General features: G+C 41.7%; 3 protein-coding genes across 5 annotated transcripts; 1 reads left to right on the forward strand and 2 right to left on the reverse strand.

Moving 5' to 3' along the window:
• The first annotated feature begins 31,508 nt into the window (after positions 1-31,508).
• Positions 31,509-74,354, forward strand: MRTFA (myocardin related transcription factor A). 2 transcript variants are annotated; one of them, XM_053407245.1, is made up of 15 exons: positions 31,509-31,649; positions 44,284-44,349; positions 59,734-59,789; positions 60,619-60,694; positions 61,742-61,903; positions 63,013-63,188; positions 63,821-63,979; positions 64,435-64,688; positions 65,465-65,636; positions 66,269-67,375; positions 68,723-68,818; positions 69,660-69,818; positions 70,384-70,560; positions 70,894-70,954; positions 71,295-74,354. In XM_053407245.1, the coding sequence occupies exons 1-15, from the start codon at positions 31,526-31,528 to the stop codon at positions 71,804-71,806; spliced, it is 3,357 nt and encodes a 1,118-aa protein (XP_053263220.1). In that variant the 5' UTR covers positions 31,509-31,525; the 3' UTR covers positions 71,807-74,354. The 2 variants fall into 2 exon arrangements, with proteins under 2 accessions (XP_053263220.1, XP_053263221.1); XM_053407246.1 differs by having other exon boundaries at positions 31,511-31,649; positions 65,555-65,636.
• On the reverse strand, positions 74,313-101,647 carry SGSM3 (small G protein signaling modulator 3). 2 transcript variants are annotated; one of them, XM_053407247.1, is made up of 23 exons: positions 101,555-101,647; positions 94,657-94,758; positions 93,082-93,144; positions 91,915-92,000; positions 90,626-90,692; positions 89,569-89,777; positions 89,369-89,476; positions 87,500-87,643; positions 85,422-85,617; positions 84,603-84,748; positions 83,821-84,045; positions 83,257-83,311; positions 81,208-81,335; positions 80,836-80,991; positions 80,532-80,586; positions 80,309-80,358; positions 79,470-79,622; positions 79,208-79,278; positions 78,623-78,671; positions 77,740-77,825; positions 77,379-77,501; positions 76,069-76,129; positions 74,313-75,836 (listed from the first exon to the last, which is right to left on the reverse strand). In XM_053407247.1, exons 3-23 carry the CDS (start codon positions 93,086-93,088, stop codon positions 75,756-75,758), a joined length of 2,256 nt encoding a protein of 751 aa, XP_053263222.1. In that variant the 5' UTR covers positions 93,089-93,144; positions 94,657-94,758; positions 101,555-101,647; the 3' UTR covers positions 74,313-75,755. The 2 variants fall into 2 exon arrangements, with proteins under 2 accessions (XP_053263222.1, XP_053263223.1); XM_053407248.1 differs by lacking the exons at positions 91,915-92,000; positions 94,657-94,758; positions 101,555-101,647 and having other exon boundaries at positions 93,082-93,098.
• A 2,191-nt stretch (positions 101,648-103,838) lies between these two features.
• On the reverse strand, positions 103,839-119,886 carry ADSL (adenylosuccinate lyase). The gene is made up of 13 exons (XM_053405728.1): positions 119,621-119,886; positions 115,057-115,260; positions 114,322-114,366; positions 113,414-113,493; positions 112,979-113,150; positions 112,483-112,529; positions 111,710-111,800; positions 110,865-110,934; positions 108,570-108,717; positions 107,597-107,687; positions 105,902-105,991; positions 104,619-104,795; positions 103,839-103,993 (listed from the first exon to the last, which is right to left on the reverse strand). Exons 1-13 carry the CDS (start codon positions 119,762-119,764, stop codon positions 103,907-103,909), a joined length of 1,446 nt encoding a protein of 481 aa, XP_053261703.1. The 5' UTR covers positions 119,765-119,886; the 3' UTR covers positions 103,839-103,906.
• Between the last annotated feature and the right edge of the window lie 2,010 nt (positions 119,887-121,896).

Consider the following 121,896-nt stretch of genomic DNA (forward strand, 5'->3'; position numbering starts at 1 on the left):
TAGGCTGCATTTAGTATGCTGCATCATTTACTGTATTTGTAAATAAAGACTTTGTAATTTACAAAAACTTTATTTGTAAATAAAGACTGTTTCTGTATACATTGTACACTCAGAATTAACCAGTAAGATGTTAAAAGAATCACAGATTGTCTCAACTGGGATTTGGTCCGCATATGCAAACAAACCAGGACTGGATTAAACCAAGAAATAATTTATTAAGTTGTGCTTGTGAAGGGAGGAGTATTGTTCGTGATTCTCCAAACCACAGGTAGAGGAGGTGTCATCTGAATGTAGCCTTCAAATACTGTCTGAATCCTGACATTGCTTTAGAGGGGATGCCAAACAACTTAAATTTGGTGGCAACAAGATGGGAGCTGCTTTGTTTTTTATCTGTAGGTAACATGGCTTAAGTCTTGTAGAAGAGATTTGATTTGTGTGATTTCTGTTTCTTTTGTAGTGATTGGAGCGCCTGGCATGGAACAGAACTGGATTGATTTGTGGGAACTATAAGGTTTGTAATCTTCCAGTTGCATTGCTTCCTTTTAAAATTAATTGCATGCCAAGGCCCTGTACCCCCCCCCCCCATTTGATGAATAAGACACGTGGACACCAGTCTTTTAGGTTAATGGGCTAATAAAGGCCACAACATTATTGGTTACAGAATGTGAATGGTATTGGCTTAGGCATTGGACCCAAACCGACTATATCTGGCTCCTGCCTGCCATGCAGGGAGTCTCACAAGGGTTAACCACCAGTAGGGGGAGCACCGTTGATGTACATCAACTCGGATCTCCCCTCAGGGTCACCGGTGTGGTCGTTCCGTGGCCCTAGCCTCTCCCTGGGCTTTGGACAGGAACCACGACCCCTGGATTCTTTTAACGGAATACCCTTAAAGGGGAGAGGGGCAGGTGATGGCCACAACTTCTCCTCCCATCAACCAAGCTTTTCCAATGCCTAACCACCAAACCTTACAAAGTTGTGACAATTTGCTACGAGGTAGGTGAAAACCAAGTGGTGGTGCCAATCTGCCAAGTGGAAAAATTCCTACCAGGCCCCTTCAGCAGGCGACCAACCAAGGTCCATAGCAAGGTTAAGTTGTCGAATGCAAGAAGAAAGGGCGGGAGATCCGCTGAAGCAGGAAGCAGAAGGAAGAGCTCCCAGCTTGGATTGGCTGGCTGCGGGCGTGACACGGGCCGCGACTCCCTGATGATGCGGGGGACTTGACACGCCACCACTAAGTGCGGGAAAGTGTGAGGCCAGCCCGCAACCGTGCCCTCCTGCAAAGGAGATTGGCTTTGACATATTATAGTTGAGAGGGGTTGAGGGGAACCTTATTGATACTAGCATTTTGGATCTGTGTGTAGAAAATTAATTACTATTGTGTATTTTTATACCAAACACAAAATCTGGTAGCTATTTCAGAACCCATGGTTTTCATGGGCAATGTGAACTTCCTGGAAAATTTTGAATCAGAAAGTTTTTTAAGGAAAACGTTTTTTGGAAAATTTCTTTGTGCCTTAGATTTTTTTTGCATAATTAATTATAGTGTTCAAACTAATACTTCCCCAGAACAACTCATCTTTAGAAATGTACTTGGGTCCATGGAAAAACATAGCTGTGGAAAATTCTTCATCCCACATCACTGATATGTTTGTTAAGTTGCTACCTCTCATGATTTGAAAGAATCACAGACATGCTTGCCTCACCTGACAAAGGCACTGATGCTGATAATCCAGAAAACTCAAGTTCAGGGGCTCCATGTTCTCATAATCATCCACCTGCCCAAAGGTTCACATTAAGCTGTAGATCGGGGTGGGGAATCTTTATAGCCCACAGGCCAACTTAAACAGGTGGGCAGTCCAACTCACCTGTCAAAGTCGTTTGTGCAGCACTTTCCAGGCACCCAACAGTGACCTAGTTGGCAGGCACTTGGGAACCTCAGTGCAAGGAGCTTTGGAAGCCTTATCTTCAGTACTAGGGAAACTCTGAGCACAAGTCTTGCAAAGCTTTTTAGCGAAGTGCTTCCCAAATGCCTTACAGCCAGCTGGCATGTGGGGAGTGCTTCATAGTGCCAAGTAAAGTGTTGGCAAAGCTGCTTTCTTCAGGGATTGGATATGTGATCAAGTTCCCCTTAGGGAACTGTTGCATAGCCAAACCCCCTGCATCTCTGTGCCACACCTGATGTCACATATAATATCAGGTGAAAGGCAGATGAGTGAGGTTTGGGAAATCTGTAGCTTGTGGTTCAGCATGGGTCCCAATTTGACCTGTCAGCCAGAGGTCCCCTAACCCTGCTCTAAATAAATCACCCCATTGGGACCTGCAGTAAGTACTTGATTAGAAATGGCTTCCTGGTGCACGTCCGCTCCATGTTAAAATGTTAGATGCCCGTTTGTCCCTAACACTTTATATGTGTATATGGCAAAGCATGAGTCAGCAAACATTTCTGCACAAAGTGTGAGCTTGCCTATGGAGATGTCAAAACATCTGTGTTTCTACAGATGGCAGTTTAAGAGGAGTAGGATGTATGGAGAAGAATAATTTTTGTGGAGGGGAGGGTTGATAAGCTGATAAGATTCTGGAAGAGTTGATTGTTAAGAGCTTGGGAAATCTTTTTAAAGTCTCTCCCCCCCCCCTTTGCTTAATAAACAAATTACCACAATTTGGGGGGGAACAACCTTAAATGTTTAAAAAATACTCATTCATAGATCCAAGTCTGTGTGCAGGTTGGAGAGTTTTGGATGGTTGAGTATGACAGGTTAATAGACTTCCTGTTGAAATACAGTGGTGAGTCAAACAGCTTTGTGCAGGCTGTGCTCCTGAAGGGTGTGGATCAGTGCTGAGCAAGTGATGCCTGAACATCATTTGCTAAATGCTGACCTATGATTTGGTTGGACTGGGTATAGAAAAAGCATTTTATATTGGGCTTAAGGAAAAAAGCACCACTGGTAATTTTGGAAGCTCTAATTGCTGTGGCTGCATGGACTTCTCACTGAAGCCACACCCATGTGATCCATCTGTAGAAGGCCATTGTCATTATGTCCTGCATTTGGGTTTCCTGTAGAGATCTGGCTGGCCATTGTGGGAACCAGTGCTTTTTAGTGGAATGGTATCTGGAAATGTGCTTCCAGTTATAAATGCATTTCCTCCCTCCTGGGTATGTGTCCACATACTTGGTACAGTAGGCTGACATAAATACTGTTAATATGTGCAGGTGAACCCAAATCCGAGTCATTTAAATGAAGCTTAAGTATTTATAGGATCACAGCCTTTTCAGATTTTCTTGCAGGGGCACAACTTGTTTTATTACTTCATCCTTTCATATCGCAGCAATGATATTTCAGGTGATCATTGCATGTTGTTTATTTATTCCTTTTGAAAATAACAAAGAGGCAAGGTCCAGTGTTGCAGACCCCCTTCCTGTATCAGCATGCCATCTGTCAAATCCTTATCACATTTGCTCCTCTGTCTACATGGATTGCAAAACTTGCTTTGGTCTTTCTCAATCAAGGGCCTGCAGAATACTTCCTCAATCAATGGATATATAGTTAACATCTGTTGCTTCTTACAACAAACAGAAGCTATAGGACTGATAAAATAACATCAGTGTTGCAATTTCCACTTAACATTATTTCTGTGATCACATGCTTTTAGAGCTTGGGAGTTGAAATTTGTGCAACTTGGAAAAAGGAGTTTCTTTTTTTTTTTTTTTTTTTTTTCCTAAGAAAGTCAGTGGGTTTATTTTTTTTTTTTTTTATAAATTTTTTTATTGCTTTTTTCCAGAATCTAAATCCATCATCAATAACACAACAAAAGCGGTTTTACAGAAAGAAAAAGAAATTAAACAAGAAAAAATTCATTTTTCGAAGTCTTTTTTTTTTTTTTTTTCATCATCCACTGGACTTCCCCATCTCCTCCATCCCTGCATTCTTTATAATAAATATAAACAGCAAATTAATACCTTGTTTCCTGTGTTTTTGTATTTTCATCTAATTATTCACTCTGAAATTAAAACTTTTCTCAATCATTAACTTTGTTTCTATCAACTCCGAATTTCAATACTGAAGCATATTTACCTCAAACCTTAGCAAATTTTTAACATTCATATATCTTATAATGTTTTTGTAAATAGTCCTTAAATTTTTTCCAATCCTCTTCCGCAGCCTCTTCTCCCAGGTCTCGGATTCTGCCAGTCATTTCGGCTAGTTGCATATAGTCCATCAGTTGTGTGTGCCATTCTTCCAGTGTGGGTAGCTCCTGTGCCTTCCAGTATTTAGCTATGAGAATTCTTGCTGCAGTCGTTGCATATAGAAAGAAGGTTCTGTCTTTCTTAGGTATCCTCTGGCCCACAATGCCCAAGAGGAAGGCCTCTGGTTTCTTCTGAAAGGTATACTTAAATACCTTTTTCAACTCGTTATAGATCATTTCCCAGAAGGCCTTCACCCTCGGGCATGTCCACCAGAGGTGGTAAAAAGTTCCTTCAGCCTCCTTACATTTCCAACATTTATTATCAGACAAATGGTATATCTTTGCAAGTTTGACTGGGGTCATGTACCACCTGTACATCATTTTCATAATATTTTCCTTTAAGGCACTACATGCCGTAAATTTCATACCGGTGGTCCATAACCTTTCCCAGTCCTCAAACATAATGTTGTATCCAATATCTTGTGCCCATTTTATCATGGCTGATTTGACTGTCTCATCTTGAGTATTCCATTTAAGCAGCAAGTTGTACATTCTTGAAAGCACTTTCGTCTTAGGTTCAAGTAATTCTAGTTCTAATTTTGATTTTTCCACCTGGAAACCAATTTTTTTATCTTTTTTAAAGATCTCTAAAATTTGGGCATAGTGAAACCAGTCTCGCACCTTCCCTTTCAATTTTTCAAAGCTCTGCAACCTCCAAGTGTCACCCACTCTTTCTATTATTTCACAGTATTTTGGGAAAAAGGAGTTTCAAGGTGTCCACATTTTTGTGCTATCTCTCCCCTAACTTACTGAATATGCTACAAGGGAGGCGTTACTTAGAGACACAATAATTTTCTTTTCGCCTTCTGCTTCTGTTACTGGACTGTACACTTTAAAGAGCAACAGTATAATTATTTCCAGTCATACAATCCACAGTAGCTATGCTAGTATGCTATACAACTTTAATATTAGCAATATTTGATTGCATTGTTGGCACTTGATTGACTAGATAGTGCCATCCCCTGGACCTGTGGTTAGACTAAACCAGGGTTTCTAGGAAAGGCTTGTTAAGTTAAAATACATATTTTTATGTATCCATGTGTGCCTAAAGACTGAACAGGCGTTGAATTTTCTGTAGACTGGGACTTACTTCAACTTCCTTGAAGCCTTCCCAGTTGAGTTTGGCAGGTTTCTGTGTTCTACAATCAAAATTTAGCCCTTCCATGCAAGAAATCCAGTGCATGTACAGCTTTCCACAAGGCAAAATAGGTGTAAAGTAGCTGTAACCAAGTAATTCTGTGAACTGTTCAGTTATGTTGTATGGAACCCATTTTTTGTTTGTGCTGTGTATATGATGGAGATATGTTAGATGACTTCATTGCATAACCATATAAAACATTAGTGTGCTTAAATATAGTTGGTATGAATTTGCCTTAAGACTGGTGCTGTTTGCTCTTGGTTGGGGAATGACAAGTCATTGTCCCTGTGGCATTTCTAATCTGACAAGGAAAGAACCATAGGGATGCAGAAGTTCCTTGTGAAACAGGTGCTTGTACCATTGATTTTCAGCACTGTCAGTAGAAGTACTGGATGTACTGTTTCCCTCATTGCAGTGCTGGGGAGCGACAGGATAATAGGGAAAGCAATGGCTTCTTATACCATTCAGGTTGTACACTGAAAATGAGTGCACACTTTAGTTCCTTGGAGAATTATTCAAAAGACCACACAGGTAATTGTCTGCATAGAGAAGATCCAAGAAAGAGCATAGCAGGTAGCAGAGTGGACGTCCCTCTATAAAATAGAACTTCCCTAAATATGCAGATCTCAGTCTATAGTATGCATCTGGGTTCCTTTGGGAGTAAGGGCAGGATAAATGGAATTGAATGAATGAATGAATGAATGAAAGAATGAATAAAAGAAAACTATGTTGATTGGACTTTCCTGGCCTTATTTTTCAGTTATCTGAACGACCTGTCATGGCTCTAGGCAGTGCATATTTTTTAATGTATTTTGTTCCTAGATTTAATCCTAAGAATTTCCAGTTGTAGTGTCATTAGTAACAGGGATAGGGAAAGACTTGTGCCTGAACCTCTGAAGAATTGATTGGAGCACTGATATTTCTGGGTAAATACCCAGTTTTAGGTGATTGTTTTCTGCTTATTAGTAGACTATCAACAACATGGTGCTGTTTCCTACTTTTCTGAATTAGGGTTGCCTAGAAAGAATGTTGTCCTCAGCTATAACACCACTGCTTCTTCTTTATCTGTTTAGCTTAAAACTTGATCCACTTAACACCACTCTGCCTAAAGATTACTTTAGATTTTCTTTTGGCTTCCTGATCACAGTTGCCAGAGACATGTAACAGATGGCTTTTTTTAAATGCAAGAAAAGTAGTTACTGCTTCCCAAAATAGCCTACTTCTGCATGCCACCTGCTGCTGCTAGTTGATGCAGGTTGCTTAGCAATTCTTAAATGAGTAGGAAATTGCCATTACCCTGGTAACCACTCCTAAATAGAAACTGACTTAAAGGAACGAAGAATAGAGAGAAACGTCCATAGCAAGTTTGCTAATGGAATTACTTCCTCACCTTTCTGTCTTAAAATAATTTGCTAACAACAGAAACCTTGATTGCTGGGGATATGTGGAGAATGACAGTATGCTTTATAATGCAACTGCATCCTCAGACTTGTAAAGTATTATGCAGTTTATATGGGGGTCACAAACCTTAATCAGTGATCCAGTTTTAAATGGGGAGCTATGAATTCAACATTTTAAAGGCTTTTTTTTTGTTCTAGCATGTCCCTATTACGTTGACTGAGCAAAACAATATCAAATATATCCCCTCCCAAAAGATGAGTGATATCTTACAACTTAATTCAAGCTATGTTATGATTCATTGTTTCCAAAGAATATCCATATTCTAATTTTTATAATGTATAAACTGATTAATGAAGAAAAATTCTTTTTATCAGTTGACAGCCTTAGTTTTTCCGCTGTTTCAAGGCATCATTGTGGGTGGATGTTTTTTAATTCCTGTAGAAAAAACCTTGAAATTAGCTGGAGTTATTAGTGACAAGTAATCACAAGAGTGTTATTACTCTTCATGCATAGTCCCTGTTAGAAATGGGTTTAAAATGTAAGAAACATACTTGTAGAGTTCAGCTTTATAGAAAATTACAGAACATGCCATATGATTATAGGCTTGCTCTGTGTCCCCATAGCCTTACAAGCTTTGCTGCTACGTGTGAGGACATCTGAAATGAAGAACAGAGGGGTATCATAGCCAGTAATGCATAACACCCCAGATCAATTTTCTCCAAGTTCATTCCCACCCAAATTCAGCCCCAAATTAGTCAGTCTTCAACTCTCATTCTACTCATTTCCCTTTTGCTCCCAGCTCCAAGAGAAAGAGGAAAGAAAATCTCTGTATTTGTCTTTTCCCCTCATGCAGTCAAAAGTGCAGTAAGCTCAGCCTGGCAAAGACCCACGAGCCATTAGTACAAACTCTGAGATGGAGGAAACAATGAACAAGGCAGGGAAGGGACTTTCTACCCGAACAGTACATGCGAGTAAGAACTGCCTGCTCGTACACGTCGCTGTGGGACCATACAAGCTGATAAATGGGCATAAAGGAAGTATTATTGTGATAATATATGAGAAAGCACTGAAATAGCATTAATCTTGTAAATTAGTGGGCGTGGGGGAAGAGGACCAGAGTGGGCTGTTTCCTGGTCTTGTGCAAAGTACAGCTGCCTGGTGCTTTTTGAAGGGAATTTATTAGCTCTATTAAACTAATAAATTAGAACTATAAAATTGATAACCAGTAAGAATAGTACCAAAATCCACCCCAGTCACCTAGCACTTGTCCAGCGCTGGTGGACTCTGGTTCCAGTCTAGAAATAACCTAAGCTGTAAGGGCTGCTATGATGGGACTTGCTTTGCAATTTTAGTGCTCAGTTGGTCAACGTTGTCATTGATCCTGCGGTACATCAGAGACTGCTGTGTTTGTAAGAAGAGGCCCAGCACAGCTACACTAGGTCTTGTAATGCATGCCTGAAGGCTATTCTGAGCTCTTGAAAGTTTTCTATAAGGATTTTGCAATTTGCTGTGGAGTTTGGGCAGGGCAAAATTAGCTTGTTTCAGGATATGCTGAGCCTTTCCAGAGCCAAACTCAGCAGTTCATTCAGTTCCTAGTTGTTGATAGTAACTTGTTTCCTCTTTTGTTGTGTATATAGGCGTATTTGATTATATTACACCTTTAAATAAAGTTAATGTATCCAGATTACTTTTCTGAATGTGACTTTTCTGAGGTATGAAATGGAAGAAGGAAGACATTTCTAGCTGCTTTGAGCTGTAGATGCTCATAGAACATAGAATCATAGAGTTGGAAGAGACCACAAGGGCCATCGAGTCCAACCCCCTGCCAAGCAGGAAACACCATCAGAGCACTCCTGACATATGGTTGTCAAGCCTCTGCTTAAAGACCTCCAAAGAAGGAGGTCTTTAAGTTTTGTATGCAGATTGTTTGTGCCTATTTATTTTGAACTTGAAACAATGGGGGGGGGGACCCCTGCAAAAGAGCTACAGCTAGAGAAGAGGCCTACCTCTTGGAAGGTTGAATAATATATATATGCCATTGTTCAACTCTTATATGTTCTGTCTTCAGGTTGCCATCACGAAAGCCAAAGTGGATTTCTCCGGAGTGCTGTGCCTGCCCCCTTCCGTCGCTGCTGCAAATGGGCTGGACGGAGGAGGGGCCGGCGAGAATGAAGATGAAGCAGTGTTGGTGTCTCTTTCGGCGGCACCAAGCCCCCAGAGTGAAGCTGTTGCCAATGAGCTGCAGGAGCTGTCCCTGCAGCCTGAGCTGACCCTAGGCCTCCATCCTGGCCGGAACCCTAACCTTCCTCCACTAAGTGAGAGGAAGAATGGTAAGTGGAACAGTGACGGTTCATGCTTTGTGCTTCGTCCCTGACAGTCTTACAAATATTGAAGCAGGCTGTTTTTGTACAGGTTTTGGAAGTGATGCAGCTTAAATTCTTACCACTGCAAAAGAATCACAGTCATATTTGTCTATAAATTGTATAAATTATTCAATGGGCAGTAGAGGGTAGTTCTTAAACTAGTAATATGTATTACACTCAGCAGTTTTCTGCAAGCTGCAGTTGATTGGGATTGGAAGAAACCTGACTGGGAATGCCTTCCACAGTTCACCCCCAAGGAGCATAAAATTGCATATGGTGGCAGTTCTCCAAGTAGTTTTGATGTTCAGTTGTGTAATTGGAGATCCATATCTGATGGGGATATAAAGCCCAGTGCCATTAATACCTACAGAGCTGATCTACTAACACTGAGCTTTGTTATTGTGAAGGCAGGGTTGTTGCCATGGTGGAGTATTTAAAGCGCTATAGAAAAGCCAAAAATTATTAGGGTTATTTAGTGTGAGGGCTGGACCATGTTATCCTAAGAGAAAAGCTAAGAATCATTTGCATGCTGTTTCCCTCTCTGGGCTGCCATTCAGTCAGCAGATCTTGAGTAGCCATGTCAACTTGCCTTCTCACTTGCTGCTGCTGCTGCTGCTGAACATCTGGTCAGTTTAAATCAAACACTTCTCAACCATAATATGATTATGGAGGAGGTGACTGACCTGGGGTACTAAGACTTGGCTGGGCAAGCTCTACTTTGCCTGTCTTGGTACTCAGTGCAGCATCAGCATAGGTTCGAGGGTTTGGGGACAAGGGATTCCATATTCCTCTCCCTCATAGAGAAACCAACCCACCTCAGCCAGATGTGAGGGCTTGTACCTGGTGTTGGGTCAGAGAGACAAATAGGGATCTTGTGGGTGTTTACCCACTTGCTGCCCAGCTGCCTCCCTTAGTTGGAGAGGCAGTCTTGGTGTAGTATTGGAGAACAAGAACAATGGGTTCTGGTGGACTTGAATGTCCAGCTTGGGTCAGCCTTGTGTAGTCTGGCTCAGGACGTCTTTGCCATTAGAATAGAGTGGGCTGTCTGAATACATCATGGGCTCAGCATATTTGCAGATCTGGTTTTTGCTACAGAATAGAAGTAAACAAGTGTTTGAAGGGGTGAGTGTCACCTGGTTTTCATAAATGGATCACGATCTGGTGAGATTTGGCTTGGCTGTGACTGACTCCCCCTACAAGGGTGGGATCCATTGGGTTGGTCCACCCCAGAAGGTGATGTCACAAGCACATCTTTAGAAACCTAGTATCTGGAGCAATTTTGCAATAACTTTAGAAATGAATTCTATGGGCCACATAGAGCTCCTGAGGGCTGTAGTTTGCCCACCTGTACCATTATTGGTTTGGGGAAAACTGACCTGATAATATATCCGAAGTTTACATCTGTCTTCATCTTCAGTTGTACAACAGGTAATTTGGGATGTATGATAAAAATAAAATGTAATTATAAAGTTAGCATGAAAGCTGCTGTATGTAATACTACTTTTTAAAAAAGCATTTGGCTTTACAGATTTAGGAATGTATAATTAGCAGTGTATTTTTACTGAAATTATATAATTAGGAATAGATAATTAGTGCTTTTATATTACAATTCTCTATTGAATTCTTAAACAGGAATGTGCAAAGTGGCATGGATACAGGTAGATGTTTAATTTGCCACGTCATACACAGGATTAGCCATGAATGTTTGCTGTCTAGGTGTGATCATTTCCTCCTCATTTTGACCATAGTTGTAACTCTGATAGTGCAGTGTAAGTGGGCTGCAGTTCATTGTTTAAACACTCCTAGCTTTATCAAATTGGCTGTGCAGTAAACCTGGTTCTGACTGTATGACTAATTCTTATGCTGGGCAATGGAAAGGATATGCTAGCAGTGGCATGAGGTAGTCATTACAAGGGGCAGAAAAAGTTAACTGTTATTGTTGTTAAGGATTCTTCTGAAGGATTCTTCTGTTCTCAACTCCAGACACAGTCTGCTGAGTCAGAATTGAGTTTACTTAATGTGCTGAGTAGCCTCCCAGGAGGTTAACCCTCAGTGTGCCTTACATTTGCACACGTTTTTATAGAAAAAATGTATTTACACAGTCTTTTACTAGGAAATGCATACATTTCAACCTCAAAGTCTGAAATGATTACATTTGCATTTGTAATGTGGTTCTCCTTATAATGTTGATGTGCCTGGTAGCCAAATACGTATGAACTCCATTTTCTTAGTTATGATCATATATTGCTGTAAATTCAATACCTCAAGACTGGAAACATACAGTATGTTAAGGAGAATAAACACCATATAATTTCAAAACTCTGTGTTACAAACAAAATTGGCAAAAATATATTTGGTTACTTAAAGAAAGCTGTGCTCCAGGAATATCATTATAGCTCAATGAAGATGTTAAACCTGTATGCAGTAGCTTTGAAAAAGACAAATTCTATGCCAGGGATTACTAGCAAGGAGAGCAAGCAGAGGGTCACCTGTTAAGGATTGTTGTACAATTTAATATATGTAAAAATTAATGCCCAGTAACCTTCCACCTTAGGACAAGTCCACCATAAGTGATATAAGGTGCCTTTGTCCTTGCAGCCTCTCCAACACATAAAATAATGGTTCTGATTTATATAACTCAGCAGGACCAAAGTCGAAAGTCATCTATGAATGAGCTTTAATCCAGCTGAATTCAGGTAGACTTGGTTTGGACTGCAGCCTTAACGGTTTTGCTTCCTGGTAGCAATATGTTTTCATGCAGCTCTCAAAAATAATTCTTGTATGCTATTTTTTTATTTCGTAATTTTGGCTTTCACTTGCAATCAAATGATCACATCACCATTTCCCTGTGCTTCATCACTTGTACAGCCTTAGTCAACAGAAGTTGTAATCTTTCATATGTCCTGAGGCCATAAAGCTTGCGATTGTATCAGTCTGGGTCTGTGTTGGTTCTTTCACATTCCTGGCTCTCCAGATTGTGCATTGTTAGTCAAATAACTGATCAGAAGAGACTGGGTAGAACTTGCAGTAGCTTGTTAATCTGCATTGACATGCATAGCTTAGGAGTTTTCACTGTGTAGAAAAGGAGCCCATTCTGGAGAAACTCAGCTGTTGGGAATGTACGGAATTTCAGTCTTGAGACACTTCATGAAATGAACTTAATGCCTCAGGTAATGGAGAGTTTCCACTCAGCTATACAATGTTTGGGGCTCTTTCAAACATGCTGTGAAATTCTGGACATATTGTTCTGGAACTGGAACTTGTCATAGCTAGTGCAGGGTCAGTGTTTAGTATGCCTAATAGTTTTTTCAGCCTTTGATCCCCAGGCTATTCGTTTTCAAGAGATCCATGAATGTTGCTTGCAGATGTGAACAGTGTGCATTTAATGCTGGAAAAACCCACAAGGATCTTTGTGGAAGCCTGACAAATAATGAAGTTGCCTTGATTCAGCTTGAATCATCAGATAATTGTGCCACAGCACCACCAAAAGTCAACAGATCTAAATCAAGTTTTTTCTCTCTCATTTCAGTTCAGACCAAAGGAAATTAGATCATAGCTTTGCCCTGCATTTTTTGTGCCCATGCAGCCTTTCCCAGACACATTATGCAAATGAAACAATGTGCTGGTAGAATGACAGTGAATACATTTGACAAAGTTTTGGAGGTCTATCCAGAGGTATATACTGTGCTTTTTTTCTTTAAAAATGTTTAGGGGTACTCTCATTTTCCTACGCATATTGAAATACTACCCCTCAATGAGGCCAAACTTAGATTCACAAAAGGTTTAGTTGTATGCGTACCCCCAGAAAAAAAGCACTGGGTACATAGAAGCATAAGAACTTGAGCAAAATTTAATTTGTATATTTGAATAAACAAATGGGCAACTGGAGCATGTTGATTTCAGAACTGGAAGGAAATGCAGCTCTTCTGTGGTAGCATTTGTTTGGTTTCCACCATGAGAAAGGATAGCCTAGCAGACTGCCTCTCCCTGGTACAGCCAAAGCCAATCTTTTAAGATCTGAGAAGCTCCTGCTCATCATTCCATGACCAACGTGGAATGCCCGCTTTGAATAATTCATGAGAGGAAGACAGTAATGGCATAATACTCTTTTTTTGTGTGCACTGCTCAGCGTTATTTGTGAAATACAGTTGCATTTTCTGTTGATCTTGTTTCAAAGGAAAATTTGTTGAATGTTTTATTTTTATTTTTAATGTAAACTTTGTAGAGATTTTTAAGTGGTCAAATTTTTAATAAATAATACTTCATCTGACTGATGCCTAATTGACTTTTAGATTCATTAAGTGATACTACAATAATATAAGGTATCTTCTGGATATCTATATTTATGTTAAAATACACTTGCTTCATGCTCTCCCATGACAATATACACACTCTGTGTAGAAGAAGACCCATTAAGAGGCTCTTATTTTGGTCCCGGTGCACTCAACCTTGTATCTGAGAAACTTGGCCTCAAGTCCCATCTTGGCTTCTGTGCTTGTGCCAGCTTTTGATCCAGTTGCAACCTCTTGGCCTCAATTTGTTATATTTAAAATGGGTGTGATATCAGCTTGCAAGTTAGATTTGTATAAGGGTGAATACAAATGTTATGAAATGTGCAACAAACTAAAAATGTGATATAAATAGTTAAGTGCAGTGTCAATAATTCCTTTTCAAGATACTGTGTATCATTGTGCAGCAGTCGCTTGTGTGATAGCAAATTTATTCCAGGATCTCTTTGGTTTGTTCTGGTTAGTGCCCCCCAATTCTGAAGGTAGTAGTAGCTTTAGAATTACATTTACGCTAGAATTATTTCAGTATTTAACTTTAGCAAAGAGTAACAGTCCCTATTAGAGTCAGCTTGAGGAGGGGGAATCTTGGAACAAAAGCAATCGAGTAATCCCAACTGTGCTATTTGAAAAAGTATAGAGCATTTTTTTAAGTGCTGTGCATGGCACAGAATATTCTGAGACACATGTCATAATGCTAGAAATGTTTCAAATGTCTCTTTGGTTTTTGTGTCGTTTTAAAAAAGCAATCCATGGTTTCAAGAAATTAAATTCATGAGATATAAATTCCTCCAGAAAGAAAGCACATTTAAAAAGTTAGTATACTACTATAACCTACTAAGTTCATAACTTGCTTTGTCTAGGAGAACTATAGGAGAGGGGTGGAAAGGCAGTTGCTGTAATACATTTATTTTATACTAAATGTTTAAATTTGCTGTTGTAATAAACTTAAAATAAATTTCCTCCTGGAGACAAGAAATAATGACCAAGTAAAATGGGAGTGAACTCCATTGCTACATTTCTCAGCCTGATTGTCTCATCTGTAAATATTGTTGGATGCAACATGTGTCAGAGTTATTGTACTTCTTGTGGGCTGCAATTTTCAAGCTATGTGAATGTCTCAGTTTAGAGGGTCATGTGGGTGTACTAATTCCTGGAAGAGAACTCCCTCATTGGTATAGTCCTCTGGGGAATTTGAGTTCACATGCAACCTCCTCTTCCTTTCTCAAACAAGAGGGATTGTGCAAGGAAGCTGTTCACAGAAGGGAGTTCTGAAGGGATCTTTGCTTGCTGCAGCTCGAATCTTTTGGAATTTCTGTAGCTTGATTTTGCATTGTACCGGTAGAGTGGATAACCTTGGAAATGCACAGAAAAATATCACTTCTTAGTGACAATCTATAAGGATTTGCTTTTAGAAAGAAAGTCTTGAATGAGTCTGAATCTGCAATCCTTCCTGTATTTTCATTTCATGGATTGTTTCCCTTGAGAAAAGGATTTGGTATGATTCTGCTGGAACCAGAAACTATATTGATGGCAGTTCAATCAGGTAACTTCCCTTTAGTTAAACAATGTTAATGTGCAAGCAGTACCAGGATCTGGGGAGTGGAACAGAATGCAGAGGTGATTTTTTTAAAATAAAAAAAGGTTGTATGTATTTCAACTTTGAGATTTCCTCCCCCATAAGTTCAAATGTTTGAACAATGAGATCACTTCTCTTAATTTCAAGCAAATAGCTGCCAACCCTTGGGTTCTGTAATGAACTAAATTTTACTGGGAAAGACTCCTCTCCTGATTACTGGCTGTGAGCATGCAGGCTACAGGTTTTACCTTTTGAGGAGTTCTGCTGGGAGCACTTGGACTAATCTTTGGGAATTTGCTTCTGCTTTTTATAGAATTTTACTTCTACAAAAATTGTTTTTTTGCTTACGTTTCAAATTCATTGTATGACAGCATGGTTAGTAAAAATTACTGTAAAGATCCACTCTCATATGATTAAACTGTGTGAAATGAAGAGATTTGATACCTTTCCAGTATATACAGTACCTTTTTCCTGTAAAAACACTTGCAGTGGAAATTGAGTGCATGCCCTGTTAAAGTTAGGGATTGTCTAATGTGTTGTCTAATGGCAATGCAATATTCTCTTGTTTACAAGAGGTCCAGAGAATCAGCTCTCTTGTGCTAGTGGAATGTTTTGTTCAGATAACTCCTTAAGAAAGCTGTTTATCCCTTGCACACTGTACAATTCCTACATTCTTTTTTAAAAAAAGATGAGAGTGGGAATAATATACAAGTCCCAGTTGCTCGGGGTGGGGTGGGGAATTGCCTTCTTTACTTTGTTCTTTCTAAAACGTTATGCTAGGGTCTGCAGCCAGGCTAGTTCTTCTAGACATTTATGGATCAGTAATAAAACACAGGAAGTGAAATTTGGAACAAAGGACAATTTTTAGAGAGTGGTATACTGTGATGATCTGTGTTGAGATTGATGGCTCCTGTTGGGGCATGTAGGAGAGGGATTGGAGCAGGAATAGCAAAGAGTCTGTCATTCATTGTCAATTTTTAAAGGAATTTTTACCAATACCTTTTGTAAGTGCCACAGGGTGTACTGGAGGGTGCACTGGCAATCCCAAACATGTCTGAACATGTTGTCCAAACCTATCCTCATGGTTTAGCTCACTCCAGAATAACCAAAAGCTGTAAACCAAGAACCAACATTGGATATGGCTTGTGGTTAGTCTGGAGAGAAGTAAACAATGAATTGCAGTTTGTTGGACACACCAAGCAATGACAGCTTAGCAGAATGATGGAATGAAGGGGCTGTGATCTCCTTCTCAAATGACCACATGCTAACACATTGTACTAAGCCACAATTTGGCTTAGCTTGATGTGTTAACTAGGCCAACATGAGCCAGGCTTAAATCCTGCTTGCAAACAAGTGTCTGATCAGGGTTCATTAACTTGAAGAGAGCCATATAGTTGTAGTTTGAAGCTGTGTGTGTTTAAATTCTGTAACACTAGTGATTTTTTAAAATAATATAAAGTAATTTTGAATGTGGCCCTCCTCTCTCTCTCAACCATTTCCACTGGAAATGCACTAAAGTCTAATGCACACTATTATAGGATGGTGTATGAAACACAATTTATGAAATTATTTGGCATTAAATATTTGCTGAAAGCTACTTGCTTTTTTAAAAAAAGCCTTTACTAAAAACAACTTGAGTGCTGTAACTCTGTCAGTGTTTGGTTTATATGAGTAGATACGTTTCCGTAAACCTTGTTGCATGTGATCATATGTGTCAGGTTCCTTTTTTCTATTTTAAAGAAACTAGTTCCAGTTATTTAAATAGATTCTTCTGCACACACACACACAAGGATTTTTCTTAAGTTCACTTCCTTTCATTTTGTCAGTGTGCTGTCCTTGTTTGCAGCTTCCTCTGCAGATAAACTGGAATTGAGGTTTTCCCCCTTCAAAACATTCCCAGCATGTCCAGTGTTTGGGATGCATCTATTTTTTAAAGTATCTTGGTTCCCAGAAAAAGAACTACTTAAGATTTGTCTTTCAAACTCTGTTTGGCTGATGTCATAAACCAGTTCCAGCTGTCTTAGATTAAAGCAAATGCTGATAGTGAAGAGGGATTTCCATGGCATTCTAAAATAGGATGTGTGGGATGTACACTCAACATCCATTGTAGCTTATGAGGCCACTGCTGCTTAAAAAAAGAAGTGTGTGCGTTTATATAGGCATAAAATCACAATTTGAGTTATGGCTTAAAACAGGTGTGGGGAACTGGGTCGGGCTGGCGGGCTGGATTCTGATGTTTCCCACACCCCATGGGCCACTTTGACAAGTGGTCAGGGCTACCCACCTATTATTCTTTAGCGATCACTTGTAGCAGAGTAAGATTGTCTTCCCTGAACACGGTCTTTAACAGTGAGTCTGTAAGTAACTGTGGAGGCCAGTTCTAGATCCACACGTCCTTCCACAGTGGGGACATAGGTTTCCAGGTGGGAGTTGATCACAGTGAGGGTTTGCCAAACGTGCCTTCCTCTTAGCATGTTTTCTCCCTTTCGTCCTGAGTTCGAGCGTCTTCAAAGTCCATGACACCTTTGGTAAAGGCTGTTCTCTAATTGGAGCGATTGCAGGCCAGTGTTTCCTAGTGTTTCTTACCTTATCTTATATTTGCCTTGAGAGAGTCTTTAAACCACTTTTGTTGACCACGAGCATTACACTTTCCGTTTTTAAGTTCGGAATAGAGTACGGTAGTTGCTTTGGAAGACAAAACCAGGCATCAGAAAAACATGACCAGTCCAACGAAGTTGATGTTGAAGAATCCTTCCTTCAACACTGGTGATCTTTGCTTCTTCCAGTACGCTGTTGACCATGGTACCCTCATGGAACGGCCCCATGGAATGGAAATTGGGGGCACTGTGTTAGTCCTTCTGGTTCTACCTACTTGGCGAGGTCCAGAGAATAGTTTTGGAGAGTGCTTTTTGCCTTTGGCAGTTATGCTTTGGGGTTCCACAGAACACTCTTTTATCCCCAGTGCTTTTTAATATCTATATGAAGCCATTGGAAGTGGTCATTTGGAAATTTGGGGCAAAGTATCATTTGTATGCTGATGACACTCAGCTCTATTTCTCCATTGCATCTAAATGAGGAGAGACACTGGGGGCCCTGCACCAGTGGCTGGATGCAGTCGGCTATATGAGGGTATAAGCTGATCTCTAGACAAGGCTGCTGTTGACATTCAGACAACTTGCAGGAGACACGTGTGCTGTCTTCACATGCTGCTAGGCATCTTCTGAAATGAGAAGATAATCTTGAAGTGCCAATTGCTTGAGTTTCCTTCCTTACTGCTACTTTTGAACATCCAAACTCTGTAGTTTAATTACTACATAATCCTTCATCTTTCTAGTTCACTACCTTCCATTAAAATGGAGTGCCCATGCTTGGCGTATTACATAATCTCTGTTTGAAATAGTCCACACTTCTAAGGAACTGTACTTGGCACTTGGCTTAAACCCACTTCTGACTCTTGTATTGATTTTCCAGAACTATAGTCTTAGTTGAACAACCATCTTCCTTCAGCTATATACCCCCACATCTTCCCCACCCTTTGGCACTAAGATCTTCCTTCTTCTAGCTTTCATTTTTTCCTGGCAATTTAGAGCTTGCAGGGATCTTTTGCTTATGCCTAGATACTATATATGAGGGTGGGGGCCTTGTGGGTTTTAAAAAATGCATCCCATAGTTTTTTTACCTATGGTTATGCTCTTAATGTTGGAAATTACTTGAAGATGTATTTTATGTAACAAGCAACTAACAAGTTCAATAAATAATAAGCTTAGAGCAGGCGTTCCCAAACTGTGGTCCATGTTGGTGGTTTGTGGTATATCTGTGAAGAATGACAGGGGCAGCAAGTGTGCCATCATTCTAATACTCTGTACTGTCAGCAGGGGTGCCAACTTGAATAAAATATTTTTTGGGGGGAGGGAGGTAAGCCCCACCATCCATAATTGATTACAAGATGCAGCACACACAGAGCATTTGAATGGCAATGCCCATCAACTTGGGAGGGGGCTCGCCCCCCTCAAATTCTTTATTGGAGAGACTGAAAGGACCTCAGCCCCTAGAAGTAGGCAGCTATGGTGGGAAGTGAGCATGCTGCTTGGAAGTATTTACTGTTTAGGGAAGCTTTTAATGTTTGATGGATTACTGTATTTTAGTATTTTGTTGGAAGCCACCCAGAGTGGCTGGGGAAGCCCAGCCAGATGGGTAGGGTATAAATAAAAAATTATTATTATTATTATTATTATTATTATTATTATTGGCAGCTAATGGAAATAAATGCACATTTACTAAACATAGTTTTCATGAAGGATGTCTGTTAATAGTTATTAGCCTCAGTGACTATGTTCTGCCTTCACTGTTCGAGGTGCTATGCTTCTGTATACCAGTTGCTGGGAATGAACAAGTAGAAGGTGAATGCTTTTGCACTGAAATCCTGCTTGTGGAATTCCCACTTGTATCTGGTTGGCCACTGTGAGAACAGGACGTTGGATTAAGTGAGCTTTTGGTCTGATGCAGCAGGGCTTCTTTATGTTCTTAAGTGTGGTACCTTGAGGGGTGATTAACTTTCCTTCTCCCCACAAGGGTAGAGTTTTCCCACCCTTCCATTTGCTAGTTGTGTATGTGGCTGAGAAGCAAGGCTTGCTGGAAGCCATCTAGTGAGTTGATGTGTAGGAGGGAATTCTCTTGGCACTTAGATGCACTTTTGAGGATATGTTACTTGAACATGTGCAAGCTTGTATTCCATTCTACTTCACCCCCAAGAGATAAAAAACTGTCTAAAAGGAAACAGGTTGTCAAGAATAATGAATAGCACACTAATAATAACTTAAATTTCTGTAGACGACCATGCCACCAGTTGTTTTGTGGGTGTGGTTTTGCATTTTGCTCTTAAGGTATATACCACCTTAACTGGACAAAGTGGAAGATCCCCAGATCAAAACTATCCTGAACTCTTTTAGAAAGCATTAACGTAGAGCTTTTTAAAATAAAGGTCAATCTTAATTACCCTTTCACATATATTTTTGTGTCTTTTACTTAGTAAGCATTTTTGTTGCCAAATGTTCTTGGAAGAATCTGGAGCTATTGTAATGTATAGTAACTGTCCTTATTGACTGAATGCCTGATATTTTCACAGGACACAGTGTACTTGAACAGTGAAATTTATGTTTTTGACAACTTTATTAGATTTCCATCCATTGCCTATCAGATTTATTTTTAGGAATATTAGAGTGCCGTATCGGTGTGAGAGAGCCATCTACATCAAACCTTTATCATCCTATGTATTTTCCTTGGAGAGGGAAAACAGGGTGTAATATGAGCAGATTTTCTCTAGCAGCCTTCAAACACTGTTTAGCATCGGTGGCACTAAAATGTTTGACTTTGCACATCTTCATTTTAAGTTCCATATAATGCAGGATTATGTTAGGCTTTTAGTACTGTGTAGTGGCTCTAAATAAGATGGAAATTCTGATAGGAAAAATGATTTTGTATAATTAATCAGTAGGTCTGTTCTCAGTATAACTTAGTTGGATATTGCCCATTATCACAGTTCAGTGATAAATCCCAACTAGGCAAAAATACTCCAGGAGGGTGGGGAAAGTGCTGTAGGAGCCAAATAGAGAGAGCCTAGAGCCTGAGGTTCCCATCTCCTGCTTTACAGTTTTTGCAGCCAGTTTGTTTCACAAGCCATTTGCAGCCACTGGTTAACCTACCATTTCCAGGATTTTATTTACTTATTAATTAATTACATTTCCTGTGTGAGGTGTTGCTTCCTTGTAAGTCTGCTCGTTAACCTTACACAGGATCTTGAATGAAAAGAAGGAGACTCATAAATTATTTCAGTACAATAAAAATAATTGAGAATGCTTTGTTTCCAAAAGCTCAAAATATCAAGGGAAGTATTTTATCTTTGACTTTTTAAATAAAAAAGCAGCTTTAGGAATCCCACCTGGGACTAAGGCTCTATAGGTTTGTCAGAGCTTTCTCCTTCGGCATCAGTCATTAATAGGTCATCATCAGGCTTAATAACTTTGATTTAACCCGGTAGCACAGAAGCCCTCAGTTTTGTATCACAATAGCCATTGTTGAAAGCAGAGGTAGCTACTAGGTTGACTTTTCCAGTTTCCAAGATACCTTTATAGTTCTGCCCTGTAGCAACTCTCCTTACAGAGTATCCAACCATCAGTTTGTCAGGAATAGCCTTACCTGACACTTCTGGTGCTACATTGACACAATCTCTTGGATCTACAGCACCCTCTGCTGTTCTAATGTTACTTTATTAAAAGTGTCAGTTGTGCCAAATGTACTGTGTGTCTTTTCCATAGTAAGGTTTGTCTTGCTTTTTAGGATATGCCTGGAACAAATCTCAGCTAAAGTGTCTAGAAATCCATGTTTGCACAAGCTAATTTGATTGTTTACTAACATTAAACTTGGCTATATCCTGTGTTTTGTCAAAGGAGTTTAGTAGATTGTACTCGGGTTTAGCCCATTTATACCCAAATAAACCTCATTTTCTGAAAGCTGACAGTGACTTGCCGAAGGCTGAGTGTAGACTTGAACTCAAGTGTCCTTAGCGCTTGAGTCCATGGGTGGGGGAACCAGGCAGACAATTGAATTTAGACCAGCCATGCTCACCTGTTAAGTCACCTGACTTTAAATTTCATTGGACATGGAGATCTCTGAGCCTAAGTGCTAAGATAACAGACAACTGATCTCTTATCTTCAGTCTTGGCACTAAGCACCACAGCACTAATATCTTAAGATCAGCAATAAACCTCTGCTTACTTGTTAAAAGACTGCAGGCAGAGACTTTTCTCTGATCTTAGTTCTGTGATGAGATAAGCCTCTGCCTGCTCAAGGAGCATTTCTTTTATCTCCCTGGTGGGATCATAGTAGGCTAAGCAATTGCTTTCTCTTTAGGCTCTCAATTCTTTATTCCTTTGCAACCCTTGCTTGAATTCATGCCATGGCTTCAAAGATTCCTGGTGAATGCAATTCTCCATGTGGAGCCAATTCCAGTGAGGCTTGCATTTGACATGAAATTTTAAAAGAAGTGAGCTCCAGTGGTTCTTTAGGAGCTTTGATGTTACCTGCCTCATCCCTGATGTCGTATGACATCATGTATGGCACAGCTTTCCAAACTCTGTGTCGCGACAGTGGGTAAGTATGTCGTGCGAACGTTCTCTGTGCTCCTCCTAAGGCTGGAAAGGGGTTAGGTTAACCTCCAGTTTGCTAGTAAAACTGAATTACTGTGTCATGAAATGGTTTATATCTAAAAAGTTTGTCACCAACATTAAAAGTTTGAGACACATGGACTTGACTGAAAGAAAATGACCCCTGATGGGTCCAATTTGATCTGGGGACTGCAGGTTCCGCATGTCTAATATATCCAGTGTTATTTAGATAGCCAATGGAGTCCCTACCTTTGTTGCCATTCAGGGTTGCTTGGCTTCAGCATAATCACCATTTCATAAAATGCAGCATCTGTTTAGAAAAAGAAACATGAGCAGATGCCTTTATACTGAGTCAGACCCTTGGTCCATCTTTTTTTTAAAAAATATTTTTTATTAAGGATTTTCTTGTTTTACAGAAGTGTAGTGCCTTGTATTTTTTCTTCTTCTTCCATGTAACATTTTTACAAATCCGTTTCATTTGTTGAGGCATTAGGGGGAGAAGAAAAAAGAAAGAAAAAAGAAAGGGGGTGGAGAGAGGGAAGATGGATGGGGTGGGGTCGGGTGGCGGTGTTTCTATTATGTTTAATGTATGTAGAGTTTGGTGTCAGCGTGCTTGTGTTGTTCGCTTGTGTTCCTTTGGTGGTGAGAGAGGTTGGGGTTGGCCTAGGGTGTGATTGTTTGCTTGTGATTGGCTGTGGTGATCTTTGTTTTCGTGTGTGAGTGAGGTGTGTGTGTGTTTTGGATCAGGTTAGCCATATTGATTTGTATGCTGTTGGTGGATTATTGTCATTGTCCTGTTGGGTTGTGTATGTGATAAAGGGGAGCCATACCGGGGTGAAGGCGTCTTCTTCTGTTTGTCCCCGTGTCAGTTTCAGTTTATTAGTTAATTTTTCTAGTAGGGCTGTTTCCCATACTATTTGGTACCATTGGTCCATGCTTACTCCTGACAGGTCTCTCCAGTGTCTGGTTATGGTGTTTCTGGCTGCTGAGAGCAGGTGGGTTATGAGTTCTTTGTGGTGTAAATGGGCATTGTTGTCTTGGAAGATGTTTAGTAGGGCCAATTCTGGGGTGATGTCTATTACTTGCTTAGTTATTTTACATATTTCTTGTATGGCTGTTGTCCAGAATAGTTGAATTTTGGGACACTCCCACCACATGTGGAGGTATGTGCCTGTGGAGGTGCACCCTCTCCAGCATTTTGGTGAGGTTCCTGGGTGTATTAGCGCTAGTTTCCTTGGTGTTAGGTACCACCTGTAGGTGAGTTTCAGTGTGAGTTCTTTTCTTTTCATTGATATGGATTTAAAGGGGGGTTTAGACCACATTCTGGTCCATTGAGTGGGGTTAATCTCATAGCCTATGTCATTCTCCCATTGTTTTTTGATTGCGTCTAGGGGATTTGCGGGGTTTTGGAGTAGTATTTTGTATATTGCGGATACCGTCCCTTTACCGTTTCCCTTTGTTGTTAGGAGGAGGTTTTCGAAGGTTGTCAGGGGCCTAGTTGCTGCTGATTTTACTGTTGGGTTGTTTAAGAGGGCATGTAGTTGGTGTTGTGTTAACCAGGTCATTTGGGTGTCTTCTAGTTTGTCTTGTATTTCTTGTGTTGACAAGGGTTTGTTATTTTTATAAAAGTCTATTAGGCGATATAAGCCTTTGGTTCGCCAGGTTTTTATCTGGAGGTTTTGTGCTGCATGGTGGAATAATGGGTGGTACGCCAGGGGGATTAGTGGGGATGGGGTTGGGGATAGTTTGCCTATTTGTGTTTTCCATGCTTTGAGCATGGTCTGTATGTACCTGTTAAGTGTTGTGGGAATTTTCTTTAGTTTGTTTGGGAGGAGTGGGTATGTTGTGGTGCAGGTGTTTTCAATTGTGTCCCTCTCTAGGTGTACCCATTGTTTTGTCTCATCTTCTAGTATATATGGGATTATATGGCGTATTTGGTTGGCATTGTAATATGCTTCTATGTTGGGGATTCCCCATCCTCCTTCTGAGGTGGGGAGGTGCAGGTATTTGGGGCTTATTCTTGGTTTTTTATGTGAGAAGATGAAAGAGTGTAGTTTTCTCTGCCAACTGCGAAGTTGGGTTGAGGGGATCCAGGTTGGGAGGGTTTGGAATAGGTAGGTTAGTTTTGGGAGTGTGATCATTTTGATCATGGCTATTTTGTCTGAGAGAGTGAAATTCATGTTATTCCATCTCTTTAGGTCTTTGTTAATTTGTCGCCACAGGGGCTTGTAGTTGTGGAGGTACAATTTATTGAGGTTTCTGGTTATTTGTACCCCTAGGTATCTGAACTTGGTGTGGCAGAGTTTTATTTTGGTGACCTTCGTGAGTTCTTTTTGGGTGTGAGGAGGGGTGTTGAAGCACATAGCTTCTGACTTTGTAAAATTTACCTGTAGGCCCGGCACCATTGCAAATGTGTTGAGTTCTCTGATTAGGGAGGTTGCTGTGCTTATGGGGTCTGGTGTTGTGACCATTAGGTCATCTGCAAAGAGCCCTAATTTATAGGTTCTGCCTTTTATTTCCACTCCCTTGATGTCTGTGGCTGCTCGGATGCGGATTGCTAGGGGTTCCAGAGCCAGGATAAATAAGAAGGGAGACAGTGGGCATCCTTGTTTCGTGCCTCTTTGGATAGCTATAGTATTAGAATACATATTGTTAGTTCTGCATTTTGCTGAGGCTTGGGAGTATATTTGTTTGAGGATTTGTAGGAAGTTGGGGCCAAATTTCATGTTAGTTAGTACTGCTAATATGTGACCCTTGGTCCATCTAGCTGAAGTTTTGTCTGCATGCACTGGGAGCGGCTCTCCAGGGTTTGACAGAGCATATTCCCAACCCTGGCTAGAGATGCCAGGATTGAACCTAGGACAGTCTTCATGCAACACAACTGTTCATCCATCGGAGGTCTAAAGTTAAAACGTGTGCATTATGTTTCACTTAAATGGAATATGGTTTGCCCTAAATAACCCCCTCCTTGCTATTCCTGCAGAAGCTTATTTCTTAGTTAAAATGTTGCATTTAAGCTTTTTACACTCCTTCCCTTTCAAACTTTAACTCTCATGCACAGATATTTGCTAGCTGAAACACTGCAAAACTCCTCCCCATCTTTTGTAGTGACTTTTGTTTTCCTCATGCTTTGATTTAGAGTCTTGGAAGAATCTTTGGAATTCTTGGAGAAGGAGCCTGCGTCACTGAGAAACATTTGACTTTTTGGCCTTGTAGTGAAGCTAGAAATCAAGTCAGTCTAAAAGCATTCCTTAGTCAAGCTGGCCTACTTACCCTTTAGTTTGAATATGAAAGGGCCTCAGTGGGAATCTTGGCATTTTTTACCACCTGTTGGGGCAGCTGCAGGTTATGTGAGAAGACTATTGATAAGACTGTGGATTCACGAGGATGTTTTAAGGGAGGTGGGAGAGATGTGTAGGGAAGTGGCAGTCTTTTTATTTTGTGCTTTCTTGGACCCCTTATTTAACATGTATCCATGAGAAGTCTGGAGGATGGCAACATGAGGAGCCTTTTCTGTGGTGGCTCCCATTTGTGGAATGCTCTCCCCAAGGAAGCTCACCTAGCATTATAAATCTTTAGGTGCCAGGCAAAAACTTTCCTCTCTGATGAAACCTTTTAGAAGTGGCCAGGATGTTTTTTCCCCCTCTTGGTTTTAATGTTTCTATGTGGGACTTTTTGTCGGTTTTGTTTGTAAGTTGCTTTGGGTTGCCCTGGGCAAGATGAAGCGACTAACAAATTCAGTAAATAAAAATAATAATATCGGTTGTGTAACTCCAACTGAGCTGTGAGGTAACTGGTGGGAGGATGTAAAAATGTGACAGACCAAATAAAACTTGCTACCAAGCCTTTTTAGCACACAGACCTGGCTTCAGCCTGGTTTTGTACCACTGCAGTGATGGCATAGTAGAAGAGGATAGATACTGGTGATGTGGACAGATCACTGCATGTTGTGTGGGTCTCTGTTGCCCAAATGGTTAAGATTGTGAAGGCTAACAACTTAGAGACATTTACACATGGAACATAAAATTAATTTGAAGAAGAGTGCTACTACTAAGGGAAGAATTTGCTCAATATTGGTTATCTGTGTTTTGTCATCTCTTTCAAATTCAAGTAGCTTGAGCTGCTTCTCTAGTAGATGCAGAAGTCACTAGGTAAGGTAATGGTAAAGGACCCCTGGACGGTTAAGTCCAGTCAAAGGCAACTATGGCGCGTGGTGCTCATCTAACTTTTTAGGCCGAGGGAGCCAGCGTTTGTCCACAGAAAGCTTTCTGGGTCACGTGGCCAGCATGACTAAATTGCTTCTGGAGCAACAGGACACTCTGATGAGTGCCAGAGCACACGGAAATGCCGTTTACCTTCCTGCTGGAGTGGTACCTATTTTTCTACTTGCACTAGCATGCTTTTGAACAGCTAGGTTGGCAGAAGCTGGGACAGAGTGTGGGTGGTGCTGTGGTCTAAACCACTGAGCCTCTTGGGCTTGCTAATTGGAAAGTCGGTGGTTCGAATCCACACAATGGAGTGAGCTCCCACAGAAGGCACTATACATAATGAGAAAGTGTATTGGTATATAAAATTAGGAAACTTGTGGGTAATACCCAAAGGAGAATCAAGCTGAAGATTACGGAACTATGCGGTGAAGAACATTCTTGAAGAAAAGGGAAATACAGCGAAGGAGGATATAGAACATTCTGTAGAGGAAGATGTGCAACTTAAAATGTTGTATAAAGTAAAGCAGTTTAAGATATTGGGTATTGGCTTGAACACTGAAGATATTCTTTATCTATATGGCAACCTCCTCAGTAGCGTGTCTGAAAGTCCAACTAGAGCACAGCAGTGCCTTATCTCATCCCAGTAAATAACTTCTCTCATTCAACAAAGTAAAGTTAGCTTTAACTGAAGTTCTGTGCAGCACACTCTTACTTTTTAAGTTGTAATGGGCATGGATCTGAAAGAACATACAGTATCTTTCAAAATCCCAAATACTATTTCCACATCCTTGAGGGAAACAATACTAAATTGATCCAAGTTGCTATGACAGTTGGCTGCTTCTAATACCTCTGGTGTGGCTGCAGTAGTAATCGTAGTTTTCAAGATGAATCATATTTGAATGATTTCATCAGTGTAGAACAGTACAAACTAAACTTGTCACAGTGATCTGTAGATGCCTCATCCTTTGGCTGCTCTTTAAGGTCCTTGTATCAACAGGAGCTTAGCTGGATGAAATTTCTATTGACATTGAGTGACAGAGGCAAAAAAAGTTTACTTTGTTCAACGTTGTAGGCCTGTGAAATGTTGGTGGTACTCCGGAAAACGTTGGTACTTCACAAAATCCTTAAAACTGGCCCACTAGTTTTAAACATTTATTGTATGCAACTGCCACCTTTTATAACTTTCCTGAAAGCAGTAAATTCAATAAAGATGGAGTCTGATGCTGGAATTCTCTTTTGTCAAATTTATTTTCTTTATGATGCTTTCATAAAGAGCATCACTATGTGTGGGTAACAGTTTATGGTACAATTTGTGGTTCAGTTCCTGCCTATTCTGGGGTCATTATGGCTTTCTTAGATGAATCTGCTGGCCTGGTTCAGATGTAAAGAAAATCCATGGTTTCCCACTACATGAACAAGTATGCAAGGCGCTTGTGTGCTCCTTCTCCTGTTTTGCATACAGGAGGAGGCTATGTAAAGTTGCCGCTTTTGATTTTAAACAAACCAAACTCAGAAATGGTGGTTTGTTTCTACAAGAATGGAAACCACAGTTTGATACCTGGACTATTCCCATTAACCGTAGTTTAAACAAATTTCAGTTCCTTAAATTGATGTCACAGAAAACTATGGTTGGTTTAAATTCAAAGCCAAAGTTTTGGTCATCTTTTGACATGTGAAATAGAAGGAAGGGAATTTGTAAGCCTGAAGCCCATTGATGTTAGCAAATCTCCCCTCCTTTTCAGTGGCAGGATGGAAGGAACAGGGCTGGGCAGGTTTGGGGCTCAGTGGAGGCCAGATGGGAACAAGGTAATGAGAGGGAGCTGGGTGGTCTTGATTACGGAGGGAGTGTGTGTGTGTGTGTGTGAGAGAGAGAGAGAGAGAGAGTGTGAGAGAGAGAGAGCGTGCACGCACTTTGACTCCAGCTTCACCTGCTGCTAGTATGCAGTCCCAGACTGCTTTCTACTGCAGGAATGTAGCACTTGATCCCCAAAGGGTCACCTGCCCATGTTCTACTGCAATTTGGGAGGGAGGACAAATTTCCTTTTGAAATTGGTAGAGCTTTTTACTCCATGTTTTGTAATATATTTTTAAACAGGAGATTTGTTGTTTAGTCGTTTACCGTCTCCCTAATGCTAGGGTCGATTCACGTGAAGGCTGATAGGTTTTCCCCTCCTCTCCAAATGTGGCATCTGCATGGCTGCTGCAGCTGTAACTTTGAAATCATTTTTTAAAAACCACGTGACTGTCCAGGTGATAACAACTGTTGGGAATTCATAGAACTGCCACATAGACAGTTTCCATATGGACAGGCTGCCACATAGCCACAGAGTTCAAATGCTACAAGGCCTGTGCTACAATACCGAAATGGTTTTTCAGCACCACCACGTGGGGCCTAATTTTGAACTGGCCTTTTAGCCCCTCTCTTGAGGGTATTGAATTTATAGCTAAATCAAGACTGTTGGCATAGTTCAGAGTGTGTATTGGGCATCTATAGAAATAAGTCAATTGAGGCTCCGGGGAGGCAAGAGGGTAGTCTCTGCTTCTGTGTAAATGAAGCATTCAAATTACGTTTGTGTCTTTATGTCTGCTAAGGGTTTTGTTGCCTTGGCACACACATTTGGAACATAAAAATGTAGTAGATGTACTTTGCCACGGAGGCAGAGCTAAATCTTGGATGCGTTTTCATATTTGTTGAAAGGGAATGGTAATCTGGTTCTTGGTGCTTAGAGTACAGTTTGGCAGTTGAAATATTTAAAGTGCAGTGCCCTCGGATTTGTGAGGTAATGAGAGACTGATATGGAAAAGGAAGTGGGGAGGTCTGGAGGTGTGGAAAGAGCTCAGAATGTGCTTTGACGTCATCTGATAGGTTTTCCAGCATGCAGCGGCTATTCCTGCTGCATCTACAGTTCATGTTATTTTAAAACTCTGTCAAAAGTGAGGGTGGCAGTATATCCTGTGTGTATGCAGGTCCACTGTGGGGGCAGGGACTGCCTTGGGGCCTTTCAGCAGCTGGGCAGGGATCCAGATTCCCAGGCTGGCTGACTCCCTGTGCCTGAGAGAAACTGCAACTGAAGTTTCTCTGTCCATCATGGCTAGGAAACTCCTGAGCTGCTTGAACAGCTGCAGCCAGTTGCCTGGAAGGATAAGTTCTATGCTCTGGGCAGCATGTACAATGCATAATTTGAAGTTTTGCTCAATCGCTCTGAAAGTAATTGTTGCCACAAAGTGACTTCTTGGGAACACCCCTTGTTTAGGTAGTATGTGTACCAAATTGTTCTAAAATATGTAATCTCTGTAAAGGTAGATTTAGAGTGAAGCCTTTGAATTTACATTCCCTTTTGTGTTCCATAGTAATCTGGGTGCAATCATTTGGAGAAGTCTTGAATTTCTCTGTGGACTTCATTCTAGATTTCTGAAGCTTTGTCCTTGCTCAGCAATAACATCCAAGAGACCTCTTAATTCCTAGGATGAAAATTGTGCAATTCTTTCACTACAGGGAGTAGGACTAGGAGTGCTATTCCAGTTTTCTTTCCTGTGGGACACATGTTGTAATGTTTTTATCTGTGAAATATTTTAAATATTAAGCTGTTTTTGCCCTATAAGGCAATAATTATTCGTTGCAACATTTCTTTGCAAAGAAATTGAAATGTTTTTGTATCAGACCTAACCAAGAGAAGGGATCTTCCTTGAATGTTTTCAAGACAAGAAGATGCATATGTCCTTTAGATCTAGGGTATCTAGTATTAGAGCAAGAATTAGCCTAACTGACCCTATGGCTCTCTTTCAACTTGCGCCAGATTTCACTAGCTGTGGCAAGAGGGAAGGGAAGGGCTGTGGCTCAATGGCAGAATACTTGCTTTGCATGCAAAAAGGCTAGGTTCAGGCCCTAGAATAACCAGGTAGAGATTCCTGTCTGAAACCCTGGATACCTTCTGCTAACCAGTGTAGAGAAAGAACTAGATGAACCAGTGTCTGACTCTGTATAAGAAAGCCTTCAATGTTCCCAGGAGGGACATACTCGCCTCCTTGAGGAAAGCAGTATCAAATTGATCAAGAAGTGCTAAGAGTTGAAAAATCTTTTCTCCTTGATTATTGCAAGTTCTAGTTCTGCAGTGAATAGTAGCAAGCAGCTGGAGGTTCATGATAGTCTTTTATAAAATGAAGATGCATTCTCTTAATGTTTTTCTGACACAATGCTCCACTGTACTGTAGTATTTCAGTTGTTAACCATTGAAAACCAAAATAAGGTCTTGCCCTTATTCTGACATTTCAGAAATGGAGCAGGCAGGTTAAACTAAACCACTCCTTGTGATACAGTTACAGAGGTACCTCTGGATGTGAACGGGATCCATTCCAGAGCCCCGTTCGCATCCAGAAGCGAACGCAACCCGTGTCTGCTCCGGTCGCGATTTGCTGCTTTTGCGCATGCACATGACGTCATTTTGACCATCTGCACATGTGCGAGCGGCAAAACCTGGAAGTAATGCGCTCCGTTACTTCCGGGTCACCGCAGCGCGCAACCCAAAAATACTTATCCCGAAGCTACTTCAACCTGAGGTATGACTGTATTTTGGTCTTTAATGCGCAGAGAATTCTCTCTTGTGTTAATCAGCACCTTTTCTGGGTATACTATAATTGAGTATTGGTTAAATGGATGCCTCAGTGCCTACTGATCCAGAGATTCCCCCCCCCAAAAAAAAAAATCTTTGTGAACACAGCAGTTAAGCTTCAGCGGTGGAGATGAGGAGGAGAGGGCAGGAACTAAATTACATGATGATGCTTGCCTGACAAATGTTTGAGGTCTGAGTAGAGAAACCAACTGCTTTACTATTTTGGGTGAATGAGGTTAGCTGTTGCTGCAAGCAGCTTCATGAAGGAATCCATCCATCTGTCAATGTGCACAGCCGTGAGTGAGGCTCAGTACTCCCTAGCTCCTTACAATGTGTATGTACATACACCCCTTCTTGGGAGAGGGAAGGCCTTTTTCTTTATGAATCCAGTGTTAATGAAACTGGCTGGTAGCTGAGAGTAAGGCTACACGAGCGTCTTTGTGCAACCTATTCTGACGAGTCCCTTCCTGAGGATTATACAGCTCTCCAGAGGCCTGAGGGACATTTTGGACTTGGGATTTTCTTCAGCATGTTGGACAAAACCAAAACCCTCCAGCCTGCTTATGGTGGGATTGTGCCATTTGCAGAGATTGTGTCAAAGGAACAAAAGAATGTAAGCTTGAGTCAGGATTCTTACCACAGCCTGCGGGAAGGTTCGTAAGCTCCTTCTATTTTCCTATTTTCCTGTGACCGTTCTTAATGGTTTGCATGTTGAATCTCTTACGTTCTTCCAGTATATCATAGATCTTTCCAATGAATTAGTTTGTGCTGGTAGTGTTACTTACTTGGATGTGTTTCAGCTTCTCTTGGAAGCTGCTGCTTGTTCCATTTTATGAAGGTCTCTTGTAAGCAAGGGTATGAATCATTCTGTTACAAATTTAATTGGTTTTTACAGCAAATGTGGGAGACTTTAGTCTTCAGCAGGCCTCAGTGTCTCGGTAGCACATGTAGTTGTGGTACAGAGTGCTTATGAGGGACAGAAAAAGGATATAATTTGGTTATGAATATTCATGTAGTGCAGTATCAATATTTGATCCATGTTCTTGAACAGTTATTTGGCAGGGGGAATTAAGGTATGAGACATCCAAGAAATGAATATTATTGTAAGCAGGGGGGTTGTAGGAGATTTGTTTGAAGAACAGACAGTATTGGGGCAGGGAAGGAGATGTGAGGAAATTGAGGCAGTCAGCAGAAGGGTTCCTGTTAGCAGAAATAATGAAGGTGTCTGTAATAAAGTCTAGCATGCCATTATATGGAAAGGCTGAAGGTGAATTTATGGGCAGGTGTAACCAATGAAGTGCCCTCCAGTTGTTGATGGACTAAAACTCCCATGGTCCCTGACCTTTGGCTGTGCTGGCTGGGATCGACAGAAGAGAAATTCCAACAACATCTGGAGAATACCATATTTACTGCCCTGGAATAAGGAAATTGTGTTTAAGACGAGGAAACAGTACTTTAAGCATCTCCAACATTCACAAAAGTTTAAAAACTATAAACTAGGTGTTTTCCGGTATCATTTTAGACTGCTTTACCACATATGTTAAAATATGAGCTTGTGCTTAGAAAAAAATATCTAATTGAAATGTAAAATGAGCATCAGTTTCTTTAAGGAAGTCTGCTTTCTCTGAGCATTGTGTATCTTCTCTAGCAAGATGAATGGGAACATGTTTCACACATGGCAGTTGTAAACTAGAGATTTTTTTAAAAATGTACATGCCTCTGAGTTGGTGCAGGCATTTATTGAATTGAAATACTTTATTGTCACTTGTACAACTTGTACACAGTGGGATTACACGAGCACCACCCCCCTCAGCTCTCTTAGTCTTAATTCCCCTTGTTTACTGACGCACATCCACCAAACCCGAAAGTCAGTTGCCCTGTTGTTATCTTTTCATTCAGCAGCCTAACAGCCCATGGATAGAAGCTATTCTTTACCCTGTTGGTGTGACTAATCATGCTTCTATATCTTCTGCCTGAGGGCAGGAGATCAAGAAATTGCTGGTCAGGGTATGAGTCATCCCTGAGAATTTTCCTCACTCTCCTGAGGCAACGTTCTTCCGCTATTTCATCCAGCGGATTCACGGGACAGCCCATAATATATTGTGCTGTATTCACCACCTTCTGTAGGCACTTCCTATCAGTTGATGTCAAACCAGCATACCACACCATGATGCAGTGTGAAAGGACAATTTCTATTGTTGTCCGGTAGAAGGAGATCATCAAATGTTGATTGACACCGTTCTTTTGCAATACTCTGAGGAGATGGAGTCTCCATTGGGCTTTCTTAACCACCTGGGTTGTATTTATTTTCCAAGTAAGGTCTTCAGTGAGATAAACTCCTAGGAATTTAAAGGAAGAGACTCTCTCCACACAGCCCTGCCTGATGTACGGCAGGGCTAGTTCCCCTCTCTTCCTCCGAAAGTCCAACACCATCTCCTTTGTCTTGCTGATATTAAGGTGCAAGTTGTTCCTTAGGCACCATGTAGATATTTTTGGGACCTCCCCTCTATACGCTGATTCGTCTCCACCTGTTATTAAACCCATTATGGTGGTGTCACCTGCAAACTTAATAATTGCAGTAGACGGGTCAGATGATACACAATCGTATGTATACAATGAATACAGGTAGGGACTTAGCACACATCCCTGTGGTGATTTATGGATTGGAACCAACCAACACCTTAAGTTTATAATCTGAACCCACCTGATAAAAGGCTGCCTACTTACATTTTTGCCAATTATCTCTCTTAACTGTTCCCCAAAGCGAAACTGTCATTTGAAACTGTCATTCAAATCTGTTGGGTAAGTGCATCTTTTCCTTCTCCCAACTCCCACACAAAGGGATGTAAAGATGCTTACTGTTTGGTGAAGCTGCTTCTTTTGGAAACATGTAAGTCCAGAATCCTTTCTATAAAGCAAGTCTACATTGCCAGGATCTGTCGGAGACATGTAGGTAAATTCAAAACATTGCCAGCCAAGGCAATCAGTGAGTTACCAGCCCTGTGGGATGTAAGTAGAAGATTTGGGAAAAGACCACAACAGGAATGGGAGCTGGAATTTGTGTTCAAGATGCAGAGAGCAAATATGTAGCAGAAGTGTGGTATCAGGTTGTGACTGGTTCTTGAAGGAAGTAAAAGCAGGTATGTTTTTTGAATATTTGTTGATGGGGTCATTTGCTTTTTGTGTAGTGTTCCAAAATTCTAGGATACTCAGAAGGATGCTGGACATGACAAAAGGCAGGGTTCAGCTGTACCAGGCAGTTGGGATACTTTTGACAAAGTAAAGTATTCACACGGAAACAGGCTTGAGCAGCAGCCAGTAACCTTCTCTTGTTAATGCAAGGCTCAGGGGGGTGGGGGGGATAGGAAGCTAAAAAAGAGATATTGCAAGTGGAAGTGCAGCTTACAGTCAGGTTTTTGAAGAATCAGCATGAAAGACTGACCTTATGGGGTGGGATTCCTGCCAGAGCTTATACTCCAATTCTGGATAGCTCCCAGACAAAGCATATACTCTGGAATTTATTCAAGCCCAGTATGGTCCAGCTGCATGCCATTTGACTTATTTGTTTTAACTTGCAATCCTATTATACCAGCTGTGCTTGTGTAATGTATTTGGAAAGGCAGAGCTCTGTGGAAATACATTGCACTGCACTCTAGCAGTTACTGCTACTCTGTCTATGCTCTAAGACCAAGCACTCCAGCTTGCCCATCTTGGCTCAGAGACTTCTAGCATTAACACTTCCATATAGTGCCTCTATTCAGATGTATTTGGTGTTTGTGTTTTAGCCTATCATGCTTTAGCCTCTCTGTACTGCTATAACGTGCCCCTTCTGACTCTCATCCTGTGCCTGCCTGTCTTGCTGGCCTTACACTTGGAATGGGTAGCATTTCAGAGAAAACAACATTGAAGGTCCTTGCTTTCAACATCCTACCTAGCAGCCTAAATTTCACTTCCAGGGCCTCATGTTTACATTTCCTCACTTCATTGGTATCACAGCCACTAACTCCTCTCACAAACTATCAGGCTATCTAGACAATGTGCAGCACCCACAATTTTGTGTCGGGCGAACAAGGCAGTCTGCACACCCATCACACACCCAGCTATGCATGCCCCCAATTATCAAACCAGCCACTATTAGTATTCCCTCTAGGGCAGGCATGTCCAACTCCCAAGAGACTGCGATCTGCTCACAGTATAAAAAGACTGGCTGTGATCTACCCATTCTCATTGCCAGAAGTTTGTTGTGTGTGTGTGTTTTGGAACACTATGGCGATCGACCAGGGACACCCCCCCCCCGCGATCGACCGGTCGGACATGCCTGCTGTCGGGGATATCCTTCGCACTGAAGGCTGAAACTTTCAGCTGGGTCCTTTTTTTAACCTATGAAGTGTAATTCATTTAATATAAACTGAAATCTACGTACATTGAATTTGATCTAAAACTTAAGCTTACCTTTTTTTATTTGAAGCTGACTCACCCACTAGCTAGGTTTCTGCCATGTGGAATTCTATATTAGTGGTTAGGATTTAGTCTAGTTCTCTTGCATACGGTAATACCTCTATTGCAAGCCTTTTCGTTTGTGAACTTTGTCAGCATTCTAGTCTTGCTGTGACAGCTGAAATGGCAAACAATGGTTAGTGCTTGCCCTCCAACCCAGAAATGGAAACTCATTTCAAACCAAATTTCAGATTTTGGTTTAATGGGAAAGTGTTGTCTGATGAAGCTAAGCAAATAATTATTCAGTTATCGCTCCCATGTATAGTGGAGGCCACAACTTGAATGAACGCTTTTCTTCTTCTTTATGGGTTCTGATTAATTAGGATAATTTGCTAACCTCTACTGCACTGTTAGGGCCAGTCCCAAGCACTGAGCTACTTTCATAGTGGTCCATTTGTGCTATAATGCATATCATACTTCAAATTGTTACTGTTGCATTATGTCTAGGTATAAGGGCTTTGTTCAGAATTTCTCTAATATTTTGATTTTCAGAGGAAAGTAACTCTATTGTTCTGTAGTGTATAGTCCCAAGTTACTGGTCCCTGCCAGACTGAAAGGCACTGCCACTGTGTGCTCATTTTGAACATACATTCAGCTAGTAAGCACCATGCACTAATCAGGTGGTTTTCTTCTCTTGTTGTCTGCCTTTTCCTTAGTAAAGATGGCACATTTCAGCTTTTATAAATGAGGGTCATTATGACACAGTTTAAAAACATACTGCATAAATATATCAAATATTCAAACAGGAAAACTGAAACTAATGAACATGTAAGAGCTGGATGTGGAATTACAGGAAGAAAGGCTCCCTCTGAATAGTTAACTTAGGATGTTACAAGAAATTAGGTGATAAGGAAGTTTGGAAGAGTATAGATACCTGAAGCAGCTGCTTTCTGTTCAAACTTTTTGGATACATTTGATATGTTCGCTCTCCTAGTTTACCAGACTGCTCCTATGAGCCACAGCTGTTACCTTAGACCAGGCATGGCCAAACTTGGCCCTCCAGCTGTTTTGGGACTATAATTCCCATCATCCCTGACCACTGGTCCTGTTATCTAGGGATGATGGGAGTTGTAGTCCCAAAATAGCTGGTGGGCCAAATTTGGCCATGCCTGCCTTAGACCTAGTGGCAACTGTCTGAGGCACACTTGCTTTGCATACTGCGATCTAAGTTTGTTTTCTAAAATGGTCATTGAATTTATAGATTTAGAAATTTGGCAGCCAAAAAGAACCCACATGGAGTTGTCTTCTCTTAGTAGACCCATTTAAAATTATAGACTAACTTAGGTCTTGTCCATTAATATCAACAGGCCTACTCAGGAATATGACTAACATTGATTATAGCCCTTTGTGCTTTAAACACTTTTATTGGTTCCATACCAAGAGGACAATGTGTCTAAGAATGTTTTTGGATGCTTGTCCATGATTACAGTGCAGTGGCCCAGTATTAATGTGTATGTTCAAGGCGTGTGTGTATTTATATTGGCAATATTGCATTCATTTCAGATGGAGAGGTCAAAATAGAAAAGATTTCATTATAAGGGCTTTTTTTCATTCCAGTCAGCTAACTTGAATAAAATAGGGAGGGGCAGGTAAGTCTCGCCCCCATAATTGATCACATGATGTGGTGCAGGCGCACCATTGAGCTTTGACTTGATGATTTGAGAAGTGTGCAAGCCCAAATTAAGGATTCACAGTTGCTGTTCAGAGTGATACTTTGAAGCCTAACCTTGTATAAAAGTAAGATTTCTATTTCCTTCACAATAGATTTATTAACTTCCACAAGCTTTGTCGTATTCTGTTATTGCAGCAACATCAAATGCAAATGATCAGCAGAAAAATATTAATTTATTTTAAATGATTTCTAGGCCACCCCCAGGACAGTGTCCTCTGGGTGGCTTGCAAAATTAAAACAAAAGGAACTGTATGTCTCTTGAAGTTGCTGAACTACTGAGTGTGTTCTTGCTATACTAATTAGTGTCAGTTCAAATAGATCAAAGCATCTCTTCAAGACAAAGGTATTATTTATTTTGGGGAAGTGTAAAGGTAAAGGTAAAGGTAAAGGTACCCCTGCCCGTACGGGCTAGTTGTGTCCGACTCTGGGGTTGCGTGCCCATCTCGCTTAAGAGGCCGGGGGCCAGCGCTCTCTGGAGACACTTCCGGGTCACGTGGCCAGTGTGACGAAGCTGCTCTGGCGAGCCTGCACCAGCACAGCACACGGAAACGCCGTTTACCTTCCCACTAGAAAGCGGTCCCTATTTATCTACTTGCACTTAAGAGTGCTTTCGAACTGCTAGGTGGGCAGAAGCTGGGACCGAACAACGGGAGCCCCTTAGGGAAGTGTACATTTAGCTAAAACCAACTTACATGTTTTAAATTTATATTCTGCCTTTTCCCCAAGGAGCTGAAGGTGGCATGCAAGGTCTTCTTTTCCCTTTCTACTTTTTCCCTCACAACAATTGTGTGAGGTAGGTTTGGCTGAGAGAGAGCAGCTGGCCCACTATGGGCTTCATGATTGAGTGGGCGTTTGAATCTCAACTTCTAGTCTTAGTCCAGAATTTTACCCACTTAACCATATTAGCAGTATAGATCAGGTGTATGGAATCTTGGGCCCATGGGCCAAATGCATCCCTCTTGACGTGGCCCTTGGGACTCTGCCCTGGCCAAACACCCTCATTGGTCCCGCTCCACACCCTTCTCTAGTGATTTTACTTTGCTGGAACGTGTCATTGAACTCAACTCTTTCTGGCCAGGATGGAGACAGATGTTTTTGTGTGGCCATGCCCACCACTGGCACGTGGCCCTTGGAATGTTTGCCATAATGTGGCCCTCTGAATGGAAAAGGTTTCCTACCCTTGGCATAAACAAATATCCTAGGCCACAGTGCTAAATAAAGTTCTGAAGAATCTACAGATTACCCAGAACAGTGTTTCTGAAACAGTTGACCTGGATCAGCCGGGGGGTCTCAGTGCCACTGGATGAAACAAACAAGTAATTTTTTGGGGGTAGGGTTACGGTACAAGTTGAGTCTGAAAGGAGAAGAAATTGTAGGAGATAGGTAAAATACTTTGAGATGGACGTAGGGATGGGAAGGGGGGGGACAAAAGAAAAAAACATTCTCCTACTCTGAATCAGACTTTGGATCGGCAAACTTTGCCCCAAATGTAGAGGTTGTACCTAATCTCCAGAGCAGATGTCTGTACTGAGCTTAAGGAAAGCTGAGCTATAGAACTCCTTGCTACAAGGAAAGTGCCATGGCAAAGAATTTAGCAGTATCCAGAGATGGATTAGATAGCATGATGTCAGTAACGGCCAGCTGATTGTACCAAAGTCTTCTTCCGTTGTGTGATGATGCACCTCAGGAATTTCCAGCCATCTCAGGTTTTGCCTTGAGGGTAGAAAGCTTTATAATTCCTGATCTATCATTTTAAAACTCAGTATGACACACAGTCAACAAAATCATATAACTCATTAGTCACACTAATGACTTGAGTGTTGGAATTCCTTTCCCTTATCAAAGGGAATAATTTTCTTTGGAGATAGAATAAGGCAAATGGGACCTACATTTTTTAAAAATAGAATATCTTTTTGTATTTTTGCACTTTCACTCAAGCTTGATGATATCCCCCTCTTTTTTGTGGATAGTATAGTTTTGACTACATAATAAGGATCAAAAACTTGAGTTTTAGGGAACTTTCTCCCAGGTTCTCCTCTTTAGAATCTTTTTTGTTTTACCATTAGTAAAAGAGTCCCTTATGACTAGATTGGCTTCAAGGGAAAGAGCAAAATAGGCTGTTGAAAATGGATGAAAATATATTCAAGATTTTTCTCAAATTCTAAATGTTATTGGGGAGAAGGATCTGGGATGAAGGCTGTTGAAGTGCATCTGTTTTCCTTGATGCTTTTGAATTGTGTGTCTCTCGTCTATTTGCAAGGGACTGTGGTTGTATTCAGCAGCACTGTAAGAATGTGAACAGATGCCTGGTCTGCTTACTGGCAGCTGTCTTAGCAATCTTTCAGAAGTAAAAACTGTTTTGTTTCTCAGGAAGATTTCTGGGAGCTTGGAAATGCAAATATTAAATCACTGTGGTTTGAGGTGGAGAAGATTTCCTTCCATCAACTGGAACTGAGTAAAATGCAGTTAAAGGAACTGATTCTGTTTTCTACATTTCATATCTGCTTTTGTAAGCCACCCCTTTATAGCCCAAAGGGAAGTAGTTAAATTTTTCTCAGCATTTTTGCATTGGTATAATCCCTTGACATGAATATAAATAGGGTGTCTTGCCCCGAGTGTCTCCTAAAGATATTACAGAGTAAATCAGCAAGTTCTCCTCTTCCTTACTGTGGTTGCCAAGGAAGCTGTAAAGAAACTCCTGGCATTTTGCAGCAGCAGTAGTTCCTGCACTCAAGTAAAAGCAGGAATGGATTGTGAGATGTAGTAAAGCAAACCGTTTTCTTTAAGTTTTGTCCTATGCTTAAGATTGATGAGCTCTTCAAGAGTTCATACACATCGTATACACTGTAAAATTGAAATGAGTGCCAGTTCTTCCCCTTATTCCAGTTGCTACACTGTAATACAAATTATTGCTGATCTTCTTCCAGCTGATGGAATACACAGCCATGACTCTTTAGATGGTGTGTACAATCTGCTTCACTTAAATGTTTATGAACTATATAATCTGCCAAAGTGCATAGACAGTTCACATTCCCCCTCAGCCTTCAGTGGATTAAAGTATTATTCTCTAGAATGGCATCATGTTTCATGTACAAGGCAAAAGCTTGCTCTAAATAAGTTTGTGAGCACCTCCAATCTAAGATCGAAGCTCATATGTTTGCTAGAAGAAAGCATTGCAATTCAGGGAAGATTTTAATGTGTGATGTTGTATTGTGTTTTTACTGTTTTTTGTTGGAAGCTGCCCAGAGTGGCTGGGGCAGTCAGATGAGTGACATATAAATAAATAAATAAATAGTTGTTGTAGTAATAGTAGTAGTAGTAGTAGTAGTAGTAGTAGTAGTAGTGCATAACTCTGGGTCTCTGCCGCATTCTATTCTTTTTGGACCTGGCAAACAATATTTCATGAATCCATTTAAAAGCTGGTTAGCACTTTGAGCTTTCAGCAATTTCACTGTAAGCTCCTTAATTTTTATTTCTTAATGGTCTCACACTTGCAACCAAATACCTTCTATGCTGAGTTTTGTGAGCACTCATGATTCAGAAGGGAATATGAACATTTCATATGAGTTGGTTGCTTGCTGTCAGGTCACCATAGCAAGAAAGGAATATAACCTTTTCAAATAAAGTTCAGTTTAATTGGGGGTGGGAGGGTGGTTTTGAGCTCTTTAAATGGCTTATTTGCATTGGTAGCTTAGCAGTTAGTGCTGAATTGAAATTGATGTTAGCATCCATCTGTCTTGAGAAATAATGGAGTGTGCCTCTGGGGGTGAAGTCAAACCATTGTGTTAGCAGCACCAAGTGACCACCTTAGGGTGCAAGCCTGGGCAGTGTGTATGGAGGTCCTGGGCTGCCCAGACAACAACCACACACCCCCTGGCCTCGCTGATGGTGGTCCAAAGGAAAGCAGTGCAATATGTTTGGCACCACCTTGGCTGCAGGAGTTGCCAGAAGAAAGCATATAAGGCACCATCCAATTGTCTTAGGGACTCCAGTCTGGATTTGTGTAGGGTTTCCTCCTTAGCTTTTTCTTCTCCTGAAAAACAGTGGAGGTTTAGGATCAGTTTTTCTTCTCCTAGATGGGCTTCCTTCCCAGCTTGACAAGCCCCAGCTACCTCTTGAGGTGAAATAACGTTGCATTTATTTATTATATTTTAAATGTTACAAATTTACAAAACATAAATAAAATTATCACAATTGCACAGTGTATAAACAGAATGGGTAATACTGTAGTCTTAATAGAATTTGATCACCAAAGGGCAGTGACTACTTAATTTAACATGCTGAGGGTCACTTCTCGCTCTGTGCTGCTGCTGCTGCTGCTCCTTCTCCTCCTCCTCCTTCATCCTCCTCTGCATTTGCCTTGGCTGCCACCTCCTCGTCCTCTTCTGTCATTTGTGGAGAGGCCCACTGACACTTCCTTAGAGCAGGAGAGAGGAGTTGGGGTCGCCCACTGCAGTGGTGGCCAGAGGGTTCACGCTCAGGTTCACCCCGCAAGCCTGAAGTGACACTGCCTGCTTTAGAGAGTTCCAAGTGGGGGCGGGGGTTATAGGCTTAGTTTAGAAACGCTTTCAGTTAGCTGCTGAAAAGGATGTGGAAGGGAAATGGTTCAGACCTGCTATCAGATGCAAAAGCACTCAGTGCAGGATATAAACTCTTGTGTGGCCTGCTGGTGATGCAGGCAATTGGAAAGAGTGGGAAGTGGGGATGTGGGCCGGATGCAAGATGGATTGTTACCTAGAAGCTTAAAGTAGCAGGAACTGGTAGCCCCATACCAGTTTACACACATATCAGAGCACAAACAGAATTTTGAGTTGGGGCAGTGTTTATAAACTTCAACAATGCAAATATTTTAAAACAATGTTTTAAAAGAAAGTGGGTTTTGGAAAGCTAGCATTAGACTCGTTTCAGCTTTAACGATTTTAGATGAGTTGTTACATTCTCTTCAACATGAAAGCGTATGCTACTTGACAGCAGCTTTTCAGCATTACATTCTAGCAGGCTTCTTGAGTAACTACTTTCAGCATACCTTAAGTTCCTCTCGTATACTTTCATCTGGTTACAATGGGTGTTTTCACTTCCGATTCAAACGGTTCATGCAGTACTAATTTGACCCACCCTTCAGTGGCTTCACTTGATTGCTGCACTGTTCTGGCAGTAAGATTGTTTTTAATGCTTTTCTCAAATGAAGGCAATATAGAAATGTGTACTTAATACCTCAAAGATATATACTTGGAGACTAGTCCAGACAAGCTAATGCCATAATAAATGTGTTAATCTTCATAGTACCAGAAGATTCTTTTGTTTTTTCTGCAACACACTAAAACAACTTGCCTCTCTGGAAATTATTTCTGAATGTGTCTATGATGTTCAAAGTTGTTTGATCTATATTTCTTCTAAGGAGACTTGATCCCAGTTTATACTGTAACTTTTTTGCAAACTTTGGCGCTCAGGATATGATACAAACATGCTTGTATGTTGTCATCTTGCAGAATTACTTTAAGTTTACTTGTGTAATACTGGTGTCACTTGAATAGTTAACAAATGATTGCATTGTACTTATGAAAGCAATTTTAAAAAAGTTCTATCTTGCACTTATTTCAATCTTTAGGAAATCAAAACTTGCACAATCATAAAAAGGCCACACAAAAGTTGGGTTTTATATTACCATAACCAGTGTTAGAAAGTGGGATAGAAAAACTAGGAGCCAAATGGCTTCTGGGACCTGGGTTGTGGGCGCCAAAAGAATGTAGTCGCCACTGGGGGGGGTGGAGGGTCGTCAACACTTTTTATTATTTTGATAAGCATGAATTAATGTCATAATGTGTCACATAATGTGTCACATAAGTGACACATTGTTAATATCACACTTTAAACATTTTACATGTTTAATTTGGTGTTTTCAAAACACTATTTATTGTTAAACTCCTTAACATATTGTCTATTCTTAACATATACTTCGAGGCTTCAAAGCACATACATTTCACTAATCCTTGAGTGTCAGCCAGGCGCAAAAAATGGCACCCAGACTTTTTGAGGTGCTCACAAATGGAGAATCTTTAGGTGCAAAATGTTCCTGGTGCCCTGCTAATTTCAAACCCTAACAGCCCAAACAGCTTTAGTTGGTGCTTCTTAACACAGTGTGGAGGACCAGATCAAGAATAATTTTTCAGTTAAATGGGGCAGCTAACTTGTATCAGCACCTTCTATAAGCACATAATTGCAACATGATTTGCATATATATCATATTCATATTGTGTGTATGCATAGCTATGGGTATACTCAGCTTCATTATCTTTGTGCCTATTTCTGCATAGAAAAATGTCTAAAGAGACACATAACATAATACCTTTTCCTGCAGATATGCTACTCAGAATTTATTTCTGTTTTGTTCTCACAATTTCTAGTCTATTTTAATACCACACTATGATTTGTAAGCATACATTGAGAGAGTACGTAAAATATACCTTGTGTCATTAACTATTGGATTGTGAGGATAATTAAAGTACTTTCAGATTCAGAAGAAACTGATCCATGTTATGTGCCCTTCAGTATAAACCTGTAGATGGTTTACGCTGAACCCTTCAAATCCTTAAAAGGATTTTTTCTTGGAATCTCATTTTTTGGAAACAGTGTTGGTACAACCTGTTGGTTGTAAGAAATAGGGACAAGCCATGCAACTGACAGTATAGTTGTTAGTGATAAATTTAGGTGTACATGAATGAAAACTTTGGTAAATGTGAATTTCTGCATTTTACTGGATCAGAGTCTGTTTGTGTGGTCCCTGTGTTTTTATGCTTTCATTATTTGCAAAGGACTGTGGTGCTGCAGGAGTTGTTGAGCAACAGGCCCTGTTTTCATACTCTGTGGATTTTTTTATCAACCTGCTAAAATGCATTGTAACTTCCTCTCCCCGCTGTCTACAGCAGTATACGGAAACCTTGCTGCCTGAGGCCACTTCTGCAATTGCAAGAGTTAAGAATTGGGTGGGGATGACAGGGCTTCTCTCCTACACACTAATGTTCTGGAGCTAAAAGAAAATGAAGAGAAAAATATGCTCTGCATTGTGGCATGTCACAGTAACCTGTTCCGCACTTAATTCTTTGTCTGCCTCATTGCAGTGCTACAGTTGAAGCTCCAGCAGCGACGAACACGCGAGGAGCTGGTTAGCCAAGGGATCATGCCTCGTAAGTATAACTTGTTTAAACTTCTTCTTTCTCTTTGAATACACAATGTCTTTTTTTGAGATGAGAGAGAGCTTTGAGACATCTGCCCTTCCAAGATCCATTCCACTTCAGTCCCCATGTACGGTGTGTGGAGCCTTGTGCCATTTTTAATTTCTAGGACTGGTACCCTAGCATCTATTTTCTGGAAGTTGGTTGCTGCACAGAGTAAGATGTGACTGTATTACTTGATAAAGAAGGACTTACGGGAAGATGTTGCCATGCTAGAAACATGTGAAACACTGGGTGCATGGTAGTCATTTTCTTAGCATGCTTCCTGCCATTGAGCTGGGAGTGTGGTTGCACACATGCTTAGTAGTACCCTGGCTATAAAATGTTCATTCAACAAAGATTTTTTCTGCATTTGCTACTGTTTAGAATTTCACTGTAGCCTTTAGACAGCAGGTTTTGTTGCATGGTGACAAGTGCTGCAAGAGCTTGTTCATTAGGTGTGGCTCAAGTCAATGATGAAACAAATATATGCAGGGCTAAGGAACGCTTTGAAAATAACTTTTTAGTGTATGAAAAGTTATGATCAAATAGACAAATGCATCAGGAGAAGTAACATGAGGGCTGGTAGAAAAGCAGTTGAATTATTTTTACATGCTCTGTAGTGTATTTGCCTTGAAGTCTTTACAAAGGTGTTGGCTCTGCTAAGAATTGTGCAAGCATCGGCTCAGTGTACCAATATCATGTTGCTGTTTTGCTACAAGAGTACTAGACGACTCATTTTGGGTTAGAAGAATTTTCTTTCTTCCTGTTATAAGCAGCATCCAGATATATCAACATTTTATTTTGCAAGTCCTAGCTGTTGCAGTAACAACTGGGACTTTATGTGAAGCTGGCCTATAAACATTTTTGTCTCTTGATTAGTTGGAAGTACACAGTTGTTTCTGGGGGAAGTTCCTGGCTCTCTAAAAGCTGAAAAGCAAATAAAGAGGAGTTTGGAGGGCCCTGTCTTACACATATATTTTCCTATATCTCGATACTAGTAAATTATTCCGTTCACTTTAGGTTTCTGTTCTTCATGTTCAGACATATGATTTTAGTTGCCATGTTTATAAAATTTGTCAAATTCTAAAAAATTGTTCCACGATTCTCTGCTTTGTTTGTGGCTTTCGTGAGCAAAGGGGTTTCAAACAGAACCCCAGTGTAAAGGGTGCTCTAACAGACTCCCCAGTGCCTCATGCTGACTTGCTCAGCATCTTTAATTTCAGTATTGACAACCGTAGTAAAATGTGCAGCAACAATTGCATGTTGAATGACTGTTTTCCAAGTGACTTTCTTTATAATGGATTTGATAAGTTTTCGGATACGTTTGAAGTGTTACAGCAGCTAATTGGGCTATTTCCGGTGCTGCCTCTGTAGTTCCAATAGGCAGGAGTCTGGATTCTGTATGCATGCTGGCTTGCTTTGTGGACAATGGCACTAGATGTAAACAAATTTAAGAGCAATCAGGTGTTTTGAATAGGTGTATTATAGGCAGAAAACTAATATAAAACTTGATCTTTTCAGTATAAACGGACATATTTTGCAAGCAGATTAGTGAATGTTATTCCTCTAGTGCAGAGAGAGTCTAAAAAACCTGTCAAGAATAGATTGATAGCAAATAAAACAAAATACCATTAGTTGAAAATGTATTATTGCAAAACTAGGGTTAGCTCACCTTTCCCTTTCTTCACTGCCATCCTCATGTCTCATTTGTGGGCCTGCCATTCAATTTTAAAACACTTCCAGTCAACTAACCATCAGTTTTACTTTATTTATTGATAAGTTAAGCTTGCACATGAATAAATTCTAGATTTAGAATGTTAATGGACACTTTTAAATGCTCAGGTATACTCTCCAGGATTATTTTTTTTAAACAGAAAGTAAAACACATACAGCTCTGATACATTGGATAGATCAGAAGAAATATTTGTTCTAGACCAAATAATTATATTGTTGCATTGGGTGGGTGGGTGTTTAAATGGAAGAGAGGGGATGTGGAAGAAAAGAAGTAGGTTTCAGTTCATAGTGTTTTAATAAGATATATCTAATTTTCATTTTAAATGTCAGTGTGCAGCTATTTTTTGTATATTGAAATTTGAGAGATGAAGGTGACCCAGGCCATGTCTGTGAGGAAGCAACTCCAAAGTGCTGGGGATTTCCCTTTCTAGCAGTGGGTGGAGCTGTTGGGGTCCCACAGCCTGCCTGCCTGCCCTTCCCCAGACTATTGTGCTTCAGTGAGAAGCAGCAAGAGGGGCTTCTAGGAACCCAGTACCCATCCTTTTCTGCCTCCCACCCCCAACCCGGTCTCCCCCCCTGGTTGGCCAGGCTTTTGACTGGAGGAGCAGGCAGCAGTATCACCAGTGCCTTCCACCTTGATGACAGCAAGCAAAACCTTGGCTTTAGATCTCTGCCAGGAGTCCACACAACCCTTGTCATCCCTTCCTATGATATGTAGTCATTGCTAGTTCAATGAAGTGCCATATCCATTCAAAATAATTATATTTTATCCCACTGTTCCTTCAGTAAGCTCAAAGCAACGTACATAAATTTATCTTCACCACAACCCTTTAAGGTAGGATAGGCTGAGAAAGTGTAACTGGCTCACAGTCACACAGCGAGCTTTATGGTTGAGTGGAGGTTGATTAAAAACTTTGATTGACTACTTGGGTTCATTAGTTAGTTCTTGTTTCAGTCCTACTTATTTGCATTGTTTTGTGTTTATTGACTACACTTTATCAGGCACAGATCTCTTGGCTGCTAGGGTTTACCTGTAGCATAGATCAGGAATGGGGGTCTTGTGGCCCTCCAGATGCTGGACTACTACTCCCATCATTCCCCATAATTTTTCTTTGGGTGTGTGGGTGTGGGTGTGCATTTCCCCAATCATTGTCATAGATACACAGGGTAAGCATTCTGTGTGGTATGCTGTGATTCAAACTATAAAACACTTCATACTGTACTTTTAATCTATTATTAGTTAAATGCCCATCACTCTGATAATAAGGTATGCATGTAGAGGAAGGGGCTGTAGGGTGTTATGCATCTCTGTATACAGAGGGCCTTGTTAATGGAGGCCAGTCCTCCTGTTGTTATGGTTGGCAGATTGGTTTAGGCCCCAGTACAGTGCTTTATTTTTGGAAACCATTTTGGGATAATGTATAGGGGCACAAGGAGATAGTTGAGATGGAGGCCTGGCTTGTCCCAGTGTTCCAGTGATTCCAGTGACAGGGATGAGGGCCAGGTTTTACCCCCTACCCCCCGTTATGTTCCATAGTGAAACCAGATTAGAAACTTCAGTGATTAAGTGGTATATAAATAGCTTAAATATATGCATACATACTTTGTTCTAATGAAAGCATTGGAGAACTGAACTAGCCCATGTTTGCATAGTTCAGCCCTGATTCTGCATCTTGGTGTGATGTTAAAGTGTGATAAAACCATAGAGATTAACTATTGCTAATCTTAATGGAAATTTAGAATCAAGGCACCTTTGCTGGTTCTAGTATAGAATAGTGGCTGCCGTAATAGTAGAAATGCATAAGTTGTCCTCCATCCTTGCCTCTGTGCACGTTCAGTGTGAATATATTCAGGTATGTTATAATGAGACTCCTTGACCTTGCTTTTGAGGGAAGCCATGCTTGATCCTTCTGGGTTTCTCTTCCAAAAATTGTTTACATAAAACAAGCACATGATAAACAAACAATAAAGGCTTTAATCACCAGAGTGAGAAGGAAGAGGACAGAATTTACATTATGAGGTCTGGTATCTTGCCTTATTAATAGTATGGGCTGACCATAATGCCAGTGTGCAGTTCAGAGAGATTCTAGAAGTTGTTCATTTTAACTTGTCAGTGTTGCAAATTAGAGAAACCACAAAAGGCCAGACGCTTCTGCTTGTTGTGTCCTCCAATCCTATTCATTCAGATTATATGAGTATTTTGTTAAACTTCCTTAATTTAAACAGTTCAGTATGTATAAGGCAAGGCTGAGGGCTGCATATTCTAGATATATAGTTCATTTATGAACTTACTCAGCTTGTGAAAATGCCATGGGAGGAGAGGGATTGCAGTCAAGGACCTGATAGGTCCCATTTTACTCACTTAAATGGATCCTATCTTTGCATTTTTGGGCATTCTTCCTAGAACAGATCTGAGGTCAGAGCAGTTTGTTCCAAAACAGATCTGCATTTGAGGTTGGAGCAGAAAAAAATAGGAAGCTTTTACATTTATTTTTCTCAAGTACACTTAAGCTTGCTTAAATACCCATTCAAAACAACCCATCTCCTTTTAGAATAATGCAAGCTGTTGGCTGTACTTTTACTTCTTATACTTTGTAAACTAGTGGAATTAAAACCACATTGTGTGCCTTCATTAACTTTCTTGGTATGCTAATAGTGAAATATTATTTTGCCCTGAGTAAACTTGTAAAATGTGATGGGCTTTGTCAGACTGGGAGCTAGTAAACCTGCATATACTCTACAGTTCAGCATTTCCTAATGCATTGTGTCTATCTCAAGCAGCTAACTTAAAAGCCCCATTTCTAGATGAAGTTAACATTTTCATTTCTTGAAGGTCAGCATACAGTGGTACCTCGGGTTAAGAACTTAATTCATTCTGGAGGTCCGTTCTTAACCTGAAGCTGTTCTTAACCTGAGGTACCACTTTAGCTAATAGAGCCTCCTGCTGCCGCCGCACTGTGGCGGCATGATTTCTGTTCTCATCCTGAAGCAAAGTTCTTAACCCGAGGTACTATTTCTGGGTTAGCAGAGACTGTAACCTGAAGTGTATGTAACCTGAAGCGCCTGTAACCCAAGGTACCACTGTATATGTCACACACAACTCAACAAGAGTATCAAGGATAAGACCATAGCTCAGTGGCATGTGTTTTATATGCAAGCATCCCAGGCTTATTTCCCAATATCTCCATGTAGGGCTTGGAAAAAGCTGTGTCTGAAATGCTGGAGAGCCTCTACCACCAGCCATTGTAGTTCAAGGATGGGAAACCCTTTTCAGCCCAAGGGCTGCACTGTTTCATGGGCAAAATGGGGCTTTTCCATTTGTACAGCATGACATTCTACATTGCAGCTACATGAAAATCAGAAATTTGAATGTGAACAAGTGTGAAAGGGTACAGCTGTTTTCTAGCTTCTCCAAATGACAGCAAAAAGGGAGGCTGAGAGAGGAATATTAGGTACTGTTGGGCATCCTACTTTCATATTTTGAAATTTTCACATGAATTTGGTTGAGAACTCGTGTCATGTAGTAGTTAATGAGACCAGACCAATCTGGGTTCAAATCCACATTCAGCCATGTAGCTTACTGGACTAGTCACTGTCTCAGCCCAACCCTACTTCACAGGGTTGTTGTGAGAATTAGCTGACAACTCACATTGAGAAGGGCTTGGGGTTGTTTTTTGAGGAATAAAAAATAGTATATCATATAGGCTACAAAACAGAAACTTTGCAACACCATTATTAGCAACTTCATGCTTTTAAATGTAGAATAAAGCAGAAACCGGAATTTTGTCCAGTGGGAACATTGTCTTGATACATTTTTCTTTTAAACTCTAGCTCAGGAGTGGGAAATGTTTGTCCCTAAGGCCCAGTTAGGCCTTCCAGACCTTATCATTTGGCCCACAAGGCTGATATGATCAAGGCATATCCACTTGCCATCATATTAATTAGGCATTTGGCTAATTAAACAGTCTTTGGCTTTTTGTGTATTTTTTTGTTTTTATATTGTAAAACGCCTTGTGATCCTCTCTGATGAAGGGCCGCATAGAAAATGAATGAATGAATGAATGACACCAGACATGTGCCTAGACTTAAAAAGGGGGTTTGCATGCAGACGCCATCTGGAAAGACTTTGCAATGTTTCAAAATGTTGTGTACCACATGGGTCACCTAGTACTATTGTGATGTTAGGGGATTGAGTGGTGTGTGGTCTTCCCCACCTGTTACATGGCGCACAAGGGTGGAGGGATATGAGTCTGGCCTGCTGGCTGGATTCAGTTCCCCACCCCTGCCCTGCCACTTCATGCACTATGTTTTACCTTGATGCCCTAATTGTGAAGCTTACTTAAGTGTTGAGAAAAAGATGCCCAGAACCCATACAGAGAAGAACCATCACTAGAATTGTACCGTACTTGAATTGTGTGTCCACAACTAGCACCACCTCTTATACAAAAGACATTAGGTGTAGTGGCCTCCACAACAGTTTTATATATAAGGCTAAAAAAAGACTACTAGTCTCCCGACATGCTTCAAGTGCAGTTATCTTCCAAGACAGAAATGTCCATATTGTAGAGCATGTTTAATAAAATTATGTGGTGAAACCACAGGAGACATCTGCCCTGTGCCTTCCATTATGCATTTTGCAGGTTGTTGGATACTGTCAACACTTCCAAACCACCAAGCAGGAAGGAAATCCACAGAAATTGATTGTGAAAATATAGCCTTGCAAGCACAGTGGTCTTGTGGTTAGTGCTTTACATAGACCTCTGCCTCTCTCTCCTTGTTGTGAGACAAGCACGATGGAGAGGGCATTGCTGCAGGAACCCCATCCTTGACTCCTTGTGCTGCTCTGTAGTGCCCCTTTGTGATCAGTGTAGGAATGACATTGATGGAACCCTGTCAACAAGAATTTGAAAAGACTATAAAGATTACCTATCTTTTAACTTTACTCACATTTGTCCCTGGCATCAAATGACAATATTTCTTCAAGTTACCAGCTTGGGGTATTGCAGAAATAATGGACTTGTCTTTCATACATGATCCTAAATCATAGTTCAGAGTTATAGCAATGAGCTGCAATGAGTTCTCCCCACTTCTCAGGAGCCATGATGAAGAGTGTAGAAAGCTTTTGGTTCCCGTATTTTTCGTCCCATAGGATGCTCCGTCCCATAGGACGCACCTACTTTTTTTTTGGGGGGGGAAATAAAGGAAAAATTTTTTCCCTTTATTCCCCCCCCCAAAACCAGGTCGGGGAACAGTGGGATGGCAGCACTGCGCCTCCCGGCTGTCCCCCGAGCTTGTGGGGCTGGCCGATGTCTGCCCGGCGCGAGGGGCGCTCTGCTTCAGGGCACCCCACGCACTGGGGGGCAGGCTTGCGGAAACCTGCGCGAAGCACGGGGAGTCCTCCGAAGGGCGCCCCGTGCTCCGCGCTGCAGGCTGCCACCCGCAAGCCTTGCGTGCCCGGGGGGAATTCCCCCCGGTGCGCAAGGCTTGCCGACACATGCGCGAAGCACGGGGCGTCCTCCGAAGGGCGCCCCGTGCTCCGCGCTGCAGGCTGCCGCCCGCAAGCCGTGCGCGCCCGGGGGAACTCCCCCCGGGCATGCAAGGCTTGCGGCTAGCTTCCTGGAGCCTGGAGAGCGAGAGATGTCGGCGCACCGACGCCTCTCGCTCTCCAGGCTTCAGTGAAAGCCTGCATTCGCCCCATAGGACGCACACACATTTCCCCTTCATTTTTGGAGGCGAAAAAGTGCGTCCTATAGGGCGAAAAATACGGTAACCACAGATTGTTGCAATGTCCAAACCTAGATACACTGACTCAATTCACATGTAACACTAAACCAAACAATGTTATATCATTATGAGGATGAACTGTGGCAAACCTTGGCCTCATGTGTTCTCCCCTCCTTCCACAAGGAAGAGATCATAAGCTTCCATGTTAGATTAACCGCAGTTCAGCATTATGTCTGAACCCTTAACTATGGTTTGTTGAAAAAACCCAGCTTCTTAAACTATGAAGATGTCTTGTTTTAAGAAACTGTAATTAAGATCTGAAATTAAGAATTACCGGTAAGTTTGTTGGGTCTGAAATGAAATGGCAAGCTGTGGTCAATCTAAAATGGAAGCAAAGGTATTCTGCCTGAATGCAGCCAGTTTGTATTTTAATCATTAAGCTTGCTCAATAGAATTCCTTCAGGTTTGTGGGATTAGTAAGAAGTTTAACATAGGAAGGAATGTTTCTATTTTGGGATTAGTTAATAACTATGAAAAACTATTGTACAAGTACTTAAAACATATTTTAAAGAGAATTACAACTAGTTAATGTTATCGACTGGTAGGTCAAGGGAGCTCAGAGTAAATATACTGGAGAGAGAGAGTAAATGGTACATTGCTGTAGTCTAGTTGAAGCTGACTTTCTGTTCCATGATGCTAGAATGATTGCAAATCACTTCTTATTTTTGCGACCAATATAGTGGTCAATAAGATGAACAATCTGAACCAGAAATATACAGCATTCAGTTCAATTAGTGTTCTGTGGTTGTATGAAGCTTTTTTAAAAGTGGTGCTATGTTCAGAATGCAGTAGTCCACTTTAACCAAATCCTTGTAGAACACAAAACAGAGCTATCAACAGCTTTAACTTTTTCTGGAAGTGTATTATCTACATTTCATGTATAAACTAATCCATTTGTTCCCATGGCTGGTGATATTTAGTTGGTCATGTTTTCAGCTAAGTTTTGTGTGTGTTTCAAGAGCAGTTAATAAGTAGCAAAAATGAGGAAATGCTATCTAAATGGCTTTTTTTTAATCTGCTAAAAAGGAACATTTCTCTGCCCTGCTTCATTTCCTCACCATTCGAACTAGATGGGAAAGATACTGTAGTTTACTTTAAATGTGAACTACAAAGCTACCCTGCATAACAAATTATGCCAGATTTAATGAACTATGTGTTCCTGACATACAGGGAACTTCAGGATCTTTGGCAAAGAGAGACATTTGTTTTAATACAAGTTTGCCCTGGTGGAACAGGAAGCTGCCTTCTATGGAGTCAGACCATTGGTCCATCTAGGTCCGCATTGTTTACACCAACTGACAGCATCTTTCTAGTGTTTCCAATAGAAGACTTTCCCAGCCCTACCTAGAGATATTGGGGATTGAACCCTGGGACCTTCTGCATCCACTGAGCTATGGTACTTCCAGGTTCAGTCACCAAGCCTCAGGGTTACATGTGCCAACAGTTGCAGGAAGTTAGTTTTATATTTGTGATGACTGAGAGTGCTGCAAGAACAAGGATACAGAGGAAGGAAGGGAAGTTATAAAGCATCATTAAGATAAATTGATCTACTCTCTTCTCTCACTCAGAGGTTGCAAATCTAAAGCGCATTTGGGAGAGCTTCAGAAGTTGTTACTTCAATGTCATGCCCTTATCGTGCATCACAAATAGAAGCTATGAGATATACTGTATACGCAAGCCTTTATTTTATTGACTCTCTGGATTGTAGCTAATGCTCCTAATTTTAAAATCAGAGAAGGCACAGGTCTCACTGTTTTGCTGGGGATACTGGCAAGCTACTATAATATCTACAGTGTTTAATATAATTTTCTGTTCATTTTATGGCAAATACTTACCCTTCAAACCTGTGCCATGCTCATGAACAGCCTCTTTGATTGGTTTCACTGTAGTGCAGATCTTCACTTACATCAAGGAGTCTCCAGAGGAATATTTCCCATGCTTTGCTGCAAAACAGGTACATGCAAACTGTTTTCAAAGCGCTGAGTAAAGTGATCTATGTTTATTTTCTCCTTGGAAGGCATTGATTGTTTGGGATCCAGGGTGCTGTCTGAGGACAGATTTGCATATGACACTAAAGCTAAACATGCTTTCAGAAATGGTGTATATTCCTCAAAGCAAAATGAAATGGAACTCTTGATGACAAGAAAAAAAGAATTCTTTTGCAGGTAAAGCTTTTCTATTAGAAAAATAAACAATGTTATGAGTCTGTTATTCAGATACAGCCCAACTGCTTAGCAGTAAGAGTATTTTTGGATTTATGAGCATGTGCGTTTACCCTACCATAAATCAAGTGTAAACCCTATCTGTCACCTGGGGCCACAGGGCTATGGCAACCTTACAGCATTATCATATTGTATACTTACAGTGACCTCAGTTCTGGCTACCAATCCTTTTGTAGACAAAATGACATCATCCATGCACAAGAGGAAGGTTTCAGCAGACTTGGGAGAACCCAAACACTTGTGGGGGGGAAACCCCAAGGTTGAACAAAAATTCCCATCAGCCCCAGCCAGCATGGCCAATGGTTAGAGATGATGGGAGTTGAAGTCCAACAACATCTACAGGGGAACACATTGTAAGCTGTTGTAAGCTCCTATAGATGGGCTTTTATCTACATGAGTAATGATACCATTAAATTACTTTAAAATATTGAATTTATGAGATTAGTGTGTCTCATTCTTGTTGTTTTACCTAGAACAACACTTGAATATACCGACATCTGAATCTTTTAAGAAAAGAGAACATAATAGAAACATACAACTTGCTTCATGGCTTTGAATTGTTTCTCAGCTAGTGCTAAAATAATAACACTAGAGGAATGAAATCTCTTCCAATTTAGCTCCTAAAAAGAGCAGATAATTCTGATTATCTTTCCAGCATCTTCCTTTGTAAAGGCTAGTGGAACTGCTTTGGTTTACCTGCAGTGGCCCTGGTTGTGTTTCAGTTTCTAAATAAGAATAGTCTTAATTGCTGCTGTTAACACTGGGCTTAAATTAAGGTGTAAATAAAAGTCTTGGGTTTCCCCCCTATAGAATATCAGAAGAGCCCTGCTGGATCAGATTAGTGGCCCATCTAGTTCAGCATCCTGTTGTCACAGTGGCCAACCTATGGGAAGACCACAGTCAGGATCAGAGGGCAACAGTACTCTCCCCACTTGCAATTCCCAGCAGCTGATATTTGGAGGCATACTGCCTCTGAAAACACAGCCTGGGCCATGAGCCTACCACTGAAATACTCAGAGAAAGTCCTGTTCCAAGTACAGTGGTACCTCCGGTTGCGGATGGGATCTGTTCCGGAGGTCCAGTCGGATCCCAAGGTTTCTGCAACCTGAGGACCGCTTCTGCGCATGCGTGCGGCGAAACCCGATCAAATACTTCCAGGTTTGCCGCTTTTGCATCCTGAAGTTTACGTAATCAGAGGTACTACTGTACCTCCTTCTCACTTCATCAGATCAAACAGGGATACATTGGTGGCGGCGGCACCAATGTTACTTGAAAGGGCCCCACTTTAAGTTGTACTGTTAGAATCTGTTCCTTTTCAAGTAAGTTTTTAATTATCTTGATTATCAGTAAGTGTGATAGTATGGTTAGGTTTGGCAACTACTCTGGATTAGAATCAATTTTCAGACTGTTTGCTTGCCAGCACCTTAATGGATGTCCTTTAAGGATCTTTCAAATCTTCAAAATATAGCAAAGGTAGGGTATGGAAAGGAATATTGGTCTATGGCTACTTTTCTGTGTCATGTTGCTGATGCATAGAGGTTGGAGTGAGTGAAGTTCTTGGTGCCTGTGCAGTTACGCCTCTAAGACTGGCTATATACAGATTGTTACATGGAACCTAGGGGTTTGCAGAGGTGACTCTGCAACCTCTTTAAATGCTTTCTTTATACATTGCAGTCCTTGAGGGACTGGGTGCTGTCTTGCTCCATTCCTCCTTGATAGTGGCTAGAATAAGTGAACAGCTGGGTGCATACACAGCACACATTTAATATGTATATTCTACCTAATTGGCAGTACTATATCCCTTGCTCTTATTTTTATGAAGTTTTGATCATTTTGGGGCAGATTCTCTCCTCCATATTGGGAAATAAAGGGTTGTGTTCAATGTACTGTTTAAGTAAACATTCTCTCAGCAATATAACATGGAATGTTCTCCTCTTCACCTCCCCTGTGCACCCCCCTACCAAAATATCCTTTTCATGAGTTCCTGCAACCCTCTGGAGCAGATTTGGGTGGGAGAGGGGGAAATTCTGTTGTACAAGCAGAAATCCTTGCACTGATGAGCTGTAGTAGTTGAATACCGCCCCAAAGCATTGAATTACGGTGGAATGGAATAAGCCCGGAACAATGGTGGGCTTTGAACTGGATCTGCAAAGGCTGTCTTGTGGACCATATCTTGATATTAGTCTTACGGCTTTCAGCAATGATTTCTTTTATGTTTCCATGTTTTTCACAATCCTGAGGGATGGAAGTCTTTTAAAAATGAAAAGCTGAAAATGACAGTCTATTTCTCTAGAGTGTGGGTTACTGCAGTTCATAAACTTGGCTACTTATAGCTACACAATATATTAAGGCCATGCTAGAAAAGGTCGATCTCCTAACTGACATGGTAGAGTTGTTTGACAGTTCTGGGCCATTTGTTATGTACTTTTTATGTAGCCAAGAAAAATGTACACTGTTTGGTTAGTTTGGATGGAGCCTGATAATACATACTATACCAGTGATCTTTGGTTTCTTCCAAGAGAATCATGTGGGAGAAGTAGAGACTTGTTCCCTTCAGCGTTTTCAGAGGTCAAGAATGGAATTCTTTTCTTTGCATTACTGCCAGCATTGGGATGAAGCACAAGCCAAGTGTTTTTCATAGAAATACCTGTGAGAATGAGAATTTCCCTTTGGGGGGATTCAATTGAAAGATAACAGGCTTCTTAGTTACTCCTTTTCATAACAACAACAACAACAACAACAACAACAAACAAACAATAGAATTTCATCACTCAGAATACTAAAAAAGACTTTTGTTGGGATGTGGCGCTGTGGGTTAAACCACAGAGCCTAGGACTTGCCGATCAGAAGGTCGGCGGTTCGAATCCCCGCGATGGGGTGAGCTCCCATTGCTCAGTCCCTGCTCCTGCCAACCTAGCAGTTCGAAAGCACATCAGAGTGCAAGTAGATAAATAGGTACCGCTCTAGCAGGAAGGTAAACGGTGTTTCTGTGCGCTGTTCTGGTTCGCCAGAAGCGTCTTAGTCATGGTGGCCACATGACCCGGAAGCCGTACGCCGGCTCCCTCGGCCAATAAAGCGAGATGAGCGCCGCAACCCCAGAGTTGACCACGACTGGACCTAATGGTCAGGGGTCCCTTTACCTTTAACTACTTCTAGATAAATAGCAGGAAAGCTCCTCTTACTGGTTGTCTTGCTATGGATCACAAAGGTATCATAGGCGTCTTGGCACTGGTTACTACTCTACTGTAGGTGATCGGACTTTTCTTTAAACAGGTTGCTGTTGCCACCACCAGATTACCCTTATACCTTGTATTTCTGAATACCTTTGAGACTGAGGGAGCACATAGTGGAAAGCATTCTTTCAGGAGCTTTTTCTCAGTTACCCTATCCTTACACAGCTACAGCACTATTAAGAAGCCTCTCAAAGATGTGTGTGCTGTAAAAAGCATCCTGCATCTACATTTGCTGACAATGTTTTTACTAGAGGTCTGCTGTGCTCCACACAAAGTTATTTGGTCTTCCATGTTTGTACACACACACAAAATCAGAATAGAGGGACCACCTTAAAAGCAGAATTCAGTTAACAAAAACCCTTTGACATGTTGTGTTAAGGACTTCCCATGTCCACTCAAGCTCCAAAATGCCAGGAAATTGCAGCTATTAAGGACCACACCTTTAACAGATGCATTATTTAGGCAGCATTGGTGTGGTATCATTTTCTGTGATTGGTTCCAGCATGACCACTAACCTGGAGCTGAATGGCTTCTGGTGGTAGATTGGAGGACCTAAGTCCCAGATTTTTCTGTTCACTGTAATAGACCCATGGATTCTATGCAACTGAAGCTACCATTCCACATTACAAGTACTCAGCTGGCAACCAGCACTCTACCACAATGTGCTGAGAAAAGATTTTTTGGCAGACAGCAGTCCTATTAGTCCTAGCCAATGTGAGCTTACTGGAATCTGGCAGAGAAAAAGCCCTGCCAAAGGATTCTTCCAAGGCTTGTACAGTGCTCAGCAGCAGTTGATCAGTGTCCTAAAATAGGGTCTCTCTTGGCAGTTCTTCAGTGGCGAGAAAAGATGGGGAAGGTGTTCATTCTTTACGTTACTCCTTAGATTCTCTACCACTTTTGCATTGGTAGACAAGTGTGCTTGACCTGTCTTCCATGCTCTGGTCTGCACGTGGACCTGCTGTAAATGATCAGATCCTAATGTATGTGGCTGTGTGTAATGTTGGTGTTGACATGTCAGACTTCATGCATCTTGCATGCTCAGTTCTACTTGTGCCGAAATTTTCAGCTACATTGAGACTTCTTTGGTGAAGTCATATTATCCCTTCATCAAATCTTTCTTGTTCATGTGCCTTCTGTGAGGAACAATGTGGGGTTGCATTTATTTAAGTGATTTATATAAACCTAGAGTGCCTCTAAGCAATTTGTAAAAATGGCTACTTCCTCAGCTGGCTTAGGTTGACAGCATACCAGGGTGTGAATTTAAAATGACAGAGGTAAGGTTTAAAAAGGTAAAGGACCCCTGAATGGTTGAGGCCAGTCAAAGGCTACTATGGGGTTTTTGGCACTCTTCTGGATCATGTGGCCAGCATGACTAAACCGCTTCTGGCGCAGGGGAACACCGTGACAGAAACCAGAGCGCACAGAAACGCCATTAAACTTCCCATCGCAGCAGTACCTATTTATCTACTCACACTGGGATGCTTTCAAACTGCTAGGTTGGCAGAAGCTAGGACAGAGCAATGGGAGCTTACTCCATTGTATGGATTCAAACCATCCCAAATTGATAGAAGATCTGGTCCATATGCTGAAAATGTCCAGGAAGGAAATGCCTGCAGACAAAGTGTTTCTTCTTTGGTGGTTTGCTGTGTAGCCTTCTCTGAATTGGCACTGAGACAGAGCTGTCTTTATATACAATGGAAAACCAAGTCTCATTGCACAGGAACCAGAATGTCATAAGGTTGCATTGCAACCCACATCGATTGCCAAAATCCTGGTTTGTCTCAATATTGTCCTCTTCACATGCACAGGAATATTCATTACATAGCCCAAGAGTAAGTAGCGAAAGTCCAGATTGCATGCATCATGATTCCAACTTGATCGTCACACCTCACATCTTCTAGTCTTAACCCTGCTTCTTTCTTCTTAGCCTCCATAAACAAAACACACACACCCCTACCTCTTTTTCTGGTATGTGGTCGCTAAGAACATGGCTAAGACTTGAACTGTTATCTCCAAGGTTATTGCTAATGGAACTCCAAGGCTTTATTATGCTAAATTTTTAGACTCTTGACTTTATGAAAGGCTAGAACAGAATTAAGAGGTTTGATACCTGTTTTGAAATCATTATATATAATAAAGAATGAATATATCCTAAGCATATATTTCTCTAACAAGCATTGACTGACTCGGTTGTCAAATTGGCCCTGATGCTTCTGATTTATTGCGGTTGCCAACACAGTAAAGCCATGTTGAAACTGCATCTTGTATTATTTAATTGTAACACCTGTACTTTGAATTGGGTGACACTTAAGTAGCATGGTCATGTTTAGAAATGTGTGAGACCAACTCTTGTAATTCCTTCATTGTTATCTTTCCAACAGCTCTGAAAAGTCCAGCTGCATTTCATGAACAGAGAAGGAGCTTGGAACGGGCCAGGGTAAGCCACAAGTTAGCTTCAAGAGAGTTACTGCGTTTGTGATTTTCAAAACTGTTTGCATATTCTTCTAAGTGCTTCTCTGTTGAGCATCTTGCGTGTTTCCATTCTGCACACCACCTGTGATAGTTTCTCTTAATTATAAACATGTCTGCACCTTTCAGGTACCTTGGGCTTTGCTTGATTTTCTCTCTAGCTGAGAGCTTGATAATACAGAAGCTAAGTGGAAAACATTGATTCTTGAGAAATAAGGAAACTGAATGCAGGCACCGTGTCTCATTTTGGGAGTATTTCAGTTCATTCCCAAAAGAGCCTCTTGTTAGCTGGATGAGAAGTGAATGCACTGGCTGCTGAATTGTTATCTTCTCTTTCTCTTTCTCTTTCTCCTTTAACATTTGTTTAAAGTTAATAGAATTAGAGTCTGGGTAAAATGACTCCAGATTTGCTATACAGTTTGTAAGGTGACTGAGGATTCAAGATAAGTAACTGACTTTCCCAAAGTTTCCTGATCAGTAGATGTGTTTCTCCCTATACCCAAGCAACCTGAGAATTTAACATACCACAACATAAGAATCTCAAAGCGCTTAGTGCTTTAAGTTCTGTGACCCATTCTGCTTGAGGTTCTCTGATACTGCTTAAATGTTCTGGAGTTATTAGCCTGCTGCAATGGCAGGGGTAGTAAAAATCTGTGGGAATGTTATATCTCATCATATGCTTAAAAATCCAAGATAATTTCCCTGTTAAAAATCATGTATGTTATTTGCTTCAGTCCTGTCTTCCTACTTGGGTTCAGCATGCTGTTTTCCATATATATATATATATATATTTGCAGACAGAGGACTACCTGAAACGGAAGATCCGGTCCCGGCCAGAGAGATCAGAGTTAGTGAGGATGCACATTCTGGAAGGTATGATTCTTGGCGTGCAGTCTTCTCTTGTAAATTTTCACCCTTTATAGATACAACTTTACATTCATGACTCTTGTATGTTAATCTTATTCAGCTGGGGATGGCTGGCTGGTGGGTTGGGCCAGTACTGTTGGTGCAGGTCAGTGCTTTAACACTGAGCAAAGTACTTTGCTATCAAGGTCCTCCAGGCACACTGTTTGTATTCTTGAATTGCTATAGATTTTTGAACAAGTGCTGTGGGTCCCAGCTTTCTCCTTGAGCCCCATGTACTTCTCAATGAAGAAAAAGCTAACCATCCTCCTCACCTTGTGACTTGGGCAGGGGTGGGGCCTCAGATACATCATAGGCACCAGGGGAAGACTTCAAGGGCACCATTGCATCTATGAGCATGGTGCAACCCCTGCATATCATTTAAGATACCTTTTCTTTAGCGGGGGGGGGGGGGAGTGATGGGTGGCAGGTTAGCAAATTCTCCAGAGAATTATTTCTAAATGTTTTAAGGGATGGCAGTAGAAGTTTAGTGCGCTGTTGGAACAGGATTGGGCAGTTTGTTGTTGTTGTCATCATCATCATCGTTACCTGCTCTTCACCAATGGGTCCCAGGGCAAGTCACAAAAATGTTAAATTCATAATTAAGAACAGGTAATATAAATCACAGGAACAGAATTATTAGAACTTACTTAGGTATTTTGTTTACACATCACTGACCGTTGTGCATCATTTGCCCAGTTTTCTTTTGGTGGGGGCTTGAGACTTGCAATAAATGGAGGCTGGTTTTTACAGGCCGATTCAAGCTCTTTCTGAGAAAAAAATAGAGAGTTTACTGTGAGCTACTAACTTAAAAAAATAAATAAATTTCATGACAGTAAAAGAGCAGACCAAACATAACTTCCATTGTATGCAGCTTGCTCTTGATGGAGGGGAGTGTTCTGCCAACAAATGGAACTTAGTGGAGGGCATGTATCCACGCAGACGGTGAACTGCCAACTTTTTACCGAGGTCATGTACTTGAGAGGTGATCATATTTTTTGCTGTTCCCCTGAGCAGAGACCTCTGCTGAACCTTCCCTTCAGGCCAAGCAGCTGAAGTTGAAGCGGGCCAGACTGGCCGATGACCTCAATGAGAAGATTGCCCAGCGGCCAGGTCCCATGGAATTGGTGGAGAAGAACATTCTGCCTGTAGAATCAAGCCTGAAGGAAGCTCTCATTGGTAAGGCTGGTGGGGTAGGGGGAGGCCTGCATGTATGTGTTGGGTCCTGTGGCAGTTTGCTAGCACCTCTCACTGTGCCACTGGACCAAGGAAAGCAGTGTATACATTTTACCTTATCCAGCGCATGTGGCAGACTTGAAGCAGAACCCCAGTGTATTAAAAACACTAGTTGATCTCCATGCCTATAAAAGCTGCTGTAGGGTGGTTGTCTTCTCTTAGCTTGCACATTCTGCTTTTCTTCCTAAAAACCTATCTACTTGTTTACAACCGTTCATTTGAGTGGTCCTGCTTTGGTAAGCAAGAGGGGTAAGAAGAAAAAAAGAGAAAGCTGGAAGGTTTGGTCTTCTTAAAAACAAGTATGAACAGCTGTGTGGTCTGCTAGTGCCATCCTCTGGCCAGAGGAATCGCCATTGTATGGTCTCTTCATCGTTAGTTTAGGTAGACTATTTTGCTGTAGCATCCTTCAGAGAAGAAAAGGGAAATAGTTTTGAATGAGAAAACGTTAATCTTCTGGGAAGTGTTAGGGAGTAGCGGAAATAAGCCTGACATAAAGCAACTCTAGAGGTTTGGATTGTCTTTCTCCTCCGTCATGCAGTCTTATAACTCTCCTTTTTCTCATGTTCTACCCATAAAAATGGGCTTTCCTCCTTTCACAGAAAAAAAATCTTGTTAAGAAATACAGGAATATTTTTTGTGAAGGATATAAATTGTAAATAAACACAAGTGTCTATAGCAGTTAGGGTTCACAGATTATTCCTTCTAATTCTCTTTAAAAAAAAAAGACAACTGCCAAAATATCTATCTCCAGTGCTCCTTTTTGCTTTCATAATCTCAACTGTTCATTCCAGCCTTCAGGCAGGATATGACACAAAGCTTGCTCCAGTTTTCCTTACACCTGTCTACAGAGAGGCAGATGATGATATTCTTGTTAATCCTGGTGTTAACTATTTCTTCTCAGGTTTTGACGTTGATTTTTTTAAAAATTGTCTAAAGCTTGTTTGGTTTTTCACTATCTCAGATTTCTTGTGATGTCCAGAACCATCTTCTGCTAATCATCCTTGACCCCTTTCCATTTGTTTAGTGAATAAATGAAAATTTATTATTTTCAGTAGGTCAAGTGAACTACCCAAAAGTAGCAGACAGCTCCTCCTTTGACGAGGACAGCAGTGATGCCCTGTCTCCAGAACAGCCAGCTAGCCATGAATCCCAGGGATCTGTGCCATCCCCAATGGAAGCTCGAGTTTGCGAGTCACTTCCCACCCCCACAACAGCATCCCCTGCTCAGGTGAGATTATTATAGCCTTGGCTCTTGTGTGCTTTGGTGCCTGCACCAGCCACATAGGTGCCTTTTCCTGGAGGATACAAAAAAGTCCTCTGCAAGGAGTGGATTCCAAAGGAGTCATTTGTGGATTAGAGCAGAAACACCTGAATACTGAAAATAGTTGAATGTGAACCCAAAGGGTAACCTGTTTGGGGGAGGAATAAGGCCCTGACCTTGCTCTGCAGTGGAGCTGATACTGGGAGCTCAGGAAATTGCCTTACACTGAATCCGACCAATGGTCCATCTCATTCAGTATTGTCCAGATTGACTGGCAGTGGTTTCAGAAGAGACATTCCCAGCCCTACCTGGGAGATGCCAAGGATTGAATTTTGGACCTTCTGCGTGCAAAACAGATGCTCTGTTACTGAGTATAGCTCTTCCTCTGAATTGAGCCCATTCACAGTACTGTTTCTTTGCATGCAGCTGCAAGTGAGAAGCAACAAATCTGCAAAAATGGGATTTGTCTGCCTTTCCTCTGGGAGTGGCATGTAATCGACACATTTCGACTCCATAAAGCTGCTTCCATATCTTGGAAAGGGAAGCGTTCAGGTGTAGATATGGGCATGTGCATCTCATACTTGGATTTACTGTTGCAGGTCGTGTGTCAGTTGAAAATCAGTGCAGACTCCAGTGAGACCCCTTTTCTGTCTGAGCAGCCACCAACTCCCCTGCCACCCCTGCCGCCTCCAGTGCCTCCTAATCTCACCAATGGTGTTGTTGCTCCTGCTGCCAAACCACTCCCAACCCTTATAAAGGTACCTTTCTATAAAGGGGTTAAATTGATGGGATGTGGGCGTGTTTAAGATTGGGTGGGAATTGTTGACCTTGCTCTTCTGTAATGCTAAACTGCTAGCAGGGAACCTTTTTTAAGAAAAGTCCTTTCCAACTGTTGTGTCCATAAACACACCCCTACCCTATTCCACATGTGGCAGTTGGGATTTAGCCTCCCATTTGCTGTGCTTTTGTATTGTTACATAATGGGCATGTATTCCACCCCTGCCCCCCCCCCCCCAGAATTTGTAGTTAATTCAGCAAAAGCTAATTTTGTGTCCCCTTCCGTGGCTTGTAGCTCTACATATTCTGGAAAGGGCCGGTAGCTTGAACCAGCCATATGGAACATGACAGCAAATACTAGTAACTGTTCCTGCATTTGCACTCTTTATTCTTACCCTCCTGCCCTTTGATTCACCTGTGTTTTCACTCTGAATAGCAAAGCCAGCCCAAGTCCTCATGCGAGAAGTCTCAGCGCAGCAAAAAATCCAAGGAACCGAAACCGAAAGTCAAGAAGTTGAAATATCACCAATACATCCCACCGGACCAAAAACAGGACAAAGGAGCTCCTCCCATGGATTCATCTTATGCCAAAATCCTGCAGCAACAACAGCTTTTCTTGCAGCTTCAGATCCTTAATCAGCAGCAGCAGCAGCACTACAACTATCAAACCATTCTGCCAGCTCCACCAAAGTATGGGTTGCTTCATGCTATTATTCCCTCCCCCCCCCCATATCATGGGCGGTCCTGTGTTAGCAGTATCCATCTGTCTGTCCATCCAACCAACCAATCCCACCCAAGGGCGGGAGTTGTACACCATCCACTGTCCCCTCATGCTCAGAGTAACTTGCCTATGTAGGTATTGCAAACATGTTAGTGCTTGCAGCTTTCAGAACTAGCTTGATGTGTGCATGTGGCAGAGGTGCTTGGGACAGTCAAGAAGCTGTGAAGTTCTTCAAGAGTTTAGTGTGTTTAAAGTATTTAGATAAGCATTTCAAGTGTGGTTGGCAGTATGACTTTGTAAGGTTCTTTTAAGTCCTGTCCATCACCTCTAACTTGAAATGGAAGCTTGTGCATAGAATTGACTCAGTATCAGATCACCAGTATTTATTTGATATGAATTCAGTATACACTGTTGTTTCATTTTGCAAGTATCTGGCTGTTTTCACGACAAGCAGAATATAGGCAATGAAGTAAGATATCTGATATGTCTGCTCTATTAGAATAAAAAGGGCAGTCAATAACAGTTGGCAAGCACACGCCGAGGCTGCCAAAATTGAATTTCCAAGCAACCATGGAGCTAGGAAGGGTCACTTCTGTAGCGCTGTATCTTGAGGGCAGACTATTGACCACCTTCTCAAGAGATCATAAGGATGTTTATTGGGCTTCCCAGTAGTAGCGGTGAAGAACAGTGTGTTGTGATCAGTTTCGCTGCCCAGTGTTCAGCTCCCGCTTTCCTCTCCCTTCAGGCCTCCAGGAGAGCAACAGAGCAGCAGTAGTGCCCCACCCATGCGTAGTCTCTCCACTGCTGTCAGCAGCACCTCTTCTGTTTCTTCCAGTTCTAATGGATTGATGCGGCAAAACAGCAACACTCCAGTGGGCAAACCAGGAGCTCTCCCTGTTAATCTCGATGACATGAAGGTAAACAAAGCGTCTATTGGCCAGCTTGGTGTTTCATGAAGAAAGTGGGGGTATAAATGTTACAAGAAAGTGTGAGCACATATTTTCTTTTAGAAAGGTAGGATATAAATTTGTTAAAATAAGTGTTGTTGCTGCTATTAGCACTGAACTTGATGGTCAGTATTGGTATTCAGACCAGATAGTTGAATAAGTAAGTGGCCTTTCTGCTTTTGTGATGAAACTCTTGGACTGATAGTTGTGGACCTGGCGGCAAGCGGTAAATGAAAGATGGAGAACCTGTAACCCTCAAGATATCATTGAACTCCTCCTTGTGTTAACCCTGAGCACTGGCCACCTTCGTCATGAATGATGGCAGCTGGAGTTCAACATCTGGAGGGCCAGAGGTTCACCATCTTTGTGCTAAATACAGCATTGCTGCCAGAAGGATGATTATGCCTATTGAGGCCTGTTCAGTTGTTTAAATTTTTAAAAGATGAGCTAGTTATTTTAATTACTATTTTGTATTGTTCTTACAGTATTTTAGATTCTTTTGGAACTGTATACATTGCTGCATACGAATTGAAGTAGGTGTTGTAAATGAGATTGTTCTAGCCGATACGGCTTTTGATTGACTGCAAACTGTTTTATGTTAGGTGGCAGAGCTGAAGCAAGAGTTGAAGCTAAGAGCACTGCCTGTGTCAGGCACCAAGATGGATCTAATTGAGCGGCTCAAGGCTTATCAGGAGCAGAACGGAGCAGCTGGCCGAGCAGCTGCCGCTCCAAAGCCCAATACAGCAATTCTTCCCAAGGCTGCGGATGTGGTGGTGGCCTTCCCAGCTGCCAGGCTGAGCACAGGGCCTGCCCTGGTCAGCGCTGGCATTACTTCAGCCGAAGTTGTTGTGGCCACAGTCGCTGGCAATGGTGTGATGAAGTTTGGTAGCACAGGCTCGACTCCTCCTGTGTCGCCCACCCCCTCAGAGCGCTCTCTGATGAGTGCCGGGGATGAGAATTCGACCAGTGGGGATGCCTTTGGGGAGATGGTGACCTCTCCCCTGACTCAGCTTACCTTGCAAGCATCTCCCGTGCAATTTCTGGTGAAGGAAGAGAGCTCCAAAGGCACCACTTGCAGCTTTAATTCATCATCCAAGGCAGAGCTCTGCTGCAACAACAGTCAGCAAGACATGGAGGTCCAGGATAAAGACCAGATGTTGCAGGAGAAAGATAAGCAGATTGAGGAGCTCACCCGCATGTTGAAACAGAAGCAGCAGCTGGTGGAGATGCTGAAGCTGCAGCTGGAGAAAGAGAAGCGGTCTCAGCAGCTCCTGCCTGCCACGTCTGTTGGAGAAGAGGGCACAGCCACAGTCCCCGAGCCACTCACTTTTGGCACCCGTGTCAAGAGTGAAAAGGGCTTTCTGAGTTGCCAATCTTCAGGGCAGCCCAACTGCCAAACCGACCAATCAAAACCCACACAGACCACTAGCCAAATGGACACCTCAGATGAAAGTTCAGTGCCAAAGAAAGCAGTGATGGTGAAGCAAGAGGTGCCAGCTGCTGAAACTGAGCCGCCAAGCCAGACCTCAAGCTTCTTCATTGGCCAGCAAGGTGCAGGCTTCAGTAACCTCATCAAAGGAGCCCCTCCCCCCACCCTCATCACAGATTCCACCGGCACTCACATAGTTCTCACCGTGACCAATCAGAATGCTGAGAGGCAGGGCCTCTCACCTCAGGAAAAAGCGGGGAGCCATCTCTTGCCATTGAGGGTAGGTATACATGCAATGATGATTCCTGAATCAAGGCTGTCTATCTAACCAGAGGAGGGCTTTCAAACAATGAACAGACTCAAATCACATTGCTTTAGAATTGAATAGTTTTAATTCCTGTAGTTGTGCTTGTAATTATGGAAGTGGCATGTCAGCACAAAATGATCTCTCCAAAGAATGGCTGGGAATTCTCTTTGGGAGTAGCATCAATGTATTGATCGGTTGATTACAATTACTGAGTTGCCTGAAGGAAGCCCCCCGCCACTGCCATCCCTCTTCTGGCCACAGGCTAGAGCCAGGTTTTCCCCTTCCGGCCCTCCCTGCAGGCAGGCTGGACTACAGTTAAGTGTAAACTTAACTTTTATGTGCACTGGGAAACTAAAAGTGTAACTTGTTTTATTGTAATACTCAATTTATTGCAGTGGTCTGGAACTGAACTCACAATATCTCTGAGTTATGCCTCTGCACAATTGAAGAACACAGCCTCTCTCACCAAAGGAACTACTCCTGGTTTTTCATAGCTCTTGTGCAGAGGCTCTTCAAAATGTATTTTCTCTCACAATTTTTCAACTCCTTTGCCTTGAGCAGGTTCTCAGTCCTTTGAACCCACCTCTACACAGGACCTAATTTGTTCCTGAACAGACCAGGATAGAAGGCTAATCTTGCCTGCAGAATTCCTTTCCAGTTTTACTTTCTTTCCTCGCAGCAACTCTTTTGTTCTTTGTTTATATTATTAAAACACTATTCCAGGGTAGAGCTAGAGTGAGTTGAGCTAAAGCTTCCCCAGAAAACTCAAGTATCTTGGTGGGGTGAGGAGAGAGAAAAGGCCCCCAAACAGCAGCAGCTCTTTAATTTCATCTCGGGGGTTTATGAGCCTGGGAAAGTGAGCAGAGGTTGAAGACAGGAGAAGGGCCCTCCTGAGGTATAGAGTCAGTGAGAGCATGAACAAAATGGGTGTGTGGCAGAATTACTTGTTCATCAGCAGAAGAGCTGGTCTGACAGTGAAGGAAAACATCAGCAGTTTGGTTTATTTTGTTGCCACTTTATGCATGCCAGTGGTGACAGTGGCAACCATAATTGTTGATTCTTGATTAAATGCACCTGCCCCTGCTCCCAGAAATCTCATTGGGTTTACAAGCCCAGCTTTTATGCTCCCTGTGACACTGACCCTGCTTCCCCAGCCACCCTGTAGTTAATACTTCCACACCCATTCCACTCCTGCGCATGACTTCTGTCAATGTCATTTCATATTTAATTTGCGTCTGCAGCAACTAGCTGTAAAGATTGACTTTTCAGGTGTGGGGTGTGTTAAAAACCTCTAAAATGTTGTGTATCCTTCTCTCTCAGAGAGTGTCCTCACCACCTGTGAAAGCATCTATCCAACAACCTGTAAGCAGCTCCCAGTCTCCTCTGCAGCCACCGCCAATGGAGCCCACTAGGAAGGTAGGGAACAAAACAGGTGGTCAGCTAACATCTTGCATTTTAGGGCAAGTAACACTTTAAATTGTGCCTGGAAACTAATTGGTATCCAGCACAGTTGTGCCAGAAGTGGTATTATATATCAGAGTGCTGGACTAGGACCTGGGAGAACAGGGTTTGAATCCCCACTCAGCCATGAATTTTGTTCTGTGAGCCATCCTGAGACCTCCGTGTATAGAGCGGTATATAATTTCAATAAATAATATAAAAAATAATGAAGCTCATTGGGTGACCTTGGGCCAGTCACCATCTCTTAGCCTAGCCTACCTCACAGAGCTGTTGTGAGGATGAAATGGGGAGGAGGAGAACCATGTACCCCTCTTTGAGCTGCATGACAGATCAAGACGGTACATAAATGTCGTGAACAAACACCATCCCACCTTGGTCAATAACCTGACACCTCTAAGCTGTCTTCAAAGGCCGCTCCACTTGCAGTGCACTGTAGTAGTCCAGCCAGAAGCTACCAGAGCATAGACAATACAAGTCAGGGACACAGCTGAGCCTCCAGTTGAAGCTGATAGAGGACACTTAGTACCACTGATGCCAGTTGAGCCTCAAATGACAGTAATGGGTCCAGACATACTCCCAAGCTATGTACCTTCTCCTTCAGAGGGACTGTTATTGCCATGCTTCTCATCTAGAATGTTTCTTTTAGCATAGAATCTTTTTTCTTCTTGTTTGCTGAGGATTATGCCCAGCTTTGCCTGGGTGCTTTGGGGATACACTTGGCATGTGGTACTTCTCTTTGGACCAGACTGAGTCTGACTTTTTCCTTCTGCTTCCTATCCCTTGTGCCTCTCCATAGGTTCAGAAGCCAGGCCTGCAGATAGTCACGGGGCAGCTGCCTCAAACAGTCTTGTCTTTTTCTTCGCCCCCCAACTTGCAGCCCTTCTTCGTGAATGGCTTTCACAAAGGACCCATGAAAACAAGTGGTAAAACTGGCCAGTCCAGCATGCCCAAAAAGGTACCCTGCCAACAAGCTGCACTCCAATTCAGATGAATATGTTGAGGAACATGAGACAATAGATGTCATAGGCCAGGCCTCTAGAAATGCGTGTCCTACTGAAATGCTGCTGCTTCCAACATTCTGTTTTTGTTTAGGGGAGGTATTTGGAAATGTATACATGTACTTGCTTGTCCAGGGCACTGGGACCTGACCTCTCCTGCTCCCATAACCGACAAATAACGGCAGAACTGAAGCAGGGGTGGATTGTTGGGTAATGTTTCATGAGAAACTTTGCGTTCTGCAAAATGTAGGACTTGGATCTGGCCTGCTGGAAAATTGCTGTGTTGCAGAAATGCAGTACTTCCTGAGCCAGGCAAGTCAATGTTGACTCAGATGAGGTCATGCATTGTATACCCTTGACCGTGGTGCAAGTAGCTATGATGCCTATGAAGAGGGAAGCAGGAAAGGTAACATCAGAGGCTCCACTGTGAATTATCTGAGAAGGGAGGCTTGTATGCTGAGGATGCGTGCAAATGGCCCATCTGGAATATTGTTCATTGCTTTTCTTCTTCTTTCTTCACAGCTTCTCTCGCAGCCAGGATCTCCATCTCCTCCATCTCCACCCCAAATGGATCTTGAGCAGCAGAACCCATCCTTCTTTGGTACTCCACCACCTTTGCTTCTCCCTGCCTCTTCCGTGTTGATGAAAGAACCACCAGGTTATGAAGAGGCCGTGAAGCAGCAGCCAAAGCCCCTTGAGGTGAGAGTAGCTCCTTTGTGTTGACAAATCAGAAGCATGTTGGTGTTGGTGCTGTTTTGCAAAAATAGTGCACACTTTGTCAGCCCTGAAATTCTCAGGAATCAAATATGCAACAGCCTCCCTAGGGTTAGAGCCATCTTCCATTTATTTGAGGTAGGACACAGATTGCAAGTGTCCACCCTTCATACCAAGGCTGTGGTTGTGCCGTTTTTGCTAAGTGACACCGACAGTCTGGTGAATGTGCAGTTTGACCAGAAGATCATTGGAAGATAAGTGTTGCTGCATAGTTGGTGAATGCAATGTCTAAATAAGCACCCGTTCCTTCTTTTTCAGGAAAATGGGTGTTCCAGTCAGCAAATGGATGACCTGTTTGACATCTTAATTGAGCATGGAGGTAAGTAGACAATTTGTATTTATGTTAGGGACTTCTTTGGCTTCTGCAGCAGTGAGATTGGCCATCTGAAAGAGAACACTAATGAGCCTTTGTTTGAAGCCAGTTTAAGGGACAAATTTCCTTTGTAGGTTTGTGTGTACACTTGGTGCTGAAAGAGACATTTGTGCCACTTAGCAGATTTCAAAAGGATGTAGCAGCTTAATCTGCAACAGTGCTCGTGGGTTCTTTGAGCCGTTGGTGCGTGCAGCACTTGCACAGCCCTAAGACTTGTGGTCATGTTTAGGAGCAGTAAAAATATTGCAAGCATCCATGGATTTAAGTGCTTTTTTTTCTCTCTCAGAGATTTCAGCTCAGTTCAAGGAGCAATCTTCCCCAGGAAGGAAAGGCGCCACTATTTCCCCAGGATGCCCTTCTCCGTCCAACAGCCACCATTCCTCAGAGCTCCCCCTCCAGGTGCCCATGAGCCACTCCAGCTCTATTAATCCCACCCCAGCAGGCAGGCTGGAAGACTTCTTGGTAAGCAGCACTGGCCTCCCCTTGCTGACAGCTGGCCCTGATGGACCTGAGCCTCTGTCCCTAATTGACCTCTACAGCGAGATGCTAAGCAGTTCAGCTATCCTGGACCACCCATCTTCACCTATGGACACATCAGAATTGCACTTTGCCCCTGAGTCTACTGGGGAACCAAGCTTGGACCTGGGAGAGGCTAACTTGGACAGTATGGATTGGTTGGAGCTGTCAGGAGGGCCAGTGATGAGCCTCACCCCCCTCAGTACTGCAACACCTAGCCTCTTCTCCACAGACTTCCTTGATGGACATGATTTACAGCTGCACTGGGATTCTTGCTTATAGCTCTCTGAGCATGCAGACTTCAGGGGAGCGGTACAGCTGGGTTGTAGGACATGGATGGGCTCTTAAGTGAAAGTCGCCTTTCTTAAGAGCCCTGCATTTTGACCAGCTTTCATGAAGCTAGAGCCAAGGGCACGTACCAGTGATGTCTTCTGATTCAACCTCAGGCAAGCTACCACACTTCTCATAGCTATTGGTGGACTAAGGCATGGTCCTTTCCTCAAATGTTCAGTGGTCGTACCAGTTGTATGACTTGTTGGAGGTTTTCAGAATGGGATGTTGCCTCTGGGTGGAGTTGAGGATTTAGTTCGAAGCCAAGAATCAAAAGCAGTTTGGAAGAACTTACTGGAGAAACCAGGCTTCCTTCCTGACCTTCAGTCTGCCTTGTTAGAAAGCAATTGTGCTTTTTTTTAATTGGGCAAAAGGTAATTTGGCCATCTTTGGAGATGAGGAGGTGGGAGGATGAGTACAGGACTAGTGAGGTTTCTGCTTATATGGATGAGGATCCTGTTCCAAGAGCATTTCCCTAACAATGCCATAGTATAGGTGCTTTCTGCCTGGCAAGAAAGCCAAGCCCAAGTTATGTGCCACAGCTTAGATAATAGCCATCTTCCTTTGGCTTGCTAATTCCTGCATGTAGCCCTTGTTCCACTAAAACTTAAGAGGCGGCTGTATGCCCTAGCTGTTGTATCTCACCTGACATTGTTGTCTCAGGTACTCAGTTGGTTATGAATCAAGACAGCTGCATCGGGGATGATACTCCTAGCCCCCTGTAATAGCTCTGCCACCTCCTCTTAATAACTCTGCCTATGAAACTTAGTTGGCTAGAACTTACTTGTTCAAAGTGGTGGCGCTCTGTGAAGTTTGGGCCTTTGGGAAACAAGCACTGGAGCAGATGAGCTGCACTATGCTCCTGTTCTTAGTGCTTATGCTGTTCATGGGTTTCAGTTCAGCTACTCATCCCAAGAGTTTTCCTGCATATGAAGTATAGCTTTCTCTGATCTGGAGGTTGGTGTCATGGGGATGTCTGGTCTTGGCTGTAGGTTAAGGGTTGCGGCTCCACTTCCGTTTGGAGAGTTCAGCTGATCTCCGAGAGCATGAGCACTAACCTCTCTGAGGCAAGTGTTTTTGGTGCTGCTTGCCTAAGGAGCTGCATGTCTTTCATTGCACAGAGGAACTTTCCTGTAGCCATAGTCCCTGCTGCTGTGTGGTTAAGAGAATGGTTAGAAAACACAGTCTTGCCTCTTGATACCTGGTTTCATTTATAGCTGGTAAAATTTCTGTATATAGCCGTTATAAAACTTGTTTTGTTTTTGGAAAGCAGATGAAGTTATCTACCTGGTTAGGGGGTAGTTACTTCCCTTTAGCTCCTACTGTGTGGTAAACTGTTGGGGAGCTGGTATTTTAGCCTGTGGTTTGGTGGGAAAGAGGATTTGGTCCTTAGACTACCAGCTTTAGCCTTATTGCACATGTCACTCAAAGGAAATTGTATTTCTATTAGTCTCTTTCCCTCCCATAGAAAATACGTAGTTAAATGTGTCTGCTGGCACTGCCTTTCACCCCAAAGCAGAAGGAAGAAGGGTCCTGTCATTTGACAGGATCCAGGAGCCCCTTCTGTTTCTCTTATATTTTATCAAGTCTACATAACATATCCTAAACACCCCCTTTTATGATGAATGGAATTGAAGAGAATATTAGTTATGTGATTAGCCATTATCCTGAAATGGCCAACTGCACGTGAGTCTTATTTCATTCAGTAAAATATGACTGTTTTGGAAATTTGATTAATGGCTGCTGAAGGTGGCGTATCTCTTGTATACTCTTCAAGACGTACTACTAATATTGTCACTCAGTCTATCACTGATTGGGAAGGTTGGATCTAGACTTGGGATTGTTCACAGTATAGAAAAGCAGAATAAGCCAACTTATTGTGGGGAGAGGATCTGGTTCAGTAGTATCATCTTACCTGTTTTCAGACTAAGAGCAGTTAATGAGTTTAGATTGGAAAGTACTTGTTGGCCAGATCAGGGCTGCTTTAGCAGCAGCAGTGGGTTTGTGCTGAAAGTGCTATCCCCCAACAGCTGCCTGGTTTTGAAAGGGTAAACATGTCTAGTGTAAAATTATGAAGAAAAGCGCTATGGGTTAAGCCCATTGTAGGAATACTACTCTTTTGTGGAACGAGAAAGTGACTGGTATTAAGATGGGCTTTTTTGCCAGTGTATAAAAACACATGGCTTATAAAATAAGTTCCCTAAATTCTCCTTTTATATCCCCAAAGTAAAACAAGAGTCTAAGGGTCTTCCTTTGGTTTGAATGTACGCACTCTTCTGCTGATAACCACTGCTTGTATTTGATTAGCACGCACACTTATTCCACTATGCATCAATGAAAGGGGTTATCAGCACCTGCAAGAGGCTTACGCAGTGCTATAGTATTGGACCTGGAGTGAACATGCAACTGGAAAAGGGTATGGAATGAATATTATGGATAAATCAAATTATTTTTTCAGTTATTTGAAAAATCCATTTTATTAAAAAAAATTGTGTTGTAACATCTTTGTACATTTCATCTTTGGTCATGGCATAATGGATACTGATACGTGCCATGGTGAAAAGACAGCAAAGGCATTCAACATTTGTGGAGGGATGAAGAGCCATTTCACGCTATTGTGACAGTTTCTCCTTCCTAGAAACAGCACCTTGAAAGAAGTGTGGCAAATTATCCAGTAGTAGAACAGAATGCAACTATGGGGAAAGGGGCTTGCAATCTATTCTCATCCAGGTCACAGTCAGTATATTCTAGCTGACCAGACTGTAACAGTACTATTCACTGAATAAGAAACACAATATTTCAAGGCTGATTTACTTAATATTCAAATCCTAGAATCATTCGCAGAAGTGTCAATTTTTCCTTCCAACTACTAATACTTCCACATAACTCAGGAGAACAGAAATAAGGCTAAAGGCATCTGAAAAGCAGTCCTACTTCCCTATTACTGTCTTAGTCACAAGATGTGCAATTTACTTAGAAACCAAAATGACAAGTGATTGTGCTCCTGTCTTGCAGCCTCTATCATCATCATCAGTGTAGGTTGCAGTTGACTCCCTGAGCCATCTCGGTCCTGAATCCATTTCCTGCTAAGCGACATCAAAATATACAGAGATTTCTGGATACATTTTACATCTTTTGGTAATCTCTTTTTTTACAAAGTTCCAGGCTAAAATGAACTGATGCTGTTCAGCTAAGAGCCAGAATTAAAGGGCTAGGCTCCTGCTGCTCCACCCAAGGCAGTTTTAAACCAGCTAGCCATTTTAGGCACTTTGTGGCAGTAGCCCAGCCATTCCTGCACTGTAGCACCTGGGAAAACTAGTCACGAATCACAGTTTCTCTTTCAGACACACACTAATAAGGGGTGTTTCACATGTTAGCGTATGTAAGAAAATAAACATCATGAATAAAGTGAGCCTTGGAGGAACTTGGAATCTGTTGGTCTCCTCTCCCTGCCATAAATGAATCTTAACAGCTAGACTGATTAGCCTTGGGGGAATTTCCTCGTGCTGTACACCACACCTAGACAACTTTCTGTCTAACGTTACTGTCTTCCCTCTTGCCCAGACCAGCAGGCCTTGAATAGGCTTGGTATCCAAGGGGCACAGACTCCTGAGTGGTACATGACTTCCATAATATGCACATGCTCTGCACAATCAAGTTAGTGACACCATGGGAAAGGGAAGCTAGACAGCCACAGTTTCAAACAATGCAGCACAACCCCTGCTCTCTTCCATATGCTACTGCCCACCTGTTAAGCAAACTGATACCAGTCCACAAGAGAACTCTTGACAAGCAAAGACTGTTGGTGAGAGGGACAGACTGAAGGGGGAACAAGCTGCGAGGGAGGAGAATATGCCAATTGTTTGATGTCATCCAAGAAGTCCAAACTGAGGCCAAAGAATCACCCATCTATGTCCCAGCTAAAGAGATGGTGCTTCACAAGCATGTCCTGGACTCCTTCCTTCAGTGGTTTCTTCTTCTCCTAAAAAAGGAAGGCAAAGGGTTTTTTCACATTTCCCCACAGTCGCTAATATGTATGTACTGTGTGTGTGTGTGCTTCAGGGCCCACCACCATACCATCCCGGAAAACAAAAGGGTCCAGGCTGGGGCAAAGATTAGCCTGCTGTACCTCAGCCCCCTATGCAAATATAAGAGAGAACACAGTCTAACCCTAAACTGGGGTTGATGCAAATGCATGGGCTGTTGATGCTTACCTCTCTTTTTACAGGGAGTTCCCAATCCTGAGAAAGGCTGAATGCAAATTTACTGAGGACTCTGCAACAGAACATATCAACCATTAAGAGAGCTTAAAAGGAGGGCTAACACTATAGGCAAAGTAATCAAAGTGAAACCCACATTAAGTTCTGACACATTTATTTCATTCTGTTCTTACAATTAAAAATTATGCTTGTTCCATAAACAAGAATTGCAAAACATTGTATCTGTCTACTGCCACAAATCAAGTCTTCAAGACATTTGTCATTGTAAAGAAGTGAAGAAGCAAGAAAGAAAATAGGCGTGGGCGCTTGGTGGTGGTTTTTTAAAAGTGGCTCTTTAAAAAACCCTTGAGTAAAATCTAGACCTGAATTGTTCAGTCACCTCACATTTAACACAGCTGATGTGAAGTATATACTGCTACATCTATTTAAGAGACAATACTTTATTTTAAAAAGAGGACTCCCAGCATCCTTACTTAGAGCACTTGGCAGTGCCACGGGCACAATTGACGGCTGTGTAAAAACATAGGAGACAAGTTGTATGATTTACCTAACAGAATAAGCATGCTTCCAGGTCTAACTGTCCTTATGAAATACAAAACTCAGGTACTTGAGTAATCAATACATTTTCTCCTAGTTTTGCTGCACACAGACTAACTCCTTTGTACTTTGCTTTCTACTCGGCTCTACTACAGCTGAAGCTCAAGTCTACCCGTTCCCCTGTGTTTATCTCTTCCCTTTCATGATCATCTAAGGCAGAAAGCCTTCCCAATATAGAAACTCTGAGCAGTTCCCTCTTAGAAGTTGTCCACACTTCTGCTTGCCCCACTGGTTTCCCCTGGGAAAATGCCGTTTGCCGCTGAAATGGAACACCAGGTGTTCTGCAGATAGACCCAATCCAGCAACAAACAGGGTGGATGACCCCTTATTTTACTCTTCCATGAGCCAGCCTGGCTGATGCATCTTCATGTGAGCTGTGACAACTGGTTATTTTCTATTTTTCTGGAGAGGCTGGCTGTGGCAACCAAGAAGGTTTGGTGGTGTATGATGGCAAGGGGGAATAAAATCAAATCTTATTCTGCTAGGATAATGACTGATGAGCTCATCACAATGTACTGCCATTAGCCTTGCACATAAAGACCTATTCCTTCCAAGGAGGCTAAGATTGGGCAATGAAAGCAATTAGCATACTCTCTCTCCCTGTATGACATAGCCAAGGATGATTTCATTCACTTACATAAGGCTGCAGCTACCAGGAGGTGGAGTTGGGCAGTAAAATAAAGTGGGGAAAAGGAGGTTCCACCCACCTGAGCTCACACTTGATCTGCACCCAGCCAGGACTGCGCAAGAATGACCAGAGATGGAACCATTTCTCCACGGTCTGCAGGCTAGAGCACAACACCTCAAGCCACAAATGCAGCACCTGCTCACTGAAAAACAAGGCACAGGGAAAGTTACTAGCACACACACGTTCCATTGCCACTGCATAAAGAAACTCAGGGGAAAGAAAAGGTAGAAGACCTTGTGGCTCGGAAGCAGTAGAGCAGATCACACCTTAGGCTGCCAGCTCACAGCCCCTGCTGATGAAGCCCAGTCTAAGCCACCCATTAGGCTCCTGTTCTCTGCTAACAAAAGCAGCCTTGTATGAAAAATAACTGGAAGACTTACTTCAGTCCAATGCAGATAAGAGAACGAAGCTTCACATCCATCTGGGCATGTACTGCATCATGGGACATGTTGACAGACTGCACCGCCTGCAAAGGGGGAAAAGAGTTTTCGCTCTATAGGACGCACCCGACCATAGGACGCACCTTGATTTAGAGGGGGAGAACAAGAAAAAAAAAGTCCCCCTCTCTGCTCAGCGCCCCTTCAGCGAAGCAGCAGGAGAAACGGAGCCCCTTCCATTTCTCCTCCCACTTTGCTGAAGGGGCGCTGTGCAGCTCTCCCTCTCTGCTGAAGCCAGGAGAGTCTTGCTCTCCCGGCTTCAGCAAATTAACCCAAAGCCTTCGGAGCACAGTGCGAGTTCCCGCTGCGCTCCGGAGTCTTCAGGCGGCTATCCCTGAAGCCTGGAGAGCGAGTGGGGTCGGTGCGCACTGACCCCTCTCGCTCTCGAGGCTTCAGCGAAAGCAACATGAAGCCTCTGGAGCGCGGAGGGAGCGTTCCCTCTGCGCTTCGGAGGCTTCGCGTTGCTATCGCTGAAGCCAAGGAGCCTGCATTCGCTCCATAGGACACACACACATTTCCCCTTAATTTTTGGAGGGGAAAAAGTGCGTCCTATAGAGCGAAAAATACGGTATATGGATTCTTATTCAGCAGCCTTTCTCTCCTGGGAGCCAAAAAGCTCAAACTGCAATGAAAAGGTATTCTACCCAAAGCATTTGGGCCTTGGAGGCAATGAGAGTGAAAGGACTCTAGATTGCCACCTGCTGGAAGACACAGCCCTCTGGGCTTGTCACAGGTCCTCATCATTAGACCCTGAAAACAGACTGTTCCATCATAAAGACACCTTCATGACATCACCACACCCAATTAAAACACTAGAACAGCTTACCCGATAAAGCAGCTCCTCTGGAGTTAGCACTTTCCCATCTTCATCCAACCTAGAACAGTAAATTAATAGATCCAGCTGATACCAAACAAACAAGAGTCAGACGTTTGCCCTACCCAGTGCCACACACAGGATAGAAGCAACAGTTCCTTTCAAAGAAGATTCTCAGTAGTCCTTGCAAATTTCAACACAGGCCACTTGGCTAGGAACTTACACCACTAAAAGCTTGTAGCCCTCTAAAGAAAGCCTCATTTGGCGAGTAATCTCTGCAGCAGACACTGGCTAGCCCATCCTACATCAATAACCTGGCCTATAACCACCACCATTGTATTATTTATATGCCACCCGTCTGACTGAGTTGCCTCAGTCACTCTGAGTGGCTCCCAACAAAATAATAAAAACACAATAGAACATTAACGGTGGAAAACTTCCCTGAACAGGGCTGCCTTAGGTCTTCTAAATGTCAAACAGTTGTTTATCTGTTTGACAAGGTAATATGTGAAAACATTACAAGAAAAATAAGTATCAGCAGGAAGGGTACGTGACGGACAGGGAACATCTAATTCACTAGACTGATGAAACATTTACCTGTAGGTCTTGCAGAGCACAAGACGAGAATACACAGAGTCAAAGTCACGCTCCACTTCTCGCCCAGCAGCCTAGATAGAAAAGAGCACACAAGCACAGTTATTGATACGGTTGTCTCTTATTGTGACAGACCGGCAGACGCCCGCCCCCCTGCAATTACTACACTCTCCCAGAAGCCTCTGTACTTGCCAGCTGCACAGAGGTCTCATGTACTTGCCATACTATTTCTAAAGACCCTGCAGACACCAAGTGCCTCTCTTACCTCTTCAATGAAGAGCCAGGGGTGGCAGGGCCCCCCCAGCAGAGATGGCCTCTTCAGCCCGTGTTCAAATATGGCTTTGAGGGCTGGGCAGAGTGTCCCTCGAACCAAATCCGTCACACCTTCAGTGACAGAGTCATCTCCAGCAATGGAATACTTGGAGAAACAAGACCACAGCCTCCATTAATGGATGAGAAGCCACAGCAAGCAGAAAGGCACATATGGTAGATCTTTAACATACTATTTGTGAATGCTGTTTCATATGCCCGCCCCACTATTTCATAGGAGGATGCCTAGGCAACCGCAAAGTCCATATGACAAAATATTTTAATAAGCTCACAGTTGGCATTACCAAGCTCCTCCAATCACCTGGCTAGCAAGTATATGAATGAAGATGTTAGACTATCCCCTTTGCTAAACTTTTCACTGCCCCTACCCAGCTGGGTGCTGGCAAATCTGGTTTTACCTTCCCAAATATAAATTATTGGCTTTGCCATGGATTTATTGAGTGAGCTTGGATTTGTCACCTTATTCCTATATGGTCTACCTCTCCCACTGGGGTAGGGGAATAACAGTATCTCCCTATTTCCCAAATCTGAAACATACAGTGCACAAAGCTTGCACAGAATGAGATTATATTTAATGGTTTTGTGTTCCGGTAACCCAGATTGTCATTGGGTGACTAAGAGATATGGGCTTTTCCAGCATGTGATTCCCACTCACCCAGACCCAAACTCTGCTTCTCAGCATCTGCTACCCCACCATGTCCTTTACAAGGATCCAGAGAACAGTAGACACTAATGGCATGAAGCAGGGCCATAAATTTAATATGGAAACTTTACCTCTTTGCTCCGTTCATCCAGAACTTCCACAAACTTTGCAGGAAACCAACCTATAAAGAGCAGGGAAATATCAGGATAGCAATCTAGTCTTGGTATCAGCCTGTATATAAGCAAACAGTATTTGTGGAACAGGCTGTGAAGGTAGCCCCCCCCAATAGATTTAATATTATTGTTTGGGGGTGGGCAGAGATTCCCCCCTCACACAAATCCCATTTGCACTTACCTCTCAGGCCATTCAGTTCTCCCACCCAACAGTGCTCATCCTTCTGAGAGATGATCTGCAGCAATTGAAAGGAGGAAAAGAGATTTGATCATACGGAGGAAAAAGGAGCAGCAAGCAATGTATGGGAGCAAATACGGAATCTGAGCTGAGATACCCACGTAGTGGAAGTTGCCCCCAATTATTTTTAGTGTATACTGCAGAAAAAACCAAACTTCAATCTGTTTGTTGTTCCTTATTCATATAATGTCTGATTTCTCCACCCCCCTACATGATGCTACCATTCTGTTGGTCCCGACCATCGTACCGTGATGATATCATTCTTACGGAAGCCCAGTTCATCATCATCATGGCGCTCAAAATCCAGCAATGCCTTGGCCCGTCGCCGATGGTTCCGACAACAAGCCACATAGCTTTCATGGTCCCGCTGGTGGCTCTCCATGGTGTAATCAGGAGTCAAATCCTGGTTGGGGGACAAACAAGAGTAATCTGAATTCATGCCAAGCAGAAGGCAGAGATTAACAAGGGATGAGGACATTCTTCCAGTTTTGTATCTTCCCATATTCCCTCATGAGGCAAGTTCTCAGCCAACAAGCCCCTCCTTCAGTAAATTGGGTACAGTGGTAACCATCTCAGTATCAGGAAGCACAGGTTTTCTTCTGGGAGATCCCCTACTCACTATGCTGCAGCTCTTGGGATCCACACACTGAAAATGCCGTGCCACTTGCAGGATGGCCTCGCGCAACTCTGCAACCAGCTCCGTCTGCTTAATGTTCTTGGCCTTCAGTGCCTCCATGTCATCTTCCCCTGGAAGGAAGGCAGAAACAAAGGAAGGATAAGGAAATCACTCAAGCAGAGCAAGGTGGCAACCATCATCATCATTCTCTTAGTTTTCCCCTCTTCATCTGAAGCATCTGCTATTTGGAAACATACTGCTTCTATACGCTGAGTTTCCATTTTGTTCTCATAGCAAAAAGACAGACTTCCCTTCTATTCAATTGTCTAATCCAAAGTTGGCCAACCTGTGGCCAATGCTGATGTTTGGACTACAGTGCCCATACTCCCTAGCCACTGGTCATGCTACCACAGGTTAGAAATCCTTGGTCTAAACAAAGGAGCAAATAAGACCATTGCCATTGCCCTTCTAGTATAACATGAGAGGATGAATTTCTTCCATCATTTCATGTCTCAATCACATCCACTTCCACTAGTCATATTTTTTCCTAAAGTCTTATACTTTTAGTTGCCTTTCTGCAGGATATTTCTTTTAAGATAGGGCAACAGAACTCTACACACTATTCTACATAAGGGTGTTTCAAGGAGTTATGGGCAATGGAATACTTGCTGCTTTATTTTCACCCATACCTAGTTCCTAACAATTGTGTTTTTCCTTTTACTTTTTAGTGCCGCTCTATTCCTGAACTGATGTTAATTACAATAGCTCTTTTAAAAAATCCAATCTGTGTTCCACATGAATACATGAAATGAGAAAAACTGGAGATGTGCCTTATGCCCCATCTCAAAGCCCCATAAATATGTTTTATAACCAGCCTCTTGGCAGAAAAGAGACTGAAGCCTAGTTCAGTTTCTCAGGCCTCCTCAAAAGCTACATAAAAAAACCTAAGAGTGTGCTTAAGCTAGAATAAAATAAGGGCACACCTACAGTGTAAACTTAAAACTAAGTTGACTGCCCTGAGCTCCCTACAAAGCAACTTCAGTGAGGGATTTAAAGGCCTATAAACCCCACGGCACAGTTACACAGATTAAAAAACAGATTTGTTTCTGCAGAGCGGATTGCCCAGGGACAGACCTTTATTAGTGAATAGTCTCAAAAGTAGTGCAGCCTTTCAGAAGTGATCAATAAGTAAGGAGGGCAGTTCTCTACTCGTAAATACTACTTGTGTGTCTCATATTACTTTCTTTCTCTGGACCTTTAAAGAGGACAAAGAGCACGGGCTTCACCTGGGGTTCCATCACAGCCACTGAAGAGGAACACTCCTGTGTACAGCAGAATAAACACCTTGTACATGACTCCCAAGAGGTTAATTTTTAAAAAGATGAATCTAGGCAGCAGACAGAAGTGTCTCTTTACTTACCCTGAAGGCAAGCAGAGTGCTTAGTACAGTGTACAATAGTGCAAGGACAATCTATGGCCATGTTTGCACTAAATCATAATTTTGCGCAATGTGCACAAGCTGGAATGAACCTGAATGTGCCTCTGACTCATGTACAGTGGTACCTCGGGTTAAGTACTTAATTCGTTCTGGAGGTCCGTTCTTAACCTGAAACTGCTCTTAACCTGAAGCACCACTTTAGCTAATGGGGCCTCCTGCTGTTGCCAGAGCACGATTTCTGTTCTTATCCTGAAGCAAAGTTCTTAACCTGAAGCACTATTTCTGGGTTAGCAGAGTCTGTAACCTGAAGCGTATGTAACCTGAAGCGTATGTAACCCGAGGTACCACTGTACTCCTTTTCCCACCCTCAGCCACTTATTCTGCATCGGGGTGGGGGGTGGGGTGGAAGGAAGCTTGAGGATTTATTTGGCTCATTCCATTACACATCCCAGTACACTATAAATAAATAAAATATGGTTGAGTGTGAAGTGCCAACACACGGCCAGTCTTGCAGACACCAAGTATGTTTTGCCCTCTACATTTACCATGTTTGCTCTTTCAACTGTTCCAACCTGTGCAGGGCAACAATAATATGCTCATGCATTTCTCCTTACCAAAAAGCAGAGAGGTGATGCCAGACTTCCTGCGCTGCGTCCTGCGTCGTACAATCTGAGAGAGACAGAAGACCAAGACTCATTAAAGAGAGAATATAGTAAAAACGCTATAGTGACATTATGTTCAGTATGGTAAAACAGATCTTGTGGGTCACGTACATCAAACATACATACATACATACATACATACGTACGTACAAATTTTTATTTGTATGCCACCTTTCCACAGTTCAAATCATGCTCAAGGCAGCTTACAACACAAAAATAATACATAACTGCAACATAATGAAAGTAGTCATAAACAATAAATAAAACATCAAAGAATACGCAACCAAACGGAACAATTTCCACATAAATAACAAGATCTAAAATAAAGATACAAAAAGCCAACAGCAAGAACCTCTCCCTCAAACAACAGCACGTCTTGCAGCACGTCTTCAATAACACATCCAAGACTGACTCAACATCACTACCACTACCTATGAACAACAAAGGCAACAGAAGCCAAGCCTGAGAAAGGAAATATTTTTTAACTTGTGATTCCCAAGAGCTTTAGAAACACACCTTTGATAAGTTGACAGAAGCCCCTGCATTGAGCAGCTGCCCTTGGTCCGCAATGAGGTAAGCTAGGTGCTTGCACCGCTGAGTCTCCACTGCCACGTCCGTCAGGGAACCGGCAACACGCATGGCTTCCTGCAGGAGCAAGTCTGGATCTTCAATTTGAGAGGGGATGTCCGAGAGTGTGTTGAAGATGGAGGCAGAGTTCTCTGACTGAATCAACTCATCTTCCTGCATTAACAGGAACAAGGCATTCTGCGTGTTATGCTCTGGAATACCCTTGCAATTCTCACAGCCCCATTATCTGCATCTAACTCTATTCCCATGATGAAAGTTTGCATGGTGAATGCAGGACAACAATTAATGCATGCTTCCGTTAATCTCCCTTTGCACCCAATTATTTTCCTATAAAGGAATTCCTTAATGCTACACTCAATTTCAGCCACACATCCATTTGCCCAACACAGAACCAGAAGAGCAGAGGTTATTTCTCAAAGTGTTTCTTGAAACAGATCATTGTCAACAATCCCAGTCTATATGCTAGTTCGCTGGCATTATTCAGAAGACAAAAAAGCAGCAAAGGCAACAGCGGGTGGCAAAAGGAGCTACTGCACACCCAGATTTCAAAAGAACGATATATGGCATTTTTTGTTTTTCTTTCCTTACACACACAGACCGCCTCTCATAAAGGATTCCCCAAATACCTAAGATGGGGGTGGGGAATCGGGAGAGCGGTCCCTGTATATAAAAACTCATTCCTGAGGGGAAAGCGGAGGAGTGTTGCTTACCTTCATGCTGAGCATGCCCAGTGTGACCTGGAAGAGAACTATGGAGCCCTGGTAGAAAAAGAGGTCCCAAATTCGTAGCAACAGCTTGATATGCACAACACTAGCAAATGATGTGAGGAACCAGTGCAGGGTGATCAAGGAGAGCTCTGTGAATGGAGACAGTAAAGAAGGTGTATCATTCTAGTTTCCCAGTCACCCACACGAGGAAGAATCCATCCTACTCCTGCCCTCCTGCCTTTCCACTTCCAACATAAAACAGAGAACACTCACATCTATTCCAAATAATCTACCCATGTCAGTGCAGGCAAATACAGCTCCCTTCTCAGTCCTTTTCACTATGTCAAGCCAGAGCCAAATAAACAATGATCAGTAAACCAAGGACTAAACTTGCCTACAGATTGTGGTTTGCTTGGAGCAAAACAACCTAGTTCCTAGTTCAGACAGAATACTAAGCAAAGGACTGTGGTTTGCTTGCTACTGGTATGCAGGAAAAGTGGCCCAAATAGGCACATTCACAGCAAGCCATTAACTATAGCTTACCATAACAAGCAAATAACAAGCAAATGAGGCCACTGATATTTCTGCTTAAAACAAGAATTTTGAAATAGCACAAGAGATTATGTGCACACAAGCATATATTTCCTTCCATTTCAACCCAAATACCAAGCTAAAGTGACTCATGCTCAAAAGCATGTTTGACTCATTTGCACTACTAAATTCCCTTAGCAGCCACATGCACAGTGTGTTAACAATGTGGCTCACAGAAGAGAGCTGTACCCTGAAGCTCAAAACCTTCAGCTGACCAAGGGAGGCTCTCACCAATGTCATGCTCCTGGAGAAGTTTGTCCAGCTGTGGCAAGTACTGCACAATGAGATGCCGCAAGACGCGCTGGTCAGTCTGGACGCCCATCAGAGTAGTGTTGAAGTAGGAGGCCGGCACCAGGTCCTCAATGATAGCACACATCATCCAGAAGGCATCTTCCTCTTCCAAGAAAAGAAGTAAGGAAGCGACTACCTAGCAGAAGAGGAAAACATGGAGATAAGCTGAAAAGCATCTGTAACAGCCCACTGGTGCCCTCCCTCACAGCAGCAGAATTTTAGGGATAGAAAGTAATTAGCCATGGTGAGAACAGGATATTAGATGATGAACCTTTTGGCCAAATGAGCGATACTATAATGTTTTCATGCAAAGCAGCCTCATAGTTTCAGTAAAAGGATAATAATGGGATAAAGGAAACCTCTGTGACTCCAGGAAGACTTATTTATTTGAGCTCTTAATATACTGCTTAATTGCCAAAGTTCTTCTATAAGAGGGAGAAGGATGCTTGTGGCCCTCCAGTCCCCAGACCACATCCCCACCAGCCCTGCTTTACATCCTCCTCAAGTCCCTTCGCTTGGTTGGAATGTGTCCTTGAACTATGATACTTGCCTGCCTGGGTAGAGAGGGGTGTGTCTAGGAAGTAGCTTACCACACAAGGCACAGTGCACATTCATTGCTCTGCACAGTTGGTTGTCCACTACTGGCATTTCACCCCTGGAAGGTTGACCAGAAGGGAATGCTGCCCTTATCGTTTCTTTTTCTAAGTTTGTGCTTATTTTCTTCTTATTTATACGCAACTTCCATTTTCTGAAGGAAGTCTTATTTCCCCCGCCCCCAAGTTTCCTCTACGAAATCAAACATGACTGTACTAAACTTTTTTGGAGATTGTCCATCCGAATATATATGCTGAATTTTATAGTGCAGTTTAACAACACTTATATGTCACAACAGGCCCTGAATACTACTTAAAATTAAGTGCAGGGTCATCTCCATGACCGTCAGCTCTAAGGTACAGTCATTTAGCCTATCTAGTAATTGTACTTTTTTGTTGTTACGGGAGCACACACTGATTCAATCTACGTGAGGATAACTGAAGTCACTCATAACTACATTTCCTCACTGGATGCAGCTTTTGATTTAATTCTCCATCTCATAAACAACCAGAGCATTTTTGTCAGGCGGGCAATGATGCATCCCCAGAATTAAATTACCCTTGGGCCTGGTAATTCTGTAGAGCAGTCTGCTCTTTTTGATATGTCTAGCTTGTTGGAATGGATGTCCTCAGGTGTACAGAGTGATGCCGCCTCCAGTTCACCCTTACTTGCACTTCCTAAAGGGTTAATATCTGTAGACTGACTTGTCTGCTAGTTTTCCATTGCATAACTGTGGGCCCCTCTCTCAATGTGAGCCAAGTTGGGAGCTTGTGCTGCAGGCTGGCTTACATATGATTTAAATAAATTCTAAACAGAGTTATGAATAGGGAGCAATGTAGCATAAGTTCATAAAGTAACTTTGATTCTAACCTATGGTGCTAATAACTTTGCTAGTCGCACAGAGTCTTTGGTGAGCCCTGCCACTGAAACAGCCTTCATTTCTCCCCATCACAAAGACCTTGAGCTGCAGTGAATATTACATGGGCAAAAGGGATGTTGCTGAAAATGGCACCTATGTGGTATAACAATTCTTCATTCCCCCTGCTGAAACATATAGGACATCTAACTGCACAGATGACTGTAGGAATCTCCATTTCCCTACTTCCAATTCTTGGTGGCTGTTTCTGAGGATGTGGAGGTTCTCCAAGTTACAGTGGCTATACCTGAAACAGGCTACTTTATGGCTTACAGCTGGGTGTTAGCAAATACTCACCATGGTCATGCTACTCCTGGCAGGAGTAATATATTATGTTTAGTGGTGCCATCACCTCTGCAGTAAACTTATTTTATTATTTCTACTGGATAAAAAAAAGTATGTTGCTGCCTGTACAGGTACCTGTGAATTCCTCTCACCTGCTGTGAGCAGATTCCGAAGGGAAACAATAACAACTCACATATAACCACAATAGGAGAGGTTTATTTACCATGCCAGTGCCTTGACAATAGCCTATTTCGGGATACAGCCATGCCAGTCCCCGGAGAATTCTGCGTAGCCGCGGCACTCCAATACTATTCATGTTGGAAAAGCAGGCATTGCTGGGCATGGTGCGGAGCAAATCTTTCTCAATCTAACAGAAATCAAGTATCACAGATTAGCATTCTAGACTCAGTTAGCAATTATCCTCATCTTCTTTTTTCTTTCTCTAGTCCCCTGGGCTGTCCTTACATTCTTTGCACACCCACAAAGTAGGCTTGTAGTCTGAGGCTGCCATTTCACCTCAGAATGGAAGCCTCACGAAGAGCATGCAAACTTCCATCCATTCAGTATAATGCCTCATCTGCAACCTGAAGTGAACTGCTCAAAGTGAGTGAGTAAGCAGCACATCTCTTACTGCACAGTCAAGATAAAAATGTACCAAATAGTACTGGGTTTTATGTGCCAATGCACATTCTAGCAGTTTCCCCCCGCAAAGCAGCCTGGATGAGACCCTGACTACCACAAACAGTATCAATGGTGCCATTGTGAGAGGCCTATTAGCAGGCTTCCTCAACCTGGTGCTCTCCTGATGTTGTTGGACTTCGGCTCCCCACAGAATGGCCAGAGATGATAGGAGTTGCAGTCCAAAACATCTGGATGGCACCAGGCTACCAAAGCCTGCTTTAAGAGTTGACGTTTGCTTCAGAAGCCTTGCCCAGTTCCAAAGGGTGGCTTGGATGCCTCTACTCTGTGATTCGTTTTCTTCCTGCCTACTTGAAGCAAAAAAAATATTTACCTTCCAACGACTGGTGACAGATTAGTTACAATGGGGGGAAGGAAGGCTCAACTTTATGCACCTTGCAAAAGGTATGAGATCTGAAGAAGGCACTCACAGCGCTATAAATGGCATCTCCGATTCATTTATTTCCCATTAACTTTATTTATAAAGTTGCTTCGTCTTCCCTACTAGTTTTACAAAGTCCTGTCCCCTTCATTAGGTTGTTGTTGTTTGCCCTTAATGGGCTGAGAATAACTCATTAATGTAAGGGCAGATGTACCTCATATATTTAAAGCACATCTAATGCATATTTAAAACACATGGCTTTTCCCAAATATTCATGGGAACTATAGTTTGTTAAGGATGCTGAAAATTGTGCCTCTATGAGGGGGAAACTACACTTCGCAGGATTCTTTGGGGAAAGTCATGTGCATTAAATGTGTGTTGGAAGTACTTTAAATGTATGGTGTGGATCTGCCCTAAGAGTCTGAGGATTAAAAGTTAGGACTCAGTGGTGCTATTTGGAGCTTAAGACACACAACCTTGTATAGTGATCTCCAGACTAGTTCTTCACATTTTGTTCAGTGTTTATATCCAATAGCAAAAGTCTGAGCAAAGCGCCTCATGAATACATGTTAGTGCATCAACAGAATGATATTTTATGCAAACTCTACACCTAAAGGGTAATTAGCTGCTGCTGAGTGGCAAGAAGATGTGTGCTGGCTGAGAGAGATGCTTACAAAGTTCTGTATCTAGACCTCAAAACTTCCTACTTTCTAACGATTGAAGATTTTATTCTTTTCCCTTTAGCATGATGGCAGCAAGTGCGCAACACCCCCCCCTTGTTCTACATAAACTTTAAATCCACAGAGGTGATGTGTGATAGTAAATCCTTTCTTGGCTAATATCAGGAGGAACGCTGTGAGCCAATCCCTCTAAGCTCATTTTCAGCACTAGAAGAGAACTACCAACTCCAAGAAACTGAGTGGGTAACCCCTCCTTCTCTCAATCGCTGCTCTTAATCTTCCCTTTCTTCCACCCACCTGATAGGGTGCCCTTTCTTGAGCCCCAAGAACTAACCCATGGCAAAGTACCCACTTGTTTGGCAGCAATGGTTTCATCATTTGAGCTGTTTTTCACAATTTCCCGATATGACATTTCTGAATTTCGCTTCTTCTGCAGAGCACCTGACAGTCTCATCCACAGCTGGGTGAAATGAAGGAAGGAAAGGGTTTTATGATTAAGACAGGAAACCTCACCAGCAAGCTCTCCTCCATGATTAACCAGGAATGCCTCACCTGTGGCCTCATGCTATGAGGAATGCCAGCCAACACCAATGATCGCAGCTTATCAGAACGTGGAAGTGTGACTTCTATCTTGTCCCAGGTGAGGTCCCCCACGTCATGGTTGTGTGTGAATTCCAAGTGGGCCTGCCATTTCAGCCTGTGCTGCGGCTCTTCAACCAGTGGGATCCCCAAGAGCTTGCTAGAGTTTGGCTCTGCGCCATCTGTAGCAAAGAACACCAGCTTTAGGTGTGGAGAAGAAAGTAGCAAGTAGCCTTCTACATCTGAAAAATAATAATTCCTTGAAAAGCTGGACTTTACAATCTAGAGAGTCAAGAATTCAGTTGTGCATGCTTGGGCAAGTATATAACCATGTTCCAATTCTGATCCCAAAGCATGCACAGACCGCCACCGTTGGTGATGTTGAAAAATCCACTCTGACAGTCCCTTATGAGGTATATGGGCACCAGCCAGTTGAAATTCAAACAGGAAAATGAAGGTGTTTACTTTTCCATTTGAACATTTGTATTCTGGCTCATATGAAATGCCTAAAGTGGCTAGCTGTCCTAATATTTATTTATTATTTGCATATAGATTTATAAACTACTAAATCTTCTGAAAACAATGTACACAAATAATAACAATAATTTTATTATTTATACCCTGCCCATCTAGCTGTGCTTCCCCAGTCACTCCGGGTGGCTCCCAGCAGCTGTCCAGGGTTTCATACTCTGCTGGTTTCAAGAACTTGAGCCCAGACAAACATGTAGATGGATTACAGCTTTAAAATACATACGAGCAACACCCTGATCCTATCCGGGTTGTCACCTCCATGTCTTTTCAAGAAGGAAAAGCTGCTGTTTACATACATGTGCACTGTTCCTAAATGACATGTTACCAAGTATGTTATCATGTTAGTAAAGCCTGAAGTTAATTTCTTTAGAGGTCAACTGCTTTCAAAGCACCACCAGAATCAAGAGTTGGAAAGGGACTGCTGGGAATAAGTGACTTCTGAAGCAGAGCCCCAGGGAGAGCTTGTCACAAGTTACACCACAGAAATAAAAGGCCTTGCCTTCTTTGTCTACTCGGAAACCAAATTCATCATACCGGAACTCTGGCTGTTCAACAGATTCTTCTTTCTGGAAAACCGAAGAAAAGAATTGCTTTCCATTCTTTGCCACTAGGTGGTACAACACTTTTACACACTGCAGGCATCCAAAATAAAAATGGGAGCACTCTATGCATTTGTGCTGTACTCTTATAGCCTATATAAATAACTTCCACAGTAAATCTAGGAAGAACATGTTGGGAAGATACTTCCATTGGAGATATTTTGCCTTGCTTCTCCCAACCTTAACCCCTTCTCATTATTTAAAAGGCATCAAAACCCTACAGACTGATGATTTGGTCACTCATTGGCTCAGTCTACATATTATTCTATGTGTACATATACTGTATGCACAGGAAACACTGCTCCCATTTATGCTTCTCTATGTGTGTGCATCTTTAGCAATGCTTGTCACAACTACTCGTCTAGTCTTGACACAATTAATACTTCCAATTCTGTACTGTTTAAACCACTTAAGCACAATATTGTCCCAAAGTCTAACATGCTAAGATTAGTACCAAAGCTCTCCCAGTTTCTTTTGGATGTAAAGATCTACCACAGAATTCCTGATTCAACCTGGGGATTGCTGTTAATCCAGATGGCCCCTGAAAGCATTTGTCAGCCTAACCCTGTTGTCTTTGAATGTGAGTTTTGAGCGTCACCAAGCAGTTGTACATATAACAGTGACTATCATGCAAGCAGCTGCTCAGCTGGAGTCTTATTTATTTTATCAGTGTAAGGGTTCCTTACTGGCAGCCTTTATCCCAATGGACTCTATGTTTCACAGCTGATTTTTCATTTTATATGTTGTGCCAGGCACATGCACTTCTAATTAAATTTATAGGCTATTCATGTGTGAAACCTTTGGCAAGGTCTCAAGAGCGTGGCTTCCACTACCCAGTCTTTTTAAAAGGGTATACACAGCCATCAGAAGTATTTTATACCCTGGCTTCTTTACCCAAATGTAAGACATAATGCAAGATCAGACATAATTTGTGTTTAGGTTACCAGCTAATAAACTATTAGAGTCAGGCTCTATATCAGATTTTTGCCAGCAGTGCCAATTTACCTGAGAGCTCCATTCATGCTAGAATGAATGCAGCTGCTGAACCAGCAATTAATTGCCACAAATGCCTAGAAGGGTACTTGAAGACACATACAAACATTCATAATGTACACTCCTGTTTACTATTCAACAATGAAAAAGAAATTAGGTGCAATATTTATTATTTCACTTTGTCTTATAGTAGTACCTGGGCATATTTTGCCAAGATCTCCTGAGGCCATATGCTGGGTGTGAGAGCAGAGAAGGGCCCACCAGCAGTAGGGGTACAGCTTCCTATATGTAAAAACATTACAAACATACACAACAATGGAACACAAGGGACAGGAAAGTCACACTAACACTTCTGTGATAGCCAATCCTAAAACACTTCACGAGACTCTGTCTCCAATTTTGTGCTATTAAAAGTCCAGAAATCACCATAAGGAAACTGTGGACACATGGAAACATGGAAAAGCAACTGAATTATGCAGGATTGCCCAAGTAACTCAGATATGTATGTAGGATTAAATTCATTTTTCACAAGCATGGGAATAACTATTGTTCTAGAAGGGGTGGGGGGACAGATGGAAAATTCCTCTGAATATACCATGTGAACCCAAATTCTTCTCAAACCTTTGAAGTGCTAAATTCTAAATACACTTATTTCAGCACAGATTCTTATTGCCTTCTTTTATTGGCAACTAGGAAAGTATTCCTAATGTATTAGTTAGGGGCATTGTAAACCAGTCATGGCCTTGCTAGAGATCTTTACTCAGACCCAGACTTTCTGCAAGCAGAAAAGCTACTCATACTATGGGGTGTTTGTTCCCCTTTCTTTCCCGACCCATCCCAAAAAGCTGCTTGTGAGGGTTAGGGATACCTTCAGAATGGCACAGAAGGGAGTACAGAACACAGCGGGAGGGGAGAAACTGCAAGAATCCAACCACTGACACATTCAAGCTTCTTCCTCATTGCGCATTTCCCTATCTATTGCACTCTCCCATACTCCATCCCTCCTGAGCAGCTTTGGGGGGCAAAGGGGACTGCAATGGGGAGGAAAAGGTGGGAAAAAATGGCCTTCCACTCAAATATCTGGATCAAGCCAGTGATTTACATATTCTGTTCTTGTAAATATGGTAGTGTTAACTGAGTTTTCTGTCTGAGAGCTAGAAAAAAGTAAATGAAAAGATGTCTGTGATTCTGTGTGTCCAATCTGATGAGCAGCCTGACTCTCTGAAGTTTCAAAACACTACATGACACATGTAGCTAACTGGAATAAAGTTAACAACACTGGTATGGTTGATATGGTCTTTTCTTAAAATTGGAAGGATTTTGATAAAATATCAAAATTACTAATAATTGATTAAGGGCTTACCTGACATGGTGGCAGTGGAACGTGGGCAATGGTGGCTATTTTACTCTTCCGAAGGTCACTGCCCTGTTACAACATAGATGCAGGCATAATACAGAAAGAATAAAGCAATTAATCTTGAGACCAACAAACTATGCATAACAAGTATAGTTGATTCACAGTTAGCTGCTCTCTAATCAGAGCCAACACTAGTTAAATCAATCCTTACCAAATAAACTTATTTCCATGTTCCAAGAGTAACTCTATGTCAGGAGTCAACACATAAAGGAAGCCATTCAAGTGTAGGAGATGAAGTATTGAACTTCAAATGTCTGCTCAGCTATCTTTACAGAATAACCCTGGGCATGTTTGCATCTTGGTTAGTGTAATATATACATGCAGGCCCTACTTATCAAAGGCAATGTGTTCCCGGGAAACCGTTTGTTAGGCGAGAGTTCGCATAACAAGTCCACGATTTACATTATTTCTTTTGGGAATATATATTTTTAAAGCGTTTATTAATTTTCCAATAAGAACATCTAATTAAGATATCAAATCAAATCAAAAAACTAAAATAAAAAAGTCCAATTGTCTTCCAAATTATAATCTTAATATTTTTTTTTGAAATATTTCTAATGCAGGATGTATATGATCTCCTTCCCCCATCTCTCCATGGTTTCTTCCTGAAATGGCTGCAGTCCATCAGCAAAAGAGAGACAAATAAAAACAAACTAATTTATCCAATCTCTCCTGCTTCCATCTCCCTCTGTCCATGGTTTCTGTCTGAAAAGGCTGCCTCCAGACAGCAAAGCACAAACAAGGAAATAAGGAAGCCAAATGTTCAGATATCTGAATCTGGAGTGCATATAATGAAGTTTGGGCATAATTCTTTATATACAGATAAGTGATTTTAAGATAGCAAGTGTACAGATAGCAGGGCCTACATGTATATGTTTGTCCTAGCACTTAAACTGACACTGGTGTAGTTTTCCAGCATTATGGGGCAGGTCTAAATGTTAAACTTTAAATTAAAAGTAACAGAAGGAGTATAGCTTCCTATAATTAAAGCATGAAGACGGAAGTATCGACAAGCAGGATATGGTAGCATTTAATTTAACGATTCAGCTACACAAGTCTAGCTAAGGGAGTCACCATGACACTGTATGTCCATTTCTTAATAATAATAATAATAATAATAATAATAATAATAATAATACTATCATCCCGCCCATCTGTCTGGGTCTCCCCAGCCATTCTGGGTGGCTTACAGCACACAAAAAATGTAAAACATTAGACATTAAAAATTCCCTGATACAGAGCTGCCTTCAGATTTTCAACTCCAACCTTTCCAGAGAAATGTTAACACCATTGACTGTCTCTGTAAAAATAATACATGATGTCCCCTACACAGGTTTCCCTTGACAGCTAGTAGTTGGTATATGCCAGGGGTGGAAACCTGTGGCCCTCCATACACTGCTGGACTTCAGCGCCCAACAGTTGCAACCAATGGCTAGGAATTATGGGAGGTGCAGTCCTACATCACCTGGGGGGCCAACAGTTCCCCATTACTGGTGTTTACTATCAAATATAAATACAAACCTGACACAGTAGGCCTCAGAGGTTCACTGCTTGTTGCTTTTCCCAAGCAAAAGCAGACATTGCCGGGACTGAAATGGTTCAGAATCTCCACGTTGGAGGCTACTGCAAGAAAGAAGTCAAACAGACCTTCACAAATATGAGCAGTGACAATTATTTTGTTTCTAAATTTGAAAACCTGTTCAAGTTTCTCAATACTTGAACACACTTTCTCAATACAGTTTTCTCACCTGTCACTTTCACTCTGAGTAGCAGCAAGAAGTGAAAACAACTTTCTTGAGAAGTTGCATTTCCTCACAACTTGAATACAATATCAAAATGTTGCTACACTGGAAGACCTCTTGGTCACTAAGGGATTTGTATGGTGGGCTTGATTCCCATTTTTCATACCAGGAAATCTCAAGGAACTATTCCAAGGCAAGAATGAGAAAAAAATTCTAGAGCACCCAATATGTTAAAAGAACTACATAAATTATTATTATAAATAATATGGTAGTCCAAGGCTGCCTAGACTATCATGTTCATAAATCAATTTTGCAGCATTCTACTAATCCCTGTCTCTGCTGCATTTTGGGGCTGCCTGCATGGTTTCTGAGCAGTATCTAGAACATGGAAGAAAACTATCTAAAGTTTTGAGGTGACTGTCGGAAACATCATTTAAAAAGTTTTTTAAAAAACCTGCAGAAAATTAAACCAATGTTGGATGGAAATTTTTGGCTCAGTCCTAATTCATATACAGAGACACTTTTTCACTCCTATGAAGATCTCTTATCATTATTACTAAAATTTGTTTACTGCCTTTCATCTGAAGATCATAGCATAGAAAATCAAAATGAGAGCGCAAAATACATAATAAAACAAAAACCAAACAACAAATCCATAATCCCCATCCCACACACACATTTAAAAGGCCATGGAATGTTAATCAGCCAATGGCCTGGTTATAGAGATATGTTTTTGCCTGGCACCTAAAGATATGTAATGAGGGCACCAGGCAAGCTCTAAACAGCTTGGGACACAGATATCTGCAAGAATGCCTTCTTTGAATAATAGCTTCCCCATGTTTCAAGATCAGCAGATGAGTCCTTGTGGTGGTCTCTTCTCAGGACGAGGTATGTGGAAAATGGCATTTGCAGTGGCAGCTCCTTTTATGTTGAGCTCCCTCCCTTTCAAGGTGCATTTGGCCTCACCTTTGGCAGATAGTTCAGCTGCACCTTTTTAAGCAGGTGCCTGAAGAGGGAAGGACCTGATTGCTGCTGCTATTAGCAATTGCACTACAGTGATTTGTTATGTGCTTATGTGGATTGTGTTATTTTATGGATTTTATGCATTGCGTTATCAATTTGCCTGTTATAAACTGCCCTGTAACTTTTGCAGAGGATAGTGTATCGAAATAGATACAATACTCAGATGTCTACTCAGAAGTAAGTCTTACAGAATTCAATGAGGCTTACTCCCAGGTTTGTGGGGTTAGGATTGCTAACAAATTCATTGTCACAGACAAGAGTACTCCAACATGGAATGTGAAAGACAATATGTATTGGAGAAAGTCATATTGCCAAGGTCCTTTTCAGAATAAGGTAATAAAGGCAGTTATGTGAGAATTTCTTTCTCCTCTCAAATAATAGGCAGCCATGTCTAATGTGTTGCGTGATCACCAGCCCACTCCTCCTACCTATTCCCTCCCACCCCTGCACAGCTCACTAAACTTATTCATAAATAGATGAATATTAAATAAACTGAACTAGGTGGGCAGGTTTTTCCTGCCTTTGGTTGCTATGGAGCATTCCTTAGCAACTGCTTTCAAGACCTGACAAAGAGGAAGAGATGCAGGCAAACACAGCACTGCTAAAGGAAAGTTGCAAAAGAGGGTGGATGAATCACACCTGGTGACCAGAAAGGGGCCATAAATTGGGATGCAAGGAAGGAGGGCACTATGTTATGGGAACCAAGCCAGAGATCTAGGGTTTATAGAACAAGGGTGTCAGTCTTATACTAAACTAAACTCCTTTCTCAAGCAGAGCTGTTCTATTAAGCTTCTACCTGTCAAAAAAAATTGATGGTTTTCATAAGTCTATTAAATATTTAGTGCTGCTTTTCTGAGCTGAAAAAACAAAGGAACAACATTAATGTTATCTCAACTCTCTACAAAGATAAATATCAGGTCACTCCATTAAATATCCTTCACATGGCTGGACATGTCAACAGGTGATATCCAATGTTAGTGATAATCACTCAGTTTAGGTCTACATAAATATGACTTAGTTGGTTATTTATTACCCAATGTGTTCCTACTTATTTAAGCGCCATCACATACCTAAATGCACTTCTGCAATGACATTTTATTCAGGTGAACAAGAGCCCAGAGCAACTCATAATTAGTCTGCACTACTGCTATAAACATATTATTTAACCAAGAGGTAAACCCAAGGTAAACCAACGTTGTTTATTAAACAAAGAATAACAAGTGGCATTACAAGGGCTCCAGCAAGTACTCTGCCTACAGAGACTGCCGACAAGGCCCTGTCATGTGATGAGTACCTTTCAATCAAGAGAACTTCGAGACACATTTTAAGCAAAGAGTACCAAAGATTAAGTTCTTTCATTCTTGCTACACTTTCAGAATGCGGGAGGGGAGATCCTAGAAGGCAACAAAATTAGCGCTGCATACTAGCAGAATTCTTATATATTTGGTGACACAGTAATACAATATATTAGAAATATCTTCCAGGAGTTATCAAGGAATGTATAAGATATGTTTTGGAGTTTACTATAGAGGTTATTTTGCTGAAGAATTGAAGAAATTTTATTTTTTTAAAAGAGCAATGCTTGACAATTTATTAGCAGAATCCAAAATTCTTGCAAACATTTGTAAATGTGACCAAAAAATGTTAGTGAAAGAATGGCCAAGACAAACATATAAAACACATTAGTAATAGAGCAATAAATACAGAAATAAAGTCACAACTAATTTGCCTGATGCCAGGGGTACCAGAACACGAACAATGTTTGTGAAAGCAAAAACTATTGATGTTATAAAGCTGGTGGTTGTTTAGATTTTGTAGCCATTTTATGTAATTTTCCAGTTAGTTTATTAGATGATTTAAGGATAGTAAGTTTTTTTAAAAAAAGAAATATGAAATATTTCCTTAAAAATACCTTATATAGATCTTAAAAAGGTATTAAAATATAGACATGAGAGGGAAGCAACTGATTCACTATAGATTAACATTTTAATAGCCCTCAGTCTTAGGTGTTTCCTAGAGTGAGCTAGGCCCATGCAAACAATAAAAGTTGTTCAACATGACACGTGGAATTTGTAAAAACTCAAGCTACGTAGCATGGTGAAAAAGGAAAGGTTATGTCAACTGAAGGAAGTGTTAAGGCCACTCCTTATACCTATTCTTATCCCATCTGTCATGAATGTCTACTTCTCTATTGTTTAGTAGAAGCTAAGAAGAGCTCCGCCCCATTCAGAAATTAAATATTAACTTGAAGAATTAATGCCAATTCTAGGTAAAGCATACACACCTGCAACAGGGCAGTAACAGATAAGAGAGGTAAGGGTAAGATCAGGAGAACATCTGTTGTGGTTTGATTTGTTAAATGAATATTTTTTCCTGAGGGTTTATTAAAGCAACATGCTAGTTACAGTGCATAAGGGATTTTGTATGCAGTTTTAAAGGGACACAACCAATGTGGATTGCTGAACATGTTTTCATATTTAACTCTACAGAATCCCACATGTAACACGTCCCCATGTGAGAAATGCTGAAAGTCAAACATCCCTAACTCCTGGCACCTTCAATGACTCATGGATGTTCAGTCCCAAACATTACATTACTTTTTGCCTTGTTACCTGGACAATAATATATTGCCTCACACATCACTACAATAGACTGTTGCAAAGCAAAACGGGATAATTAAACAGAAAGTTGTAATTCTGTAATCAAAAGAAACTACAGCAATTGCTGAAAATCAACTACCCTTGGTATTTTGGAAATACCAAAAATATACCACTTCAGAAGAACTTTCTAATATAAACTCAGACGTTTGTGTCCCTCAGACTCCAATGCGTTTTCACTTCTCTAGTTTTCTTACTTAAGGAAGGCTTTTATAAAAGCCTATGTTTATTCTAATTCTAGGAACCCCTGAAATTAACCCTTATCCAAGGCACAGAGTTGAGCCCAATGTTGTGCATGTACAAGTGGAACAAACTTCACTTGTGCCAAGAGACACCTCCCCTTCCTCCCATTGCCCCTGCAGTCCACTATGAGTTCCAAATCTGCTTAAGAGCATCCCTTAACCCTCCAGAGCAGTTTAGTGTAGGGGGCGCAGTGGAGAAAAGAGGAAGGGCAAGTTGCATTGTGAGAGTGCACAACACTATATTCTATCGTAAGCAGCTCTTACGGCAAGGAATACATCAATACAGAACACTTCCATGCATGGTTACTCAAAAATAAATCCTATTGGGTTCTATAAGCTTAGTCCCAAACCTAACCAGGTCTACTCAGAAGTAAGTACAATTGAATTTAGTAGGGCATACTCCCATTTAAGTGGGATTAGGACTGCAGCCTAACTGTATGTAGCATAGCAAGTCTACATTTACTTGGAAGTAAGTCACACAGAATAAAGAACAGCTGTTATGATAGTTAATTTAACAGCAAGTCCAGCTGAACTCACTAGGACTTATTACTGGATAAACAGGCATAGGGTCGGTCTGTTAGAACTGAAAGATCACATGATTTGGTCACTTGCAAGAAATCAGCTACTTCAAAGGAGAAAACAGATCACATTACAGGACTGAGAACTAGAAAAGTTGAAAGAAAGGGAAACAAAAAATGAACAGGGAACATGCAAGGAAACAAACAAACAAATCTAATCATGAATGCTTTGAGGGGGGGAAATGAGTCAGAAAACTGCAGTGTGGTCCTGTGAGTCATCAAAGCACAACAATTAATCTTTCAATGAAATATTGAAAAATACTGGTATCACTCCAGATGAAGGAGCATACCCTTTTAATAAAATGAAACTGCCATCTACAACAGCACCTGGCATTAGTTTAGGTAATCAGTGTAACTTAAGATAATGAAACTCAGATGAAGCAACAGCTTCTGAGATTCAATATCCTTGATCTGGATTTTTCTTCTTCCAGTAGACTGATTAGAATTCATAATGTGGGTACAATTCTGGCAAGTTCTAAACCTCAAGCTACATACTTATAATAGGATTAGTGATATCCCAGAGTGTCATTATAGTGAATGGAGGGCACAAAAAGGGAGGAAAGCCTAGGCAAGCAAAGTAGTTATGCACAAGCAGGAATTTGGTTGGGAGAGGGGAAGACAAAACAAAACCTGCCTCAAAGCACCAGTACACACTGACCCGCATATGCATTTGGGACAGCCCTGTGCACAGTACCGTGGTAAAGGAATAGAAGATTTTGCTGTAGGGACTGTTGTATTCATTGAAACCTTGTTTCTCCATACACCCTTCTAGAAAAATTGGATAGGATATAAACATGTTAGAAGAGGAAAGTATTAATAGATGGACACAAAAGCTTCAGAAACAGGGGAGAGATAATTAGAGGGAAGAGAAAAGCACTGCACAGGATGTTCTATGTCAAGCGACACCTGACAGTGCCATCAAGTGGGACATGTGTGAATGCAATAGAATTATTCTAGGTTACATGTGCCCTTGTTACAACAGCAGATATTTCCCTTATGAAATGCTAAAAATCCATTTCTGTTTAAAGGTATCCCATACAAAATATCACTCTAGTCTCCTCTACATAATATTCTCAATAATACAAACTAGTTAGCACACACTTATTTAAAGGAGCAGGGCAAAAGTGAAGCATGTATAATACACTGATAACATAAGAAGTCAATAGTAGGAAAATTGGGTTACCTATTTATAGCTGGTCATACATTTAACTGTCTTTCCCCCCCTTACCTATGGATTGCTCTGTTGATCTGTGGAGGGGGAATCCAAAATCCATTGTAGTTTAATAACATTATTCAGAGTTTAATTAGATTAGAAAGTCCTAGCTGAAAAACACATTCTAATCTAATTAAACATGCATAGCCCTTCCTGACCATCTTACAAACTGCAGATTTGGGGGCTTTTAAAATAATGTCTTTCCCACCCCCCTCACACCGTTTTCCTTGTCCACTTTGGGTAAAAGCTAGCCTGAAGAACACTTTTTCTGGAGAATGCAAAGGCTTGCTGGCTACTTGGTGAATTTTAGTTGGCCATCACAAAGGCATGACAAGACATGTGAGCCTCAACAATAAAGGATAAACTAGTCCAGACCTTGGTGACCACCTTCTTAGCCTGTTGAGTTTTGGAAGAGGAAGAAACAGATATAACGCTGACACCCTCTCTGCCGGCTTCCATTTAGACCAGATGGTCTGCTATCAGGCATGACTGCTTTGCTTCACCGAAACAGTGTCTCTCCTACTACAGTGGCAGCGTTTCCCTCACGGCCAGCCCAAGAACAAGACCTTAATTTCGCGGGGGGGAAGGAAAGGCGAAAGGTGCGGGGATCCCTAACCGCCTCCCCAAACCAGATCTACGTCATGTGACCCGTCAGCGCCCCCCCACCTGATTTATGGCCACCTCTCTTCCACCTGCCTTCACCTGGGCTTGGGGGGGAGGGGCAATTCTTTTAAGGCTCCGGCCCTCAGTCGGCCACACGGGGGGAGGCTGACCCTCAGCCACTCCGTCCGTCCACACACGCAAACAGGACGCGTGTTCTCGGGGGTCCCCGCCTGCTGCTGTTTCCTCCTCCTCTCTCCACGCGAACCCCCTTGCCTGCTCCCCTCTTGTCTCCACCCACCAGCAACCCGTCCCTCTTGCCTGCCCGCCCGCCCGCCCATCCATACGGACTCCAGGCGCTCACCTTCGTCCACGGCTTCAGCCTTCCCCCACTTCTTCCCCGCATCTAGTTCCCGTCAGCGCCTACCGAACCCACGACGCATGCGCAGCAACAGAAGCCCCTCCACGACCGTGACGCCGACGCCGCAGAGCATCACGGGAACTGTAGTCGCTAGAATCTTCGACTCTGCTGCCGCCTGCAGTCCTGAGCCACTTGCCTGGGGCAACTCCTTGAATTTAGCAGGGCTTATTTCCGAGAAGAGACGGTTAGGATTGCAGCCGATCTTATTGTTTTAAAAACGGGACTACTTGTCAGCGGGGTAAAACTGACGGCTGCCCTTAAAGAACTATGGAAAAATCCAGGATTTCCGCGTTTAAACTGTGACTGTGCAGCTCACTCTGTCCGGTGCCCTCCACCCAAAGGGAGAAAATATATAATCAAGAATGGCGTTCATTTTGTTTTCCAATTCTGTTCTTATTTTGTCCGAAATTAATATGATAAAATAATACAGCAGCTATTGCTTCTCCCTGGATTTCCTAAATTATAAGCCTGCTCCATTGCACCCCAAAGCAGGGCTTTTGAGTGCGGCTGCCCATCTTGTTGAAACAGCATCCCTAAGAGACATGCCTGCTACTTTTCGTTTTCTGAAACAGCGGAAGACACCCTTGTTTGGACAAGCTTTCCCAGCTGGGTTAATTTTTCTTTAGGTTGATATTTGTATTGTTATTAAACCTATTTTAGTTGTTTTACTTTATGGTTGTAGAATGCACACATATGAAAGGCGTTTCAAAAATAAATAGCAACAACAACAGCATTAAACTTTTTATTATGATTATAAAAAGACTGGGCTGAAAATGCAAATCCCTATATTGCAAGTGGGTTGCTGAGAGAGGGTGGCTCTCCACATCCCTTGCAATGTGATCTATTGTTGATCCTCATGCTGCAAATTGGGGCAGCTCACACTGTTATGCAGCATGCTCTTAAAATAGCAAGTTGGAGGTGGTGCTGAGGCTGACCTGCTGATTTACAACAGCCCTGCAATGTAGCCACTCTCTGTATAGTCCAAGATTGCATACTAGTGTTTCCCACAACTTTAGTTCTCGTGTCATGTGATGGGATCTGAAGATGAGGGGATCTGTTTACAACGCAGGAATCTAGTCTGCCTGCCAATTGCTGGGGCTCATGAGCAGGAAAGAGGACTATTGTGCTCATGTCCTGCTTGTGGGCTTCCCAGGGGCAACTACTCAGCCAGTGAGGGAAGCATGATGCTGTTCCAAAGAAGTCTTTGGTCTGAAACAGCAGGGCTCTCTTTATGTTCTTAAATCTGGTTAAACCGAGCCCTCGGCCCCACCTCCTTCCAAGCCCAATGCCGGAGCTGAAATGAATACAGACACCTTGTGACTCTCCGGAAATGTAACGTACTTTTATTCCTCCCAAAGCGTAAAATGAAGGAGAAAGAGGGAAATAAACAAGACCAGCTGCGCAGTGTGACTAGTTTCTTTCTCTAAGCTTCTTATAAGTCTCTTGCGTTACTCTCGTACGTTGCTGACAAAGAATGTTACGGACTATTTACTTTTCTGCACCTCCATTCCTCTAGTTCCTTTCCCTACTGCAGTTCCCGGCTACTCTGGCGCCCCTTGCAGGCCCTTATAAAATGAACTCAATAAAATACATAATTGTGTGAATCAATAACTCAATTGATTAAATCTGTATAAAACAGTTCTCATGGGGAAATTAATTATTTCTTGTTTTGAGAGGTGGGAACCATACAGCACATCCCAGCAGGAATTCCCTTCCATCTGAAAGAGAAGAGGCATTCATTCCTCTTCTACTAAACAATGCAACCCTAGGAGTAAAATGCCCCCTTGCTTTCTGATTCCAACCCTGTGCTTAAAACAATTTCTAACATTCCTGCCTCAGGAACAATGTAACAACCATGAATGAAATGAGTGATTTATAACAAGAGTCCAATATTTGTTTGTGTGCATGAACTCTTTGAAGTTGCACCAACCTCTATAATTTCAGAGCAGCTCGGTCTAACCATAAAATAGCTTCATCTCTTTGTATGTCAGCCACTCCCGTTTTATAGCCAGGAAGCTGAAGACACTGTACACCAAGAAACACTACACAGATCTCCCACTTCAAACAACAATTGCTTTTGCAAATTCCAACTCCACGCCCCATGACAATTGCAACACAAGTTTTAGCTTTAATTCAACTGCATATCCTTCTCCCAGAAGTGTTACACGTCCTTCAAGATTTCCTAGACTTGCCACAGAAACCTTGAAGACTCAGTTCACACATCACGTCTGTTTTGAAATATATTTTATTATCTTCCCCACAAATACCCCGATGAAATAATAATTGAATACTAATTCAAAGAGACAACTCCATTGTCACATCCATCTTGCTCTTATAAGGGGTAAGCACGGGGTGGACCTCTTCTTTTAGGAATCTTGCTACCTGTTATGGAAGAAGGGAGGGAAAAGGCATTAAAAGAATAATTTGGACCAAATACTCGTTTAGCCTTAGCATATTAACCAATTACTCTATTCTGCACACTTCCCTGTAACTCAGAACACGCAGGAACCGGATAAGGCAAAGACTAGATTTGTCCCCACCCAAAGCACACCATTAACAACAAAAAGGAAATGTTAGAAGTACCGAAAGTGAATTCTTGGGAGATATGCCAAGAATCTTTCTCAAACTCCTGTTAAAGCCTAGCTTTGCTTAACTGGTAAATGAAGAACTGGCTGATACAGGCTACTGGACTACAATCTGCACTGAATCAGTAAGACAGGGTGGGGCAGGCAATTAAATAAAAAGTCAGGAGTATCTAGTTAGAGGAAGGTTGGGTAGCAATGGATGAAGGAAACGTCTAAATAGAATAAGGAGGGGGAAACTGGTTCATTCGCAGGGGAGCTTATGGCAGAAGAAACAAAAACAAGGAGTAATAGATGAATTTTTTCAAATGGAGTGAGAAAGGTTACAAAGGAAGACAAAGAAAGAAACAGTCACAGGTAGAGAACATAAGGCTTTAGGTGGACTAGAGTCCACGGCAACCTCATAAGAACTTTCCTGTTCTTACCTGCTGGGAAGCACGTCCAGTAAAGGATTTGGGTTCCAAAAGAGATTCCAGTTCTCCATGAATAGGGCTGAAATAAGGATCTGCACGAATACGTTCAATGAGGTCATTATCACCTCCTTCTTGCTTCACAACAGCAGCTGCCTGCTGGGACAGAACCCTTATCTTCTCATGACAATCCTATGAAAAAGAAGTCAACATCACATTACAAACCATCAGCAAACATGGTAAACATCCTAAGTATCATATACAGGATTTACAAAAAGCTAATGTAGTTGTGGCTCACAATTAAAAAATCCAAAATCCATTGTAGGGCTGTATCTATTAGGCCAACCAAAATGTCAGAATATAGTCAGGGAGGAAGAGGGAAAAGAGCGTAGTGGGGGAAGTGGCTTAGTATTTAAGCCATAGTAAATCTGAGTTGGTCTTGGTCCTAAGATGGAGTGCAGGAACTCATCAAAAAGAGGCTGAGATAGGCTACCTGGAAATGAACAACATTTGAACTGTGTGTGACAGAATTGTTGCAATGCCTGAACTCTCTCTTCAGTGGGTCTTTTTATCATTCAGCCCATTCATAATAGTTCTCTTTTTAATTACACACAAACTGCAATAAGAAATAGCAAAATTCCATCCTCTTCTGAAACTTTCAGTATTTTGTGTAGCCGATCACTGCAGAATATTGTCTCAATAACATCTCAGTTCTAGATGCATCAAGGGAGCATAACAAGTACAGAAATAAGATAAAAGTAGCAGCAAACAATGCAACAAACAAAAATTATTTCAGACTTCTCTTTAAAAAAATGTGTAGGGTGACAATTTGTCTAATCGCTAACATTCATACGATACTAAGAAAACAAGTCTAGAGGCAGCAGGGATCTTGGGTAAAGAAGTGAACGAGTTAGTGCTGAACCACAGTTTAAACAACCTTAGTCAGTGCTGAATTTTATAAGTTATTTCCAAAAGCATCCTCATTCAGTATTATAATAATTAATTTGAAAAAGATAGGCACATTGCAATGTTCCATCTCTGCTTTCTAAATACTAATATAGTGACACTAAAACTGGTGATAAAACAAAACTAATGCCTTCCCTGGTAGCTGAACTTGTAAAATTTAGAAATATGCAACATGATGAGAGAAAGAGGATGTGCATAACAACAGGGCTAGATTGTGAAACAGCAAAGAGTTCAAGATACTGGTGTCACAACTTTCTTCCAACCCCTCTACTTCCTGGCATGAAAAGTCCCCTTAAGGGCCTGTAAATGAGAGCCTACAGTTAGGTACATACCTGGCGATTGCCCCCAGCTTTCACCATAGCCATGATAATATTTTCTGTACACATGAAAGGCAACTCTTGCTGAATACGTCTTGCAATAACCTAAATCAAACATCAAATATAAGTACAGTATTTACAAAATGGACTGGAAAATCCAGTTTCTATGTTACTCTTCATTATTTTATTTATTCAGGGGAGAGATAACAGCTCGGCAATAAAAGTACATGCTTTGAATAGAGAAGGCCCCAGATTAGTAGAACGTTAGAAGGACCTCTGCCCAAGTCCCTGAAGAACTGTTTGTTGCCAGTCAGAATAGATAAGACTGGGATACAAGGACAAATAGATTCATCATTTAGAAAGCAGTTTCTACTGCTAGATGGCATGTCCTTCATTAGTCTCAAATTTTATATCATTCCAAACTTTGCTACACCTCATGAATATTAATAGCTCATTCCTAATTAAAACTGAAGAAAAAAAATACTGTCTCCTTACAGACGCACAAAGATTTAATGTTAAAACAGGAAGTCAAAACAACTTCTCCCCACTCCTGTGGAGCAAGCCAGCTACCACTCTTGTTCAGAGTAAAAATAATATAGTAATGAATGAATTTTTAAAAAGCTTCAAGTTGTCAGTTTTGTCTCACCACCATACTTCAGGGAGTTGTAAGCCTGCTCTTGCTTTTCAAAATGCCACACATGCATTTATTAATTTAAACAGTTATGTGTTAAATGATTTTTTCTCAATGTTACAAGAGAAGTAAAAACTATTCAGGGGATGGGTTCTTCTTATAAAAGCTAGTCCACTGGGAATGTGCACAGTTGAAACCTGCTGCAGACTCCTGAAACTGCTATCTTAATCCCTTGGATAGAGGTTCCCATACTTAACTGTGCCCAGCAATGTCTCAACAAATGAAACCAATTTGTTTTTGTTGTTTTTTTGTTTTTTTTAAGTGTTACGCGGAGAAAAAAATATGCGAGAGAGACATTGCACATACCTTTGTAAATCAAGAAAATCTTTAATAAAAATACATTTTAAAAAAACAAAAAACTGTACCCAGCATTCATTACATTGGACTTGCACCGGGTATCTGCCTCATAGTGACTGTGACCTACCCATCTGTAAAACCTCCACTACGCAGCTAAATGGAATTTAACAGTTGACATGAATCAGATTGTTTTTAAAAGCTTAGAATCATAGAACTGTAGAATTGGAAGGGAACACAAGGGCCATCTAGTCCAACCCCTTGCAATGCAGGAAACTTTTGCCCAAAGTGGGGCTGTAACCCACAACCCCAAGATTAGTCTCATGCTCTACCAGCTGAGCTATTTCCTTCCTCATACATGCCCAGTGCTGGAAGTGGGTGCTGATTTATGGTAGAGTTTTTGAAATTTTCTGTCTTTAAAGTACTATTCTCATGCCTGCAAAGGAAGCCCAGCTGTGTGTGTGTGTCCGTGCTTAGTTACGTGGAGTTGTGGCGAGGGTTGTTGGTCCTTGCTGTCACCCCTGTGTTAACCAAGTGTGCATTAAAAATACATATTCAACTCACAGTGGCTATGAAGGGAAGACTGATAACAGGAAGCAAGCTGTGTTTCAGGTGACAACACCCTGAAAAGCTTCCAAGGGACCCCAGGCTTTTTCCAGAAAACAGTTTGAAAACCGCCAGTACAGGAGTAAGAGATAGCTCACACTTCCTCTGAGTCTTCTTACCTTGGGATATACCACAAGACCTTCAGAGATATTTTGCAGGGTGCTAAGTATTATGTCAGCAGTGAGGAAGGCTTCAGGTAAACACACGCGCCTGTGGAAAAAGTCACAAGAGTACCAGAATTGGAGGGAGGGAGAATTTGCAGCATTCCCACAGAAAGGACTTTTTAAACAGTTCAGTACTATTTTTCCTTTCCTCATTAATTTGCTTACTCTTCCTATTTTCCACACTAGGCAGTGTTTTAAGGAACATTTTGTTGGGGTGGACGGATCATCCCAGTTCTGTCCTGTGTCAGTTTTGTGTATTCACAAAACTAACTCCATGGCATCCAGTTTATGGATAGATGTTTTTAATTTTAAAAATCTGCCCCGTTTTACTGAAATAACTGCTTATGAGATGGTCCAAGGGCTGCCCCTTTTGTCAACATTCTACAGCTACTTGGGGAACCGAACACTTCCTTCGTTGCATGGGAACAGCCATCTTTTTCTTTGTACAATTCTGCATGTTGTGATATACAGTTCCTTTATGGGAGCATTTTAAAACAGATTCTTTACTGTGTAGCCTTGGAGGAGATATTGGCTGCTCTAAGTAGCTGGTCAAGTTTTAAAGAAACATTAAAACTCCTAAGTACAGTACAGAAGCAGGCATGGATTTGTTCATTGATTATGTGTCTTAATCCACAAATCCAAGTTCTGAGTCACACATGAATCCAATGGGGGCAAAATGAGCAAGAATCCTCTGCACCTCCAGCTTAGCTTTCAGAAATTACATCCTTCAGGAGTGGCCTTGTACATTTTATACTTGTTAAAAAAGGTTCCACTGAAATCACAGAGGTTCACTTCCAAGTAAGTATGTTTAATATTTTGGGTGCAGTTCACAATATCATAGAAAGATCTGTTAGTTTATAAATGGATTTTGAAAACAAAAAAATAATCTCTCTGCTTCATGACCTAGCGACAAGAATCAGGAATGTACCTGTTTGCACTATCATCTAAAGTGCGCTCAAACCACTGCACAGATGCTGTCTGAAGGGGGTCCTGGATCAGAATCATAAGATGACGAGCTAAACTGCAACATCGCTCCGAACGCATGGGATTCCGTTTATAAGCCATAGCGCTTGAACCTGTACAATGGGAGGGGTGAGGGGAATGGGCAACAGGAGAAGGAAGAGTGTGCAAATGAGAAGGAGAAAGAATAAAAAACAAGAATGTTAAACATAGTGTGCCTTTCTAAAGTTCTTTCACCATCTACAAAAGTTGCTCCGGTTATCAGCAAACACAATCCTCAACAATACAGTGGTACCTTGGGTTACATACGCTTCAGGTTACAGACTCTGCTAACCCAGAAATATTACCTCGGGTTAAGAGCTTTGCTTCAGGATGAGAACAGAAATCGCGCTCCGGCGGTGCGGCAGCAGCAGGAGGCCCCATTAGCTAAAGTGGTGCTTCAGGTTAAGAATGGTTTCAGGTTAAGAACAGACCTCCAGAACGAATTAAGTTCTTAACCCGAGGTACCACTGTATCAATAATTTTGAACAGATAGCAGAGCTTGCACACAAAAATGTATAGATTCAGGTGTTCAAGTTGGGGTGCAAAGGAAAATAGGTTGGCTAACTTCATGGTGACATCAGATGACAAAAGGGTGGCCTCCCACCTGTTAGTGGCCCATGGGGTAAGTTGGACAGAGCACAACATAGCTAGGCTACTTCTAAAGCTTAGTTAAATTTAGCAGCTGTTTTTGTACCAAAATTACTATCCTTAAGGCTAGGCATGGGGAGCCTAAGCATGGCCAAGGATGGTGGGAGATGGAAGTCCACCAACATCATGGGGCCCAGAGGTTTCCTACCCCAAAGTGGACTTTGAACAGGTTGCAGTGAGCTTTTGGCCTGCACACTATCCCCTCTTGCACAGAAGGGAAAAGAGTGAAAACTCATACTCTCGCTTTAAAACAAACCAGAGTTTCACATTATATTCAAACTTGGGGACCTGTGGTTTGTTCTACCCAAGGTTAACTAGCAAATTGGGATCTGAAACTATCGTTTGAATCTGACTTGTTGACACTGATTTTGGTTTGAATAAACCAGAGTTTCCACCCTGAGACCTCCAGGTATAGGACAGTATATAAATTCAATAAAATAATAGTAGTAGTTTCTGGGAGGAGGTTGCAATAATTTTTATTGGGATTTTTATTGTTGTTGTTGTTTAGTCGTTTAGTCGTGTCTGACTCTTCGTGACCCCATGGACCAGAGCACGCCAGGCACTCCTGTCTTCCACTGCCTCCCGCAGTTTGGATTTTTATTAAAGTGATACAAAATAGTACCAAGAACAAGGCAAAAATTAAGCAATAAAGCACAGTCCAACTAGATAGAATCACGATGGAGACTGAAAGTAACCAGTGGCGAAAATTGTATCAATTATACCATATATTACATAAATTAATCACATTTTTAAAAAAAGCTGTATTGAAAACAAAAGAAAAGTCAGTAAGGGGTTGAAAAGACCTTAGTACAGTGGTACCTCGGGTTAAGAACTTAATTCGTTCCAGAGGTCTGTTCTTAACCTGAAACTGTTCTTAACCTGAAGCACCACTTTAGCTAATGGGGCTTCCCGCTGCTGCCGTGCTGCCGCCGTGCGATTTCTGTTCTCATCCTGAAGCAAAGTTCTTAACCCGAGGTACTATTTTTGGGTTAGTGGAGGTACCACTGTATTTCAGTCTGGGGCCCTCCAGAGAACAAGTCTTGAGACAAACTGTGGCTTGTACTTTGCCTGCAAACCATGACTGGAAACCAGGATCAAACTATGGTTTTAATTCTTTGTTTGAAACACAAGTGTAAAATATAGATTTCCACTTTGCCTCAGAACAAGCAATCAGGAATCACTGCATGCAAAGACAGAGAGTAGTGTGTGAAGCCAAGGTTCCTTGATTGTTCAGTTTCATAGCATTAGGGCATGGTTTGGAATTACATCTAAAGCAGCCCATTATCTCACTTTCTCAGAGGAGTCACAGTTTCAGACTCCTTACAGCAACTTGTTGGATAGCTAGCAAAGCAGTAGCTTCAGAAATTTAATTTGCTGGTAATTGTATGCATGCATGTACTCCTTAACTGTCTTATACTTAAAAATGGGATGTAAATGTACCAGCTGATCCACTCTGAGACATGTTTACACATATTCCATTTTTATTCTAATTTCAATCATTCAACTTCAAAAGGGCGATCAATACAAGTTAATTTAAAAACAACAAAATTCTGTTTCTACAGCCATTGCTTACCAATTTGGTCTTTCTCAAAAGGTTCCTCTAATTCTTTGAGGTTGGCCAGAAGGCGAATATCAGTACATATCTGGAGAAAAACATCTCTAATTAGTTCAGACACTATTTCTGGGCAGCATTAATATCCATCAGAAATCTTGGAGCTGGTTCATTTTACTAACCACTGGGGAGAAAAAGCGATTAATTCATTTCAGATGCAGGCACAGACTTACTGCATGCAAGATTTCATAATTAGCCCTGAGTCTATGATACAAAGAAATAGTATAAAAAAATTCATCATCTTATTTTAAAGGAAATAGGAGAAATTCTGATTATAAACATATTCTCCAGCCCAAAACATACAGATTTGAATTCAAGCCTATTATACAAGTGACACTCAACTTATGCTGGGGTTACATTCTGGGGATAGCACATAAAGCCAAAATCACATGTAGTGAAAACACATTGGGTTCACTGGTGGGTGGGATTGCCAAAGTCTTTTTTCCCAGATGTCTGCCCCCCTGAGTCACTCTCCCAACTTCCGAACACTGTGCATTGCTTCTGCTTACTGGCAGGGAGAGGCAAGGCAGTGCAGGCGCAGCAGCAGGAATGGTGGACTGGCTCGCTTTCACTTTTTCAGCCATCTATAATTCAATAGAGCTAGGATATCTCCTAGATATCCGGTATACTACAAAAATCTGTGTTAAACACAGGAGAAAAGCAAAACATCAGAATGTGACCACAGTTTCTAAAAGCTTGAAACCTCTAAAGAAATAATTTATGTGGCTGTGCAATTCAAGAAGGCATCCAATTGAGCCCCAGTTCTCAGTGGTGCCTTTGAATATAGAATTCGAAGTAGTTCTTACCTTATGTACAGATGCCCCTAGACTGGCCAGAACAGAAAGAACTTCAATATCCACTTTGCGACTGTATGTCTGCCCTGTGACGATATAAGCACTGAAACCAAACACAAAGATAAAGCATCATGAAGTTTAACAGAGCCTATAAATGAGATTGAGAGAGCATGCAACAAGGAATGAATATCACATAACATCAACTGGTTCCTTGTCCCTCATTTTATATCTGCTTCCTGATCCAGTGAAGGTACAGTATTCGTTTGAAACAGTCTAGAGAAATTATTTGTGTGACTGTGCAATTCAGTTTAACATGCAGTAGGGGTAGCAAAAAAAAGGGGGAAACATGCACTCACATGGAGAAGAGCAAGACTGCAAAGGACTAAGATGGGAGGAAGTTCCATTACAAACCTACATCATGGAGTAGATTATGTAAGCACAACCTTTTCCGTAATAGGTCCTAGCAGTTAGCTGCAACAGCAGGAATGTTAATTGCAGAGCAGAATCCAAATTTATACATAGGTCCAGAGGTGCTCATCTTAAGAATGCGGAAGGGCCACAGTTTAATGGCAGGCTTTGCACATATAAGATCACAACTTCAATCAATGATATCTCCAAGTAAGGCTGGAAGCTCTGGAAAACCATGCTGCCAGTCAGTTAGTCCAGATAGGACAGTACTAAGTGTAAGACAACACCAATGGTCTGACTCAGTATAAAGGCAGATTTCTGTGCTCTTAAAGCAGTAAAGGCAAGGAAGGAGAGGGTTTTTTGTTTTTTGTACATACCGCTTAAATCCCGCCATTGCAGTCACCAGCCTGTCCAGCTCCTCCACCTCAGGGGAAAAATATGACAGGAACCTCACTCAGAATGCAGTGGCTGAAGTGGGAATGACTGTGCCTCTTGCACCATTCTGAGCACTATAGGTGTTTTGCTGATGCAATCACTATATTGCCCTATGCTCAATCTGCTGTCTGCTTCCCATAGAAATAAAAATTCTTCCGTAGATCTCATGCAAATTTCATATTGGCAAAAGCCCTAGAGTGAAATGTCCCAGGAAGCAAGTGCACCTTATGGATATTCTGACTGCTGATTTAGAACTATTTTTTTACTGGTTTTGCTGTGGGAATTTGTTGTTTTTAGATGCTGTTTCAATAGTTTCTTCCACTACTGCTCAGGAAGTTTATGTTGAATGGCAGCCTGTGATTACCACTACATAATACAATAGTCAAGTGTTCCCAAACTAATTGCAATTCAAAACTGACACTTGCTGGGGATACGTACTTTATCATGATCTCCTTCAAAGAGCTGCAAGAAGCTGGCCTGTGTACCAGTGGTGCCTTTCACACCGCGAAATCTCAACTCATCTCGTGCCCGCTCAAGATTGTGGAGGTCCATGCAGAGATCTTGGATCCACAGACAACAGCGTTTACCCACAGTAGTCAGCTGGGCAGGCCTAAAAGAACACAGAATGTGACTCAAGAATAAGCCTGTACAGCTTCATTCATGTCACCATACAGTATTTGCACTTGATGCTTTGCAAGCATTTCTATCACAGTTTCTTTCAGAATCTTATAGCCGTGATTCATTTAGTTTTCTGGAGTTTAATCTTGCACAGTAGCAATTAAAGGCCACTGATCAGAGGGTGAATAAAAGAAATGGGGTAGAAATGGGAGCAGCATCCACAGAAATAAATGAGTATTTGTATGAATTACTTACTGATAGTGAGTGAAGCCCAAGGTGGGCAAGTCAGCATACTTCTCAGCAAAGTCTGCAAGACGGCTGATCACCCTGGCAAGCTAGCAAGATTGAATGAAAGAAGGAAAACACAAGGGAAGTCACAAAATAATTATTTACATTTTTATCCAATTCTGCTTTCAAGAAGGGTAGGGCAGAATACAAGGTTCTTCATTCCATATAGAGAGAGAATCTGACAGTCAAGTCTGAATCATTCTCCAAGAAGAATTGTAAAATGCTTGGAGAGAAAAATATATAACTTAATATGATGCCTCTATATTACTATTACTACTACTGCTACTACTACTACTAGTAGTAGTAGTAGTAGTAGTTATTTCATTTAGGTGTGACCCTTGCAGAGTGAGGGATTTATAACAGAACATATATAAAACAGTTAAAACAACTGAATACATGAAAACAGTGTGTGTGTGTGTGTGTGTGTGTGTGTGTGTAAAACAAGAGCATATACAGTACATAAAATCAATTCATGTTATATTATGAACTCTGTATGAACACAACTGGAATCCAACACTGATCAGGTGCCTTGTAGAATAACTACAGTGGTACCTCGGGTTAAGTACTTAATTCGTTCTGGAGGTCCGTACTTAACTTGAAACTGTTCTTAACCTGAAGCACCACTTTAGCTAATGGGGCCTCCTGCTGCTGCCGCGCCGCTGAAGCACAATTTCTGTTCTCATCCTGAAGCAAAGTTCTTAACCTGAAGCATTATTTCTGGGTTAGCGAAGTCTGTAACCTGAAGCGTATGTAACCCGAGGTACCACTGTACTTTTTTCTCAGTGTCTTGCCAGCTCCTAATTGTTTCTAGTTAACTCTGGCAGACAGCCACTCGGAATCAAAAGCACCCACCTCTTAAAAACTGTGCGTCTCACCTTGGGAAGAAGCAGGTTGAATCCATCCCGGAGAACTATCAAGTCCTAACAGAAAAAGGAATAAAACAGTCAGTCAGTCAGTCACAATTTTATTCACTAGCCACATGCTTATCTACACTCTCCTTTAAGGGTAATTTGCAATTTCCATAAAGACAAATGGGTATAACTAACATTCTCTTTGTGTATCAAGGAATCAAGTAGTCTACTGTGCACAAGCATTTATTTTGGTCACTCTCAAATTCACTTGTGCCTCAAAGGGATCAGCATTACTTCTGTGCCACCAAAGAGGGTGAAAATGAAGAGACAAGAGAGGGGTGGTTATCTCACTCAGAACATTACTGGGTTTTGAATTTTTAGCTATGCAATACTTATCTTCGTCTTTTTAATAAAGAAAAAATATCACTGATACTTTACAAGCTTGGTATTTCAGATAGTAAGGCAGGGATAGAAAAGAACCATTACAGTGGTACCTCTAGTTACAAACTTAATTTGTTCCAGAGCTCCGTTCTTAACCTGAAACTGTTCTTAACTAGAGGCTAATGGGGCCTCTTGCTGCCGCCAGCACACGATTTTCATTCTCAACCTGGGGCAAAATTCTCAACTCGAGGTAACTCATCCAGCTTAGCAGAGTTTGTAACCTGAAGCGTTTGTAACCTGAGGTGTTTGTAACTTGAGGTACCACTGTATAGTGATTCAGCCCAGCTTATGGAGAACAATTTCATAACATCGTTTTACCGTATTATCTCCCACGTAGCAGGAAGTTGCTCCAAGGTGAATTATTCCTGCAGCCTTTGGACAACAGTGGGCAAATGTATGCACATGGGCCATTACATCATGACGTAACCGCTTCTCCTCCTCAGCTGCCATCTTGAAATCTATGCTGTCCAGTTTTGCTTCCATTTCCTGTATTTGCTCATCTGTGATGGGTAGACCCAGTGACTACAAGGAGGGAAAAACCTGAAGTTAACTAACACATGACCCCCTATTCACGGACACCCCCACTAGTAAGATCACTGAATTTACACAATCGTCTGGGATCTTATTCTTATGCAATTTTCAGAATCAGGGACAGGTGACACAAAGCCCAGTTTATGCAAGATTAGCTTTTAACTACTGAGGTTAAAATCCAAAGTCCCAAGGTTATTACTGTTCTGAATGAGTTAATTTTAAAGGAACACTTCATTGCAACTAATATTAGAAAAAATGTTATTCTTATAGCTCACAACAATTTGATTTAAATAAAAACGTAAAATAACTGTGTAATTTCTCTTTTTGAATTTGGCTGATTTACTATAGAGTTTATTTCATTTTCTACCTTCTATATTCAAGAGGTACTTCAGTTTTGTCTCTGACAGTAAGTGTCCCAAATAGCTTTAAAAACGGAAAGAGACAGCAGACTAAAAAGACTGGAGTTGCCTCAAACTTGAATGTCAACCCAGTTGTACGAAAAGGCACTACAATGCTCTATCTACAGTACAAAGGATTTTTCAGAGTTCTAAAGGAAGCCATTGTACTTGACTCTACTAGGCTTTCTGAAAACACTACCCAGAATTTACTGTAATTGACTAAAGTCTCCATAACCGTCTTTTTACACCTTTTTCAATTTTTCAGAGGAAAAATAAAGTTGTGCTTTGCCTTTCCATGATTTATATGTAACATCACATCTATTATCCTAACCCGCCTGCAGAATCTTAGGCGCCTCATTTACCTTCTGCTGCTGTTCCCAGTGAATGCAATTTAAATTAAAAAACAAGCAGGAATGTTGCTTATATAAAAACAAAGGCAAACAACACATAAATGTTACACACTTTTCACTACATTGAATCCCCTACAACTAGAAATCTAATCATATCCCATGTCGGACTGAAGGGAGATCTATTGGGGATTGTTAGTAGCAATCTGACAGAACCCTGTTGAAACGAACAGGTGCTGTGTGTCTGTCTCTCCATTTCCAGCTGAAGATCAAGGCCAGAGTTGTAACTCCTCAGGAATGTGAACATACGGATAAAAATAACAGGCTCCCCAACTCACATTAAAGCACAAGATATGTTACAACAACATCTGCCATGCTTTCTGAAAACATGGTTCTGTTTAGATAGGAGAACTATCTTTTGCTTATGTGACTTGGTAAAGCAATATGTACACTGCTATATAATAAAATAATCGTAAGGTGAAGGATCTAGAGACCCTCACCCATTTGCCGTTTGCTGTTATGTAGCGATAAATATTTGGTTTTCACAGAGAAAGTGGCATGGGGGGGAGCGCTTGGAAAGAGAACTTTGCCTTGAAATCCAATGCCCTTTTTGTGCAAGGGGGAATATTGGGGTATTTTTGTTCTTATTTTTATTATGTATTTTGTGTCTTTTATATTATAATCTATGTTGTGAACCATTCTGAGATCTACAGATGAAGGGTGGTATACAAAATTAATATTTTTAAAAAATAATAATAATAGAAAAGTGGAGAGAAGCATAGATGAGCCCTTTGTTGTAAATCACACACTCTAAAACTTTATATGGCATAACTTCATAGCTACTATGATATCTTGTACTTCAGCAAGTGACAACCTTTGTTAAAACATCTGCACTGGCTTCCCACATGTTCTTGGACCAGGTTCAAAGTTATTGTGCTGATTATATATCAACACAAGTCCTGGTCTCTATTATCAGAGATAAAGAACTGGTCTCTATTATTTATGAAGAGCTTTCAGAGCATACCACTCGTCCCTTGGTTCGCTTTATGCTTTACTAGGAGAAAGATCTAAATGTTCAAAAAGAGGAATTTGAATAGAAATCACTGTGGTCAGCTAAGCCTCACAAATCTGTTCCATCATATGTGAAGGAATGCTCAAAGTTGTGCACAGATGGAATAGTACACCTGTGCAGATGTCTCATATTATACTGCAATCAATACAGGATTGCTGGCAGGCCTGTGGGCTCCAGGGAATATTTTTCTATCTTTGGTGGGAATGCCCTCTGCTCTCATAATTCTGATCCCAAGTTTATAAAGAAATACTTAAAATAATTAAATCATCTGCTCAGGCTTATCCACAACTGTCACTAATGAATTTGTGGACTGATAATAGGAAAGCTTGTCACACTAAAGAATTTGTTACATGGATCCTAGCTGGTGCTAGGATTTCAATAATCTAGCTATGGAAAGCTTAGAAAAAATCTACATTGGTCTTTGTGGTATAAGAACTTATGGACTTTTGGTTATTGTGTGTCTCCAGAGTAATGGGAGAACCCAGAACACTTCTACATCATTAGGCAGGATTTTATTTCTTATGCTTTGAACGTACATGCAATAGTCACCACCCATGCTAGCCTGGGAAACATGGATGCCTCAATTTATACTGGTGTGTTACAATTTCTTTTTCTTTCTTTGTTTCTTTATGGTACAATGTAGCACCCTGCTACTAATACTTTTGGGTTGTCAGAAATAAATAAATTTTTTTAAAAAAGATCTAGAAAGTTCCGAAAAACTTGGATCAGGATACTTTAAGGACCACATGGTACCATTTAAATATTTTTTGAGGGTAAGTGAATCCCACTAAGAGTTGTAATAGTTTAACATTTGGATCAGAAGCTAAAATCCACTTTGTTTATTCTTGATTGACAAAATCACTTTGTGAGGTATAATACATGAGATAAAGTGCTATTGCTTGATAGTCAGGGTCAATCCCCTCTGGGCTGATGGGGCATATGAAACGTTACCTACGGCTAAGCAAACAACCTTGTATCTTCTGTATGGTTTAGAGTGACGTACAGAGGTTTGTGCAACCAACATGTTTGGAATATTGCTTCCATCCCCTTGGTGACTGATAAATTGCATTGAAATGCACACACTTACAACATACCACCTCTGCAGTGACCTCGAGAATGGTAATCAGAAGAGAAGAGTCTTTGGGTGGCTTTAAAAAGAGGATTAGACAAATTCATAGAGGTAAAGGCTATCAATAGCTGCTAGCCTCAATGAATATGTTCTGCCTCCATGATCAGAGACAGTATGCTTCTGAGTACATTTCTAGAAACCATTTTAGCAAATGTCAATTGTCACATTGTTGTAATCAGATGAGAATGGCAAAAATGTAACTCTGCATAAGGATCCTGATGCAACAATGGACACTTGCAATATGAGCAAACACCTATGAAAAAGTTACATTGGAATTCTTAGCCAAATACCTTTTCCAGGTGAATAGGATCCTAGAATCTGATGAGAAATGAAGAACCACAGCACATTTACTAGACCCAAGTACCACACATTACAGTGTTGCACAAAAGTAAAAAAACATTTAAATTTAGAAGTTGAGTGCAACGATCTTACTTATGCAATTTGTATACTGCTTGATCACAGTTCTAAGTGGTGATGCTCCTTTTATTTTGTTTCTGAGCAACTGTTGCTGCTAAGCACAATATAGCCTTACAACTGTGCAACAGTATCAAAAACTTATATAAAGCGTTATTAACAAAACACGACAATTTGGAGAAGCCAACCCAATGTCTTTGGGATGCCTACAAACAAGATGCGAGCATAACAACACATTTGCTCTTGTTTCCCAGGGATCAATATTCAAAGCTGTGCTATATCCGATCGGATCCTTTAGGCCATAATACATCCAATATCACCTGAATACACAGACAGTCATAACCCTTACCAATGGGTAAAATCCCCTTTTAAAGCTGCTTAAAGTGGCAGCCATCACTACCTTCTTGTGGCAGCAAATTCCCTAGTTTAAGTACAGTGGTACCTCAGGTTAAGAACTTAATTCGTTCCAGAGGTCCGTCCTTAACGTTAAACTGTTCTTAACCTGAGGTACCACTTTAACCAATGGGGCCTACCGCTGCCACTGCCCAATTTCTGTTCTCATCCTGAAGCAAAGTTCTTAACCCGAGGTACTATTTCTGGGTTAGCAGAGTCTGTAACCTGAAACGTCTGTAACCCGAGGTACCACTGTACTGAGTAGGGGCAGGGGGTGGGGATTAATTTTGGCTGCCTACCATTCAGCTTCAGTGGGTGACTCTCCAGTTCTAGTGCATTATTAACAAAACTGGGCAGATGTGCACACACACAGAGAAGTATAAAGGACATGTAGGTATGCAAATAGTGGCCTCAAACAGAACAGGCATGTTGCCCCTTCACCTGTTGCGCAGGAGGTCTGTTAGCTCTGTGCGTGTTTGTGGCAGGGTCAGTAAAACTGCAAATGCCACAACCCCCATTGCATTGGGGGCGGGGGTGGACAGGGACCTTTCCACTTAATGAGCTGGTCTGGCACAGCCACGAACCCCCGCGCGCCCACCTTCTCAGCCTTGGCCAAGTAAAGCCAGAGGCGCCGCCAGGTGCTGAACTTCTTCCTCTCGCTGAAGTTAAAAGCCATGTCGGGGCTGGCGTAGCGCGAGACGAGAGGGGAGCGGTAGCGGCAGAAAGGATCCTCCTCGGCCATCGTGGAGAAGGTCCCGCGCAGGGAAGCGACACCCTCGAGAGAAGCAGCTGCAACCCGGAGGCGAAAGGGAGGCAGCTGCCCCAGGACCGTAATAAAGGGAGAGGAGAGGTCCCGCCCTCAGGCCCGCCCCCAACTCAACCTCACCTCCGGCGCCCCGGACCCCTTCCGGTTCGCCCGCGACTGGACTGGTGCACGGTCGGGGTCGCAGCGGCCCCTGCTGCTTGGGAGGCTGCACTGCAGCCCTAGCTCCCCTCAAGAGTTAACTCCCCACGTATACTATTGTCCCTATTGGCAGCAACTCCCGAAGAAGTTTTGAGAGGTCTCGGCAAAATTCTTACTGAAAATAGCTTCCATTGTTGCAGTGGGGTTAGGGGAGGCATATTCCGTGTTAGGGAACGCCTGGCAGTTCCATTTTTTTAAAAAAAATATAAAGTACAGTATGCTGTGGCCCCGCTTCGAATATTGCTTGCCCCAGTTTATGGTGGAGTTGGAAGAATTAGACATGGGTCTATTACAAAATGGTCTTAAGATCTCACTGCCCCAACTTTGTGTGGCTATCTGGAGCACTTACCGTATGTATTAACTTGCATGTTTACGATTTGTGTACCAATGGTGATCTACCGTTGATATTAGTATTATTTGTATACTAATTTTCCTCTTCTTTCTTCAACTTTAATTTACCTTGTTTGCTTTTATCTTTTTTTCCTTTCCTTGTCACATTTGCAAATAATAATTTATAAGGGGGTAGCTAAAATCAGCAAGAGATAAGAGAATCTTCCATGTAAGCAAAGGCCCGAGAGATTAGATTTTAAGTAGTATCTGTATGAGCTGCCTTTGCATATGTTTATTAACGTATGTAATGTGGATGTACCGATAACATAAATGTCATTACAGTAGAACTTGGGACACTCCTCTACAGGAACAGATTTGCATTAAATTCACAGAAGGCCAGAGGAAGTACTTCACATAGCAAAATAAGCTTGTGGAATTCACTGCCATAAGTTATGGAGAGGACTACTAGCTTAGATGGGACGCAGGTGGCATTGTGGTCTAAACCACTGAACCTAGGGCTGGCTGATCGGAAGGTCGATGGTTTGAATCCCCACGGGGCAAGCTCAGTCCCAGCTCCTGCCAACCTAGCAGTTCAAAAGCACGTCAAAGTGCAATTCGATAAATAGGTACCGTTCCAGTGGGAAGGTAAATGCCATTTCCATGCGCTGCTCTGGTTTCGCCAGAAGCGGCTTAGTCATGCTGGCGACATGACCCAGAAAAACTGTCTGTGGACAAACATCGAGTCTCTCGGCCAGTAACGCTGGATGAGCGCCGCAACCCCAGTTATCCGCGAATGAACTTAACTGTCAGGGGTCCTTTACTAGCTCAGATGGCTTAAAAGCAGAATGAGACAATTTGTGTGTAGGTCAAATCAGTTATTTGCCATTATAGCTGTACAGAAAGTGTCTGTAAGTGGACACACTACACTTCTGAGTACAAGATACAAAATATGACCCATCACCCGCTTTGCTTGGAAGTTTCCAGAAGCAGCTGGGTGGTCACTGCTGGAAACCAAATCCAGACAAGTCAGACCTTTGTTTGACACAGGAAAAGAATTATCGTGTAACAGTCTCTTTGCAAATCTGTTGCACTTTTGATTCCAGTGATTTTATAAGCCAGTTATTTTCAAGGATTCAGCAAGTTCAGTACAGTATCTATAATTTTGAATCTTAGGTAATTTTGTTTCCAGGCTTATGAAAGTGTGCTGTTCATGATGTGGCCATTCCTTGACAACTGACATCACTTATGATGAATCTGTTGTTGACATAACAAGGTCATATAAGATTTGTAACCTTTTGTTTCTCCAAGGAGATTAAAGCAACAATTTTTGCTGTCACAGATCTGACTTGCTCAGGAGTACCTAATGAGTGTCACATCAGAGTGCAGGTTTATATTGGATTCTAGCAACTACATCACGCTAGCTTTGCATACTTTCCCCCAGTGGTGAATAATAGCTTGCTTTGAGCAGTGTTTCGAAATGCAACCCTTTTATAATTTTGTTAGAAGAAACAAGCATTGTCATGTTCAATGTGTATTGTGTTGAAGAACCAGGGAGATGATAACCCATATGGTACCCTGAA

The sequence above is a fragment of the Podarcis raffonei genome, chromosome 10 (assembly GCF_027172205.1).
Source record: "Podarcis raffonei isolate rPodRaf1 chromosome 10, rPodRaf1.pri, whole genome shotgun sequence".
Taxonomy (NCBI): domain Eukaryota; kingdom Metazoa; phylum Chordata; class Lepidosauria; order Squamata; family Lacertidae; genus Podarcis; species Podarcis raffonei.

Coding starts and splice junctions, on each gene's coding strand:
- MRTFA (XM_053407245.1), top strand. CDS start 31,526: ATGTTGGACAAAACCAAAACCCTCCAGCCTGCTTATGGTGGGATTGTG. Junction 63,980..64,434: donor CACTCCCAACCCTTATAAAG/GTACCTTTCTAT, acceptor CACTCTGAATAG/CAAAGCCAGCCCAAGTCCTC. Junction 68,819..69,659: donor CAATGGAGCCCACTAGGAAG/GTAGGGAACAAA, acceptor GCCTCTCCATAG/GTTCAGAAGCCAGGCCTGCA.
- SGSM3 (XM_053407247.1), bottom strand. Junction 84,046..84,602: donor TGGGCATGCTCAGCATGAAG/GTAAGCAACACT, acceptor CTGTTAATGCAG/GAAGATGAGTTGATTCAGTC. Junction 78,672..79,207: donor GTGCTCTGCAAGACCTACAG/GTAAATGTTTCA, acceptor TTACTGTTCTAG/GTTGGATGAAGATGGGAAAG.
- ADSL (XM_053405728.1), bottom strand. CDS start 119,764: ATGGCCGAGGAGGATCCTTTCTGCCGCTACCGCTCCCCTCTCGTCTCG. Junction 107,688..108,569: donor TTAGATGATAGTGCAAACAG/GTACATTCCTGA, acceptor CTTTTTCCACAG/GCGCGTGTGTTTACCTGAAG. Junction 104,796..105,901: donor AAGCTGGGGGCAATCGCCAG/GTATGTACCTAA, acceptor TCTTTTTCATAG/GATTGTCATGAGAAGATAAG.